At 41.3% G+C, this 144179-nt stretch overlaps 2 protein-coding genes and 2 pseudogenes across 3 annotated transcripts in view; 2 read left to right on the top strand and 2 right to left on the bottom strand.

Moving 5' to 3' along the window:
• LOC116887897 (DNA polymerase alpha catalytic subunit) overlaps positions 1 to 27660 on the bottom strand; it is a 65916-nt gene extending 38256 nt beyond the window's left edge. The window contains exons 1-12 of the mRNA XM_032889375.1: positions 27542 to 27660; positions 22225 to 22349; positions 19467 to 19563; positions 16159 to 16239; positions 9740 to 9855; positions 9227 to 9289; positions 8274 to 8366; positions 7769 to 7856; positions 7311 to 7515; positions 7044 to 7222; positions 1181 to 1293; positions 17 to 133 (exon numbers count right to left, since the gene is read on the bottom strand). Coding sequence (XP_032745266.1) covers positions 17 to 133; positions 1181 to 1293; positions 7044 to 7222; positions 7311 to 7515; positions 7769 to 7856; positions 8274 to 8366; positions 9227 to 9289; positions 9740 to 9855; positions 16159 to 16239; positions 19467 to 19563; positions 22225 to 22349; positions 27542 to 27584 — 1320 coding nt within the window. The 5' untranslated portion in view covers positions 27585 to 27660. The remainder of the gene's footprint in view (positions 1 to 16; positions 134 to 1180; positions 1294 to 7043; positions 7223 to 7310; positions 7516 to 7768; positions 7857 to 8273; positions 8367 to 9226; positions 9290 to 9739; positions 9856 to 16158; positions 16240 to 19466; positions 19564 to 22224; positions 22350 to 27541) is intronic.
• Positions 27661 to 40831: 13171 nt separating this feature from the next.
• Positions 40832 to 45970, top strand: LOC116887896 (annotated as a pseudogene).
• Positions 45971 to 69725: 23755 nt separating this feature from the next.
• On the bottom strand, positions 69726 to 70511 carry LOC116889199 (annotated as a pseudogene).
• A 9762-nt stretch (positions 70512 to 80273) lies between these two features.
• Pcyt1b (phosphate cytidylyltransferase 1, choline, beta) lies at positions 80274 to 143239 on the top strand. 2 transcript variants are annotated; one of them, XM_032889650.1, is made up of 8 exons: positions 80274 to 80539; positions 105832 to 105931; positions 109707 to 109823; positions 120924 to 121075; positions 123408 to 123486; positions 128800 to 128942; positions 131908 to 132096; positions 142786 to 143239. In XM_032889650.1, the coding sequence occupies exons 1-8, from the start codon at positions 80423 to 80425 to the stop codon at positions 142996 to 142998; spliced, it is 1110 nt and encodes a 369-aa protein (XP_032745541.1). In that variant the 5' UTR covers positions 80274 to 80422; the 3' UTR covers positions 142999 to 143239. The 2 variants fall into 2 exon arrangements, with proteins under 2 accessions (XP_032745541.1, XP_032745542.1); XM_032889651.1 differs by lacking the exon at positions 80274 to 80539 and adding an exon at positions 104853 to 105064.
• Positions 143240 to 144179: the final 940 nt, after the last annotated feature.

Genomic DNA, 144179 nt, shown 5'->3' with positions numbered 1-144179 from the left:
AGTATTGAATACAAACCTTGGACTTGAACTTCATTATTTTATATTTTGCTGAAATTTTTGAATCAAATTCTTCATAAACATCCTTCATTGTAACTGGAGTTGCTGTTTCTTTCCCTGTGTTTAGGTCAATTTTCTGTTTTCCCATGCAGAGAATGAAGGGAAAAGAGTATAATAAATTTTCTCGACCACAAAAAAACAGAAGCCTAAATCAACTTTCTCCTCCACTCATTTAAACATTAACTGGCATTCACATAACAAGTCAATGTGACGACACAAACCTAAGAAGTATACTAAACCCAATGTTAAGTTCCCCTAGTGCATTGTAACATAATCAGAATAAAGATGACCAATCCTGCAAGATGGAAAAAACAAATGTTTTAAATTCTGGCCCAGAAGCTTCACAGCTCCATTGAAATGAGTTGCAAGGGCTGGGGCTTAGAGGGATTAGAGATGTTAAAAGCTCAGACAAAGGGGAGAAGGAAATGGAAACTATTGTGTTAAATAGCTATGGAGATGATGTTACTGCTGCTATGGAGCAAAAGCATGAAACTGAGTCAAATGCCATGTTCGTTTCAGAGTAAGAAAAACAGAAGCATCACATGTCAAATATATTTTAAACATTTATTATTTTTAAAACTATGTCTACAAAGCCAGGTGTAATGGCACACATCTTTCCTGGCACTCCGGATGCAGGGGCAGGTGGAGTCTGTGAGTCTGAGGCTAGCCTGGTCTACAGAGTAAGTTCCAGGACAGCCAGAGCTACACAGTGAGACCCCATGTTGAAAACAAACAACTAAAATGTACGTTTATGTATGTGTCTATGTATATGAAGGTGCCAGGAGAGTCTAGAAAGGGTGTCAGCACTCTAAGAGTTGCAGGCTACCTGATGTGGATGCCAGGAACGCAACTTGAGTTCTCTAGAACAGTAATAGCTCTTCACCTCTAAAAGCCACCTTTCCAGCCCCCGGCATTATATATTTAAACTTTTATTATGACAAATTGAGAAGCTCGGTTATATTTCATTTCTTCATTTTCTCATTCCTAAAGGATTTGCTGAGGAGTGAATGGTCAGTAGGTAAAACTAAAAAGATTAGGGGATGAAGAGAATTCCTAGCCTGCAAAAAGACAGAACACAGGATGTGTGTCATACATAACTGCTAAGATTAAAAGGTAATCTTACCATTTCACGGGGAAGGAAGTAGAGTGTTCGCTCAATATTTTTCACCATAACACAACAGCTCACATGGGTTTTGGCTGATTCGACCCATACTTTGCCAAACAGAAAAACCACACCTAAAAAAAAAAAGAAAAGAAAACAGGAAATAAAAAGCTTTCAAGTACGTCAAGTTAAAGGGGCTATTACAAAGGCCCAGTGAATATGTTCACATATTTACACCTTTGTGTAACAAATTCCACCAAAAGATACACCTGCTGCCCCCTCCCAAAGACCTGTTCATTGCTCTGTTCTTATGGCATATACATCAACATCATGGTACAAGTGTGGCTACATCTCTAACCTAGTATGAATACTTCCACTAGAGCCAGAATTGCCCAAATTGAAAGAACCAAAGTATTTTCCAATAAATGTACTTCAAACCTCTAATGAGAATTTATAAGCCTGAAAATAGTATTCTAAATTGTTTAGCACTTAAATTTACTGCTGAAAAACTATTATTTGTGCATAAGAACAAGCATATTAGTATTTTTCTGTATATAAAAGTATACTTGGGGAAAGTAGTTTATATTTCCTCTTATTCTAGATAACATCAATCTCAGGATAGAGTTCTGCTATAATCTATTTTATACTTACCTACCTCACAAGCTACTAAAACAAAATCTAGCTAGCTCATATTTGTGTTCCTTTCTATTCGCCAGTAAAACATGCCTTTGCAGATATCAAATCACTGTTCATGGAAATTGGCCATCATGGAAGAATTCCAAAGACTTGATAGTCAACTCAAGAGATGGTCAACTTTGCAAAAATGCCAGGCTCCATGAATTATGAGTAATCGACACAGCCACTCACACAGCTACTGATCTTAGATACTGAGGAAATTCTGAAGCATGCAAAAGGTTACTGTATTGTTCACAAGGCCAATTATCCTAGTTGCACAAGACAGCTCATCAGTGTTTTCTTTTGTCACTGATCCTAGCAGAAAGAAATAAGACTGTCTTAAGGATTTTCATTTCTGCAGATGATTAAAACTCTTACAAGAGTTGTGTGATTTTCAACAAGGAGGTGGGGGTGGGAGGCGTAAGTAGGGAACATAAGGAGAGGGAAAGGATTTAAAGAAAAAAAGTCATAGTAGCACAGAAAATTAGAAGTCATCCTCACAACAGTTAAAGATGAAAAAAACCAAATTCCATGCAAAGAAAAATAAAGACCCTAATATTGGATTCAAACATTCAAATAGCTCATTTTACAGTCAAACTAATATCACACTTCATGTAACACATTTGACACTGTTTATGCCTCATTTGCCACAAAAAGATCATGGTAAACAAAGATTACATTCCCCCAAAGTTACTAGCTGAAACCAGGTGCAGTCAGGATTATTCAACCTTGAAAAAGTCATAATGAAGACAGGATATGTTCCGATATGCAAAGAGTAAGATTCTTTTCATAATTATGGTTCATTCAGCACTAACTGACTGACTTAGAATCTGGAAGAAAGTGAGCAACAATAACGGGGTCTTAGGCGTACTCAGTTCTTATTAGCAGCATTGACTTCACGAAAGCTCAGTGATCATTACCAACTATCACGACAAACTGCTCAACCCCCCAAGATTAAAGCTTTTTAAAGCTATTTTATTTAACCCATTGGCATCATAAACAGAAAAATATGCCACTGCAGAGGACACAGTTTGAGAAGTGCCACAGAAGAAGAAAGTGGACTGAGAGGGAGAAGCTAAGACCTATGGCAGGAAAGGACCAAGGGTACTTTGGTCTAGATAATTCCTGAGGTGGTCTTGTGAATCAGAAATTTCCTCCTACCTCAGCATTTGGATAACAGATTCTTCCCATTGTTTAAAATAATGGTGAATTACAGTAGGTAAGGTTGTACAAGTCTATAGTTTTAGCTGCTGGGGAAGCTGAGCTGGAAGGTCTCTTGAGCCCAGATGCTTGAGGTCAGCCTGAACAACACTGATCTCAAAAAATAACTGCAAAATATGTCCCATGTAATGTAGCTCGGTGGCAGAGCATATGCCTGAGTTCAAACTCCAGCATGACCAAAAAAGTTTACAATATCAGCCAAAGTCTGTGGATGACAAGATCTATAACCAAATTGTCTTACCCTAGCTAAAATGGGTTGGTTAAGATACCAGTTCTAGCTTGATTTTAATTGCCTAAAAAACTAAGGGTCATGTGCTACTTAAGTGATTCTGCCAGTGCATATAAATATTTGCATGAGGAAGTATACTAAAGGCTGATAACTCCCCCAGAAACTTGACGCCTTCAGGGTGATATCCAGTTATCTTTACTAAACCAGGTCTCCAAGTCAAAAGATGGCTAATCATCCTTTCTTACACAATTGTTTTATCAATATACAGTTATGTTTCTAGTTTTATTGATTCAGTTCCAGGAAACCACTTGAAAATACAACTTGTATCTACCACAGATCCCAAGACATCTAAAGGAAGACAATTCTACTTCAGGTGTTTTATACTAATCAGACAGACTACACTGACTCTGACCCTTTAACAAATATCATTGGATTATACTGGGCCCACAGGAAATTCCCTTATCTCTTAATTTAATCAAATCTATAGTCTGTTTTGCAGATGCCAGTATACAAATATTTTTAACATTTACATACTGGGAGATGGGTACAGATGTCAGAGGACAACTTGCAGGAGTCAACTCTCCTTTCACCACGTGGTTCTGTCACGTTACCAGGCTTAGCAGCCTTTACCTAAGCCACTTCACCAGCTTCTGTACACAGACAACTTTGAGGACAGGGCCCTTATGCTACCTATAACACCTCAGTTCCACAAAGCTTTATTTCCCAACAGATCATAAGAGAAAATACAGAGGACATAAACCACAGTGCTAATAAGGGCAGTTAGCTACTCAAATGCAGTTCTTATATCCACGACTAAGTCATTTGAATCACAGGTCAGGATTCATTCCTGAGTCCTGGTATGTCAAAAGTTATCTTCCTCCTATTTATGAGTAGAGGAACCAAAGATGAAAAACACATTTCCATTTTCATTTAGGGGATACTTTTTCAATTCCCAAAAGTTAACCTGAAGAACTAGAATAAGACAGGCCAGGGGTTGGGATTTAGCTTTGTGGTAGAGCGCTTTGCCTAGCAAGCTCAAGGCCCCTGCTTTATCCTCAACTCAAAAAAAAAAAAAAAAGACAGGGTCAATCTGGTAGCAGAGACATGGACACAGGAACAGACATCTGTTCAGTTCAAAAAGTATCTTCTTAGACAGTTATCTGTCCTCAAAATAAAATAATATACCTCTAAAATCACAATGGTGTTCTGCGCTACTCTTGGGTGATTTTTCCTCTACAAGAAGAAACAGCAACATCTGTCACTGGAAGTTCAGGATTACAAACTCTTAAAGAATGTTCTCCTTTTTCTGTTGTTGGGCAGCCACTTTAACCAACCTGTTCCTAGCACTCACAGAATTAGATAATTAGAAGGACCAGGGAGAACCCCAGCAATAGTGGGGTACACTTTTAATACCAGCATGTAATGGTTTCTATATGCTCGGCCCAGGGAGTGGCACTATTAAAAGGTGTAGCCTTGTTGGAGTGTCTGTGTCACTCTGGGGATAGGCTTAAATACCCTCATCCTAGCTGCCTGAGGGGATGTATTCTGCTAGCAGCCTTCAGATGAAGACATAGCATTCTCAGCTCCTCCTGCACCATGCCTGCCTGGATGCTGCCATGTTCCCCCCTCGATGATACTGGACTGAACCTCTGAACCTGTAGACCAGCCCCAATTAAATGTTGTCCTTTATGAGTTTCTGGGTCATGCTATCTGTTTACAGCAGTAAAAACCTAACTAAGACACAGCACTGGGGAAGCAGATCTCTAGAGGGCTAGGCCAGCCTGGTCTTGACAACCCAAGCTTCACAGAGAAAACTCTATCTTAAAACAAAACAAAACAAAAACAAACAAAAAAAGACCAAGAAGTCAGTCTTGACTCCTATCTCCAATTTAAAGACACCTACCCTCATACAATCTACAACAGGTCAAAATATAGTTTTAAAAAACTATTTATTTTTTATTTCTACCCAGTAAGCAGGGTTCAATTACCCAGCACCCTCATCAGGGCTTCCACATTTCTGCACCATGAGTACACACACACACACACACACACACACACACACACACACACACACACACACTCTCTCTCTCTCTCTCTCTCTCTCTCTCTCTCTCACACACACACACACACACACACACACACACACACACAGAGTCTCTTCTTACACATGCTAGAGCATTCCTGTTAAAATGTAAAGTCAACTATGAGACCATAACACACTACAATTAAATCTTCTGACATTTTCCAGTATTCTTTGAATAAGATTTAAGGCCGAAAGTCCTTGAGATGGCTTTCATGGTCCTTGAGATGTAGCTGTGCTGGTTAGTTTTATGTCAATTTGAATCAGTTGACAACCTAGAATCAGTTAGGAAGAGGGAACCTAAAGTGAGAAAATGCCCCCAGCAGATTGGCCTGTGGTACACTTAGTTAATAATTGATGTGTAGGGGCTCAGCTCACTGGGGATGGTGGCACTCTGACCTGGTAATCCTGGGTGCTATAAGAAAGCAGACTGAGCAAGCCACAAGTAGCAAAAAGCAAAAAGCAGCAGTCCTTCACGGCCTCTGCATCAGCTCCTGCCTCTAGATCTGGCCTTGAGTTCCCACTCTGGTTTCCCTAGATGATGGACTACAAACTACAAAAGGGAATAAACCCCTTCCTCTCCAAGTTGCTTTTGATTATGGTGCTTAATCACAGCAATAGAAACTGTAACTAAGATGCTAGGTTTTGTCCTTTATCATCAAGTTCATTATGTATCAATTTTTCATTTCTAATATTCTTAGAATCACACACGCCCCCTTATCCTCTCCCCTCATTTAGATCTTTGAACTGACTGGTTCCTTAAGCTAAAGTGCCTTTACCTTAGTTTTGCATGTGCCTCAGCTTTCAATCCAAGATTCCATTCTTTTTTTTTAATTTTTATTTATTCATCTTCTCAAATAATACATCCCAACCACAACTTTCCCCCTCTCCACTCCTCTTAGTTTCCCTCTACTTCCTCTCTCCCCAAGATCCTCTCTTCCTGTTTCACTTCAGAAAAGAGCAGACTACCCAGGGATACCAACAGACCATAGCACAAGATTCAGAAAGAACAAGCACGAAGCCTCACATCAAGGCTGGATGAGGCAACCCAGTAGGAGGGAAAGGGGCCCAAGGGCAGGCAAAATAATCAGAGATCCCCCCGCTCCCACTGTTGGGACTCCCCCAAAATACCAAGCCAACAACTACAGAATATATGCAGACAACCTAGGCCAGACCAATGCAGGCTCCATGATTGCCACTTCAGTCTTGTGAGTCCCCATGAGCCCTGCTTAGTTGGTCCTGGGAGCCATGCTATCCCAGTATTCAATTCTTAAGAGTCAATTGGTCATCCTCCAGCTACCACCAACTCTCACCTCACTGAGAATGTTAAACTTATGTCTAAGGAATCTGTCTAGCTTGTTCACCCACCTCAGTGTCTAGCACACATGGATGTTCTCTGTTGAATAAAAAGACAAATTAGACCAGGCATGCTGGCAGATGCCTTTAATCCCAGTACTGGAAAGACAAAGGCTGGTGGATCTTTTGAATTCAAGAAGCCTAGTCTATGTATCATATTCCAGGACAACCAAAGTCACATAAATACAGAGGCTCTATCTCAAAAAAAAAACCAATTAATTAATTTTAAAAGAGACAAATTAATGTCTGGTTCTATTAGAAAAACAAAGGAACAGGCACTCCCCTTTGTAATGAAAGTCTAGGATTACCTTAGGTCTGATTACCTGGTTGGTTGTATGCATCTTCATAAGCATCCAGCCAATAAAACTGAAACACTTGTTCATCATCTGCCCCTTTTACCAACGGGAGATGATTGGAGTCCACTTGAACTTCCTGAAGTAAGAAACTGTTTTCGTCCTTCTGATCAATGTCCCAACAAGAAACATCTGGGAGAAAACTGTCTCTGTAGAAATCACATTTTTAAAAACTTTATAAAAGCCAACAGAATAATTAGAGTACTGTGTTTCAGAACAATCATAAAATGCACTTACAAGAAAGATGTGGTTCCCGTCTCAGGATCTGCCTCGTGCTTCACCCTTTCTACTGGCTCATTCTCTTGGTCCCAAGTCTTGGCAGTCACAGGCTCCTCCTCATCTGCCTCCTCTGTGTCCATGGGCTCATCAAAGTCGCCATCTTCAAACTCCATAACCCCTGACACCTGCTCATCTTCTGGACACTCTGGCTGAGCCAGCTCTCCTGTAGACATCACCATATATTCCCATCACATGTTCCAAAGCTGACCCAACACTGAAATAACAGCCCTTTCCTACATTATACTTCTATTTCTCTTTAATCTTCATGTTGGATGCTTTGAACTTTTACTACTATAAATTCAACCTTTCATGCTTACATGTGCCACCTTCACCATGTGATCACCCTGTATCACCAAGTTTCCGTGTGTGGCAGTTATTCCTCGACAACTTGCACTTCTGCCTAACATGAGACTTACCAGCAAATTCAGCATGTTTAAGAGGAATGGGAGTTAACAGAGGCTCGTTCCTGAGGACAAGGGAAGCAGGTTTTCCTGAAGGAATTGCCTGTAAATATTTTTAAGTGTTTAGTCAGTTAGAACTGCATACTAAAAATACTTAACTGTCCTACCCTGACCAAAGATAATGACAGTTCCCACTTATAAAAAGATTTTATGTATTATTAATGTAATGGCTTCAATTATTTTACTGTTACCTGGATTTATACAAAAAAATACTTGTTTCCAGGAAGAAAATTATTGCATTTAACACAGCTGTAATACCTATAATAAACATGTACTAGTTACTACAAAATTTACTATGAAAAAAGCAGGCACATGCTATTTTTGAAATACATGAAGCTATATATTGAATGGCAGTTCTAATTTAAAAGAAACAAAAAACAAATTAAAAGCATCTCCTTCACATAGGCAAACAACTTAAAGCAGAACAACAAGTCAGAAGGAGGGAATTTACTGACTTTACCTTAGGGGTGTCCACTGAAAAAGGATTGGGCAAAGCTCCAGTAGATCTTTTTTTCTTTGGTATCAATACAGGCGGTGGAGCTATTTGAGATGTCTAAAAGGGAAGGGGAAAACATATTCACTGTCATGCCTGGTTTACCACATAATAGAAAAAAAGTGCATTTCTTCTCTCATGCCCAATAAGTAAAGCATTTTTCCTCCCCTGCCCCCTGAAACAGGATCCATGCTCATGCACTGCAGTTACTATAGCAACAATACTACAGAAATCACTAGAAAACCAGAATAGATATTTAATCCATTCCTAATTTTTTCTTTCAAGAATTTAACATACTTTCTTCACTTACCCTCCCAGGTATTACATTTAACCCCCAACAAAATAGAACTACATAGTGTCAGTATTAGTCAATTAATCCACGGTCACTTAAAAAGCAGTATACCTCTAAATAAAAGCTTAGTCTTTATGATATATGGCCAAATGTCAAATCCCGTGTAACTGAGCCTGTGTGAGTTCTAGCAAAGGCAGCTCACTCACTCTTCCTTCACTCCCACTCAGAATTCAGAACAAGGCTCGCATGCCCAGTGTGCAAACTGACAGGCTTCAATCCATTTACAGAACATACATAGCAACTGAATACAAGCACGGAATATTCAGAGAACTGACTCGTGGGCGTATGCTTACTACTTCCAATACACACCCACACGGCCCATCTACCTCATCTTAGAGCAGTAACAGCTGGAAACGCCTCACCTAAAATGGTGAGAAGAAACCTCAGGGAGAAGAAACTAATGTAAAGGCTTTTGTTTTCTCTGTGTGGGTTAGGGGTGTGTGTGTGTGTGTGCATGTGTGGTAACATCCCGGTACTTTTCTTTCTAGTACTTTTCCAGTACAATTTGTGAACTGTTTCTTTAGCCTATGCTCCCTGTGGATTTTACTACTCCAGGAAGTTCACTTACCTCAGTGTTCAGATCCTGTAGAATGTCACCTAGCAGATCATCCTTGGACAAGTCAACTGTTTTCTGTATATTATTTAAAAAAAAAAAAGCTCAAATGAGCACATTCTAGATTGAATTTTCATGCAGATCATGCAGCTATCTCTGAAAGGAAGGACTTAACCCTATCAGTCCTTCAGTGTTCACTCTCATCTACTATTCAGACTTTAAAAATCACTTGTGCATATTCAATTTTTAAATTCATACTCTCAGCCTCTATTTTCATCTTTACTCTGTGATTTCCTTACTTGTCACAAAAATTAAACACACTGTCATTTCAGCTTTTCTATTCAATTTTCTTCTGTCTCCTAAGTTCAAACCACTGAGGTATCCATATAAAACCTAAATTCATCTAACTAAGTGCAATTCATAGAATGTTAGTCAAACATGTATTCAACACATATCATTTATACCACAAAAAAATAATTTATTTCACAGGGTGAAAAAGCACTTTATATATGGAAACATGAAACTCACATCTGTGGTTTTCTTCCCAGCACTAGCAATGAACATTGCCTTGATATTGTTTGGTTTTGTCACTGAAGGTTTCTTTAAATCCTTCCTGTCCTTTCTGTGTGCTTTGCCATCACTTCCTGTTGAAAACGAAAGTATTTAGGAACATGTACTGGATGCAAAATTAAAGCCTATTCACAGTCATTCATTGAGTATAAATGAAAATTAAGAAGAAAATAAATTATGAATTCACAATACGAAATTGGGATATTCTGCACAAGGTACACGGCAAAGAATCTTTTAAATGGTATAAACTGAAAAAATCTCAGGGCTAAGTTATAAAAAGCAATGAACTATAATGAATTAAGTATCATGGAGAGTTAGGTGTGACTAGTTGTTAATGGGAATGCAAAGCTTTTGAAAAGTGAGAAGATAGTTGTTTTCTTGCTTCCTACAAAAATAAGACTACAACATTAGTCTGTAACCATTAACAAGTGGACACATGCTCTATGCTGTACCAAAACTTTGTGGCAGAAGCATACTTGCTCATTCCAAGAGAGCTTCTGTCTTCTGTCTTCCCTCGTGGGAATGATTAAATCACCTATGAACTCTCCTAATACTGTCCATTTTAATATCACTTTCTGATTCATTCCGAGATAATGTAAATATAATGCTGCCTATATGTGCACTAAGGACTCAGTATGAGATTACCCACTGGAGCATAGACAACCTACCAGGAGCCATTCCTCCAAGGAAAGTGAGTCTCCCTCCAACCGCACTCATCAACCGCCAATAGCGCCTCACCTGGGGTACAGTAGTTTTCAAAGGTTTTGCTGTGGTGGTAGTTTGGGTTTGATTTTGTTTGCTTGGTTGGTTTTGTTTTTGTTTTTATTGAAAATAGATTCCTCCATCGCATAATAAATCCCAAACATAGTTTCCTCCCTCTACTTTTCCCAACTACTCCTACTTCCTTCCCCCTTTCCCCAGATCCATTCCTGCTCCTTTTCTCTTCAAAAATGACAGCCAAACAAGACAAAACAAGATGCATAAGACAAGGCAAAGGCCCTCCTAGACAGGCTGACCAAGGCCACCCAACAGAAGGAAAAGAGTCCCAAGAGCAGTCAGAGATCCACCAGCTTCTACTGTGAGGAGCGCACAAGAACAGTAAGCTAAGAGCCGTAACACATGTACACAACCTGGGGAGAGCCATGGAGGCTCTGTGCTCCCCAGTTTAGGCTCTGTGAGCCCATGTGAGTCCTGCTTAGGTGATTCAGTGGGCCGTGTTTTCCTGGTACTCCGTCCCCGATGACTTCTACAGTCTTTCCCCCTCTTCTCTGGGGCTGGGACCCAAAGAAGACCTTCATTCTTTGTAACCTACATATTGTAAACACTGTAACTCAAAAATCCACTTGTAGAAAAAAAAAGACTAATAAATTCAACTACATGAGAAGTAACATTTTAAAAAACAGAAAAGGTTTCTTCAATATGTATCATGGATAAAAGGATAAATGAACTTGGGGCCAAAATTCAAGAGAAAGTGATCAATAAAAACGAGTTAAATTTTACTTAAAATCCTCAACTTCATATGTAAAACTGTAAATGAAAATTACAGAGATATTACTTCTAATAGATAAGAGTACCAAAGTCTCAAAAAAGCTTGACAATACAGTGTTAGCAAGACTTTGGAAAGCAGACATTTGTACACTGTTAGTGGCTCAGGGATATAATCCCCTAATAATCAAGAAGCTGGGACTGGAGGACTCAAGGACCTGAGAGAAGAAGATCTGGAGCTCAAAAATAGCCTGCACTACCTAATGAGTGCCTAAGTATTAAAAAAAGAAAACAGAGGTTAAGATATGGATTAAAGGCACTGGTTGTTCTTCCAAAGGACCTGAGTTCAATTTTCAGCATTTACGTGATGGCTCACAGCCTTCTATAACTCTAGTTCCAGGGAATCCTATGGCCTATTTTGGCCTCTGTGGGCACCAGACACATACTTGGTACAAACATACATGAAGACAAAACACAAACATAAAAAATGAAAACAAAGATAGGGGCTGGAGAGATGGCTTAGAGGTTAAAAACACTTGTTATTCTTTCAGAAAACCAATTCATTTCCAAGCACATACATGGTAGCTCAAAACTATTCATAACTCTAGTTCCAGAGAACCTAATGCCTGCTTCTGATTTCCATGGTCATCAGGCATGCACATGGTACACATACATGCAGACAAATACTCATAAACTTGAAATAAATAAATCTTTTTAAAGATAATTTAAAAAACAAAAGTTTTCATGTACACTTACTCTCCAAGCCAGCAACCTCACATCTAAGAATTTTCCCTGAAGAAGGTACAGAGTTATTGGATGTTGTACTATTCATCATAAATTATTGAAAATAAATGTTCTTCTAAAAAGTTCATTATGAGTGAAAACTTATTCTCTGAAGCACCTACATGATTCTTTACAGCTATATTCACATAAACACAAAGGAAAGATTTCTATATACTCTGTGTATCACACTAGACTGATTTTCAGAGTACTTTGCTAAACAAAAAAAAACTATAGACATCATTTATATAAAAAAAATCAAAGCACATAAAATTCTGGATAAATAATCCCCCAAATAAAAATGTTGAAGTAAAAACATTAACAACAATGTTAAGAGTTTCAGTAAGGACAATAAACAAAATATAGAAACAACACAGATACCCAACTAATTGAGATAAACAAAATATGGTATATATTACTACATTAACAGTGTATTATTCATTCATGAAAACAAAGTACTAGCCTATGCTCTAACATGAATGAAATTAACAACCTTATGCTAAGTAAAAGAAGCAGACCCAAATGGTCAATTATATGATCCCTTTATATGAATGTCCTAATAGAATAAGCAAATCCAATGACATAAAGTAAATCAATGGCTGCCAAGCACTGTAGGAATACTGATGAGTGACTGCTTAATGAGTATTGAGCTTACACCTAACATAAAGCTATTCTGAAATTGCAAAGTGGAAACAGTTGCATACATTGCAAATTTACTAAAAGTCATGAACCATAAATACATTTTAAATATATTTCCATGTGGCTGGACTGTGAAAACTGTAGGACACTTGTGAAAACTTGAAGACAAGAAAGTTATATGAGGATCTTTAACTCAGGCTTTAAAACTGAGTATAGACAACTGGTGGTGGTGGTAGTGGTGGTGGAGCGCACCTTTAATCCCAGCACTCTGGAGGCAGACAAGCAGGTCTCTATGAGTTCAAAGACAGCCAGTCTACAAAGACGGTTCTAGGACAGCCAAGACTACACAAAGAAAACGTCTTAAAAAAACAAAACAGAGAGGTCAACAGAGGTGTTAATTAAAAAAAGCTTCATGAGAAGCCTTTAATCTCACCACTAAAGGTTATTAAGATTTATACAGAAATGGGGGAAGAAAAGGAGTATAATTAAATATTGATGCAGAATTCTTCCACAGTTAGGTGCTGGCTTTGTTTTACTGTGATTTCTCACTGGCTTCTTTTCACTGGAAGTAGTTGATATATTTTTCTACCTCTATGGTACGAAAGCCAATACATGATGAGGTACTTTCAAATGGAGTTGACTTTTTACTTCTAGCCAAAATTCTGTAACTTTTTTGTAAGTTGTAAAGTAAATTGTTGGATTCAATTTCCCTTTATAAGCTCTTGTTATCTTACCAGGCTTCTGGCAAAAGACAGTGGTGAGCTGTAGGCATGTTGGGGGCAAAACATGAAGTAAAAATTTCTAAGACTAGCTGTTTTTAGAATGTCAAATCTTCTCTTCATTGATATCTAATCAAGAAGAGAGAAAAATACAATCATGGAAGCACGGTGATGGTGGCTCATTCATTCAAGAAATATTGCATACTTTCTTTGTACTGGCTACCGTGTGTGTGTGTGTGTGTGTGTGTGTGTGTGTGTGTGTGTGTGTGTGTGTGTGTGTGTGTGTGTGTGTGAGTGTGGCTGCTGCAACACTGAAGCAACTGGGACAAAGGTCTTTTCTCTGAGATGCTTTCCCTTCCATTCCAACTTTCTACTACAGAGCTGGCAAAACTAAGATCTAGACAGGTGATAAGATCAGGTCAAGATGATACAATTAACAATACTGCCCTAACTCACCTCAGCACCAATGAGCATATCCATTCCCCAGATCTGAATGCAATTCCCCACTTAAAAGGCATTAAGATTCTAGGGAGAAACAGCTAATCCAGGTTTATGACAGAAGAGTACAAGATAAACCTGAAACACCATTTTGGCCCTAAAAGCTAGGGAATGCTCAAAGACTGGTAGGATCCTGTGAAAAGGATGCTTAAAGGAACTCCCTGAACAAATCTCAACCACAAAAGGAAAAGTGAGAGGCTGGAGAAATGGCCTAGTGAGTAAGACCGCCTGCTATGAAAGCAAGATGACCTGAGTTTAAATCTCCAGCACCCTAGTAATTACCAGGTGTAGCCTTGCATGCCTGTAACCCAAGTTCTGATGAACAGATGAGTGGATTCATGGAGTCTACTGGATGACCAGCATAGCCAAAACCAGCAGACTTCAGACGGTGTCTAAAAGAATTTGGTGTAAAGGGAAAAGGGAAATCCCCAATGTCATTCTCTAGCCATTCACACACTCAACCACACACATGTGCTCAGCAGCCCTCATACATAAAAGGAAACTAATGGAATGCTAATGGCCACTGAACTGCAATAGTGAGGTTCTTAGAAATACACAGCTTAAAAGTGATAATATGAGAAATAGAGAAGCTGGGTACAGTGATATGCTTAATGAACACGAGGCTAAACAAAGCAGAAGGATCGCTTGAGTTCATGAGTTCAAGAGCACCTGAGCAAACGGCAAGACCTTATCTTAAAAGCAATTAAAAGAATAATTGAAAAATAAAACAGGACCAAAGCACTGGGAGAACTTTTGTGAGGAAACAGGATATATACAATATACATGGCTTAAAATAACCCTATATCTTACAAAGGGAAAAATAAAGTTCTGCATGTAATCTGACATTATCATCTTAACCAAGAAATCAAATTTCTTATCAATAATAATGGAATAAATGACATGGGAAGGTCTCCATTCCATAGTTATTCTGAAATAATTCCTTACTATTGCCAAATAACCTGAACCTAATAGGCACAAAGAAACAATTAGGAAAATCCAAGATTTGGGGACATTCAATTAAGCAACCAGTCCATGAAAGACAAAAAAATGGGAAGGGAGGTATAGCTATTCAACACAAAATAAGACCAAAGAGTGAAAGGACATAAAACTAAAGCAGATTCTGTATCTTAAACAAGTTATGGGAGCCAGGGAGATGGCTCAGCAGGTGACAGCACTTGCTGAGCAAGCCTGACACTCTGAGCTTGGTTCCTGGAATCCAGGTTTAAAAAAAAAACCTGTGTTTTGGGGTGGCATGCATCTGTAATTCTATCAGTCCTACAAGCAGATGGGAGGCTAAGATAGGAAAAGCAACTATGCTGAAGCCCAGCCTGCATAGACTTTCACAGCAGATCATCAGAACAAGAAAGACCCCGCCTTAGAGCAAAGTGGAAAGAGAACCAACTCCCGAAACTCCCCCCTACACATACACTGTAGCACACCAGACATGCCAGTGCTCCCCCTCTCCTTTCCTCTCCCCCAACACACGAAATAAAGAAATATCTAAATACTTTTCATTATAAGAGATGTTCCGGAGCTAAGTGGAACTTTTCCCTATAGACAACACATTAGATAATACAATGAAAATGGTACTGTGGTTAATCAGACAAGCATCCTTACTCTCAGGAAGCCACTGTTGAGGTTCAAACCCTAACCACATTGAGTCTCTGTATATGTGGTTAGGAAATGGGAAAGAAACACAATGTTAAACCAAAGTGAGGGTTATATCATGTAAAATTTCAATTAAAGCAAATTGGTTCCCCAGAAGGCTCATTCAGCCTCTTGGGACAGAAACCTACATGATGCCAAAAATTTACTATTGATAACCACACTCTCAAGTTAACAACAACAAATGCATCGTGTTTTAAGGAAGTTGACATTTTAGTATTAGGATGCATTCATTGCTACCTGGACATACACTGAACAAACTAAACTTTGTTTTTCTACTATACAATTATTAAAGCACTAATTAAAAGACATTACTTATTGTTGCATCCCTCAAAATCTGCAATTCTAAAATAAATAAAGAACTGAAATATTTTAATGTAAGTAAAAGATCTAAGTCTTCAGATAATGGAGACATACAACTTTTTATTTTCTGCTAAAATTTGTGCTTCTTACAGGTAATGTTCTAACCAACTTTTTCTCTATTAGAACATATTCTCGAAGACAGATTGTTATCAGAATACCGAGTCATTTCAAATTTTAAACAAGTCTTTCAATCTCAAAATGACATTTTTCAAAATCAAATGGAGGTACCTTTCCCACAGGTGTCAAGTGCATCATCTTCAAGGTCGTCATCAAAAATCTCTCTACCGTCTTCCACATAGCCTATACCGTCTGAAAGAAGAAAAGGTAATATTGGAGTCAGGTTCCTAAAAGGAGCCAACACTTAACACTCAAAGAGCTAAGGCAGGAGGATTACAAATTTGAGTCCAGCTAGAGTGACAAAATGAGGTGGAGGTCAGCCTGGGCTACAGAATGAAAAACTGCCTCAAAGAAACAAAAAGAAAAGGTGAACAATAAAGCAGTATATACTGACTGCCATCCAAACTGACAGGATCCAGAAGTACCTAGAAGATAAACCTCTCGGCATGCCTATGGCCAGTCCTGCTAATCCAAAGCTGCAGGATCTCCACCACATAGGACAATAGGTTAACCAGGAGGTTAACTGATGAGGACCCAATATTGGTAGTGTCACAGAACCCAGAGATCTTGAACCAGATCCACACTTTACAATGAACCATTGCAAGTGAAGATGTGTGGACAGAGGCATATACTGTGGGGCACACTGTGACACACTACAGTTCCCTCCATGAGATGTTTTCTGTGCTTTGTTTTTGTTGTTGTTATTGCTGCCGATGGTGTGTTTTTAGGGGGGAAATTGCAAGGGCAAAGGGTGGATATGAGGGGACAGAGAGATGAACGAGACTCATGATGTGAAACTTGAAAAGAATCAAAAAATTAAAAAAAAAAACAACTTCGCCACAGAAGGCTGCTTTATAGTTGTTTGCTTTAACAACAACAACAACAACAAAGCCCTGAAAGGCACTCTAATTTCCAAGGGAAATCTAGCCACACAGTTGGCCCCAATTATATAAGTAATCGTCATCAACATAGTCTTCATCACCTTCCTCACCAGTAAACTTTATACAAGAGTAATTTCTGTGGCTCAAATTACATCTCACATTTACAACATGCTCTAATCTTTGTCAAGGGCCATGCAGGAGGAAACAAACAGCTCTAAAATGCTCATGGATATGGTTCATGGGTTAAAAGTGCCACATGGGTGAGCCTTGGTGTGGCACGGCCCCAGGACTGTGTCCTGAGAGCATTGTGGAGTTCTTTGCTGCCCTCACATCCCTCTTAATCTAAGAATTGTATGAAAATTTTCAGGGGGCTTCCAGTCCCTCACTGGGCAGTATCTCTGTCACTCACAATACTAATGTTTGGTCTCTTCCAGGCATTGCTGCTGGAGCAAATTAATGATTCAATCACCACCCTAGGAAAGAAGTTAGAGATATAGATTGTCAGCAGTGTCCACCAACCTTAGAAAGCATTTGGAAAAATAAAACTATTAATAAAGCTAGGTTGAGACATTTTATTATTGGCTCTGATATAGAAATCTTAGGGAACAATATGAAGTTGAGAAAGGCACACTCTTATCAGTTGCTTAGGGACCCTTTGGTCAGGGAACAAGAACAATGGCAACACTGGCTGATGTGACTCTCACTGAGGCTGGACTGGGGATGGTTGATTTCTTACACCCATTTTTACCCTCAGCTTCCTGAAGAATTTATTAAGTTTTGCTGATGAGTAGATATACACTCTAAGGATTTAAGGTAGGCATGACTGATTTTTATCTAAAAGTTTAGATTTGTTATTCTTTTAAGATTCTTACAAAATTATTTTAAAGATAAATAATAAAGTAATTACTGCTTTCTTTGTAACCACAAACTGTTGCCTGCCAGGAAGAGAAACTGACTGAGAAAAATACCTTGCTTGCTCACACACTGTTAATCTATAACAAGTTGTTTGGTTATGAATGTACATGGGTTTTAGTGAATAATTTGTTTTCTTTACCTGTACTATGTAATATTATCTCTTGTAAAGGTACCTGTACTATGTAATGTTATTTCTTGTAAAGGTGTTAGAACACACTATTTTTTCACATTCTCTAGAAGAAAACTAAAAATAATCACACTGTAATTTTATACTGCTTGAAAGTTTTGGCTGGGATATATAAGCTACAGAAGAAAGAATAAAGTATGGTGGCTGGAACACTGTTTCTCCCACCCATCAATTAGTGTGTGTGTGTGTGTGTGTGTGTGTGTGTGTGTGTGTGTGTGTGTGTGTGTGTGTGTTTATTTCTTTCTTCCTTTCTCCCTGGCCCCAAGTAGTTAACTTCTCTAATCACTACCTGCCTTTGGCATCCATCAGTCCCTGTAGGTATCTGGATCCACCCTTGTCAGCTGCTCTCAACATTGATCCCTCAATGGCTGCCTGCCTCAGTTTACGTTCTGGTGTCAAAGCAGCTCTTCAGAGCAACTCTGGAAGATAGTCTCTATCTCCATATCAGAGGCAGAAAACTTGTGGCTTAGTGATATTAACTAACTTACCCAAGGCTAGTTGCAAAGTGGAAAAGATAGAACCTAAAATGTATCCCTTAATTCCACTGGCTATGGGACAGTTCCTCACTATTCCTCTTTTTGAGGGGCACTATTGATTAAACTTAGTACCCAAGCATTCCCTTTCAATTCCTACATGGTCATGTCCTAAGGGATTTATTCTTGGGTATGTACCTGTATTTTCTTAAGCAGTGGTCCTCAACCTTCCTAATGCTACAACACTTTAATACAATTCCTCATGTTGTGGTGACCCCTGAACCACAAAATTACTTTCACTACTACTTCATAACTATAATTTTGCTACTGTTATGAACTGTAATATAAATATCTGATATGCAGCATATCTGATGAAACCCCAAAGGGGTCGTACCCCACAGGTTGAGGACTGCTGTTCTAAAGGATTCTCAAATCAACTTCCTATTTTTATGTTTCATCTTCAAAAACTAAGGAAATCTGAACATAAATATTACCCTAGCAATGCTATGACAGTGTATACTGACTGCCAACCAAACTGACAGCATCCAGAAGCATCTATGTAGATAAGCCTCTGGGCTTGCCTATGAGAGGTTATCTCTTAAGGTTAACTAAAGCAGGCAGACCAATCTGAAGTGTGGGCAGCACCATTCCATGGACAGGGACCTTGGACTGAATGAGTAGAAGGAAGCAAACTGAGCACAAAGCATTCCTTTCTATTTCCTGACTGCAGATACAATGTCACTTCTGCCACCATGCCTACCTAAGAATAATGGACTATATATAACCTCCAACTGTGATCTAAATAAACCTTTCTTTCTCTAAGTTGTTTTCATCAAGTATTTTATCACAGCAAAGAGAAAGGAAGCTAATGAAAATGCCTCACATCTTCTCAGGTATAGCAACTGCCCTACATGACAATCAAGAAGTAACACAGTGCCTAGCAGGCAATTTCCTCCCACATACCATCATCCACGATCCAGTCATCATCCTGACGTGCCTGAACCAGTTTTGAATACTGCTCTTCATCAACTTCTTCATAAACACTTGTGAGGTCCTCAACCTGCCATTGCAAAGTTTACGGAAAAGCTTCAAATGGAGTGAAAGTGTTAAACAATTCTGATGAAAAAACCGATCAAATTGAAACTGGAATGGCAGCCTGATGGAGTAGCTGCAACCAAATCAGGAGTTCTGACATTCAACACCACTGCAGCGTTTTCCTTAAATAGACATCAATTAACTGAGAATTCCTTTTAGGTGGGTGTTAACATAAGATATTAAATGACTCCATTAGCATAATACACTTGTCACACCATCAATTACTCATCTATTCCATAAAAAACAAACTGAATTATAGCCAATTCTTCATTAGCTGCTTCGGGGATTGTTCACATAATTTCTAGACTGGTTTTTCCTATAGTTAACAAGTACGTAAGGCATACCACACCCATTCACCACTGAGGAATGCCCTGCCAAGACACTAATTTTAGTAATGGTTCAATTAACTAAATAAAATTCAAAAGAAATACTTTACTCATCCCCTCCAAAAATGAGCAAAACAAAACTCATTCTATATTCTGTAGGCAAAAAAGAAACAGTTTTAAAGTCATCTATTTGTCTTACCACTAATCCTCACAGAACTTCAGGTCTTAAAAGTGCATGGGGACCTAAGTAGCAAGTTCAGTGAAAGCAGTGACTTCTCAAATCCCACCAGCTGCCTGACCGCCAGAGCCTGAGCAACTTGACCCACAAATATGAAAGTATCAGACCACCTCCATGCAGTAAAAGTAATCAATGGAACATATGCATACTACTGTTATAGCTACCCATGGTGACAGGCCACTGACCTGCCAGATATGGCAGTTTACAGATACCTTATTTAAAATTGCCCCCTCCTTTGGAGTCTGCCTTTTTAAAGGAGAAACAACCAACTATACCAGAAAAGCTAAGATCTTAGGAAAAACACACGTCAACACAAAGACTCCAGAGCCTAGCAGTAAACAGCTAACTGGATTTCCACTACACAGAATAACTGTAAGAGAGATGGATCAGTGCTTAAGATCAGAGGTCAGTTCCCAGCACCCACATCAGATGGTGGAGAACCACCTATAATTCTAGCTCCAAGGAATCCAACACCCTCTTGTGGCCTCCAGGAGTATCTGCATGCATATGTGTAAAAAAAAACCACATAGGCACACACACATACACATAATATTTTTTAAAAGACGAAGAAAGTCCTTACTCTATCTGCTGCATATGTGTTCCTGAGGCTAAAACCCTGGGCTTTGACTTGTTAGGCAAGCAATCTACCAATGAGCCATACCCCCAGTACAGCAGACTATGTTTAAAAATAAAGCATGCTGCCACTACTCAGAATGAACTTTTAGAAATATGATTAATAATACCACGCATAAAGGGTCCCAGCTACGTAACATAAACATCTGAAATACCCCAGAGAACTCCTTTATAGAAACGCCTACATAAAAAATGCACTACTCTGCATGGTGGCACATGCTTTTAATCCCAGCACTAGGGAGGCAGAGGCAGGTGGATCTCAGTGAAGTCTAGGCCAGCCTAGCATACACAGTGAATTCCAGGACAGCAGGACTACACAGAGAAATCCTGTCTTGAAAAAAAAATTTAGAACTGCTTTACTCTTACTTGAGTGTAATTTTTCTGGCAAATCTTTATGTTCCTGGATCCTCACTTAACTTGAAAATCCTTCCTATTTGCCTAATTCCCATAATATAGTACAAGCCAGAGTTGAACATGAATATTCGCAGGCAAGAGCACCTAGGTTCAAATAAGGACTCTGCCACTAGGCTCTCATTAACCTTCCGGTGCCTAGGCACTTCACCTGCAAAGTGCTGTTAGTCATACTATTTATCTCATATGATCACTGAGAAGATTAAATGAAAAGCATATTGGTAAAAGTACTTAGAATAGTGTGAACCCAGAAAGTATATTAGCTGGTATTATCTTCTAGGATTTGTTTATCTCTTTCTAGCGTTGACAGTTAAGATACAGAGTGTGGAAGGTTAGACAGTGCTGTACATTCTGACTTTGACCTACAGGCTGTTAAATAAAACAGCCAAGAATATCCCATTCAATCTTACCAACAGGAAGAAAGAAGGCCCAAATTTCCATTAGCACTCTCCTAGCAAATGAACTTAAGAACAATTCTAAGAAGGTGTTTAGCTAGACTACTTAATATCATGGAAGTAAAAACACTACTCATTTCCCTTAAGCAAAGGGACATGCAGTATACTAAATAAGGAAAAATATACCAACTACTTTCAGTTACAGCGGTATGCAAAGATCCTTACAACAACTGTATTATTGTAGTATTCTCCACAATCTGCAAACCTACCCCATGCCCACATTTGTTTGCTATCATGTTGTAAGAGGCATGTGAGCCAGGCCCATGAGAGGGGCCTGTAATTCTACCTTCTTGGGAAATTGAGGCATTGTGATTGCAAGTTCAAGACGACCACAAGTCATTTGATGAGCTCCAATCCCAAAACGCAAAGTGAAAAAAGATCTAGGAACAAGCTCAGTGGTAGAATGCTTGCCTAGCAGGAAGGCGTCCTAGATTCTATCTTTGATCTCCCTACTCCAAAAAAATCTTAATATATATTAATATTTCTAATGGGGTGATGAAAGGGACACAGAACTGACTGCAGAATGTGAATTAAATGAAACACGGGATTAAAGCATTACTTACTTCATACTTGTACTTCTCACCAGCTTTAGCCTTTTTCAGTCGCTCTAAAGCTTCTTGGCGTCCTTTCTTTGATTTTTTTTCTCGACGTGCTCGAGAAGCTACAAAACTCCCTGAACCTGACACATCTGAAAAAAGGCAAGTTTATCAGATATTATAAAATTACCAGCCATCTTCCATCAAAACCCAAAAGATTGTTTCTAGACAATAATAACCAAATGAGTATTTTCAGAATGCAAAGCAATTTGCAAAGCATGGCCAAATATGAAGATCCTGTGACTCTGCAGAAGTTTTCTCTAATATCCAGTTAAAACAGCTGATGTCAGTTATCTGGTTCAGTTGTCTGAAGTTGTGATAAAACACTGACCACAAGGCCAGGCCCAGTGGTGCACTCCTTTATTCCCTGTGTAGGGAGCCAAAGGCAAGCCGATCACTGTGAGTTCCAGGCCAGCTTTGGTTTACATAGTGATTTCCAGACAGCCAGAGCTACACAATAAGACCCCGTCTCAAAAAAATAAATAAATAAAAATAAAAACAAGATAATAACAATTAATAAAAATACTACTGGCCACAAACAACTTGGGAAAGAAATGGTTTATTTCATATTAAGTCAAAGAAGAAATCTTGAGTCAAGAACATAAAAAAGAAACATGATGGAATGAATGTGCTTACTTATTTCCTCCGAAAAATCAGCTACTTTTCTTATATCTCCCAGGATCTACCGATGGTGGCACCTCCCCACAGGTGACTGTGCCTCAAGAAAATACCTCCACAGACTTGCCTACAGGCCAACCTGACAGGGAGGCATTTTCTCAACTTGAGGTTCCTTCTTCCCAGATGATCCTACTTTGTGCTAAAACTAAGCAGCACACCAGTTCTAGTCTTCCTCTAAAAGGAGCAAAATCTCAAAATCATTTAGAAAAACATGAAAGTTGGGAATCAGACTTAACATTTCCATCAGAAAAAAAACAGGCCACAAGCAATCCAGTGAGTCATAAAAGGATAATTTATTTGGTATTCTAATAATCAAAACAAACGGATTTAAATAGCATGTATTCTTTGCAAAGTGTAAGATACGATGAGACACATCAAAAGGATATAGTCTAATCTCACAGAAATACACAATCTAACATGGGAGATGAGTGCCAAGGAGAGCTAAAACAATGGTAAGTAGCTTATGTCCTAACATGATATACAGGAAACACCTGGAATGTTAGAAAACAGACTGGCTAAAGGAATTTCAAAAGAGAGTTCAGAGGACCATTGACAGTATAGGACTGTAGGAAAAATTCACAGTGGTTGAAATGACCTTTGTCAAAATTACTGAAATACCAGAAAACCTTGGTGTTCACTGTTTTTGACCTATCTATGCTTTTGATCATCAGAAACTGGCCAACACACACACACACACACACACACACACACACACACACACACTTCATCCACTAAATTAAGACTTCCTGGCAGTCATAAGTTTAGTCTCAGCATGACTGCCAGGTATGTCTGTGAAATTGAGTGTTTTATCTTATTTGATTTTAATTTACTAAAAAGAGTAATAAAAAGGAGAAATTGATAAGAAAAACATCCTAAAAGACACCACTGAACCATTTGTGACATTAAGCTGTTTGACTAAGTATCTGAATGAATCTGAAAATAAGATCTAAAGAATGTGTACCCAATGTTGGCAATAAACTGCTGAAAACCGTATCTTAAAAGTAAAATGTAATTAGAGATCTTATTTTCTCTCTCTGTAACATCTCAGTCCATTGTTCAATACTCACATTTGACTTTAAAATACATTTTCAGAAAGGCATTAAGAGAACATTAAAAAATGCAGATATTTGATGACAGTCACAAAATCTTGAGTGTCATTCAAATGACCTAAAAGATCTTCAGTAGGCCTACACAAAAATGGGCATAGCCCTTAAAAATAAATTCAGTGTATTCAAGACCTTGACACCCCACAAATTCTCTAGATCTTAAAATAATTTACTCCACAAACAACTGTAACACTAAAGTTTGAGACACAAATACAAATAAGACAGCTTTTCTGTCCCCAAGTTTATCACAGTCAAGTAACACAAGAGGACCTAAGGCTAGGATAAGAATATAAAAATGCTGCCATACAAGAAGTAAAAAAGCAATGGAAATGGAGAAAACCATTATTTTTTGGTCCAGGAAACTGAAAAAGGTTTCACAGGAGATGTCTCTAATAGGTCTAGTAAGTGGAGCAGAATTTCAACATCACAAAACAGGATAAAAGGTGACAGAAAGAGATGAAGAGGCCTAAGCCACATTACAAAGAAATGAAAATGCAAAGTGTATCTGGAAACTTAGACAAAGCCAGTGTGGAAACTCATTTCCTAGTAAGAAAACACAGCAAAAGACTGAACCCCCAGTGAACGTGATTGGTGGGGGGAGGGCGCTAAGGGGGGGATGATGGGGAGGGGAACACCCATATAGAAGGGGAGGGGCAGGGGTTAGGGGGATGTTGGCCTGGAAACCAGGAAAGGGAATAACACTCAAAATGTAAATAAGCAATACTCAAGTTAATAAAAAAGAAAAAAAGAAAACACAGCAAGTAAGACAATCTTGAGTCTAGATTCTAGACATTATGGAACAGATGCCCAATTCTGCCATTTTTAGTAGGTGACATGAGACCACCAGTCAGCCAGTCACAGCTATCTTGTTTTATTTCATTTCACTTTTTTCTGAGACAGGTAATGAGGCTGTCCTTAAACTACAATCGTCTAGCCCCAGCCTTCAAAGTGGCAGGATCGTAGGTATGTGCCTCAATGGCAGATTAACCTTGTTAAGCTGCCCAGTATATGAAACTGAGAATTTTCTCAGTAATGTTTTGAAGGGTCACAGAGCCCATTTGACCTGCTATAGTGGGTGTTCCTGCAACTGAGTCTTCCCTCCCAGATGCTTTGAAGCTAGGCTATGAGCATGCAAAATAGTCTCTACAGGGGCTCAGATTTTAAATTGGAGACAAATGTTCTAATCTCCAGGTATTAAGGAAGTTTGCAAAAGAAAAAAACATAGCAACTATTCCAAACTGAAAATATGAGTCCAATATATCTTAAGGTATAAGCTGTAATATCGGAGTATTTTGCCATAGTTGGCAATGACCTCCCCTCTGGCTCAGTTTTATGGCACAACAGAAATCACTATTTCTGGCTAAACGGCCCCCAGAGTGGCTTTGCAATCCTACAGGATCTCTGCAAAAGCACCCTAATAAATTTCTTTTGTTTAAAGCAACTAGAATTGGTTCCAGTAGTTGTAGTGGTTCCTGAATGAGCCTCTGTATGCCTTTTTTGGTCATTATTACCCAATCTCTTTTCATACACTATTTGTAAGAGCTACTTATAGACCTTTTAAGACCCTTTTGCACTCATGAAAAGGAGAAACATCTCCTCCATAAAGAATTAAATAAGAATGGCTATCTTATTGTGTATTTGGCAATACAGGAGAAATTCGGTGTGCACATGTGATTGTATATGTATGGGGGGTGCGTGTGTGTGTGTGTGTGTGTGTGTTTGTCTGTCTGTCTGTGTATGTGTGTGTCTGTCTGTCTGTGTGTGTGTGTGTGTGTGTGTGTGTGTGTGTGTGTGTAGTTGTAGGATAAACAAACATATATATACATCACACCTAGCCAACACTTTGGTCTAGCTTCAGAAAGAAAAACTAAAGCAATTCCTCAGGGAAGATTCAATGTGGCACTACATATGACTGTTTACTTTCTCCACTTCATGAAGACAGAAGCCACATCCATTCTACTCATGCTAATGCCAGAGCCTGGCAGAATGCCTATGCCTAGTACCTGAATAATAAATATTTGCTGAACAAACCAATATACCAGATTTTTTATCATTAAAGCCTCCAATGACTTTCTATACACAATAGCAGCTAATTACACACCTTGCTACATATTGCTGCCACTGTCCAGGTGTCCCACCTTCCAACATAAAAAAGCCTGGAATTTTTTTTTTAAGCAATGTCTCTAATGCTGTGTGAGTTAGCACAAAGGGCGTGGGGTGGGGGACAATGAGGGGAAAACACAAAGGTTCAAATATTGCTTTCAAATCACCTCATGGAGTACCTCCATCCTCTCCCAAAGCAGGCAGAGACAGTAACCTGCAGCAGTCTTCCTTCCACATAACAATCTTTTGGTCTTCTCTAAAGGAAAAATTCCAGTCACAAGTCCCCAGAAAATACTTAATCAACACTGTGACTTAAGAGGGTCTCAAGATTGCACAGTATCCTCCAACGAGTGATTTCTTGATGTTCACAGATGGAGTACAATGCTTTTTAGGTGAAAAAGGACTTAGAAGCAAATTGATAGGGGCTGCAGACTGTTCATGTACTCACATCCCACATCCCATCTGTAATCGACTCTCCAAAATAATTCGTGAGAGAGAGAGAGAGACACACTAAGTAAAATTGAAACATGTGATTTAGCTGAATGCAAAAGAAACTGATTAGGAAGCAAGATCTCATTAATGGCAATGCACACTGAATGACAGGACATGTGACAGTAGGGTAAGAAAGTATCTGATTTTAAGTTAGAACTGAAGTTAAGTCATACTTTAGTTGAACACCGTTTAAAATCAGAAATCAGACAAGGCCATCTGCATTTTTGAATTCTACTAAAAGATTACTACTCACAAAATGCCTGATATATAGGGCATCCGAAATGCTATTCAACTGATTTTTTTTTTTTTTTACAAACTTGACCCAAAATGACTAGACCTGAACACTATTTTTATGCAGCACTTGAAGAACTTCCCGTGAACCTGAAAAATTCTTAACATATAAAGACAAAATGCATCTGCACCTGGTGACAGCACTTCCATCAATGACAATGCTAACAATTTCCCTGGGACTTCCTAGAAACGGAGGCACAGGCATGCTCCACGCTACCGCTCAAACTGACACCTGAGAAGGGAGCAGAGAAACAGTTCCAGCCAGGATAGCGCAAACCCTGCCAAGACAGGTTGCCACGAAGTTGTAACCCGCACGTGTGTGCGACTCATCAAAGAAAATGAAAATAGCCAACGACTGTGAAACCTGTCACAAGAGAAGGTTTGAAACCTCCCAAACAAAAATGCCTTCAGCAAGTGATCCCATAAGGAAGCCCCTTCCCACACCCCAAGGGTCTCCGCCCAGAAAGATTAAGGTTAGGGGCCAAACAGACCTAGGGGGCGGTCCAGGAGTGTGCCACCTTCTTAATAAAAAACAGAGACCCTCCGCTCCCCTCAATCATGCCGCAACCCCCACATTCCCAACCAGGTGCTCTGAGCACAGGCTCCTCCCTCACCGCTTGTTTCCAGTTTGCAATCGTCTCCGTGTACAGGCGCCATGGTCCGATAGTCTACCGATTCCGCGCCAACCAGCCCGAAACTGGCGCGGAGGCCGAGATAGGCGCCAGTACGAAAGCCAATCAGCGGCCTGGAAGGCTGCGGACTTCCGCCCGGAAGGCCACTGACGTGCAGCGTTGCGCCGTGCCCCGCCCCCGGCCTTCCCGCGGGACTGCATTTGGCGCCCTGTGATGACCCCCGAGGGAAAAGCGGGAACCTCTGCAAGGACCCGGGGAAAAACTGGAGAAGGAAGCGGTCGGGCGCTGAAAAGAAACCTCCTGAAGACACTGCGCAGGCGCATGCAAGCTATTTTTAAAAAATCCGTAGGATGCATGGCAAAGAGGTTCTCTGGTCACCAGAAATGCTTTTCTGGGAAAAGAAGTGCGGGCGGGTATAAAAGGGAGATACAATGTCTCTTAATCTCTGCCTTCAATCTCTGCCCCCTGCCCCCGCTCCCAAAAGGGAGACTTCTTTGCCAAATACATTCTTGACTGGTACTTTGTCTCTCTAAGTGTGATCATCCACAAAAACGTATCTCACTACCTGAAAGTATGTTCACCATCTTAATTAAGCTAATAGCTGAAGTGACAGCCTCCAAATGCAACAATATAACTTCCTGACTCCCTGCAAATATGATGCACTTGAAAAAGTAACAAAATGACTGACTTGTGTGGTTTGGATTTGTTTTATTTGCTTATTTCTTTTAAGACAGTCGTTGACAGAAAAGCACAACTCTCACCTCCAAGGGTGGAGGAGGTTAATCGGTAAACTTTACTCTTGGGAGGCTGAGACAAGAGGGTGGAAACTTTGAGCCCAAAATGAACTTCTAAGTTTGAGACTGGTTTGGGTCACAGAGGAAGTTCATGCCTCAAAAAAGAATGAGAGTTTGATAGAGAGAAAGAGAAGCAACAAAAAAAAAAAAAAAGAGGAAAAGTTTAATGAACAAATATCAAAAGGATACAATAATTAAAACAAAAGATGGGAAGTGTCTAATGACATTTGGGATTAGAAGTAGCAATGGTAAATGGATGTGTACATACTTAATTGCAAAAAATATATCAAATATTTAAGCCTATAAAATCCATACCCAAAATGTGTATTTTGCAAAGATGATTGACTTATAAATACTTCCTGCTTATAATACTCTGTTTAAGATTGGGAGGATTTAAAGTTCAGCTGGAGCCAGGCTTGGGATTTGAGTCATGGACTTTGTATAACTTTGACTTAGTTTCAGAGACCTGTGTTTCTTTTTTATAAGTTGTTTTACTTACCTAAGGAATTATTGTGAAATTTAGTTGATATGATATCTGTACAATTCTATTAAGATAGCATCATCTGGGCCAGCGAGATGGTTCAGTGGGTAAAGATGCGTGCTGCCCTCTGGACCTCCATAGTGGAAGGGTAGGAGAGAACTGAATTCTACAAGTTTTCCTCAGGCTTACACACACACACACACACACACACACACACACACACACACACACACACACACAAAATACATGTGTGCATACATACATACATACATACATAGCACAAAATAAATAAATGAATACATTTCTTTTCAAAATTAAAGCTCCCACCATCTGAGCCGGGTGCAATGACACATGCACTTAATCCTAGCATTCAAGATGCTGAGGTAGGAGAATCGGCTCCAAGCCATTTATTCATTCAAAGCTACATAGTGGAAACCTGTCTCACTCTTCTTCTGACTCTCTTCCCTCCCTGGCCCCTTTCTCCCTCTCCCCCAACTCACACAGTTTCCTCCTCTTCTCCCTCTCTTTCCTCTCTCTCACTCTCTCTGTCCTCCTTTCTCAACTCCCCTTCCCATGTCCTAAATAAACTCTGTTCTATACTAGCAAAAAGCCTGTCTCAAAAATATGCCACCAGCTAAAGGACAGATAATAAATAATTTTATAAGGGTGTTATTATCAATGTAACCCTGTAACCAACAAGATAGAACAGTCAAAATTATGAAATCAAGTGTTTCAACTAGCAGAAACATCGGTTAACACATTTGATTGTGATAAACTTTTTTTTAATATGTTGTTACTTTACACACACTGATCCTCCTAATTAACCATGTGAGGAAAACAAGCAAGAAATTTGTCCTTCCTTCTTAGAAATGGAACTTGGACTTCCAGTTGGGTGCATTTACAAAAGGAAGAAAGACTATTTCCAGGTTTTCCCAAAAACAAAAATGGGGACTCAGATACTTTAACAAACTTCTAGACCACAAAATATATGTGGTATCAATAGGCAGTACTTAAAATAAGGAGTACTTAATTCACTTTTCTTCTCTCCCCCCCCCCTTCTCTTTGTCTCTTCCTGCAATACATATTTGATGGATGATGGTCCCGTAACCATTTTGGGTCATGGGATGACTGGACAGAAAAGTCACATGCTGAAATTGTGGAAGAGAATGGTAAGCACACGGTCCCTAATGTCTACAAAGCCACCATAACTTGACTAACTGCAGAGTCCTACATAAAAGCAAAGTAAACAGCAAACATATTTAAAAGTACAATTTTTGAGTTTCCTATTATATTTAGTTAAACCTATTTCTATAAAATATACTTTTTTACTTTTACCTTTTTTTTCTACTTGAAACTTAATAAAAATAAGTACTAGACAAGAGATCCAGCCTCTTAACTTGTGTAAAATCTGAAGTGGAAACTTAAGGATTTTTTTTTGAAAAGCCAGTTGTATCCAATGGTGTTTTACTGGGGCAAATACATGAAGGAGTGTTTTCTGAAGCAAACACAGGTGAAAGGATGTTTCACTAAGGCAGACTTCTGAAGAACATTTCACTGAAGCAGACACAGGAGAGAGAATGTTTGGCTAAAGCAAGGACATGAAAGGATACATGGAGTCTTCACTAACAACACATACATATTAGTCCACCTTTTGCGTAGTTAAGCTCCATTTGTCAGGATTCCATAGAGAGAAAGGCACCAAAGCACTTCTGGTGGTGTGCTGTGGCTTCTTGATGTTTCCACAGACTTGGGTTGATTGGCAGAATGATGTCAGCTGATACAGACTCGAATGGAGTTTTGCTAGGTCAAACTCACATGCTTAGGCAAGACATATGGGAAAGCAAAACTAGTGGAGGATAGGTGATGTTTGGAGGGAGTATAGAGAAGACTCAGTGGACTATAAGAGAGGATTGCTTGTAGAGCTAGCTGTGCAACACTTCAATAATCTTTGTTTCGTTGAGAGAGGCACAGTGGCAGACTACTCTGGTGTCCCAGCCGGTCCAAATCCCTCCTGCTGACTCATGCTAATTTGCCTGAGGCCTGGCTGTTCCTGCTAGTCATGCCACTGCTGCTGCAATCCAGACACTACTGAACTGCATTGCTAGCATATTCGTGAAGGATTTGCGAGTGGATGGAGCAAATGTGTTTTGCTCCAAAGAACAATTTCTAAACAGGTCCACTTCCCCCATATCCTTTCTTTTCTACTACCTCTGGTGGATGGTGGACTAGAAGTAGGGTTAAAACATTTAAGAACCATCATTAAAGTAGGCATTGAAAAACTTAAAGCTATGAACAGCAAAGCTGATACTTTTTCCATTGTACAACTGCCTCTGGTGAATGCCACTTCATTTAAATGGCAGTACTTGTTAAGAGCAAACAAATAAGGGGCTGGAGAGATGGCTCAGTGGTTAAGAGCACCAACTGCTCTTCCTGAGGTCCTGAGTTCAATTCCCAGCAACCACATGGTGGCTCACAACCATCTGTAATGAGATGTGATGCCCTCTTCTGGTGTGTCTGAGGATAGCTACAGTGTACTCATATACAATAAAAATAAAATCTTAAAAAATAAATTTAAAAAAAAAGAGCAAACGAATAACATTCAGAGAACCCAATCATTCACCAAGCGTTCATCAAGCACCTACTATCCTTCTGGCATTGCTCAGAATCCTAGAGATAAGATGTTGAGCAAGGATAATTTTCCTGGAGATTATTTTCTTCTTCTCCAGCAACTTTGATTAACAAGCTATTTCTTTGAAAGAGAATGAAAGGGGCTGGAGAGATGGCTCAGTGGTTAAGAGCACTGACTGCTCTTCCAGAGGCCCTGAGTTCAATTCCCAGCAACTACATGGTGGTTCATAATCATGTGTAAGGAGTTCTGATGCCCTCCTCTGGTTTGTCAGAAGACAGCCACAATGTATTCAAATATAGAAGAATGAATAAATCTTTAAAAAAGAGAAGGAAGGTTTTATTTTTTCTGTGAGAGAAAAGAAAGAAGTAGGAGTAGGAAAGAGAGGAAAAGGGAGAGAGAGGAGAGGGGAAGTGGGGACAACTACAATCAGACTATATTTTGACATGCTTGCCAGGTATGCTTCTCAGGGCAAATCACCAAATTAAATTATCACTCCTGTTCCAGTGAATTTGTTCACATGAATCTAGCCCTCATGCCTGATTTTCTTTAGGTATAATGTCAAAATCAGCTTTATGGTCATACAAAGATTCTAAGTTCAACTAGGCCATGCTACATATTTGTGGCATGGAGAGAGGATCATCTGCTAGCTGGAAAAATAAACCGTAATATAACTTGCATGATATGTTCTTAATTGACCACAGAAAGTCCAGGTGACAGAAGAAACAAAGAACTCCTTTAGTTGACCATGCCCTTTCCTCTTCTGCATAAAATGTAAGAGTCTTCCCTTATCTTCCCACCTAGAAAGATGCATAGCATTGATCTATTGATAGGCCTGTCCTCCTGCTCCTAGACAAAGCACAATCAACACCTAGTAGAGCCAAATGGAATCCCTGTTACCTCTAAAACAAGAATGGATGACACTACCAAAATCAAAACCAGACAGGTTAAAACCAATGTATCTGTGATGGTTTGTATTTGCTTGGGCCATGGAGTAGCAATATTAGGAGGTGTGATATTGTTGGAGTAGGTGTGTCACTGTGGGTGTTGGCTTTAATATCTTGTCCTAGCTACCTGGAACTGAGTATTCTGCTAGCACCCTTCAGATGAAGATATAGAACTCTCAGCCCCTCCTGCACCATGCCTGACTGGATGCTGCCATGTTCCCCACATTAAATATTGTCTTTATAAGAGTTGCCTTGGTCATGGAGTCTGTTCAAAGTAGTAATACCCTAACTAAGAAGTTGGTACCAGGGACTGGGGTATTGCTGTGATTCTGACCATGCTTTTGTTTGGAAGAATGTGGATTTAGGGACTTTGGATTTGTAAAGTAGCAGAATGCTTTAAAGGGAGCTTAATGGGCTGGTTATCCTAATAGGAATATGGAAGACTCTGTTACTAAGAGTGATTTGAATTTTGCGGACCTGGCCCAAGAGGTTTCAGTGGAGATTTTCAATTTGTGGCCTAGAGACTGTTTTTGTGGAATTTTGGTGAAGAATGTGGCTACTATTTGCCCTTATCTGAAGAGTCTGCCAGAGGCTAAGGTGAGAAGACTCAGATTAATTGCACTGACAAAGGAAATCTCAGAAACGCCCATCGTAGACTTTGTTCTCTGGTTAAGTCTCATGAAAAGCATTTTAAATAGTGTAGCAGGCTGAGAAAGGAAAAAAATATAAAATATATGTTTGGAGTATTAAAGAGGTACCAGGAAGTGAAATGGAGGTGAATCCTTTGTTCAAGGAGATAAAAAAAATTAAGGGAGTGGGACTTTGGGGGGCAAGAGCCTACCCAGATAAATTTAATTCAGGCAGGGCAGTACACACCTTTAATCCCAGGAGACAGGCACTCAGATCTCTGAGTTCAAGGTCAATCTGCAGAACAAGAGCCAGGACAGCCAAGTTTAGGCAGTGAAAAGAAGTAGCTAGTGATAATGTATAGAACAAGGGGCCCATGTTCCAGCTCCTTCAAGCAGCAGAACTCTGCAGCTTCAGCCAGGTGTCTCTGGCTTTGTAGGAAAGAGGAGGAGACTAGTAGGACAATTGATGCTAGTTAGCTGGAGCTAAGAAATTAGTGGTGATTAAGAAGAGACCAGTATCGCTGAGGTGAAATCTTCTGAGAAGTGCTTTCTGAGAGCACAAAGATACTGTGTTCCAGAGATAGCCAAGGTTGTACCTCGTGCTACAAGCTGGACTTGGTAGTAAGAGTCACCCAGGTGGTTTTGAAGGCATGAAGGGGTCATGAAGAGCAGCTGAGACTTGGCACTTGTGACAGGCCATTAGGGAAAGTGCAGCCTCAGTTGCAGTTGATGGCCCAGGACTGAAGGGGTCATGCAAAGGATTTGAGGTTTGGCACTATGAAAAGAGCCTATGAGAGGCTATTGGTGAAGCCTGGTTGCAGCAAAAGACCCCAGTGCATCGGAGAAGCCAGTGCCATGGGATGATCACCAAGAACAGCAGCGGCAGTGGAGTGGATCAACCTGAGTTTAGAGTGCTACAGAGGGCAGAGCTGGAGAAGTGATGCTAGCCCTTTGGAGGAGGAACACAGAAGATCATGTGTGGATCCCAGACATTGAAACAAGAAGCTGTAACATTGAAGCTGCCTTAGACACCCCAAGCTATTAAATATGCCAGAGCTATGGGCTATCTACTGAGGAGAGCTGCTAACAAGGAGTGGAACCAGCCCAAGAGAAAAAAGTTTGTTGCAGTCAACAAAGATGAAAAAGGAGTTGGAGATCTAAAGACTGCTGTGACGTAAGAAATGGAAATGAAGATGCAGAGTTTGGAGTTTTTCCAGCTGGATTCCTGTCTTGCTTTGGGGATTACAGTTAAGTAATTGGATGAATCTCAGAAGAGACTTTTGAACTTTGAGCTTTTAACATTGTAGAGACTGCTATAGACTATGAGAGCTTTGGAAATTGGACTAAATGTATTTTGCATTATGCTATGTTTAGGTATGGCCCCCATAGACTCATATGTTTGATGGGGTCCAGGGAATGGAATGTGATGGTTTGTATATGTTTGGACCAGGGAGTGGCAATATTAGGAGGTGTGGCCTTGTTGGAATAGGTGTATCACTGTGGCTGTGGGTTTTAATACCCTTGTCCTAGCTGCCTGGAAGTGAGTATTCTGCTAGCAGCCTTCAGATGAAGATGTAGAACTCTCAGCCTCTCCTGCACCATGACTGCCTGGATGCTGCCATGTTCCCCCCTTGGTGATAATGGACTGAACCACTGAACCTGTAAGCCAGCCTCAATTAAATGACGTCCTTATAAGAGTTTCCTTGGTCATGGTGTCTGTTCACAGCAGTGAAACCTTTAACTAAAACAGAATCTAACAAGGGAAAGAGACAACACACATAAGGGCTTCCCTAGCTTTAACACAAAGTATCCCTTAATTAATTCACAGTGAATATATGCTATTATTCTGTCTGCCCAGAATCTACCTCTTTTTGTATGTGGATCACTTCCCATAGTCTGGATTTTGCAGAAGATAATAAGCCTACAAACTGAAAATGTTTCTACCCCAGCAATGCTGTTCATTACAATATGAACATGTCCCATTGTCCTTTCCACAAGGCGTGCACATATACACAGACACAATGTTGAGCAGTAATGTATACAGAACCACTGTAAATACCAGTGTTCAGGCCAAAGGCAGAAATAGCCAAGATGCCCTTTACCAGAAAGATCAAAGGTATGAACTTATTGAATATTTCATCTTCAATTCTTCCTTTGTCCCTGCATACACTGACTTGGCTCTCCTATACAGTTTATAAGCTATTTGATATTCTCTCCAAACCTTCTTTCTCTTCCTTGTCATCCTAGTCCGTATGCCTGCCCTCCTTCCTTCTTTCTTCTTTCCATTGAAAATCAGTTTCTGTTGCTAGTTCTAATATCCCTACAAACACGCCATTATGATTTTTTTGGATTTTTCTTACTTCACATGAACTAAGAAATCTCCTGGTTAATATTTCAGATACTTACATAAAAGACTGAAGAATGCAGGACAGAGGATGAAAGAAAGCATTCTTCAATTCGAAAGTGATAATCCCCACAGTCAATAGGTGATTGTTCTCTACTGCCCAAGTGGCAGGATCACCAACGACGCATATATATCTTAACTAAATAGCATTAATGTAACCAAGAATAAATATAGAATGAAAATTAACTGTCTTTGAAAAACACTTTCATAAATTCAGTTTTGGCCACTTAGCCAATGCATTTGCATTCTTTCCTCGAAGCCAGTAATGCCTAATATCCTTGATCCTGCTCTCTTACAGAACATGCCTGTAAGTGAACAAAATGAATTATTGGCCATTAAAAAGTCCTCTGTGATAAACAGGGCCTCGGATCATTGTGTGAATATGAAACGTCACTCTGAATAAAACCTCCCCCAAATAGCAGTACTAATGTTTCAAAACCTTCTAACCCATCAAGGAAAACCACCTACTCAGAGATGGAAAACTAGAACTCATCTAGTATTAAAGTTTCTAGATAGGGCAATAAGATGCTCAGCAGATAAGGCTGCTGCTGAGCCTTACAACTCAAGTTTCATCCCCAGGACCCACATAGCAGAAAGAAAGAACTGACTCCCACACACTGTCCTTTGACCACCATATATGTACTACGGGGCACACATATCCACTACACTATACACACACCCACTAAGGAAATACGTAAATGCAATTTAAAAACTGATGCAAATTTTAAGCAAGGTTAACGAAGATGATCAATATGAATTTAAGAAGAGGAAAGCAGCATGAAGGTTTCAGAAATTACATCTGACCAATTTCTGCAATTTTGAATCATCCGAGTGGTTCTTCCAAATGCCAGACCTTTTAAGGATGTGCTGCCGAAGCTGAACAAGTACCCTTAATAAAGCACTGCTAAACTTCAGTGGGACGGGTAACCTGGAGGGAAACATTCACCACAAGGCACAAGTAGCCCACCTCCTACCTTAAGGAAGAACTTATCCTTTACTTAGATCTCGTGCTATCCAGTCCTGTGGCTCCCTGTAAACTAATAGTTTGTGGAATGATTTTATGCAAGGTCAGCAGTAACTTTACTAGAAATATTACAGAAGATCTTTCTCCCGTTGTTAGGCATCTATCATCAAAAGAATTGAGTCTGCAAGGATCTCTGTAGTCTAAGATTTAGAAATGGAAAATGACTTTCAGTGCCAACAGTCAATCATTGGTTGCTTCCTTGTGTTAGCCTTGTGCTTTCAGCAGCAAAGACAATTTATAGCTTACTACCCCTAGTCCTCAACTACTTACTAATTTCTGCCAGTGCCACAAACTTACCCAAACTGCCATGTCACAGCCAAGAGGTGTTTTGTTTTGATAACCATTTGCTTTAAAAGATCTCCAGGGGGGTTGGGGATTTAGCTAGGGGTTGGGGGATTTAGCTCAGTGGTGAGGCGCTTGCCCTAGCAAGCACAAGGCCCTGGTTGGGTCCCCAGCTCCGAAAAAAAAAAAAAAAAAAAAAAAAAAAAGATCTCCAGGCCCCGTTGAAGGATTCAGAGAAAGGACTGAAAGATCTGAAGGGGCTTGAGACCCCATATGAACAACAATGCCTACCGACCAGAGCTTCCAGGGACTAAGCCACTACCCAAAGACTATACATGGACTGACCCTGGGCTCCAACCTCATAAGTAGCAATGAATATTCTAGTAAGAGCCCCAGTGGAAGGGGAACCCCTGGGTCCTGCCAAGACTGAACCTCCAGTGAACGTGATTGTTGGGGGGGGTGGTAATGGGGGGAGGATGGGGAGGGGAAGCCCATATAGAAGGGGAGGGGGAGGGGCTAGGGGGATGTTGGCCTGGAAACCAGGAAAAGGAATAACATTTGAAATGTAAATAAGAAATACCCAATTTAATAAAGATGGGGAAAAAAGATCATCCAAGAAATAGAAAACAAAAAGGGTTGGGGATTTAAAAAAGTGGTATAGAAAAAAGCAAAAAGGCCCTGGGTTCGTTCCTCAAAAAAAAAAAAAAAAAGAAAGAAAAAAAAGAAAAAGGTGCTGAAAAGATGCAGGGGGATGGATGTCAATATATATATACCTGATGCTCTTCCGATCATATATAAGTTATCTTAGATCCTCAGGAAACATTACCTCTTGATTGAACTTTACTCTCATTGCCTTCCACTGCTATAAATAATCAACGTTTAGCTGCACTTACTGATAACCATACTCAGAATTTGTGTACCTTTTTAATTCAGTGTGCACATTCCAAATGCATCCTCTCAATATTCACTTGAATTTTGCAGGTTGTACATTTCCTTAAAATCTTAATTAAATGACTTAATTCAGATGACTGTAAACTCACATGCTGTGGTAAGCAACAATGCGGAAAGAGTGCACATACTCTTCACCCAGTATACAAATAATGAGCCGAGCTGTATGCAGACTCAGACGTGTGGACACTTTACCCAGTATGGTAGTCGTGTCTTGACCTTAGCCATGGATAAATACTAACCCATGTGTGCTCTATTTTTGCAATTATGTGTACCAGCATTTATACAAACATGTTACATTTCCCTTAAATAAAGACTTAAAGCATGGGGTTGCTGGTAAATACATGTTTATCTTTAAAATAAACTGCGAATTTTAAGGTGGCTGAGGTACTTTTCAGTCTCCCAGCAATGTTAGAGATCCAGGCATTATGCATCCTCAGCAGTACTGTCAGATTCTATTTCAAATTCCTTCCTAGTGGTGCATATTAATATCCCATTGTGAATCGTAACATCCAGTCTTCTGGAGACTACTGATACTGAGTGGTTTTACATGGGCTTATAGCGACTCATAACCCTTTCCCCCCTCACTGCATATATTGTTTTAGTTTTCTGCTTTAATGGAGCAGTTCATGGTTCATTTTATTTCCTCTTTGGTATAGGGATTTAATTTTTTTTTACTCTTTAGCGATTGCCCTGAAGCTTACAACTACACATTTTAAAATAATATAAGTTGTCAGGCAGTGGTGGCACATGCCTTTAATTCTAACACTTGGGAAGCCTTTAATTCCAGCACTCAGGAGACAGCAGTGGGGTAGATTGCTGTAAGTTTGAGGCCAGCTTGGTCTACAGAGCTAGCTCTAGGACAGCCAGTGCTACCCCACCCCCCAAAAAAAACCTGTGTCAAGTAAATACAAACTATACTGAAATGCATGTAACTTTTCTTTTCTTTTTAGATCTATCTATTGGTGCTCGGCTCCACAGTTCGTTATTTTGATCGGTTGTGGTTTTCTATTGTGGTCTTCATCCATTGTAAAGAGACTGTTCCTTGATGAGGGGGTAAGACTTTTATTACCACTCCCACCTCTAACCGAGGAACTGCTCAGTTGATGGCCTCCGAGGTAGGGAAAGTCCATTTTCTTTAAGGATATAGCCAACAGCATTCCAAAGGATGGCCCCCACACCCAGGAATATATGGGTGGCACAAATTAGACTTGATGAGTTATTAAATACAAAAGGGGATATAAAGTTGAGGGGGCAGGGAGATGACGGTGGATATGGGATAAGTTAGGGGAGAAGTTGGGGATGAATGTGATTAAAATACATGGTATAAAATTCTCAAAAAAATTAATAGAATATTTGTCATAATTTTATTACATTAATTTGGGAAGTTTAAGAGATGGGGTGGATATGGAAAGTGTTAAAGATGGGAGTGGAGAATTAATATGATCAAAATACAATAAAAAGTATATGAGATTTGCAAAAAATTAATAAAATAGTTTAGACCTGATTGCATTTATTTATTGTGTACAAACATGTACATGCATGTGTGTGTGCCCACACCATGCCATGCATATGGAGATCAGAGAACAATTTAGGAAATATTTCTCTTCTTTCCCCATGTAGCTCCCAGGGATAAATGCAGGTCACCAGACTCAGCAGCAAGCATCTTTACCTGATAAGCCATTCGTCAGGCCAAATGCCAGGCTCCTTTAAGCCAGTGTTTCCATCTCCTCATTGCCTTGCCTCAGTACATTGGTACCATTCATTTCACTTATCCTTGTGCTATAACTATCCAGAAGTCACTATGTCGCTTTAAATGGTACAGGGAGTAAGAAAAGTAGGAAGATGTATTTTACCTTAATTTGTTCCTTATCTGATATATGCTTCTTTTTTTTCATGTACACCCAAATTTCTAAATTACCCTATTTTCCTTCTGCCCAAATTCTGTTAACATTTCTTATAGGAGTAAACTGGTGATGAATTTCTTTATGTTTTTATTTGTCTGAAAGTCTTTATTGCTTTTTTTTGTGCTTTTGCAGACTTATTTTTTTGAAGAAGACCATGCATATAATATTGAAAGACCCCCTTCCAGAAAGGGAATTATACAAGCCCAGCCCTAGGCCCTCAAACATAGAAATGAAAGATAAGTTTTAAATACACAGGCTTGGAACTAAAATAAGCCTTATGAGAAAGTTCAAGAAGTTCAAATGTGTCCCAAGACTTGTGGGACAAGCTGACCCAACATTTAGACAAAATAGCCCAGAAAAGAAAACAAAATGCAGAAACCAGACTAAATTATGGGCATTGTTCCATGGGCCACCTGGCAGGGAAAAGGGAAAAGTCCCTGACCCTCCGGGAGACCCGACCACCATGTAATTTTTGCTAACTCACTGTTATGATTATTGCCAAAATAGGCAATGTATACGTATGTCTCATATACTCCACCAATCACATCCCTGTAACCATGCATCTGCTTCTGTAAGCCTGCTTCTGCTCTCCAATACACTATAAAAACCCGTCCCTGGTTCTGCTAGGCGCGCCAGTCATCCGAATTGGCTGGGACGCCCATAGATACCTGTGCTTCCTGATCAATAAAAATCCTCTTGCAGATTGCAGCCTGTGGACTCAGACTGGTCATTGGGGCTTGAGGATCTCCCTCCTGAGGGAAGATTCTCTCTGAGAGTCTTACATTTTGGGGGCTCGTCCGGGATTGGAGATTCTCTACCCAAGGACCACCGACCACCCACTGGGAGGTAAGCTGGCCAGCGTCTGTTGTGTTCTGTCTCATCTTGCTGTGGTCTTGCTGTGTGGCTTGCTTCATAACTGCTTGGTTACTGGATTTGAGTCTAGGCTGTTAGTGTTTGAGCGGGCCAGAGAAGGAGCTGATGAGCTCGGACTTCTCCCCCGCAGCCCTGGAAGACGTTCCAAGGGTGTTTGGAGCCCGATTTGTCTGGGCTCAGTCCATATCGGAAGAATACGTAGTTTTGGTTGAGGGTGAGGGATCCGGACCCTCAGTGCACCCCTCCAACTTTTTACTTTCAGTTTTGCGCCGTAGCCGTGCGGCGGGCTTGACTGTTGCTTGTTTGATTGTTGGGTGTGTTTGTCTTGTTTGTTTTCTAATTTTCTTTGAAACTAACATGGGACAGTCTTTAATAACACCTCTGAGTCTTACTCTCGACCACTGGAAGGACGTCAAAGACTGAGCCGATGAACAAGGGGTCGAAATTAAGAAGGGGAAGTGGCAGACCTTCTGCACTTCTGAGTGGCCCACTTTTGGAGCCGGATGGCCGGTGGACGGTACTTTTAATAAAACTGTTATCTTACAGGTCAAGGATCAGATCTTCCATAAAGGACTACATGGACATCCTGACCAGGTGCCTTACATTATCACCTGGGAAAGCCTTGCCTCTGAGCCCCCTTCTTGGGTGCAACCTTTTATAGACCTAAGTTGGCCCCCTACTCCCTCAGCCCCACTTGTTCCTCTTTCAACCCCTTCCTCTCTCTATCCTGTCCTTACCAAGAAGGAATCTCCTAAAACTACATCCAAACCCAAGCGGTGCTTCGAGGAAGATTCTAACTCTCCCTTATAGATCTCCTATCTGAGGCCTCCTCCATATCCTGTTTCTACAAGTTCGGCTCAGGAGGCAGAAGCAAGACCGCCTGCCCTCCCAGAGGCTGAACCCCAGTCTGAGGCAGCATTTTCTCCAATAGCAGGGAGACTGCGCCATAAGTGGGAATCAGCACCGGATTCAACCTCTCAGGCCTTTCCCCTTAGACAGGGAACAAGGGCAGACCCAGTATTGGCCCTTTTCCGCGGCCGACATTTATAACTGGAAGCAGCACAACCCCCCTTTTTCTAAGGACCCAGTGGCCCTTACTGAACTAATAGAATCTGTTTTACTCACACATCAGCCCACTTGGGATGATTGTCAGCAGCTTTTACAGGCTCTTTTGACTTCGAAAGAAAAACAAAGGGTGTTTCTGGAAGCCAGGAAGCACGTCCTGGGGGATGATGGGCGTCCTACTCAGCTGCCTGATGCAATTGATGATGCATTCCCACTTACAAGGCCGAACTGGGACTTCAATACGGTTGACGGTAGGGTACACCTACGCCTTTACCGCCAGTTGCTCTTAGCGGGTCTCCGAGGGGCTGCCCGGCGCCCTACCAATTTGGCTCAGGTGAAGCAGGTATTACAGGGGGCCGATGAGACCCCCTCAGCTTTCTTAGAAAGACTAAAGGAGGCCTATCGCATGTATACACCCTATGATCCAGATGACCCAGGGCAGATGACGAGTGTCTCTATGTCCTTCATCTGGCAAGCTGTGCCAGATATTAGGGCTAAGTTACAGAGATTGGAGAACCTACAGGGTTATACGCTGCAGGACTTGCTTAAGGAAGCAGAAAGGATTTTTAATAAGAGATAGACACAGGAAGAGAAGGAGGAAAGAGTACGTAGAGAGAAAGATGAGAGGGAGAGGAAGAGAAGCAAGGAGCTGAATCGGATTTTGGCCGCGGTAGTTCAGAGTCAGGGAAAGAAGGGAGACAGGAAGGGAATTTGAAAGGGGCTGAAGCTGGACAAAGATCAGTGCGCCTACTGCAAGGAAAAAGGACATTGGGCCCGAGATTGCCCTAAGAACCCTAAGAACTCCCGTGGACCCCGGAAGAAGTTAGAGACCTCCCTTTTGACCCTAGGTGAAGATTAGGGAGGTCAGGGCCAGGAGCACCCCCCCCCTGAGCCCAGAATAACTCTTGAAGTAGGGGGGCAGCCCGTTACCTTTCTGGTAGACACTGGAGCTCAACATTCAGTCCTCACCCGGGCTCATGGACAGCTCAGTGACCGGATGGCCTGGGTGCAAGGAGCCACTGGTGGCAAGACATATCGATGGACTACAGATCGCCAGGTTCAGTTGGCTACTGGTAAGGTGACTCATTCTTTCCTACATGTTCCGGATTGTCCATACCCTCTGCTGGGCCGTGACTTGCTTACTAAACTAAAAGCACAAATTCATTTTGAAGAAGGAGGGGCCCGGATAACTGGTCCTCATGGGACCCCTCTCCAAGTTCTGACCCTTCAATTAGAGGACGAATATAGACTATATGAACTGGGACATGACACACCACAAACTACAGAAATAGACTCTTGGGTCACGAAGTTCCCACTAGCCTGGGCAGAGACTGGGGGGATGGGACTAGCGCTTCAGCAGCCTCCTCTAATTATTCAACTGAAGGCCACTGCAGTTCCAGTGTCTATAAAGCAGTATCCCATGTCACAGGAAGCCTACCAGGGCATAAGACCACATATCAGAAGGCTTCTGGACCAGGGCATTTTAGTCCCTTGCCGGTCGCCATGAAATACGCCCCTGCTACCTGTTAAAAAGCCGGGAACTGGAGATTACAGGCCAGTACAAGATTTAAGAGAGGTCAATAAAAGGGTAGAAGACATCCATCCGACTATCCCAAACCCTTACAACTTACTCAGTACTCTGCCCCCCACACATACTTGGTATACGGTTTTGGACCTGAAAGATGCTTTCTTCTGTCTCCGGCTCAGCCCGGAAAGTCAACCTTTATTCGCCTTTGAATGGAAAGATCCAGACTTGGGACTTTCGGGTCAATTGACCTGGACTAGATTGCCACAGGGATTTAAAAATAGTCCCACTCTGTTTGATGAAGCTTTACATCGGGATCTGGCTGATTTCCGAGTCCAGTACCCCTCTCTCATACTCCTGCAATACGTTGATGACCTGCTTTTGGCAGGTGCCACTGAGAGGGCCTGCCGTTTGGGGACAGAATCCCTCCTACAGACTCTGGGGCGCCTAGGCTATCGGGCCTCGGCGAAAAAGGCCCAAATATGTCAAACTCAAGTCACTTATTTGGGGTATCAGCTGAAAGATGGGCAGAGGTGGTTGACCTCAGCTCGAAAACAAACTGTGGCTGGCATTCCGGTTCCAAAGAGCCCCCGTCAGTTGAGAGAGTTTTTAGGCACGGCAGGATTTTGTCGCCTCTGGATCCCGGGTTACACCGAAATGGCTGCTCCCCTATACCCCCTTACTAAACAAGGGACGCTTTTCCAGTGAGGATCACAACAAGAGGCCTTTGACAACATCAAGCGTGCCTTGTTGTCCTCCCCTGCCCTTGGCCTCCCGGATGTTACCAAGCCCTTTGAGCTATTTGTAGATGAAAAGCAAGGCTACGCAAAGGGGGTTCTTACACAAAAACTGGGGCCCTGGAAGCAACCAGTGGCCTATTTATCAAAGAAGTTAGACCCTGTTGCCTCAGGATGGCCACCTTGCCTGAGAATGGTAGCAGCAATTGCACTCTTGACTAGGGATGCTAATAAGCTGACCCTAGGACAGCCTCTGACTATCTTGGCGCCTCATGTGGTAGAGGCCCTGATAAAACAACCTCCTGACCGTTGGCTCTCTAATTCTCGCATGACTCATTACCAAACCATGTTGCTAAACACGGAGAAGGTCCAGTTTGGCCCGGTGGTGGCTTTGAATCCGGCCACCCTATTCCCCTTACCAGAAGAAGCCGAACCACATGACTGCCTCCAGATTTTAGCAGAAACACATGGAACCAGACCAGACCTAACGGATCAGCCTCTCCCGAATGCTGACCACACCTGGTATACAATGGCTGCAGTTATGTGGCAGATGGGGAGCGGAGGGCCGGAGCTGCAATCACCACCGAAGATGAGGTAATCTGGGCAAGTGCCTTACCTGCAGGCACCTCCACACAACGAGCCGAGCTCATCGCCCTGACACAGGCTCTCAAGATGACAGAAGATAAGAGGCTAAATGTATATACTGACAGCCGTTATACATTTGCTACCACACATATTCATGGTGAAATCTATCGAAGACGGGGATTACTTACATCAGAAGGAAAAGAGATCAAAAATAAGGCTGAGATCTTAGCTCTCTTAAGGGCACTATTTCTACCAAAAGGACTGAGTATCATACATTGTCCAGGACACCAGAAGGGACAGAGCCCAGAAGCTCGGGGAAACCGGTTGGCAGATATCTCGGCTCGAAAGGCTGCAGAGAAAGGACAGATCCTGACTCTGTTCAGTGCAGATAACCATGAGCAAGTCTCCCCATGGCCGTATGATTTAGAGGACATAGACCTCCTAAAGAAAATGGGGGCTGTATACTCTCCTCAACTGAAACGATGGGTCTATAATGAAAAGATTGTCATGCCTGCAAAATTGACTTTTGAATTAATATCTCATTTACATAAGTTAACCCACCTGGGAATCAAAAAGATGAGAATTCTCCTGGAACGAGAAGAAATAGGTCTCCACCTTCTGGGACAGGGTCAGGCCCTACAAGAAGTGACTGAAAACTGTAAAGCTTGTGCCCAAGTGAACCCAGGGAAAGTGAAAAATGGTATTGGGACTCGTCCCAGGGGACATCGTCCTGGGAGATTGATTTTACTGAAATCAGACCAGGTATGTACGGATACAGATATCTGCTGGTGTTTGTGGATACATTTTCAGGATGGGTCGAGGCCTTTCCCACCAAACATGAGACTGCAAAGATAGTCACCAAGAAGCTTCTTGAAGAAATTTTTCCCTGGTATGGTATGCCTCAAGTCCTGGGATCGGACAACGGGCCCGCTTTCGTTTCCCCGGTAAGTCAGTTGGTGGCCAAATTACTGGGGATTGATTGGAAACTACATTGTGCATACAGACCCCAGAGCTCAGGACAGGTAGAGCGTATGAATAGAACAATTAAGGAAACTTTATCCAAACTTGCGCTTGCAATTGGCTCAAAGGATTGGGTTTCCCTCCTCCCCTTAGTTCTTTACAGGGCCCAGAACACGCCAGGCCCTCATGGGTTGACTCCCTTTGAGATGGGGCACCACCCCCATTTATTGATTTCTTTAATTCCAATATTGCCAATTTTGCTAATAGCCCTTCCCTGGAAACCCATCTACAAGCTTTGCAACTCATGCAAAGAGACATCTGGAGACCCCTGGCTGCTGCCTACCAGGACAGGCTCGACCAGCCGACTGTGCCACACCCATTCCAGGTGGGGGACCTCGTATGGGTACGCAGACACCAGATTAAGAATCTTGAGCCCCGGTGGAAAGGACCCTACACTGTCCTCCTGACGACACCAACCGCCCTGAAGGTGGACAGAATCGCTGCGTGGATCCACTCTTCTCACGTCAAGGCAGCCCAACCGGAGAAGCCACCGCACAGCAGACATGGAGGGCCCAACGCACCCAGAACCCCCTAAAGCTGCGACTCACACGAGTACACTCCTGACACTAATCACTCTGAGCATGTGCGGGGGGGGGAGGGGGTTGCTGGACAACCAAGCCCTCACCAGGTTGTCAACCTCTCCTGGGTTATAGGCAACTTGGAGACAGGGTGGACACAGGTGTTAGCCAACGGTGCTCACTCCCCAGGCACCTGGTGGCCTACTCTAACCTTTGATTTATGTCAGCTGGCTAAAGATTCATGGGGGCGTACCGAGAAATCTCCCCGCAATTCTTATCCCCCGTGCCGGCATTCTAGCTGGTATGTCTGTCCGGGAGGAAAGAGAACCGCCCAATGTGGGGGCCAGAAACCTTTACTGTGCTAAATGGGGATCTGAGACTCATACTAATGGACCCTGGAAAGCCAAGGGGGGAGATCTGGTGACCTTTACTGGCTCAGCTGGGGAATCTAACATCCAAATGAGGTTCACTGAGGCAGGAAAGAAATATGATTGGAAATCTGGGGTACGGTGGGGTCTCCGCCTCAATATCCCCGGGCAGACCCATCCGGGCCTGTTGTTTTCTCTCCAGTTGGTTCGAGAGCGGATTGCCCCGGCTGTAGGACCTAACCTAGTCCTAAAGGATCAAAGAACCCCCTTACTCCCGGCTCCAGCCCATTTGCCTAGATTCACTCAAACTTCTCTAGTGACCCACTCCTTCACAAGTAGGGATTCCGCCGCTTCGACCACTCACGCTCCAGGCACAGGAGATCGGCTACTCAATCTAGTGAAGGGTGCGTATCTAACTCTCAATTATTCAGACCCATTTAGAACTCAAGAATGCTGGCTATGTCTAGTCTCCAGCCCGCCTTATTATGAAGGAGTAGCAGTTTTAGGAAATTACACCAACCAGACTACAGCCCCGGAGAGCTGTTCTGCTAGTCTTAACCATAGATTGACACTTCCCGAGGTCACAGGACAGGGGCTCTGTATAGGAACTGTGCCACCCACTCATCAGGCACTCTGCAATGTCACAAGAAAAGCTCCCACTGGGAAATATTATTTGGCTGCCCCACCAGGCACTTATTGGGCCTGCAATACTGGCCTAACCTCGTGCATTTCAGCCATTATTTTAAATCAAACATCTGATTACTGTGTATTGACAGAGATTTGGCCCAAAGTAATCTATCATGAACCTGAGTATGTGTATCCCTATTTTGAGGAACATCCACGGATCAGGAGAGAGCCCATCACCCTGACTCTAGCTTTGTTAATAGGGGGAATTACTTTTGGAGGAGTAGCTGCAGGTATAGGGACAGGAACAACCGCTCTCATAGAAACAGGCCACTTCCGTCAATTGCAAGCAGCTATGAATGCAGATTTGAAAGCAATCTAAGAATCTATAAGTGCTTTAGAAAAATCTTTGACATCTCTGTCAGAGGTGGTCCTCCAAAACAGAAGGGGGCTTGATATGATGTTTCTCCGAGAGGGGGGGCTATGCGCTGCTCTAAAAGATGAATGTTGCTTTTATGCAGACCATACTGGGATAGTAAAAGACAACATGGCCAAACTCCGTGAGCGCTTGGCCCATAGACAAAAGATGTCTGAGTCCCAACAGGGATGGTTTGAAGGGTGGTTTAATCGATCCCCATGGTTTGCTACTCTGTTATCGACTTTGATGGGACCCTTAATAATCCTTCTCCTGATTCTCCTATTTGGACCCTGCATTCTAAACAGATTAGTACAATTCATAAAAGATAGGCTTTCAGTTATTCAAACTTTCGTGCTAAGACAGCAGTATCAACTAGTAGAACAACAACCAACTGAGGTACTTTAACTAAATAGATAAATAAATGAGTGAAAGATTCCACTCAAGGACAAAAAGAAAATGGGGGAATGAAAGACCCCCTTCCAGAAAGGGAATTATACAAGCCCAGCCCTAGGCCCTCAAACATAGAAATGAAAGATAAGTTTTAAATACACAGGCTTGGAACTAAAATAAGCCTTATGAGAAAGTTCAAGAAGTTCAAATGTGTCCCAAGACTTGTGGGACAAGCTGACCCAACATTTAGACAAAATAGCCCAGAAAAGAAAACAAAATGCAGAAACCAGACTAAATTATGGGCATTGTTCCATGGGCCACCTGGCAGGGAAAAGGGAAAAGTCCCTGACCCCCCGGGAGACCCGACCACCATGTAATTTTTGCTAACTCACTGTTATGATTATTGCCAAAATAGGTAATGTACACGTATGCCTCATTTATTCCACCAATCACATCCCTGTAACCATGCATCTGCTTCTGTAAGCCTGCTTCTGCTCTCCAATACACTATAAAAACCCGTCCCTGGTTCTGCTAGGCGCGCCAGTCATCCGAATTGGCTGGGACGCCCACAGATACCTGTGCTTCCTGATCAATAAAAATCCTCTTGCAGATTGCAGCCTGTGGACTCAGACTGGTCATTGGGGCTTGAGGATCTCCCTCCTGAGGGAAGATTCTCTCTGAGAGTCTTACAATATGAAGTTATTTGAATGCTGTGTATAAAAGAAAAAACAAGCATTGTAAGCAGCATTTAATTTCCTACAAGAGAATAATTATTTAAATATGGTAATTATCTAAAATGATGAAGTTTTAACAATCACTAAGGGTTCTGTTTTTTGATATGGAGTAGATGGACAGGATTTAAAGAGCATTAAAAATAATGAAAAAATTTGATAGCTAACATAACATTTTTGTTATATCATTATTTCAAAGTTACACAAAAGATAATAAACTCAAAATAAAAAAATCTGACAATTAAGCTTTAAACACACTGTGTTAGTCAGGGCTTCTATTCCTGTACAAAACATCATGACCAAGAAGCAAGTTGGGAAGAAAAGAGTTTATTCAGCTTACACTTCCACATTGCTGTTCATCACCAAAGGAAGTCAGGACATGAACCCTCACAGGGTAGAAACTTGGAGGCAGAAGCTGATGCAGAAGCCATGGAAGAATGCTGCTTACTGGCTTGCTTCCCCTGGCTTGCTCAGCTTGCTTTCTTATAGACCACCAGCCCAGGGATGGCACCACCCACAATGGGTCCTCCTCCTTGATCACTAATTGAGAAATGCCTTACAGCTGATCAATGGAGGCATTTCCTCAACGGAGGCTCCTTTCTCTGTGATAACTCCAGCGTGTGTCAACTTGACACACAAAGCCAGCCAATACACACACACACACACACACACACAGAGAGAGAGAGAGAGAGAGAGAGAGAGAGAGAGAGAGAGAGAGAATTATTTTAATATTCACAATAATAGGAAGGAAAAGAAAGGTGAGCGTGTGGACAGGGAAGCAATTAAGCTAACCACAGATCTTCACCCTTCCCTTTGCTCTTCCAAAGCCAATTCCCTAATCTTATCCCCAGCTCTTCTGCAACAGACCACCGACAGCAACCCCATTCCCCTTCATCCCCATCTCCAGTGGATCACAAGATCTTCCCCTCCCTTCTCCAGCCAGGGAAAGAGGAAAGCTAACTGCAGATCTTCACTTCTTCCTCTGTTCCTCCAAGTCCAATTCCCCAGTCTCATTTCCAACTCTACAGTAGACCACCTCTTCTTACTCTCTTCCTCCACTACCAAGCTACTAAGCAGATCCTGGTGACACCTCCTATATTTCTCCTTTCTGTTGATCCCCTGAGTCCCCCCAGCTAGCCCATTCCCATTCCTATGTGTCAGCTCTCAATACCTAGAAACACATTTTACCTGGATCTCCAAGTGACAACACCTATCAGCATCCCAGAAAAGTTTCCTACCAGGCAATACACAGCCACCATACCCTCCTAAGAAACAGAGAGGGCAACAGAAACCAAGGAACAAAACATTCACCCAACAAAGACAAGATATGATATCAGCACCTAGAACTATAATCTCCCCAAATGTAGATGCCTAGACACCAGCATAACAACACTATAATATGTCTCCAAGAGAACTCAGCAACTCTACACAGGCCCTGAAAAGTGCAACATAGCCAAAACACAAGGCAAAGATCTGAAAATAGCCTTTATGAATATGATAGAAATGAAAAAGTCCCTTAAAGAAATCTATGAAAACACAAACAAATGAAGGAATGAACAATATAGTTCAAGGTCTGAAAGTAGAAATAGAATGAATAAAGAAATCCCAAACTGCTGGGTGAGGTGACATACACCTTTAATCCAAAAACTCAGGAGACAGAGTAGGTGGATCTCTGAGTTCAAGGCCAGTTTAGCATACAGAGCAAATTCCAAGAAAGCCAGGGCTACCCAGAGAAACCCTGTCTCAGAAAAAAATCGACTGAAATCTGAAGATTAAAAATTGTATGAATTGGAACAGGAACCTCAGAGACAAGCCTCACCAACAGAATGCAAGATATGGAAAAGAGAATCTCACACATTGAAGACATGACAGAAGAAATGGATAACTCAGTCAAAGGAAATGTTAAATATTAAAAAAAATATCTTGGCACAAACATCCAGGAAATTGGGGACACTATAAAAAGACCAAATCTAAGAATAATAGGAATATACGAAGGAGAAGAAACCCGGGTACAAGGCCCAGAAAATATTTTCAACAAGATCATAGAGGAAAATTAAACTAACCTAACCTAACCTACCTATAAACGTACAAGAAACTTAAAGAACACCAAATAGATTAGATCAGAAAAGAAAGTCCCTCCCCACATGAAAATCAAAACACTAAATGTACAGAACAAAGAAAGAATATTAAAACTGCAAAGGAAAAAGACCAAGTAACATATTAAGGCAGACCGATTAGAATAACACTTGACTTCTCAAAGGAGACTCTAAAAGCCAGAAGGGCTGGGATGGTTGTTCCTCAGACTCTAAGAGACCACAGTTGTGATCCCAGCAAAACATTCAATCATAATAGATGGGGAAAATATGACATTCCATGATAAAAACCAAATTTAAGCAATATTTATCTGCAAATGCAGCCCTACAGAAGGTACTAGAAAAAATTTCCAACGTGAAAATAAATATTAACCCCACAAGAAGACACAAAAAGAATAATCTCAGGCCAGCAAATCAAAGAGGGAGAAAAGACCAAACTATTACAAACAAAGTAACAAGAGTAATAAAACACTACTCACCGATAACTCTCAGTATCATGGATCTCAATCCCACAATAAAAAGAAGCAGGGTCCATCCTTCTTCTACACCCAAGACACATACCTTAACATCAAGGATAGACATCAACTCAAGGTAAAAGGATGAAAAATACATCAAATAGACCTAAGAAGCAAGCTGGTATAGCCAATTTACTAACTGACAAAATATACTCCAAACCAAAACTAATCAGAAAAGATGAAAGGACACTACATACTCAGCCAAGGAAAAATTCACCAAGAGGACATTTCGATTTTTAACATCTATACACCGAACACAAGGGCACCCAAGTCTGTAATAGAAACACTACTAAAATTTAATCACATATTGATTGACCCTCAGACACTTGTAGTGGGAGACTTTAACCTCAATAGACAGGTCACCAAGACAAAATGTGAACTGTGAAATGCTGGCGCTAACTGATGTTATAAACTAAATGGACCTAACAGATATTTATAGAACATTTCACCCAAACAAAGGAAGATACCTTCTTCTCTGGATGTCATGGACCTTTCTCCAAAATTGACCACATACTCAGATACAAAGAAAGTCTTGACAGATACAAGAAAATTGAAATAGTTCCCTGTGTCCTATCAGACCACCACATATTAAAGCTGGGTACCAACAACAACAGAAACAGCAGAAAGCTCATAAACTCACAGAGAGTAAACGACTGCCTGCTAAACTTTTAAACATGTGTCAATTCACTGTACACAGCCTAGTGATATAACAACCACCACCATATAACTACTGTTGGTACCTTTGTTTCTCAACACTGTACTCGCGACTTTCATGTTCATTGATGCTCTGTTAAAAGAGCCAGGAATTGCAAACAACCCAGAGGCCCCTCAACAGAAGAATTCATAAAGAAATTGTGCTACATTTATACAAATGGAATACTACTCAACTGTTGAAAACAACATCATGAAATTTGAAGGTAAATAAATGGAACTAGAAAGAAAAATCATCCTGAGTGAGGTAACTAAGACTCGGAAAGTGATGTGTATTTACTTATATGTGGATTTTAGATGTTAAGTCAATGAAATCGAGCTATAATCTGTACTATAGAGGTTAGCTATAGAGTAAGGGAGTAAGGTAGGGAACAAATAGCTCTCACTAGGAAAGGGAAATGGAATAGGCATTTATGGGTAGATAAGGGGAACTGGAATGGTATACATTACTCTCCACAACCAGACAGCAAGGCTCCATTGCTGACGACAACACCTACACAATTCATTGAACACAAGGAAGTCAAGCTGATGCCAACACAGAGCCCTCATCTCTACTTGATAGCATCTTTGGCACAGGAAGGTATTCTGCTTATGACCAAAGGAGCACCAAAAACAACAACCCAGTCACAAACCTTTTGATCTACAATGGTGCCCTGCCTGCAAGATATGCTACTGCAATGGTGGCAAGAAAAAAATCTGATTTGACTTAAGGCCCACGACACTGGTAAGATGACTAAGAACCTGAGACTCCATAGTAAAACCAAACACTACTGTTCTAAAAAAGAAATATAGCAATAACATGACTCCTGATGAGGTTCTGTTATATGCACAGATGAGTGCCTTGTTCTGTCATCTTCAGAGAGGCTTCCTTCTGTAGCAGATGAGAACAGATACAGAGACCCAAAGCCAGACATTATGCAAAGAGCAAGAGACCTTGGACCGCTTAGCACTCTATAGGATGTCTCCATCAAATTCCTCCCCTCATGTCTCAGGGAACCCTGGAGACAAGAAGGTGGAAAGAGTACAAGAGTCAGGGGAGACTGAGGACATAGAGAAAACAAGGCCTCCTAAAACTACATGATCCTCACACATGAGCCTGCACTGGTCTGTACCAGATGGGCTACCAGAGCAGAAAGGAAAAGTGGACACATGCCCCCATCCTTAACCTGGAGGCTGTCTCCAATTGCACTTCCAAATGAGAATGTAGTGTCTTCCAAGGGATTCTCCCTGGGAAAACAGACTATTTAAGGGTAGGCTACATGCCCAGCAGGAGATACCCTACAGAGAAGAAACTCAGTGGCATCTTTGGAAGGTCCTTGTCTCAGAATGTCACATCAGAGCTTTTCCTTTTGTTTCTTAATTTTACCTTATTCTTTATTTTCCTCTCTCTTTTCATCCTAACTATTCTTCCCATATAATATTATGGTCTCCAGTTTAGTGGTTTTCTGGAGTTCCTGGCCATGCAAATGAGCAGGTCTCCAAGTCTCATCTGTTTTTTGTGCATTTTCTTGAACTCTTTTCCTTCTCCTTGTTTTGTCCTATTCTGATGTGTTAGCATTTTTGTCTGTTTTATTGAGTTTTATTTTCTTATTAACCTTCAGAAACCTGTTCGTTTTCTAGTGTGGGACAGAAAGGGGCAGGATCTGGATAGGAGGGGAGGTGGGAAGAACTGGGAGGAATAGAAATAGAGGAAGCCATAATCAGGACATATTATGTGAGGAAACAATCTATTTCAATAAATGGAAACCAGAGAAAGAGACTTTTAAAAAGAAAGAAAACACTGGGAGATGGTAATGAATGCCTTTAGTCCTAGCGCTCAGGAGGCAGAGGCAGTCAGATCTCTGATTTCAAGGCCAGCCTGGTCTGGTCTACAGAGCAAGTTCTAGGATGGCCAGGGGTACACAGTGAAACCTTATCTCAAAGAAAGAAAGAAAGAAAGAAAGAAAGAAAGAAAGAAAGAAAGAAAGAAAGAAAGAGAGAGAGAGAGAGAGAGAGAGAGAGAGAGAAAGAAAAGAAAAGGGAAGAAAGAAAGGTAAAATAAATATATATATATATATCTTATTCTAAACAGTAAAAAGGACCATTTTCTAAAATTTCACAGGTTTTTCTTGTCCCTTCCCTTGGGGCAGTTAACTTTACTAGCTATAGAATTCTTGTTGGCAGGCCTTTTCCTTCAACAGTTTAAAGACTTTGTTTTTTTTTTTTTTTTTCTCGAATGGTTTCTAATAAGTGGACTATAATTCCAATCATTATTCTTCTGAAACTAAAGTTTTTCAGTCTGTCTTCAAGATTTTTATTCTGACCAGGTATGGTGGAGCTGGCCAATTCATCGGGAGGCTGAGGCTAGAAGTCTCTATGTAACTAAGCTCAAGGATAACCTGGGCTACTTGAAATGTCATCTCAAAACAAAACCAACCAACCAGAAAAAAACAGATTTTCAGCATTGGAATGTGATATTCCTGGGCATGTTTCCTGGTCTGGTTTGGGTATTGGTGGTGTCTTCTGAGCTTCCCAGATGCATGGTTTGTGTCTGTTACATTATTGTTACTTGCAAAGTTCATAATCATTTACTTGCATGTTGTTACTTGTCCATTCATTGCTACTTCAAAGATATTATATGTTCAGGAAAACACCCATTTATATAAAATAAATAAATTTTAATTTGCTTTTAAAAACTGACATTTAAAAATCCAGTGGAAACAAATACAGCCTACTCTTGCACTTGGATAGATCATTACATCATATGGATGAAAACTGATTCTAGTTCAGACTTTGTACGCGTGTTAATAGTTAATTCTAGAATACCAGAAGATGAAAAAGGTAGGGACTCATGGGTAACTATTGGCTCCAAAACCAAGCAGGCTCCCATTTCATTTGTTTTTTGGTTATTCTAGGAGCCAAGATTCCCAAAACAGCCTCAGATGAAGTCACAATTTTCTACAGCCTTCTTAAGCCGCTGAACACATGGCGAATGATGAGTGTCCATTTACAAAGTACTGCAGAGACTCTTGTATTTATTTCATAATCATTTTTAAAGCAACTCCTATAGAGTGATGATGTTGCTCACTGATAGCTTGCCTAGTCTGCACAGTCTCAGGGTCAGATCCCCCTCACAGCAATAATTAAAGAAAACAACTACTATATACTAAAAGCTATGCTAGGTATAGAGTAAATCTTTGCACTTTAGGACAGAATCTAGCTCTTGTTTCCATAGATGTGGAAATAGTATTGTCTATATCCTCAGAGGTGATGAATTAGCTATAATTAAAACTATAAGAAAATGCCAACCCATTCATTTTCACAATGATTTAGATGATTTAGAATACTTCTGGCCAGGCCCGTCTCTAAAATTTAAGGAGTCAGGGCCAGAGCATAAAGTAGAGAGAGGCCCAGGTAAATACATCATAAGCCTATGTATTTAAAAGTTAGATGTTATACATGGTGTATGTGTGCACTAGTGTATATAACCATTATCATAACTTGACAAATTCACCTTATACATAAGCTAGGAGGCAAAAGGTTTGTTAGAAAGGTGAGATGAGAAGCCAAAGCTCCTTCTCTGTCTACATCACAGGATGGAACTAGGCCAAATCTCTGGCTTTTATTCAGCCTTCCTGCCTAGTCTCTTCATCCAACCCCTTGTGTCTAGACATGTGCCATTCTGCAGCAGTGGGGTTTACCTGAGCTGACCCTAAAGAAGAGGCTGCAAATGCTATAGAAGAAGTTCAGGACAAATGGGCAGATAATTCCAGAGTATTTTAGAAGGGGGATGGGTCTCTAGATAGGTACTCCATCCTCCTGACCTATAGACTTCTCAGACAATGAGAGTCAGAAATATTCTTCAATATGAAGCCCATAGCCATGATTCAGAAGATCCTCTGCCCACCTGTGAGGTACTAAGAAGGCAAACTGGCAACCAGCATGGTACCTAGACAAGTTATAGGATGAATTTATGGACAGCCTTAAAAGGATCCTTTAACGGATCCAGCAGGAGTACTGTTCTGGACATTAGACTACAGGGACAGCTTCTGAGAGCTTTCCTGCTGGTCTGGATCTGAGAACATCATTATGTTGGCAAAAGATGACTCAGAATAACTATTTTCACCCTGAATTGAGAGAGTTAGCAGCCAAAATTCCAGTAGCACCTTGGTACAACCAGATCTGAACAGAAACTGTTTCTCCAGCTAGCCCAAGCACACATATCTTCAGAATTCTTTCAATGTAGTGTTGGGGGCTGGGAAAGATGAGGCAGGGCATTACCTGAACACAAATTAGGAAGACTTCGCATTACTAAAAGGCACAAATTCATTATCAAGAGGGCTTACTTCTATGCGGGTAAGGAGATCACTCCTTACAAAGGATAAAGTGCTTATTAGAGTCAATTAAATATATAAATGTAAATGCTGTATTTTCTCACCTATATTTTCCTATTTAGAGAAAGTTCTTGTTGAGTTGTACATCTATACTTCAAGCGTTTTGGTTCTTTTTTAATCTTTGGGAAAAAGAAAGAAAATGTTTGTCATTCCAGGAGCATAATCAGTTGAGCCAGCACACAATGACATAGTTAATTCACCAACGGAATTTGTTGCCATAGCTCCAGGGAGGGACAGGGTAGATCAAACAATGGCCTTTTTCACAACTTCAGCTTTCACCACAACCTGCCTGTCCCCATATAACAGCCATCAGAGCGGACAGAGCACAGCAATTGTCAATGGACAACAGCCCAGAAGGGACAAGAGGACACTTGTAGCAAATCAAATAAAGCAAAGGAACTGGACAGCTTAAATCTCTGCTTAGCTCATAAACCAGACACTCCTAGTCCTTTGGAGCTTATCTGTCAGCACAGGGCACATCAAGCTGCCTTGACCCTTTGAAACCAAGTGTCTCTCCCATACATCTAGAGCCACAAAAACTTCTCCCTGTGACTCAAAAGAACTTGTAAAGGGAGAAGACCTTAGAGACGAAAGAAAGTTGGGAACGAACCTAGTGGTACACCAGAAATGCACCATGGACAAGGACAAATTCTCACGCAAGGTAATACCAATTCTTTCTTCTTTGTTTTTGCTCCTTTAACTATCAAAATTGCTGGAAAAATAAATTCCTGTGTGTGGGAGTGTGACAGGCATGTGTCACATTCACACTGAAAGTGAAAGTAATAGCCTTTCCATCCTGAGGTAATTTTTTTTTATCTTTATTAACTTGAGTATTTCTTATTTACATTTCGATTATTATTCCCCTTCCCGGTTTCCGGGCCAACATCCCCCAACCCCTTCCCCTTCCCTTTTATATGGGCTTCCCCTCCCCATCCTCCCCCCCATTACCACCCTCCCCACAACAATCATGTTCAATGGGGGTTCAGTCTTGGCAGGACCAAGGGCTTCCCCTTCCACTGGTGCTCTTACTAGGCTATTCATTGCTACCTATGAGGTTGGAGCCCAGGGTCAGTCCATGTATAGTCTTTGGGTAGTGGCTTAGTCCCTGGAAGCTCTGGTTGGTTGGCATTGTTGTGCATATGGGGTCTCGAGCCCCTTCAAGCTCTTCCAGACCTTTCTCTGATTCCTTCAACGTGGGTCCCGTTCTCAGTTCAGTGGTTTGCTGCTGGCATTCGCCTCTGTATTTGCTGTATTCTGGGCGTGTCTCTCAGGAGAGATCTACATCCGGTTCCTGTCAGCCTGCACTTCCTTGCTTCATCCATCTTATCTAGTTTGGTGGCTGTATATGTATGGGCCACATGTGGGGGAGGCTCTGAATGGGTGTTCCTTCAGTCTCTTCTAAACTTTGCCTCCCTATTCCCTCCCAAGGGTAATCTTGTTCCCCTTTTAAAGAAGGAGTTAAGCATTTGCATTTTCATCATCCTTCTTGAGTTTCATGTGTTCTGTGCATCTTGGGCAATTCAAGCATTTGGGCTAATATCCACTTATCAATGAGTGCATACCATGTGTGTTTTTCTGTGATTAGGTTACCTCACACAGGATGATATTTTCCAGTTCCAACCATTTGTCTATGAATTTCATAAAGTCATTGTTTTTGATAGCTGAGTCGTACTCCATTGTGTAGATGTACCACATTTTCTGTATCCATTCTGAGGTAATTTTTAAAAAGGAGAAACAATGTGCCTAATGTTTGTCTCTCTTTTCCCTTATAATGTTTTATAAGATCCTTGGATGTATTTAGACAACAGGAGCAAACTTGTTTTCTAGAAATGCTCAATGAGATTGTTATGTTAGTGGCTCATGCTATTAATTCCAGCACTTAGGCGAATGAAGCAGGAAGATTACAGACCAGCCTAAGTTACACAGAAAAAAAAATCTAAAGAAAAAAATCAGAGTTGGAAACTGGGCTTGTAGCTGAGTATGAAGTGTATACTTAACCTGGTTGCTCCCAGAGACTGAATCAGCAAAGAGCTTGTCCAAACCACGCCACCCTCAACTGCATGCACATGTGTAGTAGAGGTCTTGTCTGACCTCAGTGGGAGAGGATGCACCTAATCCTATAGAGACTTGGTGCCCCAGAGTAGGGGGATATAGGGAGCTGCTCTCTCAGAGGAGACAGGCTGGGGAGGGGATGGGGATGGGGAGTAACTGCAGGAGGGGGGGGGCAGCATTTGGGATATAATTAATTTTAAAAAGTATTATTTTTTAAAAAGTCAGATCAGTATGAGAAAATATAGGTAGTTTAAGGCAAAAAAGAATGCCTAGAAAACCTGGGGATATTGGAAAAATAGTTGAACAAAATCTTCATTATCGTCTAAAGTGCTAGCTTTTTCTAGTGGAAATATCATAATATTGTGATTTTAAAAAATTTTATTTATTTACTTTACTTTTATTTTTATATAGTCCAGTCGTTACCCCTCTCCAGGTCTGCCTTCCCACAGTTCCTCATCCCATTCCTCCTCCCCAAGAGGATCTTCAAGAGGATGTCCCTACCCCCAGACCCCCACACCCCACCAGACCGCCCCACTCCCTGGGGCCTCAAGTCGTCTCTCAATGAGGCCAGACCAGGCAGTCCTCTGCTGGATTTGTGTCAGGGCCTTAGGCCAGCTAGTATATGCTGCCTGGTTGGTGGCTTAGTGTCTGAGAGATCTCAAGGGTCCTAGTTAGTTGAGACTGTGGGTCTTCCTATGAGGTAGCCCTCCTCCTCGGCAAGAAGATTGTGGTCTTTTTTGAGGAGAAGTTTTTCTACTAGCTCAAGTTGGACTGAATTTCACTGTGTAACCTAGGTGACTTCAAACTCACAATCCCCTTGTCTCTGCCTCCCAAGGGCTGGTACTCCATGTATGCCTTACCACAGAGGATCTTACCCCATTTCTGAAGTATATACTATATATAATCCTCACTTTTAAGTGAGAAAACTGGAGCTCCTAGAAGTTGTGTAAATTGTCCAAGATAGTAAAGGAAGAACTAGATCCTAGGATCCATTTTTCTTTAAGGCCAGGCGGAGGTGGCACACTCCTTCAATCCCAGCACTCAGGAGACAGGGACTGGCAAATATCTGAGTTCGAGGCCAGCCTAATCTTCAAAGTGAGTTCCAGGATAGCCAGGACTACACAGAGAAACCCCGTCTCAGAAAAACCGAAAACCAACCAAACAAAGAACTATCCTATCAAATAGGGAAAGCAGCGACTAGCTACATAACATTATTTAAATTTATTTAATTTTGTGTGCATATGTATATACTTGAATGTATGTACATTGCATGCATGCAGGAGCCCACAGAGGTCAGAACAGGCGTCAGCTCCCCTGGAAGAGGGTTGTGAGGCACCATATAGATGCTAAGAACTGAACAGAGGCCCTCTGTAAGAGCAATAGGTGCTGGCTCTTAACCCCTACGCCATCTCTCCAATTCTAGCTATTTAAATTTAAATTAATTACAATTAAATATAAACTACAATTCAATTCCTCAGCTGCACTATCCATACCTCAAGTGCTCAGTAGCTTACATATAAGCTCATGAGACTACCTTTATTTGAACAGTGCAATTATAGAACATTCCCTAATCATAGAAAGTTCTATTGAAGAGGAAGGCTTTAAACACTATACTTCTTTTAGATATGTTGAGCCACGTTCTGAAAATACATTGCAGTTCTGTTACAAGTAATATGGATTTTAAATTTTACATTAAAATCTCATTCATTTGAAGTCTCCTCATTTGCATAGTGCCAAGTTAACTTTGATCTGCAAATTAATAATATAGACAAGAGTCAAGGAGACTGTTAAATGCACTTCAGAGACCAAAGATTTTTAAGCACCATCAAATAACTCCAGAAGCACTCACTTAGTTGCAAGCAATTGATATGATAATTACACATCATTTTTATTTATTCATTAAAATAGGGATCCCCTAAGGTGCCCTTGTAGAGAATAATGTGGTTAGCCTACTTATTTCTAGTCACCCTTTTGCTGTTTCTAAATTCTACGTACATCATTTTATGCTACTGATTTTGTTCTCTTCATTTGGAACATACAGTCAGTTGGTAGCAAAAAAATACTTTTGCACCGATATTTTGACCAGTTCAAGAACCACTTCCAAAATCCTTGCTTCTTCCTTTGTACCCCATGAAATCCTGGAAGAGTGTTCCTATGGCTCCAGTATAAATCCTTTTACAACAGAGGGGCTGGATGACAGCCCATTAGTTGAGAGACAGGTGTTTCAAGATCGCACTTTCTCAGGTGAACTCTGATTTTCCAAATAGAATCTATGAATCAAATGGAAAACTACCTGATGCTTGATTCTTTTTTGGTACCAGTCATTGTAGCAGGATAAGGCTATGTTATGAGAAGGAACTATCTTCTGGGCATATATTTCTTGGCATATATTCACTGTACTAGATTTCATAAGGACATATTCATGTAAATACATAATGTACTTTGAGCATGTCCTCCCATGCACCCCTACTCTGCTATGAAACTAACTCCTCAACCTACCTATCAGTAAACTCAAAGATTATTATCTGTTGTTTCTTCTTTTTCCCTAGAGAAACTTTATAGCCCATAGTCCATAAAGTGAGACAAAAAAATTAATAGAAACAATTTGATATGCACCAAATATTTATGCTTTATCTGAAAGCCATTGAGCTTTTCACAATCTGCCAGATTTAGAACTTTTAGATGACTGAATTATTTTAAAAAGCCACCTAAGGGAAAGTCAGATAAAGTGGCATATGCCTAAATGCACTTTTGGGAGGCAGAGGCAGGTAGATCTCTGTGAGTTCAATGCTAGTTGGGTCTACATAGAGAATTACAAGCCCAGCCAGGGCTACAAAGTGAGACATTGTCTCAAAAGCAAATGAAGTTGTATAAAAGGAAAATGGTTATTAACTTTTTTTTAAGATTTTATTTATTTTATGTGAGTACATTGTCACTGTCCACACAAGAAGAGGGTGTCGAATCCCATTATAGATGGTTGTGAGCCACCATGTGGTTGGTGGGAATTGAACTCAGGACCTCTGGAAGAACAGTTAGTGCTCTTAACTGCTGAGCCATCTCTCCAGTCCTAGTTATTAACTTTCTATTCTAAAATATCATTGGGCCTTCTTCCCTCCCATCTTTTCTGTAGTCCCTGTACATGAACATTAATATTATAGGAGTAATATATATTTGCACACCCTTCTGCTAACTTAACATAGTCATGTGTCCTTTGGACACTATGGTAGACTGTTCTAAGGGTCACACAGCCTCTTATCTCAATGAGCAGATGGAGGGTCACTGCCATAAAGTCCCTAGATGCTGATTCTTCCCAGAGGAAGTATTGACAGGTGGAGCAGAAGACTCTGTAGAGTGTAGTAATTTTTCACTATACCTAACCCACTGTGACTTCCCAAGGTAGCCTTAGTGGGTCCAAATTCTGTAAAGACTCCCTCTTCACTGACATGACCCAGTGATCAGGCAAAAAAGACATATAGCAGGAGTTCTAGCCTTGCGACCAAATGGGGTTTTTCAGTGTTTCCTGACATTGATAGTTATGGGAGGTTGGTGGGGAAGAGGCTTATTTTTGTTTTTCTATTCGAAGGGCCTGGAACTAGCTCTAAAACATCAAAAGATTAAAAAAAAACCCAGCACAACTGGCATAAAATTAATTTTGTTTTATTTTTATAATGAGGACCTAAAGTACAAAACTGTGGGGTTTTTTTTTTTTTGGTTTTTTTTTTTTTTTTTTTGGTTTTTTTTTGTTTTTATAGCTCAAACCTACCTTGGGTATTAGAACAACTTAAAGTTCTTTTTGAGCCAAGCATGATGTAGCATGACTATAATCTCAGTACTTGAGAGGTTGAGGCAGGAGTATTGCCATGAGTTGGAAGACTGACAGGAGTTTAAGACCAGTCTGTGCAGCAACAGCAAGAACTTGTCTCAAAACTACAGCAAAAATTGTTTTATTTGTTTTGATACAAATGACAAATTCTCTCTTACATGTGCTTATACACACAAAAAGACAGACACATGTGCTGTACATGCATAGACACATACAAATCAGGAAGGAATTCCAAAAATTGCCAAGCATGGTCTAGAACAAAGAAAACTATATCTATTTCAAATCTTTTTTTTTTTTAGTAACATTGGTCTAAGTCATGAATAAAGAATCATGAGAGGCTAGAAAAAAGCCTCAGTGGATTTTTAAAAAAATTGGTAAGACAGCAGTGGGACCTAATCTCAAATCCCAGGAGCTCGCTGGTCAATTAACCTTCTTGCAGGTTCAGTGAGAGATAAAATACAGTAGAAAGCAATAGACGAAGACACCTAATATCTTTCTCTGGCCTCTGCATAACATACATACAAACATACACAACACACACACATACACAACACACACACGCATACACAACACATACAACACACACACAAATAAATGAAAAGAAAAAATTATGGAAGAATTTAAATAATTTCTGTTGAAATAAAAAACAGTATGATTAGAGGTTTTTTTAAAAAAAACATATTTACTGAAAAAATCAATCTTAGTTATTTTGGGGGGAAGGATGATAGAGATTGAACTTGGGGCCTTGAGCCATCTACATATTTCCAAACCCCAAATCAATCTCTAAGTGTTCTACATATTCTTGAAAGTGGAGACTTTCATTTGGAATCATGGCTTCTAGTAATACTTAGCGATTTTTACATTATTATTTATTTAGGGTTTTTTTTTGTTTGTTTTTTGTTTTAGAGACAGGGTTTTCTCTGTAATAGCTCTGGCTGTTGTGGAACTCACTCTGTAGACCAGGCTGGCCTTGAACTCACAGAGTTCATCTGACTCTGATTTCTGAGTACCGGTATTAGAGGCCTGTGCCACCACTGCCAAACTGCAATATTTCGTTGAATAAATAAAAGAACTCTAAATTGCTGTTTATCCTGGTTATTGTTTTTCTGGCCCACAAAGACTATGAAGTTTCTTCATCTAGAGTCATCTCTAGATCATTCGTGAAAAAGAATTTGTTACAACTCAGCCTTTGAAGCACGGTTCAATATCAAATAGACCAACTTCAACTAGACTGTAACCTCTAACTTGATTGACGTTAACATTAGCACCAGTAACAAAAATACTAGGGTTGTTGTTTTCAAAGCTCTCCTCAAATCCTATGGGACTCCACAGCTTGCCATAGGAGTATAATGTCTGAAAGCTTATGGCTACCACAGAGGGAAGGAAGACTCATCCTTTTACAACTCCTGTTCAGCTTTCCCAGAGAGTGGGAGCTAGATCAGCCTCCGAGAAAAAGGAATAAGATTTGTACACACACACACACACACACACACACACACACACACACATACACACACACACATCCTATGCAGCAGCTCTATCTTTGGCTAATGTGGCAACTGAAGGTTTTGGTTTGTTTGGTTTGGTTTGGTTTGGTTTGGTTTGGTTTGGTTTGGTTTGGTTTGGTTTGGTTGATAGGTTTGGTTTTGCCACATTCTTGTTAAGTGGCTGAGGCTAGCCTCAAACTGTCAGTTCTCTGGTCTCAAACTCTCAAATTCTAGGGTATAGGCACCATCATACCAAGCTTGAAGAACTTTCTTTAAACTATCACACAAATCGTTCTTGATGGTGTCCACCTAAGTTTTGTAGGATTTTCTCCATTGTCCAAAGTGGGAGAGGGTTGTAATCACTAGGCATTGCAATAGATGTCTTCTTACCCTGTACAAGGAGATACAATATTTCACTTCATTGAAAATTAAAATGGTTATAATGGAGCCTCATTTTGAAAACCTTAAGTAGATACATTAATCATTTATTGAAGTAGAAAGGGTATTGTCGATTTGCACATGCTTTGATTGGGACAGCGATCAGCGTTCTGTGGTGTCTTATTTCCATTAGGCAAGCACATGTACATTGTCTAAAGTTTCTGGTTTGTTTTATTCTAACTGGAATGACAGCTTAAGATACCTCCAAAATATTCTGAGTGCAGACTCACAAGATAATACTTTTGAATTGTATTCCCTGACTTTTTATAGTTGTTGGGCCTCATCAAACCATTCAGTTGCAATTTTCAGGGTCATATCACTTTTCAGGCTCATCTTATCGATTTAGTTTAAGATAACTCTTTTTTGCATTTTTTCAGACTAAATGTAGATTTACTAAGTAAAAGCAAGAAAAAAAAAGGCAGGAGAAAACAAGGGGCTTGCATTTAAAAAAATTGCAACATCTCTGTAACCCAGAGAGTTCTCAAATTGAAGATCGTTCTGCCTCAGTTTCCCAAATGAATGCTCAGCCTCCCAAAAGCTCAGTCTGCTACCATGATGGGCCAATTGTGTAATAGTTAACTAGACTCTAAGCACAATCGTAAGTACACTGGGCATAAACAGGCTTTAAGGGAAGCTCAGTTAAAGCAGAAGTACCTAGTGATCTACAGTAGCTTATCTACTAGCTGGAAACCTTTAAAGAGCTCTTGGGACTCCTGAAAATAATGGCCAACATCATCGCTTAGTTTCACAGAATGGTTAAGTTGGCAGTTAAGTAACTTGGCAGTTGCTTAAGGGAACACTGTCTGCTCTTCAGATATATACTGTTAGAAGACTAATGACCAGACAGGAAGTACTTTTGTGTCTGACTTCTACTCCTCAGATCTACTGTATATCTAGGACCTATACGTACTTTGTGGTAGGTACTTAGCAGGTGTAAAGACACAGTCCATGTTTAAAGCCACACTGTTTGTGAGTTAGCTAAATACATATTTAACTTTGTTCTTTCTGAGTACATATCATTATAGATCTCGACTCCAAGTTTCCTGACTTTATAACAGGGATGGAGGGCAAATAATACATAATGGTTTCTATTTAATAGTTATCTGGTAGGCAGCCATCATCTAAATGGAGATTACATTTTATTTTCAAAGACAATTTCTTGCTCTATAGCCCAGGCTGGCCTTGAACTAATTGGCAAGCCTCCTGCCTCAGCCTCAGGAGTGCTAGAATTATAAGTGTATACCACTATACCTGGCTGGGATGGGTTATTTAAACAAAAGAAATACAACCATTGTGGTGATAAATATGTTCATCCCAATTTTTTCAATTGGCTAAGACGAAGGCTACAGACTTGTCAGGAGAATGAACATTGTTTCCAGTAGTTAATAGAGAGATGCCCCGCCTTCACAGTCTATTAATTAAGACGGTAATCAGTGTGAGCTTGGAGTTTGGTATTTGAAACTCAAAGGCAATAAAATCAGAACACTACTCAGATTTTTTTCTCATAAAAAATGAATAACAATTTTAGGTCACCAAGCTAAAGTAATCACATTTTGAATGATTTCTCCTGAGCATGCCTCTAATAACCTGCTCCTGTAAGAAGAAGGAAGAAAGACAAAGTTAATTACTAAGGAAGAGCTTCATCAAAGAATTTTGGTTACCTTAACCCAGGGTTTCTCACTGTTTCTGCTACTGATACATGAGGCTAAGATAATTCTGTATTGCAGGGACTGACCTGTGCATGCTGGGATGCTTCGAATGCTGGGGGGATGCCTTAATGGTCTCTAACCATTAAATACTAGTAGTATCCCTCTCCACCAAGTTGTGACAATCATAACTGTCCCTGAAGATTTTAAATGTCCCTCCTAGGCTAAAATTATCAATGTATCACCCACTGGAATAAGCACTACCTTCCTTCTCACTCTCCTTCGCCTCGGGCTTTCTAGGGTTTGCTGTTCTGGAGGCTCAAAACAAACCATTTTATACCAGGGTCATCTAGACTTCTCATAGGCTTATTTGAAAAGAAATGGACTGGGTCCACACAACAAAGAAATGGCTCTCTGAACTTCTGTACTGAGAAAAGTCAGACAGAAAGAACAGACGCTCTATTAAGGTAGCCATTTAAAGCACTCTAGTGACCACTCATTACTAGTCACCACAAGCCTCTCAGAGGTACTGTTAACTTCATCTTATTTTGAGGAAACTGAGGCTTACAAAGGACAAGAGATGTGCTCAAGAACACAAATTTCGGAACTTAGTGGGGCTTGGCAGCAGCTTTCGTGTGTATATACATATTGTATGCACTTAGAATGCATACCAAATAAAGCAAAGGGACTAGTATTTATCTTTTGTGAGATTCATTTTTACTTTATGTGGATATGTGGTTGACTACACATATGTATACACACCATGGCCTGGTGCCTGCAGAGGAGAGACGGTCCATTGGATCTCCTCGAACTAGTGTTACTAGCCCATCCTGCTCATCCAGGACATTCTCAACTTCCACATGATTGACATTGTGGGTAGGATCATTGTCATGCACATGCACACCAGGAAAGCTAGCCCAAGGTCTTGCTGATTGGGCTGGTAAGGGAACAACGAGTCACTTATAGATTCAAATCATTTATCACTTACATAGTCAGCAAAAGAAACAATGGCTTGTGTCCCTAATTCCACTGCCCTGTATCCCACAGGAAAAGAGAGAATGTTGAAACAAAATGAACCAGATGACTTGACTCCCATCACAGGGAAACCCAATGAAGAGTGAAACTTTTTGAAGCTCTATATTGAGACAGAACAGAAGGCCTAGTACCCAAAAGAAGGGAGGAGGTGATTAGAAACCACCTTGAGACACCAGATCCTTTAAAGAGAGATAAGGAGCCCAGAGGGCGATAGCTAGGAAGATCACAAGCCTTCTCCAGTACCTCAAGCCTCTGGGTGATCCAAGATCTTCACGGCATAGGACATTCTAGGGTATCCAGTAGCATCCATAGCTTCACCCACTAAATACCTTAGTACTATCCTCCAAGTTGAAAAAAAATAGACATCACTAAAACTTTATAGGGGCAAAATTCACCCAAATGAAAACCACTGACCTAGAATATAATCCAGTTCTTACATCCAAACATTATACAGGGGCAAACATTTTAGTATATATTTCTAAAATGAAGTTTTGAAAACATAAATAATGTAATGCCATTGCTATATCTAAAAAAATAACAATGTCTTCATACTGCCCAAAAATTATTCCAATTTCTAGTCGTCACATAAATGTCATCTTTTTTTAGTGTTTTGAATTTGAAATACTAAAACTGTACTCTACATTGACTGCTATCTTATAGGCTTTATGTAAACAATAGACTTCTTACAATTGTTTGGCCCTAAAAGCAAAGCTTTGTGCTGTGGAATTTTCTACAACATTTTGTTGATTATGTCCCTCAAACATGGACTCTGTGTTTCCTAAGTTGCTGATCAAGAGGTGGACAGAGTCAGGTTCTATTTCATAGAAGGCTACTCTAGACGGCTCGTAGCTACTTCCATCCATTGGTGCACAAATGCCTAGATTTTGGGGGTAAGGAAAGAGAGAGGGTGAGGGTTGCATTGCCTTTCTTTCAGTAGTCATTTTAAGAAGAGGCAATTCAATGACTCAAGCCGATGGTTTGGAAAGAAAGGGTTTGTACCAGAAAAGATAAAATTAATACCTGATCTTTTTTCTAGCTCCCAATTTTCAAATCCTCCAATTTTCTAGCATCCTCCAATCCAGACAAGTGAAGGCTTTAGTTGTTTTGCTTCATTTTTTGTTTTTGAGACAGGGTCTTGTATAGCCCAGGCTAGCTGCAAACACACAGTGTAGTAGAGGATAACTTTGAACTCCTAATCCTTCTGTCTCAAGTGATGGGTCACAGGCCTGTAGCATCATAACTGGCAAATGTGGTGACAGATAACCCTAGCTATTCTTTGCTCCTTTATTTCTTGATTAGTACTATGAACTTATGGACTTAAACTTATTTGGTTGGCTTCAATCTGTTGCAATTCTCATCCTTAGTGATGTTTGAACTCTCCATCTTGGTTGGCAGGGGACTCTTCAATTTGGATCCTAATTTCTTTTGACAAGTTCTATCATTTAAAAAAAAGATTGATATATTATATTCATGAGAATTGTTATTGGTGCAGTTTCATCTGATGGGTCTTGTATTTATTATATTCTTATAATTGTTCTACTACAGTGTTGCTGAACCCCTGTGAACTTGGACACAATTCAAATTGATGGGCCTACTGAATTAGAATCTCTGATTTTCATGAGTAACCTTAATGCATTGACATGATGGAAAATTGGAAAGACTCATTCTTAAAGTAGGTTTCCTTCCTTTTGAGTTCCTATGGTTGAATGAGAGTGAACTTATTCAGGTTATTGTGCAGGAATAAAGAATCTCTTTTCTTTAATGCTATGTTTATCCCATGTTTACTAATTTGCTTAAGAAAAAAGTTGTTTATAGCAAGGATGGGTTTCTGCAGAAGACCATTGACTTACATAGAGTTACTCAGGATTAGTAAATAATTTTTTAATATAGCATCTCATAAGACTTCAATGCACGGGGCGGGGCTATTGGAAGTTTTTAGATAGCAAGATTTTGGGAACACATACAATAATAGTTATTTTCTCATGAAACAAGCTTAATAAGGGTTCTTGAAAGGAAATATTTAATAGTTGGGATTAAGGCTCAGAGGATAAAGGTACTTGTCACTAAGACTGCCAACCTGAGTAAAACCCAAATTCAATTTTAGGAATCTACCTGGTAGAAAGAGAGAACCAACTCCTACAAGTTGTCACGTGCACATATACATGTTGACAAAAGTACATGTGAGTACACACACACACACACACACACACACACACACACACACAACATATACACACTAAATGTAAATGATCTTTAAATTTATGCTTGTCTTGTTTGGAAACAAAGTCTTACTCTATATCCCAGGCTAGACTCAAACTTGCAGCAACTCTCTTGCCTTGGCTTTAGTATGGATATTACAGTTGTGTGTTGCCGTGCTACATCTCCAGATGTTCCAAATGTATTAGACCAGGATCTCTAGGGCATAAAAGTCAAGCCTCGGTGTTATTGAAAACTCTTCAAGTAGTTCTCTTTATAAACTAGACTGAAAACTGTTATAATCAGGATTTTTCTAGAGGAACAGAACTATAATATAATGAATATATATGTATTTGTGTACACACATATGTAAGGGGCATTTATTGGAATGGCTTATGAGCTGTGGTCCAGCTAGTCCAACAACAGCTGCTGTCTAATAACAGGGGGTCTAAGAATTCAGTACTTTTTCAGTCCACGTGGCTAGATGTCTCAGCTGGTCTTCAATATATGCCAGAATCCAGGAGAAGTAAGCTATAATGCCAGGAAAGGAATGGAATTGTAGGGAGAGAGAGAGCAAGCAGGTAAAGGGAGAACCAGCTTTCTTCATCCATGTCCTTTATATAGGCTGCCAAAAGAAGGTGATGCCCAGATTAAAAATGGATCTTCCCCTCTCAAAAGATCTGGATTAAGGGTGTGTCTTCCCACCTAAAAATACAGATTAGTGGTGGGTCTTCCCACTTCAAATGATTCTTTTAACTGTAAAATTGGGCAGTGTTTTATTTTCATTTACAATTTAATAAACACTTCTTGATGAATGTACATGGGGAAAGGTTGCTTGGTAGTTCAGAAAGATCATAGCAATGGCATTTTGCTGACACTGTAGTCTTCCGTACAGTCACTGTCAAACCAGCAAGACTGCATTTATGCACCCACCATTTTCAGGATTGTTGGTAACTTGAGCACACTTTCCCCAAGTCACCTTGCCTCTGTGTCCCAAGGCCCGGCTCGCTCACATTCACTTCAATGACTGTCCCTTTGGTGATCACACCCAGGATTGTATATAATGGGGAGGAGGGATTCTTTTTCACACCGAGATAGGCAGGCAAAAGGTAGCTTTCAGCTCAGGGTGTATGACATGGACTTTTTTGAAACGTAGACTCATTGGCCTCAGGAACCTTTCATATTTAGGTGGTTTTCTTGCAAAACCATCACCAATAAAATGGACTTTCATAACCATTCTCTTCCATGCCTCCTTTTTTCTTTTTCCTGTTCGAATAACTTTCAATACTTCTGATTCTCCTTGGGCATGAACTTTGGGTAGAGGGACCTCCCATTTTCCTGCCTTTTCTTTTCATTTCTGCTTAATCATGTTGCAAAGTACTTTAGCTCTTGACTGCCACTCTCTGTCCAGCAGGTAGGCAGGGACTCCCTGTGGAGTCTTCTCGTCATCCTTCTGCTTGCTGTTTCCCTTTTCATGCATCTTAATAGTCTTTTTCATTCGTATTTTCTCCGCATGGTGCTGTTTATGGCAGAGCTTAACCTTCAAGCCAATCTTTTTTTTTTTTTTTTTTTTTTTTTGCCTTCTTTGAACATTCATGGGTCACCCGACCTTTCTCTTTTTCTCATGGTAGTCTAAACCATATCCATATTGTTTGTGGTGCTGTTCAATATATTCATTTTGTGGCATGATGACAGCCGCGGAACAGCTGTCCCCAACTTCCTGGATTCCAAAGCCTCTTCATTTCTGGGTGTCACTGGTCTAAGAGCCTGCTTCACTCAGGCCAGAATGGGAAAGGGCACTTCAAATGATTTAATTAAGGAAAAATCCCTCCCAGGTGCCCAGCCATTTGGGTTTTAGTCGAGTTGACAACCAAGAATAACCATCCAAAGAACCTTATGGGGTAAAACGATGATGCAAATCTTGAGTTTAAGACCACAAAAGTGTTATGGTCTTGTTTTTTTTTTTTGTTTTTTAAATAGGGCATTTGGTATACTGGTGGGGCTTGGGAAAGATATTTTTTTTTTGCCAGTTGTTATCTTTTATAGATTTACATGCCATTTACAAAGAAGAGGCCCCAATGAATTCATTTCACATCATACTGCAGAGCAACTCTTGTGGTGATGGCCATGCAACTTTCTGAAAGATTGGTGGGGGATGTGAAGGGCATTTTTCTTTTCTGGCTGTGGATAGAGCTCAGAGGCTAGCCCAGGCTCAATGCTCAACTATTGAGACTGCACTGCATTCCCAGCCAGGGGATATCTTCAATGTATGTTTCCTGGTGGTGCTCTATGTTGACATCTTCTGATTGAGTAAAATAGGAGATATATGGGGCTTAAAAAGCTTTTATCTGGCTAATTTGTATTATTAAATCCAAATTAAATGAAAAGCTCTCAGAGCTCTCCAAAGAGAGCAAGCTGATCGTAGCATACACTGAGCTACTGAAGCAGTGTGCAGTGTGCAGTGCCTCAGCCCTGAATTTGAAACCCAGTTGTGTACAAGTTCCAAGATCCTAGGAGAATCATTTAGTGTCTTCAAGTATTGCTTGTTATCAGGAAACTGGGCATCGTGCCTGTACCTGACAGCAGGGTCTCATAATTGCTAAGTATTGAAACTACAAGCAATGAATATCTCAATATGAGATATCGGGTCAGGCTCCTCCTAAGGAATATGTGGCAGGAAGAATAACAGAACAATAGCCTCCCAAAGATGTCATCCTATTCCTCAGAAGCTGGGACTATATTACCCTATATGGCAAAAGGGACCCTACAGATGTGATTTAAGATCGAGAGGTGGGAAAAGCATCTCTGGATTATCCAGATGACCCAAGGACATCACCAGAGTTTTTCTGAGTGAAAGAAGGAAGTCAGAGATTTAGAAGAGGAGACTATTGGTGCAGAAGCTTGAGGGCTATGATTGTTGGTTCACTCAGGGAAGAAAGCAAGCCACAGAAGACGAGCAACATCTAGAAGTCAGAAAGGCAAGGAATCAGATTGTCCCTTCAAGCTTCCAGAACAATCATGTGGCCACATTGATTTTTATTCAGGGGAGACTCACTTTAGGTTTCTAACTTTGTTCTAGAACTTTAAGATAATAAATTCCTACAGTTGTCAACCCATTAACTTTGTGACAAATTGTGATGGCATTCATAGGAAACTAACCAAAGATTCAACCAACTCTCTCTGTGGGCATTCAAAGATTTTGAGTGCAGATTTTGTGAGAAGGTCACACTGGAAACAAGATCATTTAAAAATCTATTAGTATAAAATCCAAGATCATAGTAACAATCTGCTTGGGAATGAATGCATCTATACTGATCTAGTCTTGATTGCTTCTTTGCTTGGCAGACTCATCTGTGTCACACTTGGAGGACCCCTAGGAAAACCCCCAGGACCCTGCAGTATATGCTGCAGGATTGGGAAACTGAGTCTTGTTGAAACAGCAGAAAGGACCAGAACCATGAGCATGGTGGGGCACGTCTATAACCTCAAACTTCAGGAGGTCTACCTCCTGACGTCATGACGTCTGCAGGGTAGTGAGTTAATACCTGGACTACACAGTGAGAGCTGTCTGCTTTTATTTTAAAGAAAGAATAGAACTAATTATGGCAGATGCTGACCAAGGAAGACAGCTGTGTTAATTGGATATAAGAAATTGTGGCTGTAATCAAACATTTTGGAGGATAATTAGGTAATGGTATAAAAAAATACATGTCAAAGGCCTTGAAAAAAGCAAGTACTCCAACTTAACAATTCTACTTATAAGAAAACTCATTGGAATGGGAAAAGCTAGATTACTATATGTATCATACATGTACTTCAATCCTTTCATGGTTCTGTGACTGCGTCTAGAGTAGCATGTGGTGATATGAATGGGATAGAGCAGTATACCATTTAAGGTGAAGAATGAAGACTAGCAGGCGTTTGACTTGAACCTGGTTAAATTAATAACTTAAAGATCCTTCCCTTTTGGTACATTTGATTTTTATTAAAATCACTAAAACTGACTGTGACTATGACTAGAAGTTGCAATAAGTTGGTGTCTGGCTTTGCATGTTTAGCAAAGGTACCATCCGATGCTGTGGGTTAAGCAAATGAAAATTTCATAGACACATGAAATTAAGCTATTAAGAGTAGAAAACTATCTAGAGTTTTACTTATCTGCTGACATTCATTCAATGCGTTTAAGTATGCAAAAGTGTGCTCAAATCCAAGTGGGGAATTTTTATCCATTTTTTGTTTATAGCATTTTGTGCTTCAGTCACATGTTAGACTCAAATCCCATGAGGGAGGGACCAAAATGTACACAGCATCCTGAGTGTGATGTCGGCGGCACTTGGAGTTTTGATTAAACTGCACTACATGTGTGATTATTACTTGTAAACAGATGATTAGATATTAATTAGACAATAAGTGATTGTAAAGCACTTAGAATATAAAAGTGTTTATAAATCCCACCAAGTGACAGCAACAATAATTCTTTACTGACTACACAGCTGCTCATGTCAGTAAGAAGGATTTTTTTTTTACAGCAAATGGCAACTCTAATTTCTGCCCCAAGTCCCCATTATATCTGGTTTATAAAAGCAAAACAAAATATATCATATTTCTACTGAGTTGTAATCATCGGTATTTAGATATATCTATTGCATTTTGAGGAAAAAATGTATTTCTTTTCAAGACTTTCTTAAACACAGGTGTAGTCATTAATGCTCTGCTGTCTGTCCCCCTTGGCACCAAGAACTTGGAGTTTCACATATTTGGGTTTTCTTAAATACCTTTTAGAAATTACACTTATGTATGTGGTGTGTACATGTGTGTGTCCCTGTGTCTGTCTGTCACTCACTTGCCATAGCATGAGTGTGGATGTCAGAGGACAGCTTGCGGGAGTTCTTCTTTCCTTACACCCCGCGGATCCCATGGATCAAAGTCAGGTTATTAGGCTTGGCACTGCCTATGAGCCCGCTGGCCAGCCTGTTTATTTTAAAGATAAGATATTAGATCCGAGTTTGTCAGCCACAGTTTCCCTATATTGTAGGTTTGATGTGATGGGTTTCTGCTGTTGTGCCTTAGTGCCACAAAACAGTGCTCAGAATCAATGCATTTTGTTCAAACAAACGGGTGAAGGCTAACTCTTTCTTCATTACTACAGAAGCTTAAAAAGAAAAGACATTTAAGAATGAAACAAACCACTTCAATTCTATCTTCTGGATCTTTTTTCTTTTCAAAAATAATAAGTTTGAAGCTCTGTTTTGTTTTCTAGTCCCCCCACCTCCAGATGTCTTTATGAATCATGGCCTTGTATTAACTTCATTATTAACCCAAATGTTTGATTTTTCTGTCAGAAGTAAATGTGAGTACCTGTGGTAAGTTCAGATCCAGGCTTATACAGATTTGAAATGAACCGTACAAATCAAAGTAAAGCGCGACTCATGGTCCATGACTTCCATAGTAAAGGAGTAAAGGATACAATGAAGGAAGAGATGCAGTTGAACGGCCCAAGAGTTTTGTTAACAAAGTCAATCTAGTTATATTGAACAGTTAACCAGTGTAGCGTAGTGGAAAGGCTTAACTTTCATTCAAAAAAATTGGACTTTTATCATTTACTATGCAATGTTGGTTAAGTCACCTAAGCACAAAATCTGTTCATTCATTTGAAAGTTTGCAATATTAGACTTTGTGCTACGATAATACCGTCTAATGAGGGAAAGCACTACAAAAAAAAAAGGGGGGGGTTCCATGCTTCCCATTGTGAATTCTGTTTATTACCAAGATTTTCCTGGAATAGATGAAAAGGATTTGTGCATGGGTTTCATTACTTTCCATGGCTGCTTTTCTCCAGACTGTCAGGGTTTAGACCTTAACTTTGAGTCACAGAGGGGCAACTGGGGATGGGACTCAAATGAAATTCAACAGGAGAGAAATATGTGATAAAATCTAGAAGTGACCCGGGGAGGGGAGGAGAAGTTTCTGAACAGCCACCCCAGCACATTTCCTCTGCCTCTGATAACTACACATAGCAAACCACAGCCTTGTTCCTTGCTTCTGCTTCCTTATTTCTTTGCACTGACATCCATATGCCTTTCTAGCCGCACATGTGCTAACATGTGTCCAACCTCATATGCCTTTTAGACGGAAGTAATGTTCTTTTTTTTTCCAATTACAATAATAATGTGTTCATGGTGGCGCACACCTGTAAGCTCAGCTGTAGAGAAAGGGTCTGAAAAAAGCTAAGACTAGGCTGGAGTAGGATGAGTAGGCAAGGCCTTGGTTAGCTGACTCTCGGAGAATATGAAGCCAAAGCTTAGGAGAACATAGAATGAGTAAGAGTCTGACATGGAGGACTCAATGAAGATCCACACTTTATGGAGAAGCAGCCTTTGCTTTGCTGGGACAGTGAAGGAGTACGGGGGGTGGGGTGGGGGGAAGGTATCTGCCCTATTTGAGACAGAAATGCAGAGAGCTCAGGGTGCAAGACTGTGTGGTTCAAGCTCTGGGGCAAGGGGGCTTTAGGAACGAGCTAGACATCAGAACTCAACTAGCAAGCAAACTTCTTACCCACGGTGAGCGCCTTTATTCTAGAGAGGAATCAGAGGACAATTAACCATACCAGCAGCTCACTCACTCAGTATACTCTGGGAGTTAGGTGCTTGCCAGTGTGAACAAGTGACGCTAGCTCGTGGTTCACAAAGTTTAGCATGTGTTACAATACCTACTAAAACAGGAGTTTCTCTTAAAATCCCAGATTCCTAGGCTCCATTCTCGTCCAGTAGGTCTGGGAGGAGTGAGAATGTCTCCAGAGTTGCCACGACTGTTGGGCTGCTCCTCAGGGCACAACACTCTGACAACCACTTCCTGGGGGTAGGGTGTCGGGGGAATCCAGATGGAAATATCAAGAGTGACAATGACACTCTCATCATCCACCATAGGTAAAAGAGGGGTTTTAAATAACAATGAAAATGTAAAAGCCCAAGTGAAGCGCAAGGACTTCAGAATGACTATTGTAACCCTATAGTAAAAGATCATTGTCTTGTAGAGTTTGGGATTGACCAACCTTATTTTTTGGAGTGGCTACTTTAATCTAGTTGTATGATGTCTTTATTTGTGCGTTCATTACAATAAAGTGATTTTTTTTATTTTAAAATGTAGTGCAGGGTTTGTTTCTTCCCTGCTGATCATCTCAGTAGAGCAAAACCTGTGGCCTAAGGTGTTTTGTGCTTCTAGAAGGGCAGGTAGAATAGGAAGGAGAAGACCCTTCCCAAGAGGACCCAACAGTAGTTGGGATTTTTGCACCACTGGAGGTCTCTTTTATTCAAAGAGATTTTAAATTATATTATATTCATGTGTCCATGGGGTGGGTGTTGGACTGGTTGGACTGTGGTAGGTATATGTATGTGAATATAGGTGCTTTTGGAGGCCAGAGGCATTGGATCTCCTAGGAGCTGCACTTATAGGTGGTTGTGAGGTGTCCAATATGTGTGCTCACAACTGAACTCAGAGCCTCTGCAAAAGCAGCAGTAGGTACTGCTAATCACTGAGCCATTTCTCTAGTCCCTAGAATTCTCTCAAGCATAGGTGATAAACTGTCAAGTGAGTGATGTCATCCTGATTTAAACTGACAAGTTTGGTGGGGTTTTTTTTTTATAAAGGAAAAACATTTACTTGGGGCCGGCTTACAGTTTCAGAGATTTAATCCATTGATTGTCATGTGGGAAGCATGATGGCATGTAGGCAGACATGGTGCTGGAAAAGTAGCTGAGAGGTCTACATCTGACTCAGCAGGCAGCAGGAAGAGAGAGTGACACTGGGCCTGGCTTGAGCATCTGAGACCTCAAATCCCACCCCCAGGGACATCTTTTCTCCAATAAGACACCTACTCCAACAAGACCATAATACTGTCATATTCAAACCACCACGTTCTACTCCCTGGCTCCTATAGGCTTGTAGCCAGACCATAAAGCAGAAAACATTCAGTCCAATTTCAATAGTCCTTAGAGTCTATCACAGTCTGAACAACATTTAAACGTCCGTTTAAAAGTTCAAAGTCTCCTGTGACGCTCACACAGACTCTTAACTGCAACCACCTGTACAATGAAAATGAAAAGGCAGATCACATAATGGCCAACATACAAAGACATAGGATATAATCATCATTCCAAAGGGAGGAAAGGGGCAGAGGGAGGAAATCCTGGGCCAAAGCGAGACAGACAAACAGCTGGGCAAACTCTGCATCTCCATGGCTGATGTCAAAGGCTGATTCTTCAGATCTCCAACCCTTTCAGCTTGCAACACACTTCTTTCTCTACCTTGGCTCCACCCCTGTCAGCAGCATCCTTGGTTTCTTTCCTCAGCAGGTTCCTGTGGGGACAGCTCTGGCATCTCCAACATCTTAGGGTCTTCAAGGCGATCAGACTTCACCTTCAGAGCTTCACAAGGGCCTCTCTAGGCCTCCATGTCGGGACACCCCTGCCACATGCCTGGCCTCAGTGGCTTTACTTAGCCCTGGAGGGAGATTTCATAACCCCTTTCTTGTATCCTCGACTCTAAAGCCAGAACTATGTGGTCAAAGCTGCTTGCTGGGGCTGGACCATGGCCCCTTGTTTAAATACATCTTCACCAGGTCTCCTTCACTGTCTAAGCTTGGCTGTCCTAGAACTCTCTATCTGTAGATCAGACTGGCCTCGAACTCAGAGATCTGCCACCCTTTACCTCCAGAGCGCTGAGATTAAAGGTGTACGCCACCATGCCTGGCCCTAAGCTTTCCTTTAATTCCTTTTCTTAGATTGGAAGCTTAGATGGCTGGGTCTTGCTCTGAGGCTACCGCTCCCTTTATTCAGTTTTTCGTTAAGCCTTTCCCTGCTGTTCTTTTTTTCCTCAAACTGAACATTTTATATTTTCCCTTGCTCAGCTTGTTCCTTTTCATTATAGAGTTGTATAATACTGGCCATTAATAACCAGGAAACAGCCAATACTAGGTTGTTTTTAAATGTCCCCTGCCAAAGCTATGAATCCATAACTCTTCGTTTCATTTCAGGCAGATTTTTAGGACCAGGGCAGAAAGCAGCCATGCTTTTTTTACCAAAATATTGCAAGAATGGTCTCTAGGCCACATGCTAACACTCTCTTCTTCTCTGAAACCTCTTGAGCTGGGCTCCTACAGTTCAAATCACCCTCAGCACCACTGTCTTTCATACTTCTACTAGGATGGCCATTAAGTACCACATAAAGTGTCCAATTGCTTTTCTAGTTCAAAGTCCCAAAGTCTTCCGTATTTCTCCAAACAAAATTATTGCCTGCAGATCCAGATCCTCTCAGCTACCTTTTCAGAACATGTATGCCTGCCTGTTGCCATGTTCCTGCCAGGATGATGATGGACTGTAAGCCAGCCCTGATTAAATGTTTTTGCTATGATCATGGTGTCTCTTTTTTTTTTTTTCTTTTTTCCGGAGCTGGGGACCGAACCCATGGCCTTGCGTTTGCTAGGCAAGCGCTCTACCACTGAGCTAAATCTCCAACCCCGATCATGGTTTCTCTTCACAGCATCAAAACCCCAACTAAGACAGAACTTGGGGGGACATTGCTATGATAAACTGGATCATGCTTTTGTTTTGTTTTGTTTTGTTTTCTTTTGTTTTGTTTTGTTTTTTCAAGACTGGGTTTCTCTGTGTAGCAATGGCTGTCCTGGAACTTCCTTTGTTGACCAGACTTGCCTTGAACTCAGAGGCCCTGTCTCTGGGGTGCTTGGACCAAAGGCACACCACCTCACCTGGTTTAAATTGACAGGTTTTTAATGGTCAATCTAACTAATATTCTGTTACAGTACCTATTTTTCTTCTTTTAGGGCTAGCCCTTTGTTTATTTAAGAAGTAATAAAAAAAAGTGTCTCTTTACATTAGCAAGGCAGGTTTGAATTCATGGAGAGTGATAATGTATTTATTCGATCCTCCTCAATTCTATAAGAAAGATGGGACTGGTATTTATTCCATCCTTTGAACAACTGTTTCTTGTTATGGTCCCCATACCTGCAGCATCACAATCACCTAGAAGGTCATTAAAATGCAAATGCAAGCCCATCTCAAACCTCCAAAATTTGATTTTGGATCTGTCATGGGACCAATAATTTTCATTCCTACACATTCCTGGCTGATGATTCTGATGTTGTCACTGCTGCGCTGGGGCCACACTTAGATGGAAACCATAGTTAGAGACAAATAAATGAAAGCTTTAGAAGCATAAGGATTTATTTGGCTTAAGTAGATTCTTTCTTAGTTTCTTTTCTGCTACACTTGCTGTATCCCTGCCCCCCTTTCTTCAAATGCCAGCTCCATTGCTTATGAACTTTGAGACCCTAAGCAATTATTCTAAGTTGCAATTTCCTTACTTAGAACGTGGGGATAATAATAGGATCTGCTTTGGGTTCTTATGAAGATTAAAGAAGATCTAAGTAAAGTACTTGGCACTGCACCTGTGCTTAACAAATACTAGTGATTTTATTTCTTACTAATATTAGACATGGCATTTCATTAGAACAAACACTTTTGTAAGTTCTTCCCTTGGAGTGTGTCTTCAGACTGCTCCTCTTACACTGATGTTCTAGGATAATGGAAACACTAAGGCACATCATTCTGTTTCTTTTTTTTTTTTCTCTCTCTCTCAGATTGCCACGAGCACTTGGATCAAAGTATAGGCCCTATACTATAGGGATATAGGGATATTAGATAAGTGTACTGTGGAACACATGACAGTAAGACTAAGGGGGAAAGGCTGGCTGAGGGAAGAAGAGAGAGCAGTCAGACCTGGGAGGCAGGCTGTCAGACAACCTACTTCCTTCAAAGTTCCTCCTTAGCAGCCCCAGGGATAGACTCCAGGGTTACAACAGGCCTTAGGCAGCTGCCAGTGTTCCTGTTTTATGCAGTCCAGAAGGTGAACATTCAGGTGTCCACAGTGAGTTCCCTGACAAGCCCTCAGAAGCCAGCGGGCAATTGACCTAGTAGTTTGGGGCTTTAAAGTGGCTCTGCCTTCAGAGTGATTCCTATTTAGCAAATATTCTGACTATAACTGCATCATACACTCATGCCAGGGAATGGTCCTTTATAACTCTGCTCTTTTGCGACGCGTCTGGGGCACCTCAGGAAACAGCTTTATCTTATCGAAGAAGTGCAGGGAGTCCTTAACAGGCACCGAGAGACCTTCACAAGTGAATTAAATACAAAAAAACAAAAGCAGCAAGTTCAGGCCCCGTGGGTACGGCAGGCCAGCCAATGGGCCCTGGCCGCTCCCAGGTGGAGTGGTACTATGATGACAGTAACCAACCAGCGCGCTCCATGCAAATGAGGATACTGTATCCGCACCAGACGCTCCCGTGCTGTCTGGTTGTTATAGTGATAAACTGAGGCCCTGCCTCTGGGCTTCTCCGAGAAAGAAAGGGTGGTGTGTGCATTGGGGGGGTAACCTCTTTACTTCCGCCCAGGGAAGACAAAAAGAAGGGAAGAAGAAGGGGGATGGGTAGGGAAGAGAAAAAAAATACGTGACAAAGAAAACATTCTTTGCCTGGGAGGAGACTCCCAGAGGGTGTAGAGCTGGAGGGAGCATTCACTGGCCATGCCAGTACTTACCACTGATGCTGAGTCAGAAACAGGTATCCCAAAATCCCTTTCCAATGAGCCTCCCTCAGAAACCATGGAGGAAATAGAGCACACATGCCCACAGCCTCGACTGGTAAGTAAAGACAAAGGATGGAAATGTATGCGTGGCTATGGCACAAAAGAGTTCCTTCTGTGCCCGCAGCCAGCGAGGAGAAAACGATGCTTACAGGATTTTCATGTAAATGAGAATGGAGCTGCAGCCTAATCCTTCTCAGCTGTTTATACTTAGCTCCTATACCGGACACAGTTCTCAGCTTACAAAGCATTATTGTATTGGCTGGGTAGGAAACGGGCTACTGGGGATATGTTATGTTTTTTTGTGCTTTGGGAGGAGAGAGAATGACCTTCCCCCCACCCCCCTTTTAGGTGCATTGTCACAGTTTTAAAATGGTTTTCTTCTTCACAAACCTTGGACTGCTTCCCTGGTGAAGTTCTAAATTCTAGCTCAGGAACGATTTCTTTCTTTCCTTTTCTTTCTTCCTTTCTTCCTTCCTTTAATACCTAATGCCAAACGAAAACTATATGAAAACAAAACACCCTCATTCCTTTGATATTTTCAAAATAAACAAATAATACCTTGGGGACGCATATAGAAATAACGTGCGGTTAAAATGAAGCATGAACCTTTCGGGACGAGACTGAAGATTTCTAGTCAGGCAATGGCAACCCGGAGATGCTACATTTATTTAGAATGGGGATGCATGCCTTTAAGAATGAAAGTACGGAACAGAAGGCTAGAGCTTGCTTCTCTCTCAGTAACTGGGTCTCCACTGAGCTTCTCTCACACTTGTTCTACCCTTTAGGTAAATGGGGAAGTTTCTTCTCAACCACTTCAGCAACGTGGCCTCAAGGAATTAAAAAGAAAACATGTCAATGGGTTGTAGGTTTCCTGAAGCTTGAAATTCTATACAACTTGGGGATAGTGCTCTTTGAACCCCCAAATCCAAGACACATACACTAGAGTTATTCTTTCTTCAAGGATTTTGCCCAAGTTAAAACATAACGTGTTTGATTGGCTATACAGTTTGAGACTAGGGAGAGACATTTTTTAAGTTGTTTTTTTTTTTTTTTTTTTTGTGTAGAATGTTATGGGAGCCCCCACCTGATCTGGATTTCAGATTTCATTGCTAATTCGTTATTGAACTGTTATTTCTTAATAAGGGTTGGAAGGCAGGTTTGGATCAACTTTCTGAAACCAGATGACCAGGGGGAGATATATTAGAGCAGTTTCTATATTTTGAGGCATGCTTTTAGAGTATTTGAATATTAACTACTTCTTAGCCCATTAGCCAGTGACTGACTGACATACTCATGTGGCCTCTGTGCACTTCTGTCATATAAATTGTCCTGATAAGTTGGTTATTAAAAAATTCCTCTGGGTCACTAAACAATTCATGGTTTAACAGTGGAGAAAAACTGACTGCTCTAGGTGTGTTACAGAATCTCTCAGAATATACTTTTTAAATTAAGTGCAATATACAAACTTGAAACCATATACCTTAGGGCAGCAGAGAGAAAGGCAGTATTCAGAGCCGAGTTTTCGTGTCTTTTCTTCCCTTTCACTTTTTAGCTCCTCTGTTCCTTGGTTAGCTGGCTTGAGAGGGGTATGCAGAGGTAATCCCAGAAGGGAATAAATTCAGTTTTCCCTTTCCCTTTCGACTCTGACAGCTTCTCTCATGTGCTAACTGACAAGAACCAAACCCAGCAGTGCCTTACCTTCACCTTCCACACGTGCAGAAATAAGGGATTGACAGAATTCCTTCAGAGAAATTAAGTAACTCCCTAAAGATCGCTTTGAAGGGCCCAGAGCAGTATACCTGCAAAGTATAAGTTCATACCTGTAGAATATATTCAAGTAAGATGCAGTGTCTTCCTATATTTTGGGGCTGGGGTGGGAGTTGGGGTGATGCAAGCACAGCAGAAGTATAAGAGGTGTGTTCCAAAACTGAACTGTTGGAATAACTGTTTTGATCTACTTTGATAAAAGGTTTCTGTGGGCTTCTGAAATTGACTATTTAAATACCTGCTTAAACTAGATTTTGTGAAGCATCTCTTTTGTTAGGAGCAAACTTCCACTGTAGAGTTGGTTATGTCCTATATTTTGACTTATTTATCATAACTAACTTTCCTTTGCCTGGGACTTTCCTTCAGTAACTAAGACACATGCTAACTACTTAATAAGGTCTTTGATGAAGAGAGGGAGTGGGGCAGGAAAATGGCAAATTACCATTTCCTGGAGTTTTGGTTCTTTCTATTGATCATGAAGCACTGCTAAGAATTCCATCATTCAAATGTTATAAAGTTTGTGTTTTCCTATTCACCCTAGCTAATTACATTCGGGCCACTCCGGATTATAGCCACCAACAGTCAACAGGGTATGGATATTGGGTCGAATAAGTAACTTTGGAAAGTATGGGAAGGATTTGAGAGAAGAAGCCAGCTTAGGAGTGAAACTCGAATACTCGGAAATTACCTCTGATGTCAGATCTTTTCCAAATCATTGAAAGGAAGACTGGGATTTCCTGAATAAACAAGGCTTTAAAGCAATCCATATTTTAGGTGCAAATGAATAATGCTATCGATGCTATGGAATCATACTTTCAAGTGAAATGTTTGTAAAGGGGAAACATGTAGTCTTTGCAGCTGCTTTATTCTACATTGCAGAAATGTACAAAAAGAAAGGGCCAAATAGAGTAATTACTGCTGAAGAAATTATAAAAATAATCACTGAAAATCATTTCACTTTTATGGTAGTCTATGTCTTAAGAGTATAACCCTATTGCCCATATTACCATGGTATCCAGTTGGAGATGTTTCCGAGAACTTTTCATTATTATGATATTTACTCTTGACTGGTTTTCTGTTACTTAATGTTTCCTATTTAAATATAATGCAAGGTGATTCAGGAGCTTGGATTTGAAGAAGAAAAGCTGAGGGGTCTTGGGAGAGATGATGTAACTACTCTCCTTGGAATGCTATCTCTTAGGGAGGAGCATTCTTTACAGGCCTTGACTGTCCTCAAAATGTCCCAACCCTCTGACTATGCCTAGACTAATCCTCTGGGACCTACAAACCCTTCCTAACAAGGACTAGCTGTCCTAAAAGCTGTCTGCTTGAGGATTTAGTTAATGACCTTGGTCCAGTTCCTCTTGGGGTACATTCTGTTGTCAGAAGAAAGCTGTAATTCTACTCTACAAAAGTCCACTTACATGAAGATGGATGTGGCACTGATCAGCATAGGAGGACTTGAAAATAAAAAGAGCTGGTTCAGTGTGCCACGTTAGCAATAGTTCGTTTGGGGTTTTACTTCAAAGTGGAGCAGTGCCAAGAGACTGCTGTCTTGCAGAGAAGGTGCATTATGTCAGTTGGGATGTAGATGCGAACCCACTGGTACTCAAAAAAGATGACTGGGTTTCTGGCTCTTACTCTATTTCCTTTACTAGTATCATCATCTATGTAGCCACTTAGAGCAGCATACATTTTAAAAGCAAGATGCTTTTAATGTGCTGTATTGGTACAAATGAACATAAGCTTCCTTGGGTATTTACTATGGCCAACTGGAATTCTGCCCAAGGTTATTGTTATTGTTAGACATTTTCCTTTTGGGTCATGTCCAAATGCAATACCCATTTCTTACAGATTGATAATAGTCAGGTGTATTACCCATGGAATCAATGAATTTATTTATCTCACTATTTTCCTAAGCACCCATTTGTCTAATGGTAAATTCCTTACAGGAAAAAAAAAAAGCTTAAATCAAATAAAAGGTTTGTACTTTGCTTTATTTTGTGTTTGGGCATATAGAAACCAAAAAGGTGCATAGGTCACCATTCAGGCAATGCAGAGGATTTACCAATGATATAGGATTTTTGGAAGTAAGTGACAGAAAACTCAGTCCCTTACCAAGCAGACTCACAACCGTCCAAAGGGTGACAACTTCTAAATGCAGCAATATACCAAGTGACGTGCAGAGAAATAAAAGAAGTGACTGCACAGCCCCAAGCTTTAGAAACCATTCTCACTTAATAGAAGACAGTAGTCTGGTATGTGGATGTTTACCAGGATGCTGAAATCCCTTAAGAAAAACTTCTTGTAACTGTGACCTTAATATATTGGGCCTTCTTAAAAAGCCATATTTTATCCATTGAGTGGAAGAAGTTCTCAGCAGAGAGGGCTCTGTTAACATTATCCCCAAGTTAAGACAAGTCCCACCATTTGAGATTACATTTTTTAAGCTTTAGCTGTATTTTGGGACAAGAAAAGGATCAGTCTGGTGCTAGGACAATGACTCAGTTGGTAAAGAGCTTGCTTTGCTAACATGAAGACTTGAGTTTGGTTCCTATCACTCATGTAAAAGTTGGGCATGGTGGCACACGCTTATAATCCCGGTACTGGGAAGATGGAGATGGGAGGATTTTGCTGGCCAGCCAATCTAGCTGAACTGGTGATTTTCGGGTTCAGTAAGAGACTCTCTCAAAATATAATGTGGAGACCAATTGAGAACAAGCATGCACTCTCTGGCCTCTGCAATACACATGTATATCCCCACATATACATACAGATACACGCATGCATACACACACACACACACACACACACACACACACACACATGCATACACACATAGGCACATGCACGCCTGCAACAGGAACTAGTCTATTTTTATGGTCTCTTAAAGACCTATTGTAAGTGGCACACTCCAGCCTTTAGAACATAACTATCCAGTAGAAATAGAATTCAAAATACTCAAGTTAATAAAAAAAAAAGAAATAGAATTCAAGCCATATGTGCAATTTATAATTATCTAACAGCCACAGTTTAAAATGAAAAAAATTGTATTCATGTATCATTTTTAAAGATTTATTTATTTATTATATATAAGTAAACTGTAGCTGTCTTCAGACACACACTAGAATACTACATAGGATCCCATTAGGATAGTTGTGAGCCACCATGTGGTTGCTGGGATTTGAACTCAGGACCTCTGGAAGAGTAGTTAATATTCTTAACCACTGAGCCATCTCTCGATGTATCATTTTTAAAAATGATTTATTTATTTTATGTATATGGGTATAATGTAGCTCTCTTCAGAGACACCAGAAGAGGACATCGTATCTCATTACAGATGGTTGTGAGCCACCATGTGGTTGCTGGGAATTGAACTCAGGACCTCTGGAAGAGCAGTCAGCTCTCCTAACTGCTGAGCCATCTCTCCAGTCCCCATGATGTATCTTATTTAGTGCCATGTATCATGAATATTATGTCAACATGCCATCCATATAAAAGTATTATTATACTATATGTATGTACAAATAATATGTGTGTAGCTGTTTGTGTGTGATGGTTCATAAATGGCACATGTGATTACAGATATGTGGCCACTACAACTAGCATTCATATGGTTTCTAAGGATCTGAACTCAGACAATCAAGCTTGGGTGACAAGTACTCCTATTCACTGGGCCATCTTCTGCTGCTTTTTTTTCATACAAGTCTAAAATCCACTATATATTATACTTAAAATATATTGTTTGGTTTTGGACCCTGGAACAATGGACTAAGGTATATATTTTACATATCAAAGTAGACCTGGTCTCCAGGTTTTCCCAGCATCCCTCAGTCCCTACCTGGCAAACCCTGCCTCCAACCTTGAACTTTCCAGCCCAAGGGGCTGGGCTACCCTTTTCCAGAGGCTCTTCCACTATATAACCCACACAAGTTGGTCTCTCTCTCTCTCTCTTTCTCTCTCTTTTCTCTCTCTCTCTCTCTCTCTCTCTCTCTCTCTCTCCTCTCCTCCCTCCCTCCCTCCCTTTCTCTTTTGCTGTTGCTCTTCTCTCTCTGCAGGTGCCCTTCTGTCTCCCTCCCCTACGCCCCCCTCTTTCACCATAATGACATTCCTGGCCTTGGTTCTCGAGGCCATTGAACTCAACAGCTCAACAGCAGCTTCCCAATAAACCTGCCTTTAATATATCTAATCTGGCTTGAATTGGCTCATTTCACCAGTGTCAGAGAAAGAACCTATCATATATCTCAATTCAGAATACAGTTTCAAGTGCTCAGTGGCCATATACAGCTTTAGAGTAAACTCAGACACCTTTATACCTAGTCTAGTTCATCTTGAGCTCTGAGAATTTACAATAAGTACTTTTTTTTTTACTGTTCAGTTCATGTGGGGTTGAGATTATAGCTCAGTGGTAGAACACTTACCTATCATCCATGAGGACCTAGGTTCAACTCCCAGTACTGCCAAAAGAGACATCTTCAGTGTTCAATGCATCCATACATACATGCACTATAGCAAGCTGAACCACCACCTCCTATTTTATACTCTTGTATTTTCTTTGTTAAGCTATTCTGTTTCAGTTAGTAGGGTATTGCAGTAATCTAGATGAGATTCAATGCATTTTAGTTTATGGCATAAATGGGGGAAGGAGAACTTGGGAGATATTAAAGAGGCAAATATGTCAGGATTTGGTAATTTAGTCTGGAGTTGGGGCAGGGTCAAGGAAGGCTAGTTTTCCTGGCTCCAGCATGTGAGTGTGGTCACTGCAAGCGAGCATCAGGAGTGATGAGTGTGGAAGGCACCATCCATGGGGATTTCCATTTACTGTGATCTAGTCAGTGTTCTTTGTTAGCTCAGGAGAGACGTTGGAACTGAATGAAGGCAGAGATTGTAGAAACAGCATGGAAGAGGTGGCTATCAAATTGATGGCAGTGAAAATGGGTCACCTTAGAAGGAAGTGGATTGAAAGAATTACTAAGAAAGATGCCTTGGGATAGTGCTAATGGTGGATGACTCACTCCTGGAATACCAGCACTTGGAGGCTAAGATGTTGTCTTGTCTAGATTTATACCAACTTGAAACAAGCTAGAGTCATTTGGGCAGAGGGACTCTTAGTTGAAAAATGCCTCCAAAAGTTTTGTCTTGCCCTGGGCTTGATAGCACACACCTTTAAATACCAGCACTTGGGAGGCAGAGGAAGGTAGATGTCTGTGAGCTCAAGGGCAGCCTGGTCTACATTAGGATGTTACAGGACAGCCAGGGTTACATAGAGAGACCTGTCTCAAAAAACAAAGATGTGTCTATAGGCAATTCTGTAGTACATTTTCTCGATTGATGACTGCTTTGGGAAAGCCTGGCTCACTATGTATGGTGATACCTCTAGGCTGGTATCTGGGTTCTCAAAAAATAGCAGGTTAAGCAAGCCAGTAAGTAGCAGTCCTCCGTGTCCTCTGCATCAGCTCTTGCCTCCAGGTTCCTGCCCTGTTTAAGTTCCTGCTCTGACTTCCCTCAGTGATAAGAATGTGGTATGCAAGCGTAAACTGAAGTAAACCCTTTCCTCCCTAAGTTGCTTTTTGTTCACCATGTCTTATCACAGCAATAGAAACCCTAGTTACGATAGATGGGAAGGTTAACAAGTGTGAGGTTAGTCTGTGCTATATAACAAGACTTTGTTTTTAAAACAACATCAAAAACCCCATGTAAAACAAACAAAATCTTTTTTTTTCTTTTTCTTTTTTTCAGAGCTGGGGACCGAACCCAGGGCCTTGTGCTCGCTAGGCAAGCACTCTACCACTGAGCTAAATCCCCAACCCCAATAAACAAAATCTTAACAAAACCAATCACCTGTCACCCCAAACAATTCTGTGACAAAGCTAACTCTAGGACTCTATCTTAGTCACAGTTACTATCGCTGTGATGAAACACCATGACCACACACAACTTGGGGAGAAAGGGACTTATTTGGCTTACATATCGCAATCCAGAGTCTGTTATGGGAAGCCAAGGTAGGGACCTGGAGATTGGAGCTGACACAGAGGCCATGGAGGAAGGCTGCTTATTGTTTTGCTTATCCCCACTTGCTTAGCTTGCTTTCTTATAGAACCCAGGACCACCAGCCAAGGAATATCCCAACCTACAATAGGATGAACTCTCTCCCACTGATTACTAATTAAGAAATGAACCCCTCCACATCAATCATCAATCAAGAAAATACCCCCACAGACTGGCCCACCAGGTCCTAGTCTTCTGGAGGCATTTTCTCAATTAAGGTTCCCTCTTCCCAGACGACAACCAGTCTGTGTCAAGCTGACATAAGACCAGGCAGCACAGAATCAATGTACACTGAACAATGTACATTATTGTGTTCTTGGGGGAAGAAAACAGAACTGCTCAAGTTAAATCTGTTAGAATATTCCTAACTCTTACCTGTCTGTACTTGAAATTTGGCTAAATTAATCTACTTTTATCCTTGGATCTTTCTAGGACAGAATCCCAAGGAAGACACATAAAGACCCAACAGAGGAAGGATTGGAAAGGGGAGAGAACTGTATTTCTCAAATGACTGAGAGATCAGGGTACTAAGGGGAGGGTAAGTTCCCAGAGAGAAAATGCAAAGTCAGCAGAGAGCGCAAATGAGGTGAAAAGTCAAAAAGAAGAATTTCAGATTGGATTTAGGAGATAGACAGTGGCTATGTTTTGGTCAAGCTGTGTGAGTTTGGGTTCCAGTTATGAGAAAGAATAGTGTAAATTGAGGGTCTTATCTGATAGCATTCTGCTGCTGTCTGTAAAGAGACAGGAAAGTTGTAGTGGCTGGATTCTAGCAAATGCACAAGTATCATTTTGTGGCATCCTGGAATGTTGGATCCCGTCACAGAGTGTTTTTCAAAGGCTGTTAGACTGGGAGTAGGAAGAGACAGAAATGGCTAAAATATCGCACAAGTATGAAGATCAAGATCTGTATTTGATCTAGAACTTGGGGATGTCACAAGCTTATAATCCCAGCTCTGTGGAGTGAAAAGAAGCTCTATGATCTACACACATATATGTATGTGCGTGTGCGTGCAAACACACATACACACAGAGAAAGAAAGAGACAGAGACAGACAGAGAGACAGAGACAGAGACAGAGAGACAGAGATGGGGTGGTGGGGAAGGGCATGCAGGTTCTTGATAAGACAGAATGATGAGAGAAAACAAACCAGGTCATTCATGGCCTCTGAAGCATTAGAGCTGCCAATAAGAAGAACCTAGGATTAGCCAGAGGGAACTGGCCCGGTCTGAAGTGCAAAGGCCAGGGCCTGGTGAAGTTGAAAGTTAGTCTCCATTCACTGATGCCTGCTGTGTTTTGTCGTGAAATTATTGTGTGGATTTGAGCAAATCACATTTCTTCTATATTCCAATTCTACCACCCCAAAGGAGTGAAACAGGTGATGGTTTTACCGTGGAGTGTGATCCACTGCTCTCTGTCTGTCCAGCCTGCTGCTCCAGTCAAAACTCAGGGCTCTGCCACTCCTGGCTTGTTTCATCTGATCCATTTGGAGACAAGATAGGGTGAATGATTTTATTTTATTTATTTATTTTTTTTGGTAAGATACACTGGCTAAATATGTGTAAGAAATGTTCACAAAGTACTTTGAAATTTTCCATTAATGCTGTACAAACCACTTCTTCTGATTTCTGCTTTTTTTGTCTCAGATGCCTCCTCAAAGGATTGAATGTATTCCAAATTGTATTTGTTACATTCTATTCATTGTTTAAAGAAAGCTATGTTGAATCTTGTCTTCATGTGAACAATAGTCTCCTAATTTACCTGTTTCATAATACTGAAGTTTGAAACATTGGCTTTCTTTGAGGCATGGCAGTATCCCATTGAATTAGAGAAGTTTCCTTAATAGAGGCTGTCCATCTAAGTTCAATGCCTGGGGTTAAAAACCCAGCAACGGGGAAAACAATAGTCTCGAAGCTCTCGTGTCTTTAGCTAGTGCCTGAGCAAAGCTTCTCAGTGAATCTTAGGGAAATAAACATAGAAAAAGAATTATTCCATGTGACCACAGGGGGCAGGATGAGAAGGAGAAAGGAAGGAAGGTAGGAATGGAGTCAGTCATTGCAAGGCAGGCCTATTTTCTTCCAATAATCTCCCAGGTAACAGCCTCTACCTTGCTAGGGTCTGATTACCCGTTGCTGGCCTCAGACTATAGTATTATTGTTTTAACATTCCTACCTTCCTCTTTATCCCAGCATGAACTGGGTTATAAGGGAGGCTGGAGAAGCTGACCCTGCTTGGGGAAAGACAGTTTAGCACTCAATGATCTTGAAGGCGGACTTGAAAACACAGTGATTAGAAAATAAAGCAGCAAGCCCTGGTAGAGTGAGCCTGTGTAATAATGTGCAGGGCCACACAGGGCTAGCCTATTGAGCAGGATTCATTTTCATATAATCTCCTCCCTCCAGCCAAAGTCTTTGACTTGGGGTTTTTGTTTTCCTCTCCGTAATTCATGCATGCTGAACCTGACATCAGTGTAAAAGGACGCTGAGGGTTATTTAAATGGGCATTTAAGAAAAATAACAACAGCAATAATAGGTTAATAGAAACATCATGAATGATGTGTAGAGCGTATTGCCAAATGAATGATGTTGAAAGCCCATTCCTAGGACACACAGGTCTCTGGGCTTCATCTCTAGTATGCCTAATAGTGACTGCGGGCACAGCCACATAATAATAAACTGTATTGTAGCTCCAAATTGTTTAGTTATAAGGTAATTGTTCTATACTGGTTCCAGGCTGGAGGTCTTACTCATTTTTCTCAGTAGGTGATAGAGAAATGGTACAGCCATTCATAGGCACACTGTATTGGGCACTGGGTTGAATGTTCTGTACGTGTTAAACACATACAAACAGGCCACAGACTCATGACATAAGAATTGCAATTCTTCACACTCTAAGAAAATCAAGGAAAAACTTCTCCCAAAATTAGATACTAACCGATTAAGCAGAGATTTCAAATTAGATCCGTCTGACTTCTAAACTATATACACGCCTCAAACCAGTGAGCCATGAGTTACCTGCTCAAGTCCCCAGAGGATTCAGAAGCAATATGTGTGGGAATGCACTTTGCAGAATGCTGTATTTAGACCTCCCGTGTCACACGTTTAAATTTCAGGACTGGGAACCAAATCTGATATCTAGGCTTTTTGTAGTAAAATTAGAAATTCAAAGTAAGTTCAATTTTTTTGCAATGCTGGGGATTGAACTCAGGGTTTTTCCGTGTTAGGTATGTGGTTTACCACTGATCTACATCCCAGTCTCAAAGGAACAGACTTTGACATAGTAACCCTTCTCCAAAGAAACTTGTACATATGGTCAGAGCCACCCAGCCCCCCTAGTATGTTTTACCTGAATGCTCAGTAGAAGAGGACTGGGCAAATAAGTTGTAGTCTATCTAACGGTAAGAAGAATGAAGAGTAGACAGCCAACTACAAGAATGTAGTTAAATCTCACAAGCTAGACATGAGGTAATATGTACGACATAGTTTCCTTTCCACAAAATAAAAAATGAGATAGGCAGAGCTCACCAATGATATTAGAAGTCAGCATAGTGGACATGGGTTGTTCAGGATGCTGTGGATACCCAGGGTTTAGAGAGGAACCAAAGGAGCAGTCGTTAAGGCTACCCAATCCTCCCCATATCCACTGAGTATCTCTCCACGAATTCTGGTTAAATTGTTCTCCCTCACCCCACAATCTACCAGGATGGGAGCCTGGGAGCAGCATTTTGAGGGCTAATAGAGGAAGGTCCCATAAAGAAGACAGACTGATATTTCTCATATAGCTGGGAGACCAGGACTCCAAGGACAGCACCATCCCTCATTGAAGATTGAAATAATGAACTTAGTTTTCATTTAAGAAGTCATATATTTTTGCAGAGTATTCCTTCTTCGGAGCATATTTGTCCATTGCTCAGAAAAAAACACTTTTATTATTAAAATACAATCTTGTACATACTTCAAGCTGAGCCATGTTAGAAATAGCTGTACTCAATCTGACTGCATAGCAAACCTCCCACACTACATAATTTGTTCTAATGCTTGTTTCTTTCAATTCTCGGCAATGTTTTCTATATGTCTTCTAAACATATTTTCTGACAAAAGAATGTGTTTTAGTTTGACGTCGTTTTTTTTTCTCACCTTCATGTTAGAGCTATTTGTTTTACGGTGGCAGGAAGAACAGTTTTTTTCTCTTTTAGACTACAGGAAACTGAAAAAATACTTCTAAATATTTATCACTACATGTGACAGTATTTTTTTTAAGTGCCGTGTTGAGTATCCTATGACTCAAAACATGAAACTTAAAAGAATCATTTGCCTTCATGTTCTGAAGGCTTCATTTTCGAATACCATGATAATTACATTAGCTTTATAGTACCTCCATTAGCTGATATCTTGAGGTATGATATATGCTCAAACTGGAACATCTTGGCATTTCTAATAGTCTTCTCTATGATAATTTTCATTTCAGCTGTCTTCTCGTGAGATCAGATTAAGTCGTCATTGGTTGTGCCTGATCATGTGCCTAATGCAGAACTCACCGAGGCAGTGGAAGCGTCAGCTCTGCTGTCCTCCTTCCTTGTCCTCTCCCTTCTCTTCCTCTTCCGTGGTTTACTGTTTTGTTCGTTTCCTTTTGTCTCCTTTCATTTTTTTTAAGACCGAGTTTAATGTATCTGAGACTGACCTCCAACTTGCCAGGGATGACCTTGAACTTCTGGTCCTCCTGCCCGTACCTCCCCAAGTCCTGAGATTGCAGGCCTGTGACTTGGAGCCTGGTTCTGTGTGGTGCTGGGGGGACCAAGCTCATGGCTTCCTAAATGCTAGGCAAGCACTCTGCCAACTGAGCTGCATTGCCAACCCCAGCCCTGTTGTTTACCAGTTGTTTTCTTGTTGTTTACCAGTGCTGCTTCCCTATTTTATTGCAAGAAATGGTTTTTGAAAGACTCACCACCATTATTATTTTTAATTACGTGTATACAGGGGTGTATGCACATGAGTGTCCACACCTTCAGAGGACAGAGGCATAGGCTCCTCCTGGAGGTGGAGATAGAAGCAGTTGTTAGCTGCTGTGGTGCTGGGAAACAAATTCAGGTCCTCTGCCAGTTCAGTTGACCACTGAACCACCTCTCCAGCCCTTCATCGCAGGAAGTGTTTTAAGCCACTAACTGATCTTATAAATATCTGTTTAGCTAAAATTAGATAATACATTCTGAAAGGCACTGATCAAAACGTAGGTGAGCTGTAAGTCAGGCCACCCAATTCGTACTCTCCCTTTCGGCCATTGTATATTTTACCATGACAGAGATGGAATGCCAGTGTAAATCCACATGTTAGAATTAGATCTTGGCAATGCTGCCTTTCTTTTTTTTTCCCCCAACGCTGAGGACTGAACCCAGGATCTTGTGCTTGCTAGGCAAGCGCTCTACCACTGAGCTAAATCCCCAACCCCCAATGCTGCTTTTCTTGATTACTGACATGAAAAGCATCTGTAAAAAGTGCAAGACTCACTGTCCTCACTGTTCACTGCATTGTCCTCCACTTTGCACGTAAGGAACCAGTGGTCTGTACATTCCAAATCTTGCCATTGGATGCTGCTGTAATGGGGGAGATATGCATTTGTAGACTCTGTTTGATTCCTTATAGAAATGCTCTTCTCCGCTGCTGCTGCTGCTGCTGCTGCTGCTGCTGCTGCTGCTGTGGGGCTCTGCCTTGCATGGACAGTGCTATGAAGGCACCCCTTTAAAACAAAACTGTCTCCATCCAGGAGCAGTTGTTCAACTTGTAGGAACCGTGACTGCATCATGCAACAAATCTTTTTGGGTAGCACTGTGCAGGGAATTTCTTCCAGAACTTGCCACCAGGAGTGCTGGCCTTTTCTTCAATAGCTTTCTTCTTCTTCTTTTCTTAAACATAAGAACAATGGCAACCTTTATTCTCCTTGTTGCTAGGGCTGCATAGAGTTAAAGCCATTTTTGTAGGCCGACTCTCAAAAGTGCTGATGGATACAGCACATATTCCTGCATTCTGTGTGCTTACTTCACTCTTGATCTTATCTTCTGCTGTCTAGAGATAGAGCCCGCAGTCTCGCACATGCCACGTAGGCAATCCTGTCACTGACATTTGCCCCCAGCCCTTACCCAGGGTCTATTAAGAAACTCACCTATATTTCCTTCTTTCTCCAAATAAAGCGTTTTAAACCGCCAATTTTTACTGTTTTAAGCCACTTTAAGGTGTTGGAGAAAGGAAATAGGATAAAATGACTAATGTTCATCACATTAAAGCTCAACTGCCTATGGAAACAACTTAGAGTAAGGAAGGCATTTCTTACATCCAGGTAAAGATTTAGTACCAGTGCCTATTAATGGCATGGACCTAATTAGGATCTGTTAACTGTAAGTTGCACTAGCATTTCAGAAGGGTCATATGTGAAACAACAGCTAACACAGATTATAAGACAAGATGTATTGGGAGGCACGGTCTAATCTTGAACTCATTACAATTGGAGAGAGGAAACAGATATTTTATAATCAGTGAAACGTGATTTCAGGTTTAGTTCTAAGATTTGTCGTGCCCTTTGAAAGTCACTGCTGTGTGTTCCAAAGCAGCATTGGAGGACTTGCAGCTTAGGGAAAACCCACACACCAGGGCATAATACAGTTTCTCTCCCCGGTCTCCAAAGGACCAGTCATTACTAGTCTGATTTAGATGCAAGTGCTTAGACACTGTCTTTTTTGTTGATTTTTGTTGTTGTTTGTTTGTTTTATGAAACACAGTTTCTCTGTGTAGCCCTGGCTGTCCTGCAACTCGCTCTGTAGACCAGGTTGGCCTCGAACTTAGATACTCACCTGCCTCTGCCTCCCGCGTACTAGGATTAAAGGTGTGCTCCATCACTGCCTGGCTGTTGTTTTGTTGTTTTAACTTGCATTTTTGAGATGAGGTCTTATCTTACTCTGTATCCTTAGCTGTCCTAGAAACTCTTTATGTAGCCCAGGGTGGCTTAAACTCACACACCTGCGTCTGCCTCTCAAGTGCTGGGATTGAAGTCATGCACTACCACATAACTGGCCTGATTTTATGTTTTTGAAAAGTGAACTGTCAAACCCACCTCTATTACCCGTTCCCTCTTCTCTAACGCCTCCCCTTTCCTCTTCATCATGCTTCCCTCTCTGCTTCATGTGCTGTTTTATTTTTAAGCCCATTGAATCCACTTAGTGCTGCCCGTATGGACATGGGTAGAGGACCATTTACTGGAGCATGGGTAGTCTCTCAGGCGCTGAATGCCTGAGGAAAACCGACTCCTCCACTCCCAGCAGCCATTAACTGCCGATAGCTTCTCAGGCCATGGTGGTACTTTGTGACTCCCTCCCTGATCCTGTTCAGGTTTGGACTTTATCTGGCTTGATTTTGTGAAGCTCTTTTGCAGGAGCATACAGCCACTGCCAGTGAATAACTATACCTGTCCTCTCACGCCCAGATAGCTGCATTGAAATAGTTGTGTGGTGTTTTTTTTTTTTTCCCTTAATGGAGTTCCTACAAGGCAAATCTAAATAAAGTTGCAAATGTATTTAAAAAATATTTCAGGTAACTTTTTAACTGTGCTATATTGTTTTGCTTTTAAACAGCTTCAACCTATTTATTCCCAACAATAGAAAAGTGGGCAAAGGACAGGTTATTCTCAGAAGAAAATACAAATGGCTAATAAACATTTGAAAAATGTTCAATCTTTCCTATAATCAAAATAATGCAAATTGAAACAGCATGATGCCATTTTTTGGTCTATAAAATTGACAAAGATAATACTTAATGCCAGCGAGATGGCAAGAAGATAGGCGCTTTTCATACATTGTAATGTGAGTGTGAATGACGCAGCCTTTGTAGAGGTAATTTACCAATAGATGTTAAAACATTCTTCAAATGTTTATCTTTAAAATGTTTACACCCCTGATCTAAGTAATTTAGCTCGTAGGCATCTATTCAAAGAAAACAATCACAGATTCAGAATTATGTTTAGAATGTTGCTTTTATTAAGAAAATATATTTTAAATTAACCCTTAATATTAGGGAACTATTTAAGACTTTTCTTTTTTCAAGATTTATTTTATTTTTAATTATGTGTATATGCGTGTGTGGGTATGTGCATGTGTGTGCATAGGTGCCGACAGACTCCAGAAGAGGGCATCAAATTCCCTGGTATGCAATTTTAAACATAGAGCTATCTCTCGGACTATGTATGATTTTCCCATTCAGTGTTATATTTTATTGTCCTCTAAATTAGCAAGGTTGAAAACTCATTAAATGATACGGTAAGAGTGTCATGATGTGTAGGGTGGAGAAAGTGCTTATGCAGTAAAGTTCTAAAGCTTTTAGTGTGTGTGCATGGCACATCGGAAAGGCTGAAGCTAAACCATAACATTTTACCAACAGTTGACTCTGGAAAACAGAATTAAACCATTTGAGGTTTGTCATCTCTTAACTTTCCCTAGTTTCTTGAAATATATACTATGATGATAAGAGACATTTAGAGTACACTGTTAATCTGTGTACTTTCTTCTTGAGTTCAATTCCTATTTCTGTCTTTGTCAGCAATCACTTTCTCCAGTTATTATTCAACTAGTATTTATTAGGGACATACTCTGTGTCCGGGACTGTACTGGGGAATGGAGTAAAAAAGATGGAAGGCCAAGTCCTTGCTTTCTTGGCCTTTTCTTAATTTTTTTTTCTTTTTTTTTCGGAGCTGGGGACCGAACCCAGGGCCTTGCGCTTGCTAGGCAAGAAAGAGCTCTACCACTGAGCTAAATCCCCAACCCCTTCTTGGCCTTTTCATAATGGTGGAGAAAGACTGTCTACAAATTTAGTGTCTCCTTACTAGCCAACTTGGACCCTTCTTTCTGCCTTCATGCTTTTAGATGTTATAATATGAATTCATTCCAATTGCTTTAAGCATCACTTATATTAAGTCGTCTTCTAGAGTCCCATTGCCAGCCTTTAGTGCTCTCTCCCAAATTTCAGCCTTGTACATACAGTCTTGACATCCCTACATGGAGCTCTAACAGTAATGTCCAAAACAAGGGAGTGAGAACAGAACCCAAATCTTTCTATCCTTCCTACCACAGACTTCCCCTTTTAGAACCTTTCCCGTCCAGAGAACGGTAACACAGGTGGTCCCATCCCCCCCCCCAGTTACTTTGAAATTATCCTAGCTCCTTCTCTTTTTCATACTTTGTATCCAATGTATTCCAAATTTTACTTATCCAAAATCTATGTAAAATCTGATGTCTCATTACCTCTAGCTCAGTGGTTTTGTTTCTACCTTAGATCTTACCAGTTTGTTCTCAATGTATCCTCTAGGGTCCTGTTAAAGTGCAGTCAAAGCCAGGTGTGGTGGTGCATGCCTGTAATCCCAGCATAGGAAAGGCTAAGAAAGAAGCAAGAGCTCAGGCCACCACCAGATGAATAGTGAGTTCAAGGCCAGCCTGGGCTACATAAGACCTTGTGTCAAAAAGAGAACAAAAACCAGAGACTAGACAGATGACTCATTAGGGAAGAGTGCTTGCAATACAACATGAGAACTTGAGTTTTGATTTCAGCATCCATGTTTAAAAAAAAAGATGTAACCACATACACATATAACCCAGTGCCGTGGTGGGGAGAGGTAGGATGATTCCTAACGAAGGCTGACTGACTGTCAGCCTACCTTCAGTTTCAGTGACAGACCATGTCTAAAAGAAAAAAGGCAAGGACTAGAGAGATGGGTCAGTGGTTAAGAGCACTGATTGCTCTTCCAGAGGTCCTGAGTTCAAATCCCAGCAACCACATGGTGGCTCACGACCATCTGTAATGAGATCTGACTGTGACAGTGTACTCACATATAGAAAATAAATAGATCTTTAAAAAAGGCAGAGAATGCTAAAGAAGGACACCCAGCATCCTTCTGGCCTCCAGATACACACATACAGGTAATATGCATCCAGTCCTCACTCATATACATAAACACCACACGCACGTGCACACATACACACACACACACACACACACACACCACTTACATGCAAAAATCAGATCACTCTTGCTTGCTTTCTTCTCTCTTATTTCTCCTCCTTTACTACTGGGAATTGAATCTAAGCTCTCATCCATCCTAGGCAAACACTACCATTAAGGTATGTCCCAACGTTTTACTTTTATTCAGAGACAAGGTCCCATTGAATGGCCCAGGCTGGCCTTAAACTCACTCTGCAGCCCAGGCAGGCCTTGCACTTCAGCGTTCTGAGTAGCTGAGTTTATAGGCCTCCATCGTCTTTCCACCTAGGTGAGTTTGGAGCTCCCTATTATCTTCCTTCACCGTCCTTTCTACCTGTCCTCGCCTTAGTTTTTGCATAGCTGCAATCACCACTTAACACACTGCATGTATTTTACGTTCTTCTCGCTTGTCATTACTGTTCAGTGTTATGAGGACAGGATGGTTTTGTTGGTGGTGGTTGGTTGGTTGGTTGGTTTTTTTTTTTTTCTTTTTTTGTCTGTTATTGCCTCTGATGTGACCTCAGAATCTACAACAGTACCTAACATACACTAAGTACTACTCACGTGGTATAAAATGTTGAAGAAAGGGATAATGGGTAGATATTATGACAGTGATTTAAATCTTTCAAAAGCACAAATGAGTTCTAAAACTTCCCTATGCGCAGGAATTATATCAGCTAGTTTATAGATAATAGCTGAGTGCTTTTATTTTCCATAAGACCTACCCTCCATATTAAGGACACCTGAGCCTTGATTAGATTTTCTGCAACTCTGAAATCACAGAAGAGGAAAAATATTTCTTTAGATTTATTTTTGCATTATGTAAATGACATGAATATGTTCTCATTATAAGAACAAAGCAAAATAACTCGGATCTTCTTCCCAAGGAGGTAATTAAGTATGTGCTGTTTATTCTTCTGCTAAGTGGCCCTTTCTGTGATAACAGAAATGTTCTCTGTCTGTACTGTTCGATAGACCTGCCGGCCTTATGTGCTTATTAAATACTTTTAGTGTGGCTAGCATGACTGAGATTCTGTTTTAAATTTTGTTTCGTTTTAAGTATCATATAACTTTAAATAGCCATATGTGAAAAATAACTATCATCTCAGCCTAATTATTATCTATTTCTATCTCTCCCTTCCCCCTTTTTAAATTGTAAATGACATTACATAGTATTAACATGCATGTATACTGTTCTTGCATTCAGGAAAATATCCTAGGAATGATTCCTTCTTGATACACATATATCTGGCCCAGTCTTTGTGGTGGCGCCTATCACTTCTTCTAAAATGAGAAAACGGTACTTCTTGGTGTTGGTCCGCATTCTGGGCCTCATTATCCTCCACTCGGGATTTCTGCTGGCAAGGCTTTCATATCAGCTATGTGATTTTGGGATCCTACATAATCGAGACTCTGGTGACTTGTGTATTTCAGACCTATGGTCAACTGTTTATTTTCTTCTATCTTGTAATCAGACTAAACTTTTATGATCCTAAATTAAATCTGGATTTAAATTATTTTCAGAGATGAGAAATAGAATGTTTTATGATGCCCTTTTTTATTCACAATTTGTGGTTCTCAGTCTGATCAGTCTGGTTGTTGTCAGTCAGTGATGCACAGTGTGTAAGTACAGGTATTATGTGTCATTTTTTGCGCTCCACTAGTAATTGTATCATACGTTTTATATTGTACCTGATAGCTATCTCTGTGTGCATGTGCATATATGTATGTCTATGTGTGTGTGCAGGTATGGACTTGTAGCTTCGTGTGCATATGCAGCTGCTTGAACACATACTTGTAGAGGCCCTGCTATGGACCTCAAGCTGACCTTGAACTCCTAGGTAGCCTAATCTGGCTGGGAACTCATGAGACTTCTGCCTCAGTCTCTTGAGTACACTCCCCACTACGTAAGCCTAAGTTTTAGGTACATATATGACAAGTCTCAGTAAAAGAGATTCTGTAAAGCAATGTCCAATATACAGTGTCCTTCCCTTTGCAAAGCCTTTGGGGAGTATAGCTTTTATATGGTACTGTGCTACAGTTTACATAAGTGGAACACATGTGACAAATGGGAAGCACGTTCACGAGCAATGGTTGGGTGTTCTGAAATCCTAAATTAGGCAGGAAGACTTTTTACTGTGGACTAGAACCAAATCTGTGGTCTTCCAAGGCCCATGTACATGTGAGGTCTGACTGGGGCACTGGGCCAGGGTTTCTTATCCCTTGAAAGTTGTCACTCTTGTGCTGAACAGTCTCTTGTATCTCATAGTCCAATTTTGAATGTGGTTCTACAGGGAGGCATGGTCTATGGTTCTGATAACACTCACTAGTCTCTATGAATTCTATGAATTGTATATTGAAAAGAATGGGACTTGGGTTACAAATATGAAATGGTTGGAATTGCCTTTTGAATTACTATCCTTTCATGTTCTGAAAGGGCAACTCTTCACTTTAGTAGATTGCTGCCCAAGTCACCCTCTTTCCTGCCTTTCTTATTTGTTCCTTTACTTGCCTACCTTCCAGACATCTAGCATAACTTAACCGTGTAGCTTGTGCTAAAAACACTAGAAAAGGTGATCTGGGCACCTTAGCGTCTAAATCGGGGTAAAAAATATCTGCCACATACTCTTACTTCTTCAGTTAATTGCTTTTGAGTTTCCCCTTCCAGATTATCAGGCATCTCTGTATCTTCTTTCTGTGGTCTTCTCTTATCTAAAAATTTGAATATTTCCTCAGTTCAGAGGGAGCCAAAATGACAGCTGAATCTAAAGGATCTACCTATGAAATGGCTTCTTGTCATCAATTAATGTCACTATTGCAGACAGGTCCTACATAGTTTGCTAGACACTGTGCCTATCCTGCAGAGTTCTTGTATAAACTAAATGAGCAAATATATCTGACACTTTATATGCATCACTGCGTAGACAAAGTCTTAGTTGGTTTTTTTTTTTTTTTTTTTTTGGAGCTGGGGACCGAACTCAGGGCCTTGCGCTTGCTAGGCGAGCGCTCTACCACTGAGCTAAATCCCCAACCCCAAAGTCTTAGTTGTTATACTGTGTCATTGGGCCCCACTTTCATGTCTTCACAAAAGGCCTGTCAAATACATCAGAGTACCCCAGTAAGCATCTTGGCTTTGGTAAGGTTTGAGGAGTAGGTAGGGACCTTGGTCCCATGTAGACATCTAGATAGGTCAAAGGCCAGATTAACCCCATCCTCCCTCCTCCTAGGAGACTCTTGGTATTTTATTCTCGATTGTTCTGAGGTGAGCCCATTGACTATATGTAAAGAAAACAGAACCTAATGAGCATAGATTCCTTAGACATTAAATGATTTATTTTGCTCTTAAAAAGTTATTTTATTAATTGTAGTCTGATGTGTTCAAACTAAAAACTATATTACTTCAAGTTATACAAGTAGTTGGTATTTGCCAGGCCTTCACCAAGTCTTGCTGGATATAGAGTTTAATTACTTTTAATTAAATTATTATTATTATTATCTGCCTTTACATGGGTTCTAGGAACTAAACCTGAATCGCTGGCCCTAAACGGAAAGCACCTTCACCCACTGAGCCATCTCATTCTTCCAATGTAGTGTCAAATGCTCAACCCATTTCAGCATCACTTTGAAAGGAAAACTTCCGGAAAGCGGGGATTCAACTGGCTTATTTTGCATTGTCCCTGTTCTATGCGTAGTTGTTTTGTATATTACAAAAACGAGCCCTTCCCACGCCAACTACAGTTACAGAGGCTCATCTGTGTGCGTGCTGCACACTTAGGCACTTAGGGGTTTTGTGTGGTTTCCTTCTCTTCAGTCTTCCCATTTCCTTACTTCTGAGCCATGAGAATCAACAGCAAAATGCACAGCATACATAAACTATCTTCATCTTTCAGTAAAATTTCTCTCTGTTCTAATGCTAGCTTTCATGCCCTCGTAACACATCTTCCTTATGAAACAACACTTTGTCTAGTAAGCTTTGTAGCCAGTACATAAAAACATTTCTAAATAGTCATTTTTAGACTATTTGATTAACTGTTCATATACACATGTAAATGAAACAGCTGTGTAAAATCCAAATACGTGAACACTGAAGCAAGAGGTTTATGAGTTCCAGGTTAGCCCGGGCTATAGAGCAAGTTATAGCTAACTTGGGCTAGCATGATGGTAAGACTGTATCTTTAAAAATCCTCACAACAACAAAAACAAGACAGAAACAGATTAAGAAATCATTAATGTAATATATTTCCATTTGGGTCTGGATAGATGGCTTAGCACTTAGTAGTGCTTGCTACTCTTCTAGGAGACCTAGGGTTTGGTCCACAGTACCTGTGTCACGTCCCTCACAACTGCCTGCAACTCCAGCTGCAGGGCATTGGCTGCCCTGTTCTGGCTCCTGTGGGTACCCACAAACATGAGGCTTATTCACACGCGCGCGCACGCGCACACACACACACACACACACACACACACACACACACACACACGCACACACGCACACACACACACACACACACACACATGCAACCACTTTACTAATTTGGGTTGTGTGTGTTGTTAAAATGCATTCCTGAGTCATTTTTCTTATTTGTATGGAGAACTGCATTATCTATCACCATACAATAATATGTAGTGCTATGTGTGACCTAATGAGTAAGGATAGCAGTTGTAGGTACACTGTATTGGCTACTGAGCATAGTATACATATAACCGCTGTTTCTCAGAACAGTCCTGTAAGATAGATACCCCTTTCGCAGATGAGACTGAATCCAGCTCCGTTACAGAACTTGCTTTTAGGAACAGGCGAAGTCAAAGAACTCTTTCACCACATGTGTAGCTAGCTCCTGCTAAAGGGATAATATTGGGCCACCCATGACTTTCCCTGCCACAGCTGTTGGACCCAAGAGTGCACCTGACACAGCTGTAGCCAAGTCTGGTTGGATCCTGATTTAAAAATATGAGCTTAGCCAGACAGGTTCTACTTTATAACTTTGTGTGTGTGTGTGTGTGTGTGTGTGTGTGTGTGTGTGTGTGTGTGTGTGTGTGTGTGTGTGTACTGGGGATGGTACCCAGGGCTTTGTATGTGCTAGGTAAGCACTCTACTACTGAGGAAGATCATGAGTTCAAAGTCAGCCTAGGCTACCTGGCAAAACCTTGTGTCGATACAAGCAAGCAGGTAAACAAAGCAACCTCGGGGTAGCTTGTGAAGGGAAACTTGAGAAAGCCATGTGGAGCCGCATATAAGCTGAAGTTCTGGGGAATGGGAAGCAAGCAGAGACGGGTAGAGGATGCAAGGGGGTGGACCAGAAAGAAACATGCTGCAGACAGGTCGGTGCAGAACACTTGGCATGCCGAGGGCACACTCTGCTCGTTTCCTTTCTCCACTTACTGTGCCTCAAAATATATCACCCACCCAAGAGCTAACTTTAGTGCATGTTTTAAACCAGAAGAGCCTAATTAAAGTGTACACTCAGTAAGTGTTACAAAGGAGATTTGAACAGGAGTCTTACAAATACAGAGGGCACTCCTTTGCCACATCACACACGTTTCTCTGCTCGACTGGCACCCTCCAAATATATCTTAATGTTTCAGAGAAACAAAACGAAACAAAAACAAAAAATGGAGTTACGTTTTCCCCAGAGTCTTGGTTTATTGCCAGATCCCTGAAGGATAGGATGGGAGTTGTGGAAGGGTTAGGCAACTAAGTAGGAGATCTCAAAAGTGCAGCAGGATTCCTGTCTCAGAGGAGAAGGTACTGAATCAGGCCACAGGATGGGGCCAGGGCAGAGTTTGCTTCTTGTCAGTGTAGAGAACTTGGTGTCTTAGACAACATGGTCTTGTCAAAAGCAAGGACTAACTTCCAGGAATGATAGTGCATGCCTACTAGCCTAGCATTCAGGAGGACAAGTTTGGAGGATTTTGAGGTCAAGGTCAGCTTGGGATATGTAACAAGGTCCTGACTTTAACAAAATTAAAAAGCCAAGGAGTGGGATAACTTTATCCCTACATTTAGCCCTAGATTTTCATATGGCGGCTGACATAGATTTGAGTAAATAAGTAACTGAAGAAATATGAATAAATTAATGGCAGATGTAAATCATGTCCCCTGCTCAAATGTCTAGATCCTCCCTCAGTCACATCTTCCCAAGTTAAGGAATACCACCTGTCTCCATTTCTAATAATTCATGCAGCACCATGAATAATATTTACAGTGACTAGTAAACCTTAGGTTAAAACAAAAACAGGAACGAGAAACCCGAGGTGACTGTGGTAATGACATAGCTCAAAGACTGCAAATGGACAAGTCTGAATTGCCCTGTTTACAAAAAACACCGCCCGCTTTGTCTTCCTCTGTCTGGAGAGAGTGAGGTTTTCATTTTAAGAGGCTGACTAAAAAATGCAGGGCCACTTCCTGGGCAGGCTTCCAAGTGACTACATCTTTCTCACAGCGTTCCCCAGAGCCTCAGCCCAAGCTGCCTGGGGCGGGGCCTCTAGCCATTGGTAGCTGGGGGAGCTACCACAGGAGCAGCTATCTGCAGCCCGCCAGAATTGCTGTGCTTTTAGGCTTTCTCCGGTGCAGATATCAGGCTTGGCCTTTGCATTGAAGAGACGTCGGTATCTGTGAGTGGCCAGGCTGGTGTGTGTGTGTGTGTGTGTGTGTGTGTGTGTGTGTGTGTGTGTGTGTGTGTGTGTATTACAGGAGATGTCGTGCCACGCTTCTGAATATGAGGTTCCTTTCAGCAGAGTGTCCCGGGTGTGGGTGAGTCTAAATATCTGAAGACTGCCCTTCTTGGTTGGGAAATGCTCAAAGCTGGGCATTATGATTTACTAAGGGCATGACTTAGCATATTTCTTAATCTTACTGAACCTCGGTTGCCTTTTCTGTGAAATAGGCATAGTATGTATGCAGCATAGTCTGTTGGGAGGCCAGAAAGAGATGGCAGCCCCAGAGCATCTCATCTAACCCCTGGCATATGGTAGGCACCGTACAAACCTGCTATTTCTTCTTTTTTCTTTTATTCGTTCTTAGTTTTGAATACAGGGTTTCACTCTATAGCTCAGGCTGGTCTTGAACTCTCCATCCTCCAGTCTCAGTCTCCTGAGTGTGGAGATTACATGTGTAAGTCACCATGCCTGACTAGCTCTTAATATTCCTGATGTGTGAGTTAAAGAGGAGGGGGAAGGGACTGTGACAAAGCTTTATTTCTAGGAGGACAATATTGCTCTGGCAGGCCCAGCAGATATATTCTACTTCTTCCCGCTAGCCCCGCCAGTCTCACTCTCTGAAGCCCGAGCCATTGTGGAACACTGAGGAACTCACTCCATAGCTCAGGCTGGCTTGGAACTTACTGTGATCATCCTGCCTTGGGCTCTTCACTTAAACACGGGGACGACAGGTGTGAGCCATCGTGACCTGCTATTCTCTTCGTAGTCGTACCTGCCTACCAAACGGGAAACTTCAAGGGAGGAGGATGGTGCTGAAGAAATCTTGATCAGAATGTATTCCCTTCTCTTTTCTCCTTCTAGACCCTGACTGCACCAGCCCCATTTGCCGATGAGTCCAGCTGCCAGTGCCAAGCACCTCATGAAAAACTGACCATTACTCAGGCCCGCTTAGGAACTCCAGGTGAGGCTGTCTCGACATCTGAAGTTCTCACAAAGCATTGTGTGAACGGAGCTTACTTTCAGAGTGGAATCTTAGTACAGCGGGAGAATGGAGGACAATACTAGTGGGTAGTTGAGTATGAGGACTTACAACTGTAATCTCAGCACTGAGGAGGCCGAAGGAGAAGGGCAGCTGTGAATTCAGGAACATCGTGGGTTGTGTAGTTAGTTCCAAGACAACCTGGGCTAAAGAATAAGATTCTATTGTTAAAAAAAAATAAAACAGCAATAACTTAGACAAATCAAGGTTGCCAAGGTAAAAACGCAGGAGATGCTTAAGGCCAAGCTCTGTCATTTACTAGTTCCACAGACTCTGGCGACTCATGAAAAGGTCTGGATTTATCTTCTCATTGGCAAAACAGGGACAATGTCTTGTTCCACATGGCTTTTGTGACAGACGGGTTCCGTAAAAATTCCATTTTCAAGGGGTTGATGAACTAAGTCACTATAATTGTACCTGTTCTGAAATGTCTTCATTTTTATGTTTTAAGCGAGCCCTAAAAAGACTAGGTTCTGTTCTAGTAGTGTATTCCTCCATCCGTTCCTGTACCTTATGTCAGAAGAGCAATGGGGATGAGAAGAACTATAAAGTACCATGTCTGCTCCCCATGCTTTCGTGGTAATTAAAGAGGCAAGACTGTTAGACATGAGTAAAAGCCACGGGCACATGTATGCTTGTACAACACTGATGATAAGTGACAGTTCAGAGAACGGCACATTCCCATGGCCTGGAGAGGTCAGGCAAGCCCTAACGGAGGGTGCAGAACATAGCTTGTTCTTTTGACAGAACTTTTGGACCATGCCAACAGAAAACAGTCATTCTGTAGGGGTAGAATCGGAACAGTGCAGGAAAGCACAGAGCTAGACAGCTGTCTGGGGGTAAATGTGGACCAGCCCGGTTGGTTGGGACAGAGTGAAAAATATGACTAGTTGAGCAAGTTGAGATTTAAGGCATTGATGATGGTAAAACAGACTGAGCTTGTACTGCCACTGCAACACGCAGACAACCCAAGTTTAAAGGAATCCACAGGGCAGAGGACAGTGTGTCAACGACGAGTGTTAGGCATCTACTCAATGTGTACAAGGTCCTAAGGCCTTTATATGTATCCTATCATTTTCCTCTCACAATTCAACATGGCCAAGTCTTTCAGTATTTCATACACGAGGAAACGAAGGCTTAGAGAGGTTGCAAAGCTGCATAAGGCCCTTCAGCTGGCAAGTGGCAAGGCTTCTTATACTGGAGCCTGCATCAGTCACCAGGAGGACTTGATGTCTGGGATTTCGCACTGGAGTATGAGTTTGTCTGCTTGAGCTGGGACCCAGTAAACTGTAACTCTTGACAACCTCCCAGGTAGGAAGGCTGGGATCTCAGTGCCAGAATATGCCCTATCTAACTTAATCTTTGAAAAACCTGAGAAGATTAGAGAACTGGTGTCATAACTGGGTAGAGGTAGGACTAAGTCTCTATTGTCTCACCCCTATTTCGTCCAGTACAAAGGCCTTCTGGGTGAGTGCTGTCCTCAGCTAGTCTCGGGACTAAGTGAAAACATCCACAGGCCCTGCCGTGAGGGTAGGTATGTGAGTGCAGCAGATAAACAACGCTTTCACTGTAATCATTTGCTCCATTTTGACCTCTGTCGATCTATCCATAGTCTCTCTCCCTGCCCACCTCTCCTCCCCTCTCTGCCCCTTCCCTCTTTTTCTCATTCCCCCATCCCTTGAAGAGACCAAGGAACCAGGTTCCTCTTTTTGCTTTGGGCCCTGTAGGAGTTTCCCAGTCTGGAAATTGCTGACACATTACAATTTTAAAAAGTGATCTGACTGCAAAATCAACTCTACAGATAGTCTTGAAATTTACTAAATGGCCTTTCCCCCAGTAATTATGGCGTCTTTCTTTACTTTTCTTCCTCTCTGCTTCCTGAATTCATTTATCCTGATCACCTCTGAATCGCTAACAAAAACTTCCACAAAACTGCCATCTGCTTTCTTGTGGGATTTATATCTTAAAACAAATTTTCCTCAATTGAATTGCAATTGAATAAGAGCATTGAAATCCAAGATCCCTCATTAGACAGTTTGTTATTTCAGAGCATTTTCTGTTTACTGCGCCTTATTTAGAATACAGTATCATCCTGTGAAAGCAATTCTGTTTGTTCAAAATAGTATATAATTGAAAATAGTTGCAGTTCTCAGACTGACATAAAATCTCTAGATTTTTTATTGCAGAAATTTAATTTATTAGCAAGATTGTACCATCTGAATCTATTAATGTGATATTTCTTTATGTTCTAAATTAATAAGGTCGGGTTGCATCAATAACTAATCACAATTTTAGATCTAAATCCTAAATCAGTTAATGGAAGTTTGCGATGATCTCTTTTGAGTTCAGTTCCCCTTTGTGTGTGTGTGTGTGTGTGTGTGTGTGTGTGTGTGTGTGTGTGTGTGTGTGTGTGACTGACGCTGAACTCAGACCCTTGTTACATGCTAGGCACTCTACCGTGAGGTCATATCCCATCCCCTTAATATTTCATCTTATAGCATGAATATAATATATGTGTATATTTTAAAAGCCAATAGAATTCTTATGTTTATTTAAAATATCACCAGGCTAGTGAAATTGCTCAGTGGGTGAAACTATTTGCTGCACTGGCATGGTGGACTGACTGTGAGCCCCCAATCCAATAGCAGTGAACAGATTTCTCAAAGTCATCCTCTGATGACTTTGATGATACCATGGTATGCATGCCCACCCCCCCTCTTTTTCCCTTCTTCCCTCTCTCCCTCTCTTTCCCTCCGTCCTTCCCTCTCCTTACTTCCCCTTTCCTCCTCCTCCTCTTCTTTTTCTTGTCTATCAGGATTAAGATATCAGGAACAACAGCCCTCTCCCTCCATGTTGTGATCACTTTATATACTACACTGATGAAACCCAGCCACTCGGCATGAGTCAAAGGAAATTGGTTTCTAGTATGGATCAGCAATAGCATCCTGCGAGACCAGAAGGGACTAAAGGACCAATTGATTGCTTCTAATCCAAAGCACCAGCCCTATATACAAAACTGATGCACTGACTGCCTCATACGTTTGGGCCTGGCCCATGCTGCCTTTATCTTACGCCCCAGAGTGGCGTTGTACAATGATATGCCGGGAAACATTGTGCTTTCTAAGGTGAAGTGAGCCTTGTTGTGTAGCCTTTCCCTATTTATGGCATGAAAACATCCCTATCACAGCTTACTTCAGTCACCCATGAACTTCGGAATGGGAAAGAAAAATGACCAACAGTCTGAGCATTGAATGTCAGACACCAAAGAATCCCTGTCTTTGAGAACAGGACTCACTTAAATGCTTACAATTGGCCTCAGGTCTCCTTCCAAGTCCATGTCTAAAATCATTAATGAACAAAATGAAAAACTCTAAAAGGCAGCCCTAGTTTCTCTAGTAGTGGGTAGATTTCAATGATCAGACATCTAGATTCTAAGCGGGATGAAGAGAACAGCCAGTCCTCTGTGTTTGTTTTCCTTGTTGGGAAACACTGTATGCTGTGTTCTTAATTTTTTTGGTTGTATTTTGACAACTTTCAAAGGGTCTATTTTTTAAAAATCAATTCTATGCACTGTTGTTAAACTGATAATATATAGATACTGTGCCTTCTGTAGGTAAACCTGTGGCTCTGTCCTAATGGAAGGTAATGGGGGTTCCTTATTGTGTAGTTGTGTTAACTGTGTCTCTTTCTTCCGCAGTTGACAGGCCTGTTAGAGTGTATGCAGACGGAATATTCGACCTCTTCCACTCAGGTCATGCAAGGGCACTTATGCAAGCAAAAACCCTGTTTCCCAACAGCTACTTGTTGGTAGGAGGTAAGAAGTGCATTTCTTTGTCCAGAAACTGCCTTATAATACGCTTTCTGCAAAGTACCCCTTTCAGATGTCCATCAATAAAATCTGACATTGTTAATGTTTCCAGTTCAGCCCATACCACCTCACTTGTTCAATACCTGAAATTTAAAGTGACATTTAAAACCATAGGAGAAATTACATCATGAAATTGTGTACCACTGTACCAGAGAAAAAGAGAGAGAGAGAGAGACAGATTAATGATACCACCAAGGGTAGCCACCTCATATTTTCCACTAATGCTTTTCTCCTGCTATTTGTGACATGATCCAATTTGAGTTTCTAAAATTTTCTAGAGGATCAAGGATTTCAAATCTTGGACAACTAAAAGGATTTGGGATGATTGATGGTGCATAAGGTCATTGTCTATGCTATTCGTGTGTGACCTGCAGAACTTAGTACAGTGCCATGCGAATAGGATGGACCTAATTGGTTGTACGAGTGAGTACAGTGTGATAAAGAAAGAGATTTCTACGCCCAGGCCATCTTGGCTCACAGTGAAGGAGCTGATAACTTCCTAAGAGAATGGAAAGAGAAATATGGCTTGGCGTAGACTGAAGTTTTCCTCCTCTAGAAGACTCACCTATTCTAATTTTGGTGATGACCTAGTACTTGACATGGGGAAACCTGCATGTCACTTCTGCAGCTCTGGAAGCAGTACATCCATTCACTGTGACGAGCTTCATAGCCATCCCCTGTGATCACTTCCCATGGCCCTGCATTGGACTAAGCACTATAATAATCCTTGAGGTCTCCGAGAGGGAAAAAATAGACAGCCAGAACATCCCAGTGTCTAGTACCATGTTCTATTATGCAAGTGTACAAACTACTTTCTGGAAATTTCAGAAGGAAACTTGCAAATTTTACAAAGGGTACTAACCATGTAACTGTTGAATGGAATTCTTGGAGAATGACAAGAAAACCAATGGCTACGAGGCCAGTCATACGAAGGGACCCAAAGGAGAGACTGTTTCTTGCTCACTTCTCTGTCCCATCTTTAGACTGAGTGCTGCCACCTGGAGTCTTCTAGGCTACTGTGGCCCTGGGAAGGCCTTGGAAGCATGTGGGTTTCAGTTACTTAGGTGATCTGAGCCCGGAGGAGGTTTGGTATGGGTGGGTCATAATTAACTATGTAACCCAGAATGTTGAACCCTCTCATGGGTTCACATGAGCCTCGGCAAGCTGTCACTTTACATCTTGCTGCCACTGGCACCTTGAGAGGTTTTTGTCTATGGATTGCCGGTTCAGTGCATTGTGATGTATATTCTATATGTTCATATTCTGTCTTTCTCTTCCTCCTTCCCTCCCTTCTTCGTTTCCCTCTCTTATCCTTTCTGTCTCTTTCCTTCACTTCTCTTCCCTTTAACAACGGGTTGCCCTTTCCCTTTATTTCTCTGATAAATGTATGAAAGCATATTGATTATTTCAGTTATTTCTTCCTTTTTACCATGGTGTGGTAACATATACTACACCAGGAGCCAGAATGATAACACTGAATTTGTGCCCAGATATGCTGGTATATAACTATAAGACAAGAATTTGGGAGGTTAAGGTAGGAGAATCATGGGTTTGAGGCTAACCTGGGCTATGTAGGTAGCAAGTTTCAGGCCAGTTTGAACCATTCAGCAAACCCTGCCTATCCCAAAACGATTTAATTAACTTAATTAAACATTATTTTTCAGTCACTTACATGCCTCCAGTGGTGTGTAAAAACTTTGAAATGTGCCATTATATATTTGTAGAATACAAAACAAACTATTTTTTCTAATACTTTATAAATTTCCATTTTCTCTTCAAACTTGTTCTTGCCTATAATTTTCTTAGTGTGATACTTCAGTGCTTGCAAATCTTTTAGTTGCCTCTGTCATAGTTCTAAAGAAGAAATAGGTGTGTAAATCCGAACACAAGTACCACATTACACATTTTGATAAGCGATTGTTAAACAAAAATAAATTTGATCAGCATTTTCTCTTTTAGTAAGATGAATAGGATATTCTTATTTATGGATTGTATCTATGGGTAAATATAGCTTATTGCAAGATCAAGGCAAGGTATAACAATAACTTGTTTATGCTTCCCTTACTTTATAGTAAGTACTGAAATACTTGTTCATAAATATACAGATAGGAATGGGAGGAGTCAGTTAATGTGAAATCACGCGATTCCTTGAATTCTTTAGCTCAATGAACCATTTTTTTAATTGCATTTTTGTTTACATTTTAAATGTTGTCCCATTTCCCGGTTTCCCCTCCAGAAACCTGTTATTCCACCCCCCACATCTATGAGAATGCTCCCTCACCCACCCACCCACTCCTCCCAGCTCCCCACCCTGGCATTCCCCTACACTAGGGCATCGAGCCTTCACAGGACCAAGGGCCTCTCCTCCCATTGATGCCCAACAAGGCCATCCTCTGCTACAGATGTAACTGGATGAACACAGTTTCTTGTTGTCGTTAAAGCAGTCTCATTGGCTTGTCAAGTGGCAGCCTGACAAGATCTGCAAAGAATGGATTGGAGATGCTCTGACCTGCAAAGGGATCTGTTACTAAGCTTTTAGAATCATTTGTTCTTTCCCTTTCTGGGAAATTGTAACAAAAGGTTTTATCAAGACTTATCAAATGGCTCCTAATTATCACCCTTGCTACTTTACTTGAAAGCAACTTATTCAAGCAGATACATGGAAAAGAGAGGGGAAATGGAAGTATCGGTAATCGTGTTACACCATCACCAATCCAACGATTTCTGGAAAAACAAATATTTTTGGCAGTTACTTTTAAAACATTTTTTAAAAAACAAAGTACTGAGGCTAGGATTTTAACCTATTGGATTTGCAGAGCATACCTTCTTTAACAGGCAAAATGGGGCCTTATTATCAGATTTACTAAAAACCTGGAGATCAGCATAATGGTTTTTTATTCAACTATATTAATACATTCCAGGAAGCTTTATAAAAAATACCAAGAAATGATCATTATACACACACACACACACACACACACACACACACACACACACACAATCATTCAAGATTAAAATAATAAAGATCCAACAAATGTTATAAAGAAGACGGTGAGCCAGCATACTTAATTTGTTGAGATGCAATATAATTCACAGATGAAATTATAGGGTATTTATAAGAAGAAAAATATAGATTTTAAAAAAGATGTGTTCTCTTTTTTTCACTCGTGTGTGTGTGTGTGTGTGTGTGTGTGTGTGTGTGTGTGTGTGTGTGTGTGTGTGTGAGGTGGGTACGTGCATGTGAGTGCAGGTATTTGCAGCCGAAGGTGTTGCATCTCCTTAGAACTAAAGTTACAGATGGTGTGAGTCAGGCCGTCAGCCACCTCCTGAGGACGCTGACAACCACACTGAGGTCCTTTCAAGAGCAATGCTTGCTCTTAACTGCGGGTCCATCTCCCCTTTGAGGCAGGGTTTCACATGAGAAGTGTCTTTTTGAAAGGCATATTATTTTGAGCTAGGCACAGTGGCACAAGCTTTTAATCCCAGCACTAAAGAGACAGAGGCAGGTGGATCTCTGAGCTGGAGGCCAGCCTGGTCTAGAGAGTGAGTTCCAGGGCAGCTAGGGCTACACGCAGAAACCCTGTCTCATAATAAAATAAAACAAAATGAAAAGAAATAAAATAAATGGCATGTTATTTGTTTTTTAAATGTTTAGTGTGCATGTCAGATTGTATTATTTGGCTTTCAGGAATAACTCCATAAAATCAAGTATAAAAGTCAGAAATAAGCTCAATTATCTTTATTAGGTACCATGATTAAAAGTTCCCTATGTATTTAAAGAGAGAAAGAAGCATATTACTAAAAATGATTTGTAGGTAAGTTTAGTTTTTATCACAAGGAAGTAGAAAACAAACATTTTAGAAGATGAAATTGGATAAGGCATATTTATAAATGAAATTTTTTATGATGGGAATTTATAAAATAGTTTTTTAACTTCCTTTAAAATAATGCATGTAAAATATAGTGTAATGCATGTAAAAATAATGTAAATGTTTTACCCATGCCTTTATTCCAGTATATCTTAAAATTTTTATAATTCTGGAAAATATTCCAGATACATTTTTGAGATGCAGCCGTACCAGTCTATAGAGCTTTGGCTTATTAAAGTGATTTTGAAGTGAATAGCTGGAAAAAATGCTTACTCTTAACTACAAGAGAAAAGCCATTTTAGGATTCAATATGAGTGTTGAGAATAGCTGGAAAAATGCTTACCCTTAACTACATGAAAAAGCTATTTTTCACATTCAATATTTCTTTCCAGTGCTCCGTTTACTTTGAATTCCTGGACCTTGCCCCTCAAGATCCATGTGTTCTCTGATAATAGATAAGAGAAGCAGAAGCAAAATTGTTAGGCCAAAATTTGCATCATTCTCCATTCTACTCTGTTTGCTTCCTAACACTGGTTTTCACTTGTAACAGAAATCTGTATATAGGAGGGAAAGACAAGGAGGCACTAGACCAGTGGTTCTCAACCTGTGGGTCACAACCCCTTTGATGGGTATGGCGGTGGGATGCCATTTCACAGGGGTTGCATATTGGATATCTTGCATATCAGACATTTACATTATGATTCATAACAGCAGAAATGGCAGTTATGCAATAGCAATGAACATAATTTTATGGTTGGGGTCACCACAACATGAGGAACTCTATTAAAGGTCATAGCATTAGGCAAGGTGAGAAGCACTGGTTTCTAGGTTCAGGGTGCTCTGAATGTTCTTTAAAGTTTGCCCTGAAAGTTTACTCCTCACCCTTGCAATGCACCACAGTAAGGTGTGCATGGCGCCTCTTTTGAAAATTGCAGTGAGGTCTGTTTCATATGAAAACGACTTTCTCTGGCATATTAATTTTAGGAAATTATACTGTTAGAAGCTGATGTTCTAGACATTGGTTCCTTTAAAGCTCCCTGTTCTCAAGCCACCCCTGAGCCACCCCTGCATGCCTTTGGGACCATGTGTTATCAGTAGAGACCTTTGGCTTAGATTATCTTTTTAGAGTATCACAAACAAGCTTAATGACAGACACCTCTAGCCTGAGGAGAGTTAGGGCACATTTAAGGAAAAGCCATTCTGTTTTGTTGGTTGAATGGCTGGCTCTGGAACTAATGTGTGAACAAATATTAATGCTTGTGGTGAGTTGAAAGGATATGTCATATTAATTACATCAACTGGTGGGCGTATGGTAGGAATTCCTTTGGGTGGTTTCATTCATAAAACCACTGTTTTTGATCCACATACATGGACAGGTAGTTGGTGGAAGTCTTCAGTGTTCAACAGAAATTATTGCTTTATATATTTTTTTGTTTTTCTGTGTATGTGTGTATGTATGTATATGTGTGTCTGTGTGTGTCTGTGTGTGTGTGCGTGCATCTGTGTGTGTGTGTGTGTGTGTGTGTGTGTGTGTGGTGTGCACACACACATGCGTGCATGCCTGTATGTGCTTTGGTTCTTTCCCATATAGGTCTCAGGGATCCAAGTTAGGTTGTAAGACTTGCCTGTAAGTGCTTTTGCCTGCCAAGCCATTTTACTGCTCTCCAGAAGTAATTCATTAAAGGATCAGAAACTAGAAGTGCTATGGTTTACTTTTGAATTTTAGTAACATATTTGCATTATGATTACAGTACTTGCATGTGTGATTTTTGAAAGCATGCAACCAATAATGATTTAAATTTTTTCCTGTACAGTCTTACCATGTTGGCAGCATTTTAATGAACAGACTTTCCACTTACAAAGTACTTTTAAAAATCCACTTTAATATTAAGGGGTACAGCTCCATAAATTAAAATTTTACAAGAAAGGGAATTTTTTAAAGCCGAAACATTTCTTTAAAGCGTAAGTCTCACCGAACACCTACCTCCACTGCAAAGGAAGGAAACAGAATAAAACAATAAATACAGAACTGTTACTACTATGATGGTGAGACCTAGTACAGCACAGGTAAACGTTAATTCACAAACTTGGGTTTATACTTTATTGTATTTTCATTAATTACAGCTGAGGATACAGGTCAGTGGTAGACCACTTGTCTTTTATTCAGGAGGCTCAAGATTTGATTCCCCTTGTAATGTGGAAATATAAACAACAATGAAAATAGCTCTTTAAAAAACATATTCTTCTAGGATTCCAGTTTTCGTGGCAGATGGGAAATGCAGTCTCAGTCCTTCTTGTGCAGTCGTTCTGCAGCCAAGTGTCTGAAACCTCTGTAAAAACAGGAGAGGGGTTTCCTAGTCTTCAGCCCAGCTCCCATTCCCCACAGCCCTCTTCATCCAGCTCCAGATAATTCCCAGCAGAGAGCGAATTCATTGCACCATTCTCAGCTAAGGCTCTTGAGGTCTGCACCCAGATGCGAACATCAATTACCAGAGATGCTCATCCCTCATCTCTCTTAAGGTTCTGCTGCTAGCCCTGCTGCGTGTGGTTTCCAGAGATGTTTAGCCTTTTGCCCACTGTTTGATGAACTCTCTTTTGTTACCATGTCCCTTATACAAATGCCCCAAGGAGCTGTAGCCAGAAAGGCAAACTGTCTTCCAGCATAGTGGGCATTAGCACTTCCACAAGCAGTTTGCAGCAAGAGCCCTGGACAAGCAATTCGAGTTGGGGCAAGGAAAGGACAGCACAAAACCTAAAGGAATATTCCCACCAGTGGTCCAATATTACTATTATTACTAATAAGTGGCTAATATTTTAGAGTCTTACTCTCTGTTCATGGTCATCATATTGAACTCTCAAAAATTTTACCCTATTTTAAAGACTAGACAGTTCACATCTGGACAGCTTTTCTAGTAAATGTGGGGCAGAACTGGGATTAGAATCCAAGTCTTGGGGTTGGGGATTTAGCTCAGTGGTAGAGCGCTTGCCTAGCAAGCGCAAGGTCCTGGGTTCGGTCCCCAGCTCCGAAAAAAAAAAAAAAAAAAAAAAAAGAATCCAAGTCTTTGCCAAATGCTGTTATAAGCCCTTAATCCCAGCACTTGGGAGGCAAAGGCAGGCAGATCTCTATGAGTTTGAGGCTAGCCTTTCTACAGAGAGAGTTTCAGGACAGCCAAGGCTACACAAAGAGAGCCTGTCTTAAAAAAAATGAACACAAAAAAACAAAACAAAAAGATTCTGAGTTTGGGGATCCAAAATTCAAGTCCTGTGCTATTTTCTTCTCCAGCAGGGTGCTTCTCCTTGTGCACAGTAAGTTGCCAGGATAGGTTAGCCACAGCGTGAGCTCCCAGAGTACAGTGAATCCATCCATGGAACACCACTGCTTAGAGTTTGTTGTCAGAGTGCATTTGCCAAGACTCAAGAACGACAATGCTGCTTTGGGCATAATTAATGTTTCAACAATGTGGGTCAGCATATTCAGCTGCTTCTTGAGGTCACTCCTGGAGTATGAAAAGAGCCGTGCGTTGCCGTAAACAGGATGTTTGTTTTCTTTGCAGTCTATCAGGAGGCTGTTATGTCAGTCATCTAAAAGTCCTATGAAACTGCTCTGATGCCGATTCCAAAGGGAGGAGGCTGTGGACTGGACCTAGTTTTGCGCTGTCTGAAATATAAAACCAACAGATCTGAAATTCATTTCTACTCAATATGTTTCTTCATGTAGTCCCTTAAAGTCCTAGAAGAACATTTAAAAAGTCCTAGACCCGCTTTTAAATAGAATACTGTAGCCTACAAATGGTTCCTATTTATGGAGTCAAAAGCTGACACCATCAGTGCATCAATACCTAGTCATTACGGCTCTCCTAGCTGCCCTCCTACACCCTCTCCTGCCTTTGACCATGATGGATGATTTAGAGACAAGTAGGTCTCTTTACTCAAGTTGTTCATATTGTGCCTCAGGGGACTTGCAAATGTTGTAAGCATCAAAATCACTTATAAAGTTTGTCAAAGACAGAGCTGTATGGAACCCACCAGAGAGAGTACACACACACACACACACACACACACACACACACACACACACACACACACACAGAGAGAGAGAGAGAGAGAGACAGACAGACAGACACATACTCACAGAGAGAGACAGACAGATAGACAGACACATACACAGAGAGAGACAGACAGACAGACACATACACAGAGAGAGACAGACAGACAGACACACACACACACACACAGAGAGAGAGAGAGAGAGAGAGAGAGAGAGAGAGAGAGAGAGAGAGAGAGAGAGAGAGAGATTTTCTGTTTTCCATTTAAAAAGGTGCTGTCCCTAGGTTGTTATCCTGGCCAGATATAGAACACTCCATGACACACGCAGCTATGACAATATGCTATAAGACACAGCCATCATAGACCAGTTTTCATTCCAGGTGATAAGAAGCCTAGTAGGGGTGACTTCTTTATTTAAACTAAAAACATTGACAACATATAGATTGTTTTCCCATTTGACTGACAGGGCTATAAAATCCCAAACACTGGCAAAGCCATGTAGCGATGTAGGTAACACCTCTGCTACCTGCTTCTTCTTACTTCCTCTGCTGCATGCTCAGCTGTACACGTTTTCTAGATTGCACCATGGCTCTAATGCTGGCCTACTGCAACTGACTGAAAACCAAGTGGTTCCGATAAGCTGACATTGTCTCCCGTGTGGTCTTGAAAACAGTGAGAACTGGAAACAGGAGCAAAAGGATCCCCATTTGTTAGTACAAAATAAATGAGTGATCACACACAGTTTCTTCTTCTGAGACAGGGTCTCACTATGAGCCCTCGCTGAACTAGAATTCATTATGTAGCCCAGGCTGCTTAGAACTCAGATAGATCTTCCTGCCTCAGCCTCCAGAGTGCTGGGCCTAAAGGTGTGCACTATCATGCCTGACTCAGTTACTTATTTTTGTATTTAATAAGTTCCTTTGATGATGCAGCCATACAGTTGATGTTTTGATAATTTAAATTGCAACAATAGAGAGTATCTCAGGAAGTATTTATAGAAGATGTAAATAGACAGGAGCTATGGAGGTGTGTTTGTATGTGTTGGTATGTATGTGTCTAGAGATTTTTTTTAGACTCGTGTGGATGTGTGTGGTCAAAGTGTACTTACAGATAAAAATTTTATTTTATTTATTTATTTAAAATAATAAACAACAATGGTCCGGGTACTATTCATCAGGAAACGAAACAGCCACACCAATCATGGTTGTGCACACTTATAATCCCAACATTTAAGTTAAAGCTTAGCCTCTACAGGCTGTACAGTGAGTCTTCACCTCCAAAACATTACAGTCTGTACAATTATAGGCAGCGTGCAATACTCTATAATGATAAGAAACGACTATCTTACTGGCTTAAATAGCTTTACTATATTTTACTTTTTTTGTGTGTATGAGATAAGGTTTTGTTATATATCTCAGGCTGGCCTCAAATTCATGATCCTCCTGCCTCAGCCTCTCTAATGCTGGGGTTATAGGTATGTGCCACCAAATCCTGGTTATACTATATTTTCTATTGTTAATTTAGAGTATGCCTACTTATTTAAATAGCTTACTATAAAACACTATTCAATCTTACATAGGCAGTAGTCCTATGCATCTTATGCTTACTGAGTCTTAGTTGCACTAAGGCAACATCTAGTTATTGACCTGTATCATGTAAGTTTGAATAAATGCATGCTTCAGTATTTGTAGTTATGAAATCAACTATCAATGAACTTCTGAGAACTTGACCATGTTTTAAAGTAACATATGACTATCATTGGCACAATAAGTGTGTGTATTTATTGGGTACAATTTGATGTTTTGATCCACATATAGAAATCAGTAATTATATACATATAACACATCCATCACCTTACTGATTTAACTTTTTTGTTTGTGCAAGAGTGGTTAGTCTGTTTTAGCAATTTTAAAGTAAACCAAGCTGTATCATTAAGTGGTCACCATGCAATACATTAGATTACTAAAACTTACTCCTCCAGTCTGACAATTTATATCCTTTGATCAAGAGTACCAAGGCCAAAGGAATCGTTCCATAAATGACCTTCTTTGTCCTTTGAAGGCAGAGGCAGCAATTTTGATGATGACTTGGATATTAGATGTATGAAGAAGTCATGAAGGGATGTTTTCTGGAGATGCTGACCATGGCAGTTGGCTACACTTAACTCTGTGGCCAGATTTGGTGCAGGATATTGGAGAATTGACTATGTGTACATAATGCTTCAAAAGGAAAAAAATCTCCTTGCAAGAGGTAGTGAGGGCAGCTCTGACCGTTTCAGTAAGCCAGTCATCAGGTCCTGGTAAATAAACATGGTACTTACCTTTCCTCCGGGCACATAGGAAACATTAGGAAACCTGCCTTAGCCATCCAAAACATAGGTGAGTAAGTATGACCTTTGCTTAGTTCATTTTAAAATCCATTTTAGTAAATCTTCAAGAAATAAAAACCATTTCTTTCTAAGGCCAGGGATAAAGGAAATTACTATTCCCACTTCAGGGTTTTAGAAGCTGAGATCTGGAAAGAACCAGAAGTTATGGGAAGGTTAGACTCTGTTCAATCAGACTTCTGTTTTATAACTCTCACCTCTTCATCGTGGAGTGTAATGTTTAATCACCACATCCCCCTCCAGGGAATCAATACCTACCTCCTCCTGTGTGTGTGTGTGTGTGTGTGTGTGTGTGTGTGTGTGTGTGTGTGTGTGTGTGTTCTAATTGGGTTACTAAGTATAATAATTATGTGAAAGAATTGGAATTGATATTGATTAGTCCAGCCTTGTACAATGCAGGCCTCTTGGCCTTTTTCCTTTGTCTCTTCAGCTGGTCATTTCATTTCTGAATAGTCACAGACACCCAAGAGTGAGCTAGAAGGAGGAAAAAAATAGGAAAGTCACATTAGATAGTGGGCAGAATAATTTTGATGAAAGTCTCAAAAAAGAATGCAGCTATAGTTAACAGTAAAATGAAACCCTGGGTTCCTAGTACATTTAGGTTTGCTTTCCTCTCCTCATCCTTTGTTCCTATAAAAAACGGAGTTCAGTGATGCCAAGCACCTACTGTAACTTCCATCTTGCTGAAGAAGCCAAGTCTACCATGGAGTGGGCGGCAGCAATACTTATCTTCGCCTGTTTCAGTTTGCAGTGATGACCTGACTCACAAATTCAAAGGTTTTACTGTGATGAATGAGGCAGAGAGATATGAAGCTCTCAGACACTGTCGCTACGTGGACGAAGTCATCAGAGATGCACCATGGACTCTTACTCCAGAGTTTCTAGAAAAACACAAGGTACTTCTCTTTCTTGCATGTTCTCCCTATAACAAGATTATCAACTCTGGCTCTGTAGCCAAGATTCCAGGGATACCAAAGACTCTTCCAGTTTCAAAAAAGGGCAAGTTTTAGGGGCTAACATGTGGCATCACTTGATGGAACACCTCTCTTTTGCCCAAAAGTAAGGACTGCTGTCTTCTTGAGTGCAGGGATTAGAGATGGTCTAGCCAAGACCAAATGCTGCCTCTCTGTTCCAACTAGAGAGCCATGAGCAAGATTCTTTTTTTTTTTTCTTTTTTTCGGAGCTGGGGATTGAACCCAGGGCCTTGTGTTTGCTAGGCAAGCGCTCTACCACTGAGCTAAATCCCCAACCCCATGAGCAAGATTCTTAACCACACTGGACTCATTACTTCATCTCTACAACTGGATGACACTGCTGTCCCCCTCATGGGACCACTGTAGGACCATTTTAAGGAGCTAATGAAAGAATCCTAGTAAAAAAATTGGAAAACTGGCTGGCCCGTGGTAAGAGCTCCAAGGTTGTCATTGTTGGTGATGACAGACTCACAGGCATCCTTCGGCATGAGACAAATGAATGCACATCTTATCTGGAAGGTCAGGGGTGAGACTTTAAGGAAAGAACTTTCTATCTATGATTTCGTGACTCTGAAATCCCTACTAACATAAGATTTTTATTAGTTGAAAACATGAGACATTCTTTTGATCTGCATCAAATTATGTTCTTTGTATCTCCCTACCAGCCCCACACTAGGAGCTATTCTTTCCTTTTATAAGCAGCACAAAAAAATAAGATTAAGCTGTTCTAAGAATTTTCTTTTCTATTTTTAAATTCGCAATGCAGAAGAGAATAGAGAACACTGATAAATGTGCATGGGTAATAGCAGAGGAGACAATTTCCTGGTGAGAATGAAAAGAAAAGAGGAAAAACTACAATATGATTTACTACCAGTAATCATGCTTTTTTTTACTTAGCATATATTGTATATTCAACACATGACAGGCAGTTTAGAGGATACTAATAATGACAATGATGAATGCCATTTATTATTTACCATATGCCCAGCACTGTGCTAAGGACTTTGCTATTATATAAAATGAGTTCAGTGTCATGGCTACCCTGGGTTATTATTATGCATTGAAGAGGGGGGGACTAAGTTGAATGTGAAGGCTAGAATTAATAACAACAATAAAATATGTACTGAGTACTTACTATGTACTAGTTTCTATTTTTAAGCACTGCTACATATCATTTAATCCAGTAATTCTCCCTTGAATCTCTACCCCAAAGGACAATGTATGGAAACATTTTGGTTGCCCTAGCTAGGGGCTGCCAGTGACATCTAGTGGGGGGAGGTATGAGATGCTGTTCAGTGTCTTCCAATGAGCAGGACACCTATATACACACACCCCCAAATTATCTAGCCCTTATTGTCATCGGTGTTGAGGTTGAGGAATCCAGTTAATGAGTTTTGTAACTTGTAAGTGGTAGGTAGGAATGATACTCTGGTAAATTGAACTACTCATCTAAGCCAGCTCTTGAGATGGAATAAAAGCTCAGTGTGTAAGACGTATTTACCCGGTGTAGTAGGAAACAGGGGTGAGGCTTAGCAGGTGTGCAGATTAGAGGGAAATTGTTCAAGAGGGCACAGTAGTTACTTGTCTCGTTGTTGTGACAAAACACCTCACCAAAGCAGCTTGAGGAAGGTGGGGTTTATTTTGTACGTCCCAGGGATATAGTTCATCCTGATAATGAGTGGGTGGAAGCAGAAGCAAGAGGCAGCTGATCACACAGCATCCAGAGTGAGGAAGCTAGAGCAATGGCAGCAATGCTCAGCTCACTTTCTCCTTGTTATTGGTCCAGGAGCCAAGCCTTAGCATGGTGCCGCCCACATTCGGGGTGGGTCTTCCCACTCAATTAACCTAACCTAAAGATTCACTGTACCACCCCCACCCCAGACATGCCCCAAAGATGTGTTCCCATGATGAGTCTAAATCTCATCAAGTTGACCATAAATAATGGCTGACCACCCCAGGAGGACAGCCCACCTGACAGCAGGAGGACTTGATGAGGAAATTCAGATGAGTTGGTGCCATAACCTAGATGACAGGGCCTTCTTCTGTGAGGCGGACCTTGAAGGGTTCCTGCAAGTAGTCACAGCTGTTCTGATGCAGATGGCTAATGGCTGTTATGCCGAGAGGCCAGCATCCTACAACTACTTTATTTTAAAAGGCCCTGGGGTTGGGGTGGAGAAGGGAGGACTCAAGAGTCCCTCTTAAATCTGTAACCCCGCCCCCATGCCAGTGCTAATGTCCCTTTTCTCTTCAATAGATTGACTTTGTGGCTCACGATGACATTCCGTACTCATCTGCCGGTTCTGATGACGTTTATAAGCATATCAAGGAAGCAGGTGAGGCATCCCCCGTCCGCAGCACACAGTCAAGCATAAAGCTAGCTGCCCTAGGCCTGCGGCATGTGGAAATGGATTGCTGGAATATCCAGCATCGCCCCAGCTGCCGGCTCTGTATCATCCTCTGCAAGAGAGCTCTTAGAACTCAGGAGAGCCGGGTAGGAACCAGGGTCCTGATACTTTTCAGTCCTAACCTGGCTTGTAAGGAATTCAAGGAGAAGAAGTCCCATGTTTCCAACTTGGAAAGCTGCAGAAAGCTGAGAAACGCTGTAGAGGAGGAGAAAAGCCATGGTTGGTGTGTGAGTTACATTATAATGGGGTACAGCATGGGGAACAAATACCTTCTTAAGGTCTGAGCCATAAGCTAACTCTTCCTTCCCTAAAAACAGCAGCAGAGTTGCCTTGGGATTAAGAACCAGCTAAGAGACCCCAGGGTTAAGTGAATTTCTACTTAAGAATTCCTTAGCTACCTTAGCATATATCTGGTAGTAGTCGCCTTATGGATTAGTCTCTAGTAAAAGAGTAATAACAATATGACTCCCAAGGTAGTTATTTTAAAAGGCTGATTTTATTCATGATTTTTGTGAGGCAGGATCTTAACAGAGGGCTTGACTGGGTACTTCTTTTATCCTTTGGAATTTTTTTTAATTTTATTATATAAGTACACTGTTGTTCCAGACACACCAGAAGAGGGCATTAGATCCCATTATAGATGGTTGTAAACCACCATGTGGTTGCTGAGAATTGAACTCAGGACCTCTGAAAGTGTTCTTAATCACTGAACTATCACTGCATTTTTTCTTTTTAGACTCTTGATCTGTAATTCTGACTGGCCTAGATATCACCATGTACATTTGGCTGGCCCAGGACTCACAGAGATGGCCAGTCCTTGCTTCCCAAGAGTTGGGATTCAAGGCATAATCCCCATGTCTGTTTTTTGTTTTGTTTTAAATGTAGTACTAGGGATCAAACCTAGAACTTTCCATAGGCAAGCATCCTACCATTGGCTGTGAGTGTTTTTTGCTTGACTCTTTCAAATGGTAATTTCTAGATGCTGATAGGAGCTTCAGTCCTCTGATGGCTTGGGGCTCTGTTATTATATACATAGTGGCCAGCTTTGGATGTTAGCTGTTAGCCCGGAGGTCAGGGGTACAGGTGTCACTGGAACACCAATACATTGTTTCCATGTTGCCACAGCATGAAGGCTGAGAGCAACTGTTTAAGGAATAAGCAAATTTAGCAGCTGCCATAAGGATTCCTGTGGCCTGGCCTTGGAAGTCACAGAGCATCATTTATATGACCTTTTAAGTATAAGCATGTCACTGAGGCGGCCAACCAAAATTCAAGGGCAAGGGAGTTGTGGGTCTTTCTCTTTTTTAAAGATTTGTTTATTTATTTATTTATGTATTTATTTATTATATATGAGCACACTGCAGCTGTCTTCACACACACCAGAAGAGGGCATCAGATCCCATTACAGATGGGTGTGAGCCACCGTGTGGTTGCTGGGATTTGAACTCAGGACCTCTGGAAGAGCAATCAGTGCTCTTAACTGCTGAGCCGTCTCTCTAGTCCCTATATTATTATTTTGTGACTATGTATATCTCTTTCTAAAATATAGGGTTTTTCAAATTATTCCTTGAGAGTTTCATACATGCATACAATATAACTGGATCATGGCCAACCCAAATTATCTCTACAGCCTTTCAAAGACACCCCCAATACTCTCACCTTCTATCTTCATGTCTTCTTCTTCTTCTTAAAAATATAGTCAACTCATTGAGTCCAATTAGGGGGCTGCCTGTGGGGCCATGCAGTGGGACATGGGCAACTTACCAGTGTGACCATTCACCAAATTTACTTTCTGTTTTTTTTCCTTGGGCGCAGGGCCTAGGACTAAGGTGTACGTGACTTCTTTGCACAGAGATCCTTAGGGTCCACGAACCTGCTCCAGTGATGCCTCACTAGGAGGAAGAGGCACTGTGAAGATCTAGTTGGGATGCTTATAGAGTAGGCCATAGAGTGGTCCCTGTAGAAGAGTCTCAGAAAAGCCCACGTACAGCTTTTATACTCTATGGCTTATTTGGAAAGTCAAAAACTCAGTTTAAATGAAGCAAGAGACATCACGAGTATAAATTAAGCGGTGCAACCTTATGCTCTGTTTGTCAGAACTGAGTGTCAAAATCCTCTGGCAGAGCTGGATGGGAAGATGGAGCTGAGATGAAATAGACTGTAAGGCCCATGTTTCTCATTATCATTCCGATAGTGCCTACTACTGTTGAAAGTTGCTTTATTAACATGTGCTTTTTTTTTGCTGCTTCTTAAAATAGCTCCATAACCAAACGCTGCAATTCTGAAAAGCATGATAAAAAAGGTTCTCTGATCATGCTCATTACTGAATATTTTTAGCAGAGCAATAATTAGGATTTGGAGGAAGCTGGGTGCCTCATTATGTCAGCAGAGGGCTTGGCTTCTTTCAGAGACCTACCTCTCAAGCAGCCAAAGCAAATCCCCCCAGTCCCAAATCTGCTTTCCGTTACTCAGCCAGAGACCTGAGACTCCGAGTTTACACAGGGCAAGCTCATGTCCTTTGTGTCTAAGTGACTTGCTAAAATCTATCAGTGACATTTCATCAGTCTCAAAGAAAGATGGGATGGATTGTTTTACCAGAAAGTTTTCAACTGTTCCAATTAAGGTGAGCATGCTGTCCCAGATCTGCTAACTTGGGCTCATCCAGGGACCCACCACCTACCTAGGCCCTGCTCCCATGCTTGGTCCAGTTGGAATTCTCTTTGCTTCCATGTGTGTTTGCATTTTCTGCCTTCTGTTTAGTTTTTTTCTGTGTTTGGTTTCACCCTTCTAGAAGATGATCAAAGAAGTTTCAGACCTAGTAGCCAACCCCAACTCTGTCCACAGAGCATGGACTGGAGTCAGATGTCCTGTCTCTAAGATCAGCAGTACCATCCTGCTGCTGACACTGTGAATGTGTATACAACACATTTTTAAAGGTCCCAAAGGGACACTTTGGAGCAGCGAAACAAAAATTTAAAGAGACTTGGGTTTGGAAGGGTGTTCAGCATCAGTATTCATCTTGTTGTTCAGTCAGCAACTATTCTGACAGTTCCTGCCTGTCACCTGCTGCTTGAGACTATAGAAGAAAACAAGAAGGGTGTGGCCCTGTCCCTCATACAGATCATAGGCAAGAGAGACAGTTGCTAATGGAAGTGTTCCACTAAAGACCTTGTAATATTTGAAAGAACAGAGCAGTGGGGCTGACAAATAGAAAGACCTGTTTTGGGAATTGAGACTTAATTTCTTTGACACTAAACCTGACCAAGAGTTCAGCAGACAGAGATATGACAGACAGAGAGGAGGAGAGCCAATGGTTTTAGAACAGTGAAGAAGCCCCATGTCGCTAAGTCCAGGCCCACCTTCATAGACTATAAGCAAACCAATTCTAGCCCTTGTCCAGTGCAGGAGCCTTGGCTGAGAGAGAGCAGAGGCTGGGAGATGAGCCTAAGGCTAGAAGGAAGCACAGAAAGGAGATTCTGAAGCAGTGGCAGAGGCAAGTTAACTAAAGCCTTTACTCTAAACACAGTAGAAAGCCAGTGAAGAGGAATGAGCAGGCTTGGGACTTGCATTTACAAGGATGACTCTGTGGGTGTTGATGTGTATGTAGAAATGGACAAAAATGACATCACTGCAACTGGAGAGATGGCTCAGTGGTTAGGAGTGCATACTGTTCTTGCCAAGGACCTTGGTCTGGTTCCTAGCTTCCACGCCAGTCAGCTCATAACTGCTTGTAATTCCTAACTCCAGGTCCAGGAATCTGATACCTTCTTTCACCGTCCCTGGACAGCTCTTGATGTAATCTTTGAATATGATGGTTTAGCTATGGTTAAAGATGGTGAAAAGACGTTGAATTAGCAAAGCAGGCTTCTCATTATACATTGATTGGATATGGACAGCTGGGAGTAGAAAAGCAGCCCAAATGAACCCAGAACACCTTGTCTAGCTGCCTTCTTAGTTGAGGGAAACTAAGGTCAAGTCGCTTGCCTTCCGAGGTTTGAATGACTTGCTGTAAACTGAGAACGCGATGCCCTTGTTCTTTGGCTTCACTGTTGCTGTTGATACAGGACTTATCTACATGGTTGGAATGATACGGCTACAAAAACCTCCATTGCCCGATACATGATTCTTGTTGACAGCAGGATTTTGAGCATGAATGCAGTTCTGTTTTGGCATCTGTGACCCCTTTCTAGTCTGTGCTGTTGGTAAACTCCAATATGTCTTTGGTGACTTTAAGGGCATCTAACAGGACCATTGGAAGTTGGCATCCTCGTGCTTCGTTATTTTTATTCTTTTCCACATATTCCAGATGAATGTGGGGAAGCCCCCATGCAGTGTAGACTGTTCTTAGAGGAGGTCGAATCACTTAGCACATCACACACATACCCTTAGATAGAGACAACAAAGGCGCCATTCTTCTCCTTTTCCTGTGGGGAAAATGGGACAAAGACTTCCGGCGGGACGAGGAGCCGTGATCTGACTCATTCATTGACTCGGTTATCATTCATCCCCTTGTGCATTTCCTTTGGATGCTTTCAGCACCTTCCATGGTACTGATCTGACACTGGCAATGCAAAATCAATTAAGGCATGCCGGCGTCCTAAAGTTCCATTTCTCTTTTTTTAAAAAAAGAAACAAAAATTTAAAAAGAACTCGCATAAACAATGTCTATTTCTGTGCAGAGACAAGTATCAGACATTGTGTTGTTGTTGTTGTTGTTGTTGTTGTTGTTGTTAGCTGAAGATCCCTTTATGTCCAGAATGCTGTGGGTTCTCGTGTTAGCATCAGAAAAGACTTCATAGAGGCACAGCCTTGAAGGTGGACTAATGAGGGTGAGGAAGAACTCTGGATAATGGGGTCAGGAAATGGGTACCTAGGATAGGAAGGAAGAGCTGAGCATTGGCGAATGTAAGGAGCCAGGCGAGTGGATGGTGTCTCCTGGGCCAAACCTGGGATGATGACGATTACAATGTTATAGGAAAGGAAGTGAATCGTGGCTGCAAGAGTCAGTTGAGGCCAGAAAAGAAAGTCTCCCTGACCTACCCTGAAGCTCCAGTATTGTCTAGCACAAAAAGAACCATTAAAGGAAGTAGATAAACTGACATAACTTTACCTTAATCTTTTTTTTTCTTTTTTCCCGGAGCTGAGGACCGAACCCAGGGCCTTGCGCTTGCTAGGCAAGTGCTCTACCACTGAGCTAAATCCCCAACCCCTACCTTAATCTTTTTATTCTTACTTGGACAGGCATGTTTGTTCCAACACAAAGAACAGAAGGCATCTCAACATCAGACATCATCACCAGAATTGTCCGTGACTATGACGTATATGCCCGGCGTAATCTCCAGAGAGGGTACACAGCCAAGGAGCTGAATGTCAGCTTTATAAACGTAAGTGTGCCTCCCCATGTACTCTGGGGGGGCACTGTATTATACTACCATGACCTTTGTTTACTGTGTACTGTGCAATGCGCTTAGTATTCTTCACTGTTGTCTCATTGAATCCATATTTTTAAACCCCCCCTGTGGTATGCTTTAGTTTGTGAAAGAGGGTCTCACTGTATTGCCCAGGAGGGTCTCAAAAGCATGACCCACCTGCTTCAGCCTCCCCAGTGTTGGGTTTACGGGAATGCACCAACACGCCTGCGCCACAAATGAGGCCTATATTTACAAACGAGGGAACAGTGCCCGAAGAGTCAGCCGAGAGCATAGGCAGCTCCACATTTATCATGGAGCTTCCTCACTCCCCTCCCCTGCCCCCAAACTCCCTCTTTAGCTTTCAGATGTGGCAAAGGGTTTCTGGAACATCTGCCCCTTGGGGAAAGGCAAGTGTTGTCTTCTCAAAGGAAAGGAAGGCAGGCGGAAGCAATGAGATGCTAAGCCCAGAGAAAATGCGTTCTTGTTTTAACGTTTTACAATTTTCATTTTATTAAGGCCTTACAGATGCTCATTAGAAACCTTAACAGCCGTTTTTTATTGTCCAGAGAAATTACAGCTGCTTAAATAAAGCCTGAAGCCTTTGGCTTCCTTTTGTATGTCTACCTTATTGTTCCCACAGAGCTGCTGTTAGTTTAATAATAGAGCACTGTTAAAACAATCTTTAAAACAAGCAAAACAAGCTGTTACAAGGCAAAGAGAGTAGCCGGATGGTTGGGGGTGATGTTAGTGAGTCTGGACAACTGGGGTTACCAGGCTTCCAAGGAGCCCATGATTTTGATCCAAACAAACACTCTTTGTGCATACAGGATTCCAGCCCCCAAACAGATACTGTATTTTCCAAGGGTGATTTGTCTGCAAAAGTAGGCATTTATAATTATATGCAGTTTTAATTATCTAGCATCTTTCACAACTGATCATTGGTACCTTCAAAATAGGAGGGGCTTGTTAATTGTAAGTCAGTGATTATTCATTGTCCCGATAAAGCAGGGAGTGCTGGGATTCAGGCCCCTCTAGCTTTGTATAAGCCAGGCAACAAAATGGAAAATGCCGGGTTCGAGTGGCACCCAAACACGTGGCTGCAAAGAATTCAGCCAACGTGATGATTTGGTATCTTAGAGAGAATAAAGCCCTGGTTATTTCAATAAATTAAACTGTCTGTTCTTTTAAATTGAATTCAGTCAACCATCCAAGCATAGCAAGCCATTTCCAAAAGTTATTGCTCGCTCTCTTTAAATGCTCTTTAGATAAGCCACTTAGCTCAGGGAACCGTGAGGATGGTGGGGGTGTGCTTACTGCCTTTCTCCGACAACAAGCCTGGCTGCAGCTCACAGAGGAAATTGAATGTGTTGGATGGGCGTGTAAATGAATCACAGAACCTCAGAAGCGGCAGAGACCTGATGAGGACCAGTCATCCAATCCATGTCCCTTGACTTTGAGATAAGGAAAACGAAGCTTAGAGAGTAGACGAGGCCAGGGGAGGGTCGGGGAGAGGTGGAGGTGGCCGTACCTCTCTAAATCTTGTGACTCCCAGCCCAGTGCTCACTCTACTGTTCCGTGCTGTCACTGAGTACTAAACAAAATAACCATTGCCAGCGTTGAGCAAAATATCGAAGAGCATGATGTAAAGACAACAGCTGACATTTAGCTAGAGCCAATGCGATACCCATCTAAGTGTTTTGTCTGCATCGTCTCATTTAATTCTTGTGAGAAGCCTACTAGGGTGGGTGTGATGACACTAGCCAACTTATAGGTGAGGAGACAGAAGCCTAGAAGGTTAAACAGCTCAGTCAGACCACACTGCAAATGATAGAAGACAGTGCGCCTTCCTGGAGCACATCTGTGTGCTTCTACAGCGCAGTAGCACACACATAGCTCATAGCCAACCCCACGCTGGGGCTGCAATGTGCTCTTGGAATGTCTAAAGGACGGAATCTTGACTTACTTTTATTATATTTGAGGTATTTTACAAAATTCTAAAGTACAAAATGGGCTTCATTCTTCATAGTAAAGAAAAACAATATATCCTATGACTCCTTAAGAGACTTATTGTCTATTGAGATTTTAAAAGGGAAGACCCTTAGTGTGATATTATTTTCATTGTTTAGACAATGTGTTGATCAGATAATGTAGATAAATGCCTGTGGTGCTTTAGAACAATGTAATTAACACATGGGAAGCAAATGCCAGGCTTTGAGCCATATATTCCGGTGCATGACCTTACCTGATTGTCATAACAACCCTGTGAGGTAGCGATGATTATCATCCCCATTTTATTGATGAAAAGTGAGGCTTTGAGGTAATTAGTGATTTGCTCAACTCAATATGGCTTCCTGGAGCATAGATAGACAACACCATTGTATAAAGTCTCTAATCACAAAGCCCAGGGACTCAATCAAAATAAAACTTGATGTCCAAGGAAACCAATGCACTTTAATTACCTTCATGGAACATATGACAATGACGATTTTAGCAAGAGGCATCGGTCCTAAGCCCCGTTAGTATACAACTTAATGTAAACTGAATTGGTTTTAACACTACCTCAGTAAGACAATCTTTTCAGGCCCTGGGCAGCCATTCTGTACACAATGCGTCCTTTGATCTAAGTTCTAGAGGACCAGGGGTATTTGCTCAATAAATGATAGCTTTGTGTGTTTTGTATTCTGTTCTTATACAATTTCAACTCATAGATGTTGAACAGATTGAACATAATTCAACATTTATACTTCCATTTATATATCCAAGGAGATTGATGTGTAAGACACGTGCCTTCCCATCAGTCTAGCCCTTGAGAAATAATGACATCTATTCTTCACATTACGAGCAAACCTAAGTTGATATAAAATATAACCAACACAGACGGACCTCTCTCATATCCTCCTGAGTCAATCTATTTCTTTCTCTTGTCAATTTTAACTAGGAGAAGAAGTACCGTTTCCAGAACCAGGTGGACAAGATGAAAGAAAAGGTCAAGAATGTGGAGGAAAGATCAAAGGAATTTGTTAACAGAGTAGAAGAAAAGAGTCACGACCTAATTCAAAAGTGGGAAGAAAAATCAAGAGAATTCATCGGCAACTTCCTAGAACTGTTTGGGCCAGATGGTGCATGGGTATGTAGTTATCTCAACTGGCATTGCAATGGCAGGCATTTTCAGCTTAAATGCCTTTTGTAGACTCAATGATGTCCCCTAAATAGTGGCCTTTGCTTAAACATCATCTCAAGTCACCCCAAGTCCATGTCCTTATTTAATTACTGAATCATCCCTCAATCACTGATTTAGTATGGTACCAAATGGTACACAAAGTGCGGTCTTCTCTGTTTCTGTTTCCAGAACTTAGAAGCCGTTCAGTTACCTTTGAATGTCTAGTATTGCAGAAGTTGTTCTCATAATTCGTCCCAGTCTTCAAGTTTGGAGTGATGCAAAGCTTAGGGTTAATAGTAAAGTAAATCAATGTAACATGGAGCTCGTGTTGAAAGTCAAGTCCAAGGGTTCTTTTTCTTTTAATTTTTTATTTATTCTTCTCTCATATATTACATCCCAACTGTAGTTTCCCCTCCATCTTCTCCTACTCCCTACCTCCCTTCTCCACCATCCACAGGCCTCCCAAAAACATCAAGCAAACATGACATATCAAGCTGCAATAAGACTAGGTACCTCCCCTCATATTAAGGCTGGACAACGACAAGGGTTTGGGGAGGTATTGCATTATTCTTTTTTTCCTAGAGAGTCATGAGTACCAGTGACAGACCAAAGTAACGACTCCACTCAATTCTAGCTGAGGGAAATGATGAATTTAGACTTACAAAACTGTGAGTGGGGGTTACTAAAAGGTGTGTGAGTGACTTTAAAACATGTACATCCACAGAAGTCCCAGCTCAGAATGGATGGCAACTTTCCTATAGCTGAATAGGTAGTGGTCCCTTTCAGTTAGCCTTCCATGCTTTGCAGACCACAGGCAGCTGGAGCAGAATTCCTGTTGGCAGCGAGGTGCAGGAGGGAATGGCTGGACTCTTGGATAAGGGAGTAGCAGCTCTCCGCTGTTCTCATTTTATATGTCAACGGAATTGCTCTTGAAGGTCTCCTGAGGGTAATCACACCTGCTCTAATTAAGTAAGCAGTGGGTATTGTGCTTGGGAAACAATGTTGCACCTCAGGAGAATGTGAAAGAATGGAGCTGCTCTACCACCGTGTTGTGTTGTGAGGAATTTTACCACTGGGGAGAAAGAGAAGCAGCGGAATTTTGCCTTGTAACCATGCCAATCAAACCTTAATTTTTCTTTGGCATGCAGTTGTTGGTATAGGTCCCAAAAGTCTCAAAGGACTAAGACCATGAGCCAAGAAAGAAAAAGCATATTTTTCCTCATTTAAATTCTTTAGACAAGTGTGATTGAAAACTGTAGAAAAGGAAAAGAAAATTCTGAAGCCACAATGGTAGCATGCCCTCCATTAGTTAAATAACCAGAGCTATTGGAAGAGTTGATAAGGGTTTTGTGCAATAGATATCTTTAACCTGACTTTCCTTTTTAAAAGAAATGCTATGTATGTTTTCATGTGTGTATATGTGTGGGACATGGATGTCTGTGTGCAGAGGCCAGAAGAAGGTTTCGCGTGTCCTTTGTCATCCTCCCATACACCTATTCCTTTTAACCAGAGTTTCTCCCTAAACATGGCGCTCCTGTTTTCTTGGCTAAGATGGAATCCAGAAAGCCCTAGTAACCCTCCTGTCTTGCAGATAAGAGCGCTTGCTGCATAATCACGAGGACCAGAGTTTGGATGGCAGCGCCTACATAATAAGCCAGCCATCTTGTACACAGTGGCAACCCCACATCTAAGTGTGAGAGACGAGGCAGGTTGCTGGGGAATTTTAGCCCCAAGCCAACTTTCTTTTTAAAACAAAGAGAAATGATTCCATTTGATTTCCTTAATCTTAAATAGCCAAGATTTCCTATTATGATATGAGAAGTCTCTAAGGAAATGCACTTCTACTTAATTATTTTATTGATGGGTTGTCACTACTGCCATTGCTCATTTGAGCTCATTCATTATAGGATTATCTAAAAGTAAAACACTCAATTAGTAGAGAAAAAGAAGACTGTTCAGAGAATTGGAGGAGATACTTTAAGCCCAGTGGCCTCTAATGTGTTATAGACAATGTTATAAACCAACCATATTCTATCTGTAGGCTGAGTCTGAAAGGGAAGGGCTAATTGAGCCATTAAAGAACTTTCAGTGAGGATTGGCAAGAGTGGAAACCAGACCCTGGGCTCCTTTTCACTTTTTTTTTGTTCACTTTTAGTTCAGATGATTTAATTCACGGCCCATTTATTAACGTTCTTGTCTATGCACAGCAGTATGGAGGAACACAAAGATAGTCTAAGTGAGTACCCTGTACTGTGGTCTTCAGAATATAAACTCTGGACTTGCCCTTTTGAGCCAGCATACGCCTTACTACTTTGTATTTTCACAACGGCACATGGCTTTTAATGGAGCCATAGAGCAGCTCATTGGCTTAGCACGCTTCAGAAATGTGACCCTGCCAGAAACCCTCGTATTGTTACTCAGTGGGAGGATGTTTTCTCCACCTGGGGTGAGCAAAAGGCAGGCAAAGGATATCATTTCATAGGAACTTTATCCTCCCAGTCTTCTCAGGCTCCCGGCAAAGGCGAAATAGTAGCTGGAATGGTTCCTAAAGAGTCTGGTGACAGTGAACGGAGGTGATTTTTAAGAAATGAAACCCAGCTTAGAGACTGGAGGTTTATCTTTTAAAAACTTGCTATTAGTGTCAAAACTGTTATTAACATTAATTTACTGTATCAGCCAGACTTAGACATTACTTTTTTTCTGTTGACATTAAAAGTACAGGAATAGTTACAAGGATGTTAAACGCCAAGATAAGTAATTTGCTTTTCATGAATATGCTATTATTATAATAATTCTTTATTTGTGGATTTGTGACTGGAACTCATTTCTTAAAACAGGGGATCTGCGTTACCTGCAAGTACAGTACTGATACGAATAACCCAGACTTAGAAAGGCACAGAATAGAAAGATTTAAGGCCTCAAATTTGCTACAGCAGGATTGGCAAGCACCTTTATATTTAGTGTACAGTGGGTATGCCATAGAAATGGGTCTCACAGAGTGAATGCATGAATGAATGGACTGTGAGAAATACCTGTCTACAGACCTTCCTTGGATCTGGAAAGGCTATGACGAGGCTTAAACTCTCCCTATACAGTCTTCCTTTGTCTATGGCACTGGATACACTTCAGTGTTTGGTGGATCAAATCCAGAGTTTTACACTGAATTCCAAGGCAGCCTGTGCTATGTGAGGCAGGCTAGTCTAGGCTACAGAGTGAGAACCTGACTAGAAAAACAACCACAAGAAAAACAGACTGCTTTGGTTTTCTTGGGGTTAATATTTTGCCCGGGAAGAGTGACTTGCTAGCTCCCCATGGCCATGTCCTCTGCCCTGCTTCCTCTGGCTCCCCCAACCTGACTCACTCATTGATGCTGCTGAGATGGGTCCAAGGAACATTTGGATTTGCTCCTTATCTATTATGGGAGAATACTACACAGTGATGCAAATAGCAGGGATGGGGCCCTAGGAGTCTGTCTTGGAAGCTGTCTGCCACAATTCTAAGAATGTGAAGCTAGCGGCCTGTGTAATCCTTAACTGCTGTAATAGATTTTCCAGTCCCCACTTACTCCATCTGAGTGGTAGGATATCAGGGCTTAAACCTTTCTATTGTTTTTTAACTCACATCACTTTATTTATTTAACTACTTTTAACGGATTCTACTAGCCTTGAGTCATATTCAGAAGGTGGCCTATAATCCAAACCAAATGGCAAAGAGAAGCCTTCTGTGTTAATCAGCTCTATATAAGAAAATACGCAATTAGGGAGAAGACAAGTTGATTTCATGTACACTACTGAGGTGAGTGTAATTTAATATACATGAACTTTTTAGGATCAATAGCAAATCATAGCAAAGTTTTCAGCGCAGTCTTCACACACGGTAGTAGTTTAGTTATCTTTAACATGTGCACCATGTATCCTACAGTCTTGGGATGTCTGTTGTAAGTAAAGCTTTATGACAGAAAGAACGAGAAAGAGACAGACAGGGCGGGGAACACTGAGGGGAAAGTTATTTGGGCGGAGTTTGGGAGGCTGCTAGCTCTATTGCTTTTGGGCTTGTGTCGAGGAAGGCACACGATGGTGGAAGGCTGTGGGAGGAAGCTACTCGCCTCATGGCACCATAGGGAAGGAAGCCAGGGGACAGGGAAGGAGGCAGTTCACTGCCCCTGGGCCGATGGTCTAGATCCAAACAGTAACGCCTTTCAGACAAAGACGCGGTATTACCTTTCCTTGGGAGTAGTGGCTCTGAATGGCACTTTGTCTCAAAAGAAGACTCCAAGTGAGCTTCACTTTGAGGCTTGGGTGCTTATGTTAGGGAGGTGCTGTCTGTCTCCCAAATGGCACTTACTGAAGGACCCTGGGTTAAGGGATGGTGGCCCTGCATGCAGGCTTTGCTTTGGCTATTTGGTTTTTTAAAGCAGTTTCATTATTTTTCTTTGAAGCATGTGGATTCACAGAGCAGAAACATTCTATTTAAGTGATCTGCCATTATGTTCCTTCACTGATTCTGAAAACAAAATTGTCTCCTGTTTAAAACGAAATGACTCTTTTTCATTTTACCAAACATGGTCCTCTTCTTAACACCCAAGGACAAAGAGCTCATGCTTGCCACACTTCTACTGTGTTTATCCTCTTGCCTCAGACCAGTCAAAGAGATCCCATACCAACCAAACAGACATGTGCCATTTGTTACATGCAAGTATGCTTTTTGTTTAAACACCATGGGTCCGATTTGGGGATGAGGAATTTATATACTGGAAGATCCACTGCTATTTTTTAAATTGTAGCATATGTGCTTATGTGTATCATAAAGTTTGCCATTTTAACTTTTTATTTTCGATCTAGAATATCAAAACCAGGGCCTCATTCATGCTAAAGTACTCTACCACTGAGCTACACTGCCAGGCCCATTTTAACCATGGCATTAACTCCATTCACATCAGTTCGCAAGCATCACCACCATCCATCCGCAGAACATTTCCACCATATCAAATAGAAACTGCACCTTTAAAACACAAACTTACGTAACACACGAGCTGCTGAAAAACACCCTCCATTCCATCGAAGTTGGTTGATTGCTCTAGGACCCTCACATAAGTCAAAAAACATACAGTATTTGTCTTTGTGTCTTTGTGTTTTTGTGTCTGACTTACTAACCCTTAATATATTCAAGGTTCATCCATGTCGAAGCATGGACCAATATTTAGCAGCCTTTAAAAGCTGGGTAATATTCCCCTCTGGGCATATGCATGAAAATGAAACTGTCGGATGCTATGGTGACGAGTGTAACATTTTAAGGAACTCTCGTACCACTCGCCACAGCAACTCTCTCGCTTTGCACTCCCACCACCAGTGTACAAGGATTCCACTTTCTCCACATCCTTGCCAGATTTTACTCTTTTGTTTAGAAAATGGCCGTCTTGATTTCGACAAAAGAGAGAAAATGAAGTCTGTGTGTCTGAACTACCGTTCACACTGGAAACATTTTCCTTTTTGCAGTGTTGGGGGCTGAGCCCAGAACTTGGCAAGGGTTCCTGCTGAGCCCCATTCCCTAGCCTTTCCACAGGAGGCTCTTTGACAGTCAATTCTAAAAACCAGAAAAAAAAATCTTTAAGCAAATATACAAATGAAGCAGGAGTAAACCTGAAAAGCCTTGAACTCTGGAAGTGCCCAGCAGGAGAGGTGGTCAGGAGCACAAATTCATTTCTTAGCTGCATGGCCTTGGGAAAGTTCTTTTGTTGTTATTGTTGTTTCATGAGTGTTTCCTTTACCAAGTTCCTTCTGTAAAGGTCCACCCTGTGTCTTATACATCCTAATCCACTGTCCCATGACCTATATCAGCCCCAGCCCCAGCCTGGCCTGGTACCTAGTCCAGGGCCCAGCCCACCTGGGCAAGTTTTTCTGCATCTCTACACCTTGGTCACCTCATCTGTAAGGGAAAAGCAAGCTTTGCTGCCTCCTAGAGTTGCCAGGAGGATTGAGTTGGTTCGTAACAAGGTCCTTATAACAGAACCTGGCAGCAGGACCAGCCAGCCACAGCGGAGGGTTAGCTGCTCTTAATAATGACGTTTCTCCATCTGGCCAGGATGGAAACGCAACTCGTCTGTCGTCTGTCTTCTTGAGTTTCATCTTTCCTATCAGAGGTCCAAGTCAGATCATACTAGATTTTTTTTCCATTTCATTCCAAGTCATGTGCCAGGATGTATAGGTAACACGAAAGCCTTTAAAGGCATTTATCAAGATATTTGCTGCCTCGCTAGATATTAAATACTTCTTAAAAGGGAAAACTTTGTAGGAGGGAAACAGAAAATTACTTTCACATGGACAGGACTATAAACGGGATTATTTTCTTGGGGGAAAACTTTCTAAATGGAAACCTCTTAATACAATGGAAGATTGAATTTAAATACCTTTTCTCTTTGAAAATGTCATGCCATGGTCTTCATTATTTGTTATATTTCTAAAGTGCTTTTCTTCCCAGGAAGCTCATTACGGACTGTCTCCTGACTGGATTCAATTCAGCTCTTTTGTAGTGGAGCCACCCTAGAAAGTCCAGCAGGAACAGATCGGGGAACCTGCAAGTCAGGCCCGGCTGCTTTTGCATGGGTAGCACACTTTTTTGTGAAGTGTGACACCATTGTTTATCATTAAAGATTCAAATTCTTTCATCCCCTTAGGCAGAATATTCTCAAGTTATGAGCTTGATTCAAACTAGAGTAGACAAGATGTAGATTTCTTAGAAAGTGGGCTTCTAATGGAAAGGCTGACAATCCATTACCAGCAGGGGGGCTAATGGCTGCCACTAAAAATATGCTGAAAGATTATAGTAATAAAAACACATATTTTAAAGTGCCTGCTAGAAGTTCAAGGATTTTTTTTAATGTTACTGTTAATAATAGGCTACCCAATCCGTTTGGCATTTGATTTTGTCTCATAAATGGGCTTAATCTCAGGTAATGCCGTTGTACTGCACTATTTTTTTCCTGTTTGATTTCACGGGGGCTGGCTGTCTTTTGGCAGAATTATCAGTGCTCTTAATGGAAGGTAAATAATTGCTGTATTTGTAGACAGGTGGAATTTTCAATCTGGGAAGAATCTCAGTGATCAGCAAGGTTTCTCTATTATGTTTTCCAGAAGAAACTTGAGGCTCAAAAAAGTGATAGACTGGGGCTTAGGAAGGGAAATGAGCGCGCGGAGGAGTTAAGGATGTGCCTGAGGTCTTTATGTTACCCTGGCTACATCACTATGGAAATGCCTGCCCCATCTTCCCATCCAGGCCACTTGAGTTTCTTTCTTCCTATCATAATAGGTTTTATGAAGGCATAAGCAACATGCAGCAGCTACCCCTTTGTATTTGTTGGGGATTGGTCCAGGGCTTCCTTCAAATACCAAAACCCATGGAAGCGCAAGCCCCTCCTATAGAAGAGCATTGTGTTGGCACAAACCCCACACACATCTCTCTCCTTACTTTAAAGATCTTGATGACCTTTAATAGCTAATGTGGTGTCGATAATGTGCATTAGGTTCCTTATTGTTTAGGAAATAATTGCTAGCCGAAGTCTTTTTTATATGTTAAATGCAGATGCCATTTTGATATGCAGACATTTGAACTCACAGATGTGGAACTAGCACGAGTGTATTCATTACAGAAACGCTAGAAGGTGATGACTAGATAGGCCTGGGGGCACAGTATTAGGATCCTCGCCACCTGAGAGAGCAAGTCAAGAGGATCACAAGCTCAAGGGCAGCCTGGGAAAATTAGAGAGACCCTGTCTCAAAAAGATGTGTTGTTGCCAGACACCTTTAATCCCAGCATTTGGGAGGCAAAGATAGGTGGATCTCTGTGAGTCTGAGGCCAGCTTGGACTGTACATTGCGTTTCAGGACAGCCAGGGCTTAATAGTGAGACCCCGTCTCAAGAAATAAGGGGAGCTGGAGCTCTGGATTGATGGTAGAGTACTTGCCTCACGTGGGTAAAGCTCTGCGTTCAATTCACAGTGAAACGCACACCTCCACCCCCACCCCCAAAGACCAAATGGAGGTGATAAGTCACTTGCCGTCCTTCGCACAGCCTCCTCCCCAGCAACACTCTATGCATTTCTTCTACTGAGACCATGCAAACCATATGACCCGAAACTAATTTCAAACTTTCCAGAGCATTTTTCATGTTCTTAAGTATTCTTTGAGGAACTGATTTTCGTGACTGGAGAGATGTTTCAAAACTTAAGAGCACTTGTTCTTGCAGAGGACCCAGCGCCTACATGGCGGCTTACAACCGTCCTAGTCTGTAACTCCAATTCCAGGACATCTAAAGCCCTCTTCTGACCTCCTCAGCCACCAGGAAGTCATGGAGTGCACACACATATTTAAAAACAGAACCTGTTTGTCAGTCGCTTAGTATACCTTCTTGGACTTACAGCTTTCTCTAACTTATTTTAGAAGTTTACAGATTTATCTGTTCTAACACTACGGCATCTATACTGAGTATTTACTTACATGAGTAATACCCGGGGGAAAGGAAGCTTTTGCTCTTACTGTCAAATTACTCATTTGGATCCTCCCAGCAGCACTGGACGTGTGACTCCTTTCCTATGTCCTCATCCACAGTAGCCATTACAAATTAAGGATTACAAACTGAGCAATGTCACATAGTAAAAGTATTTCTTCCCTGGCTAGCTTCCTCAATTAATTAGAGCATGGTGCTAATACAGTGTCACATTCTGACCATTTGATTACTAGTGAGATCGACCATTTTTTCCTTCATTTTTAGACATACCCCAAGCCTTCTTTGTTTTATCTTCTTTTTTCCTACCCTTTCTACCCACCCCTTCTTTTCCCCTTCTTTATCCCCCTCTCCCTTTCATTTTGATTTTTTTTGAGATAAGGTCTCCCTCTGTATCCCGGAGTGGAGTGGAGGATCATGCTTGAAGTCTCAAAGACTGAAAAAGACCCACACCTGTACTTTCAGAACATGGGAGGCAGGGACAGGAAGTTCAGAAGTCCAAAGCCAGCTTCAATTAATGAATTTGAGGCCAGTCTGGGCTACACAAAATCCTGCCTCAAAAAGCAAAATCAAAGAACCCCTCCCACCACCACCCCCAAAAAAAGCAGCAAGGAAAATCTGATTTTACCAGTAAAGCCTCCTTCTATCTCACAGTCTTCCCCAACCCAGCAAATGGCATCACCGCTTTCGAGTGTCACCAACTAAAAGCTATAGTCCCTTGACGCTGTTTCCTCCTATGTGCTGTCTGTCAGCGAGTCGCTGTTGGCTCTACGATCACACCATATCCTCCAGGACACCATCTTAATGCCATTCCGGTAAATGTAAAAATTGAAGGGACAGAAACCAGATGTGTGGTCAGAGTCTGGGATAAGAGGCAACGACAAAGGGCCATGTGGAACAAGCAGATGAAGTCCCCTATTTCTAGAGTGTAGTGGTAGCCACCCAACTGCGTACTTGTCAAAATCCATTGAAGTGTACACTAAAGAGGGGTTGTAGGCCTTAACTTAAATGTGAGGGAGACGCGCTGGACATTTCTTCCTGGTCATCTTTGTGGCCATCACTCTGAGCTAGGTGCCATCATAATCTTAGACTCTGATTGTCATGGGCTCCTCATCGATCTCCCTGTGCCCACAGTCTTGATGGCAGTGTCTTCTCAGAATAGTAGCAAGAGAGGTGATCAGAAAAGAAAAGGCAAGTTGTGTTACTCTTTTTCTTACACCTCTCCAGAAGTTTTTCTTCTTGCCAGAGAAGGTCCTATGTGACTCGATTCCCCACACGATTTCTCTGGCCTGTTCTCCCCCAAGCCACCACTCTCCCCTTCCCAATAGCACTCTCCACCGCTGAGAGTGCTGTCCCTTAAAACCTGCCTGAGTGGTTCTCCACACAGGGAAATAGAGTTCCCACCATGGCTGCCAAGTAGACACCTGCTACTTCTTCAGTGATCCCCACCTAACTCTTTCCTCCATGCCCTCCAGGCAGCAGACCCCACTCCAGTCCTGTGCTCAGCTTGTTCTTCCTGACATGGCTTGCTGTCTTGTCTGGAACTGGCTTCCCACTGACTTCCACTGGTGGGGCCGTCCCTCCCTCCTCTCCTCAGGTCTCTGCCGAGATCAATTCTCATTAGTAATTGCAGCCCAGTGCACCAATATGGGAACTCTGTTTTTGGAGATAGTCCCTTGTAGCCCTAGGCTTGTCCCAAACTCCTCTTGCCTCCGAAAGTGCTGGCACACAGGTGTGAGTCACTATGCCTGTCTTGGTATCTGTTCCCACCTTACTTTTCTCATAGATCATAGCTCTATCTACTGCACCATGTACTTTGCTTAGTGTGTGATTTCTTCTCACATCCGTAAGGACAAAGGTTTTTGTTTAATTTTACAAGAATCTACCACTATGTATGACATTGCTACTTTGCCTGGCGGTTAAACTGTATAGATGAGAGGAAAGTCCCATCCATTACTAGGGATCATAACTTTAGGTATCAATTTCTTACTGGCTCCAGATTCCACTCAACCTCCCCCATAGCCTTTGACAACATGGAATGCCATCCAAGTCTGTGGGAGCAGGAGTTCGGTGGCACAGCTCTCTATCCTGCTCATCGTTGTCTTAGCTGTACCCAGAATTGTTGTGTTAAGTTATCTTCTCTCCATCTTCTCTCTAGAAGCAGATGTTCCAGGAAAGGAGTAGCCGGATGTTACAGGCCTTATCTCCAAAGCAGAGTCCTGTGAGCAGCCCGACCCGGAGCCGGTCCCCTTCCCGCTCTCCATCTCCTACCTTCTCCTGGCTCCCAAACAAGACCTCTCCCCCTTCCTCACCCAAAGCAGCCTCAGCCTCCATCAGCAGCATGAGTGAGGGGGATGAGGACGAGAAGTAAAGGTGCCTGGTTAACAAGTGCACACCACACAGGAAGGGAAGGGGTCCTGGGATGCCTGGGTGGTGTTGAGCTGCAGCTCTGCCAGGAGATGGGAGTTCTGCCATGGGAGTTACTAGGGCCAGCTCCTTTTCCTTCTCCATTCAATCTGGCCTGGGCTCAGCATAGAGGTTTCTGGCGTGACAACCCACACAAACCTTAGCATCATAGAAACACCCTGCTTTAGCCCTGCTATGGAAAGGTTCAGAGCACTCCATGAAGTGGGGTGACTTCTGCTTTGGTCCACACTTCTATCTGTAGCCAATGAACCACCTGCAGAAGTGGCTGCTGCCTCACCCTGCTATCTCCAGCCCTCAAAGAGCCTTGCACGTTACCTCCTATCACCCGCGCTCTCCCAGAATGAATTCCCTTCCAACTGAGGTGGCTAAGTGCTTCCAAAATGGGCACATCAAAGACCAGTTCCAGCCTTCTTGGTTCAGCCTTCTAAGGCCTGATGGAATGCATCAACACTTTCCCATTCCAGGACCCTGACTCAGACGCTGCTTCACTTTGGTCAGATAGAAAAGTGTGACCCTTAACCTCTCATTCAAAGAACAGTTGTGCAAGGTGAACTCCACCTAAGGCCCGACATGCTTCTGGCTGTACTTTCTTGTCACTGGCATGATGACACTGTTTTCCAGAAATTACCTGAATTGATGGAAATCGCAACAAGGAAACCTGTCTTATCTAAAAAGAAATAACCAAACCAACCAGGAGCTGCTTTGCTTTGGCTCCATGTATGGAAGATGAAAAATATCTCTTGGAGCTTCTTAAAGGAATGGCTCTTTTCCATTTCTAACCACATCACAGTTCATAGACCTCAAGTAACAGTTTGATGTAACAAACACTTAGTATACCGATAGGGGGTGCTACCTGCACGTATCTGTTCTATGTATCCTCCAATATGCCACCCCAGGGTGTAAACCATATGCAATATGAATATGTGTGGTGGTGTTGGACTATATACCCCTCTCCTGCTCTCTCCTTGATACCCTGCTGAAATGCTTGATCTCAAGAACCATCTGGTTCCCTCATGACTTGGGCACTTTGTCAAAAGCTCAATCAAATGTTAGATTCCTGTAGAAATGTTTTGTCCCAGAAAATTCCAGTTCTTCACCCAGGACATTTTGGGTTAAAGAAAGGCT

The sequence above is a fragment of the Rattus rattus genome, chromosome X, assembly GCF_011064425.1.
Source record: "Rattus rattus isolate New Zealand chromosome X, Rrattus_CSIRO_v1, whole genome shotgun sequence".
In the NCBI taxonomy this organism is placed as follows: Eukaryota; Metazoa; Chordata; class Mammalia; order Rodentia; family Muridae; genus Rattus; species Rattus rattus.
Note: the sequence above shows the minus strand (reverse complement) of the source record. Positions and strands in the feature narration are given on the sequence as shown.

Excerpts from the sequence above, each read along its gene's own strand:
- Pcyt1b (XM_032889650.1), top strand. The coding sequence starts at position 80,423 with ATGCCAGTACTTACCACTGATGCTGAGTCAGAAACAGGTATCCCAAAA. Across the intron at positions 121,076-123,407 it reads AGTTTCTAGAAAAACACAAG|ATTGACTTTGTGGCTCACGA; the intron begins GTACTTCTCTTT and ends TCTCTTCAATAG. Across the intron at positions 123,487-128,799 it reads TAAGCATATCAAGGAAGCAG|GCATGTTTGTTCCAACACAA; the intron begins GTGAGGCATCCC and ends TTACTTGGACAG.